General features: G+C 36.9%; 8 protein-coding genes across 20 annotated transcripts in view; 3 read left to right on the top strand and 5 right to left on the bottom strand.

The window, feature by feature from the left end:
• Window positions 1-4873: 4873 nt before the first annotated feature.
• On the bottom strand, window positions 4874-7561 carry LOC132156483 (androgen-dependent TFPI-regulating protein). The gene is given in 8 exon segments (XM_059565464.1): window positions 4874-5019; window positions 5170-5236; window positions 5239-5323; window positions 5403-5518; window positions 5645-5783; window positions 6907-7001; window positions 7089-7250; window positions 7253-7561. Coding segments are annotated over 8 exon segments (885 nt in total). The 5' UTR covers window positions 7442-7561; the 3' UTR covers window positions 4874-4987.
• Window positions 7562-8943: 1382 nt separating this feature from the next.
• On the bottom strand, window positions 8944-20390 carry LOC132156780 (mucin-5AC-like). Of its 4 annotated transcripts, none has more exons than XM_059565807.1 (7): window positions 19990-20390; window positions 18378-18829; window positions 17308-17472; window positions 17011-17135; window positions 12035-16892; window positions 9404-11920; window positions 8944-9250 (listed from the first exon to the last, which is right to left on the bottom strand). In XM_059565807.1, the coding sequence occupies exons 2-7, from the start codon at window positions 18819-18821 to the stop codon at window positions 9242-9244; spliced, it is 8118 nt and encodes a 2705-aa protein (XP_059421790.1). In that variant the 5' UTR covers window positions 18822-18829; window positions 19990-20390; the 3' UTR covers window positions 8944-9241. The 4 variants fall into 4 exon arrangements, with proteins under 4 accessions (XP_059421790.1, XP_059421791.1, XP_059421792.1 ...); XM_059565808.1 differs by having other exon boundaries at window positions 9404-12012; window positions 12238-16892; XM_059565809.1 differs by having other exon boundaries at window positions 9404-11784; window positions 12238-16892; window positions 19990-20388.
• A 7765-nt stretch (window positions 20391-28155) lies between these two features.
• On the top strand, window positions 28156-34640 carry mlh1 (mutL homolog 1, colon cancer, nonpolyposis type 2 (E. coli)). Of its 2 annotated transcripts, none has more exons than XM_059565805.1 (20): window positions 28156-28258; window positions 28357-28483; window positions 29013-29103; window positions 29189-29287; window positions 29361-29434; window positions 29589-29665; window positions 30748-30835; window positions 30926-30968; window positions 31179-31267; window positions 31371-31483; window positions 31613-31706; window positions 31896-32049; window positions 32128-32426; window positions 32670-32794; window positions 33059-33167; window positions 33284-33347; window positions 33451-33615; window positions 33796-33888; window positions 33992-34102; window positions 34257-34640. In XM_059565805.1, the coding sequence occupies exons 2-20, from the start codon at window positions 28377-28379 to the stop codon at window positions 34407-34409; spliced, it is 2148 nt and encodes a 715-aa protein (XP_059421788.1). In that variant the 5' UTR covers window positions 28156-28258; window positions 28357-28376; the 3' UTR covers window positions 34410-34640. The 2 variants fall into 2 exon arrangements, with proteins under 2 accessions (XP_059421788.1, XP_059421789.1); XM_059565806.1 differs by having other exon boundaries at window positions 28175-28235.
• A 988-nt stretch (window positions 34641-35628) lies between these two features.
• Window positions 35629-68228, bottom strand: lrrfip2 (leucine rich repeat (in FLII) interacting protein 2). Of its 8 annotated transcripts, XM_059565794.1 has the most exons (28): window positions 67893-68227; window positions 66802-66907; window positions 55206-55292; window positions 54151-54210; window positions 52640-52693; window positions 52496-52543; window positions 52129-52209; window positions 51495-51539; window positions 50557-50619; window positions 50311-50397; window positions 50034-50081; window positions 49871-49918; window positions 49721-49777; window positions 47658-47723; window positions 47388-47501; window positions 46845-46889; window positions 44734-44868; window positions 44336-44407; window positions 40854-41024; window positions 40521-40613; window positions 40144-40236; window positions 38459-38560; window positions 38043-38175; window positions 37909-37958; window positions 37710-37830; window positions 37552-37631; window positions 36821-36925; window positions 35629-36621 (listed from the first exon to the last, which is right to left on the bottom strand). In XM_059565794.1, the coding sequence occupies exons 2-28, from the start codon at window positions 66889-66891 to the stop codon at window positions 36511-36513; spliced, it is 2259 nt and encodes a 752-aa protein (XP_059421777.1). In that variant the 5' UTR covers window positions 66892-66907; window positions 67893-68227; the 3' UTR covers window positions 35629-36510. The 8 variants fall into 8 exon arrangements, with proteins under 8 accessions (XP_059421777.1, XP_059421779.1, XP_059421778.1 ...); XM_059565796.1 differs by lacking the exon at window positions 44336-44407 and having other exon boundaries at window positions 67893-68228; XM_059565795.1 differs by lacking the exon at window positions 51495-51539.
• A 2910-nt stretch (window positions 68229-71138) lies between these two features.
• On the top strand, window positions 71139-72424 carry mrpl14 (mitochondrial ribosomal protein L14). Its single transcript, XM_059565803.1, has 3 exons — window positions 71139-71246; window positions 71442-71506; window positions 71901-72424. Exons 2-3 carry the CDS (start codon window positions 71448-71450, stop codon window positions 72265-72267), a joined length of 426 nt encoding a protein of 141 aa, XP_059421786.1. The 5' UTR covers window positions 71139-71246; window positions 71442-71447; the 3' UTR covers window positions 72268-72424.
• Window positions 72425-73020: 596 nt separating this feature from the next.
• Window positions 73021-82827, bottom strand: LOC132156776 (calpain-1 catalytic subunit-like). The gene is made up of 22 exons (XM_059565802.1): window positions 82720-82827; window positions 81013-81265; window positions 79870-79939; window positions 79049-79167; window positions 78728-78861; window positions 78412-78580; window positions 78150-78233; window positions 77981-78066; window positions 77828-77902; window positions 76938-77098; window positions 76393-76562; window positions 76274-76285; window positions 75898-76109; window positions 75494-75533; window positions 75343-75408; window positions 75176-75233; window positions 75023-75087; window positions 74574-74642; window positions 74376-74454; window positions 73795-73908; window positions 73635-73693; window positions 73021-73549 (listed from the first exon to the last, which is right to left on the bottom strand). The coding sequence occupies exons 2-22, from the start codon at window positions 81256-81258 to the stop codon at window positions 73523-73525; spliced, it is 2115 nt and encodes a 704-aa protein (XP_059421785.1). The 5' UTR covers window positions 81259-81265; window positions 82720-82827; the 3' UTR covers window positions 73021-73522.
• A 643-nt stretch (window positions 82828-83470) lies between these two features.
• Window positions 83471-96040, bottom strand: capn2a (calpain 2, (m/II) large subunit a). Its single transcript, XM_059565793.1, has 21 exons — window positions 95567-96040; window positions 95310-95379; window positions 93911-94029; window positions 89400-89533; window positions 88786-88954; window positions 88614-88697; window positions 88345-88430; window positions 88135-88203; window positions 87890-88050; window positions 86973-87142; window positions 86855-86866; window positions 86377-86588; window positions 86041-86077; window positions 85883-85948; window positions 85723-85780; window positions 85572-85636; window positions 85399-85467; window positions 85246-85324; window positions 85043-85159; window positions 84708-84766; window positions 83471-84612 (listed from the first exon to the last, which is right to left on the bottom strand). Exons 1-21 carry the CDS (start codon window positions 95804-95806, stop codon window positions 84589-84591), a joined length of 2100 nt encoding a protein of 699 aa, XP_059421776.1. The 5' UTR covers window positions 95807-96040; the 3' UTR covers window positions 83471-84588.
• A 7090-nt stretch (window positions 96041-103130) lies between these two features.
• LOC132156771 (cadherin-23-like) overlaps window positions 103131-138069 on the top strand; it is a 235750-nt gene continuing 200811 nt past the window's right edge. For both annotated transcript variants that reach the window (XM_059565791.1, XM_059565790.1), the window contains exons 1-3: window positions 103131-103227; window positions 119231-119322; window positions 124117-124191. In XM_059565791.1, the coding sequence (XP_059421774.1) occupies window positions 119238-119322; window positions 124117-124191 (160 nt within the window). In that variant the 5' untranslated portion in view covers window positions 103131-103227; window positions 119231-119237. The remainder of the gene's footprint in view (window positions 103228-119230; window positions 119323-124116; window positions 124192-138069) is intronic.

Below are 138069 nucleotides of genomic sequence, written 5' to 3'. Positions count from 1 at the left end.
ATGTATATGATTTTTTTGTATGTATGTGTATTTTTTATTTATTTATTTTTATTTAAGAAATTAGACCTTTGTTAATGAATTTTTATTTGAAGAATTATATTGTTTAAAATAGGCTATAATTAAAACATTTCTTGGCTTCAATTATACCGTGGAAATGCCAATTCGTTTAATAATAAATCTAAATGTCTTAATACTAAATTTAAGCAATAACGTCTCTATTTGATACTCGCTCCTTATAATTAAACCAAAATACAGACAATAACTCATTGGATATTCCCTAACGTTACATTTGATGTAATTAAAGTATAGAGAACGTATTGCGGTTGAACCGTCTTGAACCTGGCTGAGTTTCTTCAATAGTTTTTTTTTTTTTTTGTAAATGGTCTTTTTTGTAACTTTAAGCGTTTCCCAAAATCATCGTTAGCTAACTAGGCTGACCTCGATTGGTAACGACGGAATTTTACTGTAGTTGATTTCGGGAAACGCACCCCACGGTTGATGTGGTTTCTCTCTGTGTTGCCTCCCTCTGCTGGTGACCCAGAGTAGCTTCAATATTCAGATTTGCTACAGAATATATTCAACAACTAGAAGCATTGAGAACTATGAAGGCTAATGAAGAAAAATATAATATCCCATAGCAAACCACATTCTGTCCACATCACATTTTTAAATGGCACCCATGGGTGCGTCAGATTGACAGTGTGCTATTGATGGAGATTTGTACTTTTAGATTATTAATGTTGATGCATGTGAAAAATAAATGGGCATTCTTCATCAGTGCACTATTTGTTATTGTATTACATCCCTCTTATAAACCATTTGCTTTTTAACTCTTCCTTCACTTCCTTAATGTTGCAGGTTATAAATTTTTTCACCAAAGGCTCCACATCAGTTTCTAAAAATGACTTTAACATGCTCTAAATGGTTTTAGACCAAATGCTCTGTTGTCATGACAGCATTTCTGTGTGTGTGTGTGAGTTAGTTAATTTATCACACTTTCATTTTCTTATGTTCACTGAACTTATTTATATACAGTGTTAGGAAGTAGGCTAGTTACATGTAACTAAATTACGCAGTTTAATTAAAAAAAAAAAGGTAACACTTCCTTATTACGTTACATGTACCTCTTATTATAAAAATAAATAATTACTTGCAAGTAACCCTAAACCAAACCCTAACCCTTACCCTAACCATAAGTCCATAGTTAATTAACATTACTCAGTACTTATAATTTTTGTCACACACACCCACATATGATTTAATTAATAACTTTCATAAACTGCAGTGACTGCTCTAAAACATGAAAAAAAAAATGTTTCAGGAGTTTAGTACACACAGGACACATACTTATTTGATAACTGTTTTATTTCCTATTTGGGTTTATGTATATGCTTTCTTTTTTGCTTTTACATTTAGCTGTTTTTCTTTTACATTTAGCTTGTGGCATTTTTCTCCTCCTAATAGGACCAGTGGCATTGGACGCATATTTATCTAATGGTCTGGATCCATTTGTTTACGAACCATTTATTATAACTAATAGCTGGTCACTTGTTTTGATTTTATTTCAAAAACAGTATTGTAGCTATTTCCTGTTATGGTTTTAAATCTGTATTTAATCTCAGAATGATTGTAAAGTAAGTCTGATTTTGTGGTGGGTGTGTTTTAAAATTAAATTATTATAATCTAAGTGATGAAGGATTTAGAAAGTCTGACAGTAATCAGTGTTGAGCACTACTATAAGGTTAACCCTGCCTAGTTTACATGTTTAAAAATGATTAACAGTTGAAAACATTAGACATTTAGAACAGTAATTAAAAAGTTATTACATTTGATCAGTTACATTAATGTAATAAAGTAACTGAAATAGTTATACTTCTTATTACATTTTTAGAAGTGTAACTCGTTATCTGTAGCCTATTACATTTCCAAATAACCTTAGAAACACTGTGTTACTCTTTTACTTTTCTTCTGATTAAAAAAGCAGTTTTTCTATAAAACAACACTTTAATAATAAAACAAAAATGTGAAGCATTAAAAAATAGAATTTACAATAAGGTGTTTGCTCTACAGTATTTTTAGGTGATTCTAAAAAGAAAAAGTTGTTGGTCAAGTTCTTTCAAACAACAACTGCTTTATGGTGATCTGAAGAACCTACAGAATTGTGTAACCGAATGAAACATCTTGTTCTTTGTTGATTGGTTTGAGATGCTTGAAGTATAATGTTGTGCGTCACCTCTCAGTCTTTTTGATCACATGAATGTAAGACTGCAGAAATGATACTTCACATGTGTCATTACCTCTGATCAAACCCTCTTTACTAATGAAAAGAAAAACACTGGGGTCTAATTGTTGCTTTCAAAACAACGTCAGTAGTCCAGAATTGTGTCACAGTACTGTGCGTCAGGGGGATTTTCCAGTTGTCGGTGTGTGTGGAAAGCTGATGATTGTCTGCCATTGTCACCTGGGGTTGGACATACGTGTTAAACCTGCACATCTGGTTCTGTTCACATGATGGCCTTTCAGCTTCTTATAAATCACAGCACTGAACAGAGACAAACACACACGAGAGGAATACACAAAGAAACAGTCATGTTGTACATTGTGGGGGTAAGTTTACCAGGTTTTTACATTATCACCATGTTTTAATGCTTGTGTTTGCTGTGTGATATATAGAATCTACAGTTCAATTAAATATACATGCAGTATTTTAGGGCACACCAGATCTATCAACCACAAAGGCTGGTTTAGAACTCTAATGAAAACAAAAATTATATATATTTTTTATGTTTTATATATATACATATATGTATGTATGTTATTACATTTGAAATTCTATTAACAAACAAAAAAACCAGTTCTTTTAATTTGTAACAATATTTCACAATATACTGTTTTTACTGTATTTTTGATTCAATAAATGCAGCCTTGGGGAGCATTAAATATTCAAGTCTAGAGTGTGTCATTTGTACTGTTTCTCTTTTATTTATGCAGTTTTCTTCCATTTGTATCTTTTTGCAAACATGTTTTTTTTCTGAATTCTTCAGGAAAATTCAAATGTTTCTTTCTACAGATTGCTTTGGGGCTTATTGTCATCATCCAGTGCATGTCACATGGTCTGAGTCAGGTGAGAGGAAAAGTATAAAGATGTTTTCAAAACTGGTTAATCTGGATGTAATGGTCAGCAGCAAATTATACACGATTATCTTGCTATTACATCTATTGTTGGGACAATAGACTAGTCAGAAGAGAAAAATATATGACAAAAGCAGATGGAGAGGGAGTTGACACTTACATAATGCTGATGTTATGTGTTAGTTTGGTTTTTTTACTGTCTGCAGTTCAAGAAGAGTCTTGGAACTGCATTAAAGCAATAAATCCAGCAATATATATATATATATATATATATTTTTTTTTTTTTAAGTTTTAATGCTGTTGTTTTGCTCAAAAGCGGTTTGAATGTTGTCTTACGTTTATTGACTGTATTGTCTCCAAAACAGATACATGCCAAAGTTGGGAATGCCTTCCAAGAAAAAAATATACTTTACATAAACAAGGTAGTTGGCTATACTGTATATGTGAAAATATATCTTGTTCTCTTACTGCTGACTGAAGGATCACATTGATATCTGATTGTTTTCCTGCAGTGGAGAATGAATGATCAGGAAGTTCACCTCATCGTTAAACTCCTCTCTGTTGGGCTGGTGGATGCAGATCCAAACACTCTGCACCATATAAAAGAATACAGAGACCTGAGAGGAAGTTCAACCTGAGAGGGGAAGAGTCATCCAAATGATTATGAGATTCGCTCCCTGATCATTAACCCTGGTAAAGGTTACTTCATCGGTTACTGGTTCAAGGAAACATGTGACATGGCAAAGACTGTTGTCCTCCCAAACCAAAAGACTGTGAAGCACTTCCTATGAAACGATATCCAAAACATCTGGATCATCTGTTCTGATAGACTCCGGTGAAATGGACAAAGAAGAAATTATATGATGCTGGCACCAGTTCCCATGAAGAATAACAATGTTTCTAACATTTGGATAAGCATGCATTAAAAATATTCCCACATGCACAATGTACAGGAATTATTTGAAATTTCTAACCCAAAATACAAAGTTTCCAAAGACAGATCTGAAATTAACTGAAGCAATTCTGTTTTTAAGATATGAAGCTATAATGTACAAACAGTTTAACAAAGTAATGTTGAGCTATTTACAAATGTATAAAACTGCTACCTTAGTGAGAAATGTATTAAAATGTGTTTGAAATGTATATTCATGCATTTATTTCATGCTAAGTATACAACAAATGCATTTACATATTTATATGCTCATTAAAATACCCTGCAGTAGTACTACTGGTATACTGATCTGCTATATTTAAAGTGTGCTAAATTGGAACAACTAGCTTAATTTTGTACTTAATGCACTTTAATTGGGTGCAAGGAGCACTGAATTCCAACTAAAGATATAGTGAAGTATATTGAAACTATTGCAAGTATACTTTAGGCACATTTAAATATCATGCAATTAAAGTCTAATATTATTAAAATGTCATACAATCCTCATCAATAGTGGCATTAAAACCAATTTTAGGCTTAATATTAAGAAATGTGCATTGTGCACAAGTACTCCAAATAAAGTTTAATTATAATTTTTATATCAGTAAGTCTTGAGTATGTCAGTATATAGGTCAATAGATTTGAACTATATTTAGTATTAAATAAATATATTATTAATATAATATTATATTATAATATATATTACTTTTTACAATAAATGTTAGAGGACAGGACACTCGCTTCATCATCAGTGCCAGAAATGTCTAATGTCTAAAGTTCCCAGAAACTATGATAATGCAAGTGTATTTCAAATGAGTGGCATCAGACATCTGCACTGACGCCACTCAAATCACTTGGAAATGGTTCATATCAGATAATCATGAGGCCAGTTCACCAGAACACCTTTAAAGGAATCATGTGTCATCATGTTCTTGTAAATTTTGGATGTTTTTTCCCTGTGAGAGTACAAGGGAAATGAATTAGTTTACTGTTATTGGTTAAGTATTTATATATTGTTGCTGCTACAACATTTCTCACAAATATTCCAATAGATGAAAATATATAATGAAATGAAACTCAGAAACATGATTCTGCTCTGTTCTTACCCCAAACTTCATGGTTCAAAGTTTGTCCCAGTAAGTACAGCAGCGCCATCACAAGCATGTTAAAAAAAGAAGAAGATTGGTCAATCCTGAGCTGCTGAACATCCCCAGTATAGGGTAAACCCAGATTCCCACCGTTAGATACACCCAAACCACCCTAAAAGAGAGGGAGAAAAATGTATTAGTGTTGTTGGCAAATAGTTTCATAACTCGTCACCCACATAATCATAACTCACCATCCTAAGTAAGCAGCAGTAACAAATCCTAAAGCAGCCAAACCATTCTTTATTTTAGGATAGATATGTGGCTCCACCAGGATCTTACCAAACACGATTGGGAGAACAAGACTGTCCTATGAGTCAAGCATACAAAATCACTGTATCAGTCAGTCTATGGATCAAAAGGTCAATTTAATTGTGAAGGAAGATTATTTAATTAACTTTTTTTTTAAATGTATCATACATTATAGAGAACAAACCATAGCATGATTCATCCATGGAGGGAAGAGGCGGTCCATTGAAGCTGGATAGACCAGTTGTCAATCATAGGTAAAAATCAGCCAAAACAGCAGAACTACAAACTTAAAACAATTAAAATAAAAGATAACAATAATAATAAGATGCACACAATTGTAACTACTTATTAAAGCTTGAAGAACTTATATGAATACAGTCGTATGCATTTCTTCTACTTTATATGCATTAAAAAAGCGTTATTACCATTAACCACCAGTAGATGGTGCACATTCATTGGTTCCATTTCTATGCCTTTCTGTTAAATCTAAATGCCTAACCCCCGGTTTCACAGACCAGGCTTAAGCTAGTCCAAGACTAAAATGCATGTTTGAGCTTTCTCAACTGAAAATATCTTGCTCTGACACATCTTAAAATATGTCAGTGCCATTGTTCTGTGTCAAGATGCATCCCTGTAATATTTTCTTACAAGGTTTTTTTGTAAAAGTTGCTTAAATATCTTAATTTAACTAAGGCCTAGTCCTGGCTTAAGCTAGGACCCGTTTGTGAAACCAGGCCTAAATGTCTATCTAGAAACAGCATTTAATGGGTTCTGATGGACTCTATTCGACAACAGTAAGTGAAGATATAGATCCACTTATCTTTGATTCTTGAAATATCCCATTTATTTTTATTGCTGTAGTTATTAACAAAAAGAGTACCAAACAATCACCACTGGAGTACCATGGCAGCACTATGGTGTTCTTTTCAAGACATTTACGTGCTGCCACAGTACTTCGTATTTAATTTAATTTGTGCATACAAATTAGATTTGACAATGTATGGTTTGTATGGTCTATTCTATTTTAAATCGGACAACACAATAGGAATAATGATCCTGAGCAACACTTGTTCAGACCTCTGAACTGTACTGTACACTCAGGGGAAAAAGATACAAAATCGGTACACTTTTTAAAGGTCAGGTAGTACTTTTTACTCGTTAGATATCAGGCTAATATGTACCTTTAAGTTATTAATATTTACGTTTTGGGGTAAATATAAAAGTGTACTTTTTTAAAAAGGCACTGCCCCATGAAGCATGGAGCTTTAGATACTAATCTAATCTCTAGATCACTAGCACAATGCACTTTTCACACGTAAAGCATATTAAATACACAAAACATTACTGTTTATTAGCCTACATCAGTTTAGGCACCTGTTTTCTATTAAAGCCGGTAAAAAAAAACAGACTAACAAGTAATATCCAAACTCACCATTCCCACTGGAGTCCTTGCAGAGGCACAGAAGTGACATTTTGGAGCCTTTCCCCACAGGCTTAAGGTCATTCACAGATGCCAGTCCAAAAAACACTAGCTGTAAGACCTGAGAAATGAAACATTTACAAGCAACCTCCAGTAGTCTGTCTATCAAAACAATTTTAAAAGTGTCCTCACAAGGGTGAAACCTTACCAGGTTTAAAAATTTGAGGTATTTCTAGGGTCCGGCATAAACAAACATCCCAGGTGGTATATCTGAATTTCGTTTTGCATAAACAGACTGAATGACAAAGATATACCAGCCGAAAGCAACTATGTGGTACAATTTCTTCAGCGTGCCAGTCATGTCTGCAGTCTTACAGTCTGTTGCAGAAATACAAATTTCATCACCATGAACTGAGTTCTACATTCAGCTGCAGGAGGCTTTAAGAAATACCAGGGAACTAATTCAGATTTATGAGAATAAAGCTTAGATTGAGAGATTAGCCTAAATTGACATGGTGTTATATAAGTGCAAATACTCACAAAGGGCCATGTGTCATACATATTAAGTATTTTTTCTTCACTGGAAGCTCAATTATTACACATTCTTAAATATCAAAGGCTAAAACAAAAACACTGTAATTTGGTTTAATTTAAGCATAACTACATGGACATTTTTAGAGCATGTCTCAAAACTGCCTGAGTAATTAAAGATCAGTGATGTCACATAAACACGCTTACATTTTTTCTAAAGGTGATACTCACTACAAAGTATTTTCCATGTTGTAACATGGTTTATAGCCCCCATATACTGTCATCCTCTATCATTTTTCACCTGTTCCGAACCCCTATAATGTACCAAAGGGGAATGATTACAGATTGAAAACACACACACACACACACACACACACACAAAAACAGAAATTATGTCAACTATTCTTTCATCAGAAGATTAATAAACAAAACATTTTCTGTGTGATGAATTCTTTCCCACTAATCATTTTGTTTCACAACTGTTCTGACAAAAGCACATAATACGTTTGACTGAGATATTAATATTGGAAGAACATGCTCTAGTTTTATTTTAGTTTATATCAGTGTAGTATTACTCATTTTTTTTCAAACCGGAATTCAAACTTACAACTTTTGGAACAGGTGGAAACATGTAACAGACATTACTAGTTCACATGTATCTTATGAGAACCTCCATCATAAACAGATGCAAGTTTTAATACTCTGACAAATGTTGACAAACAGATTTCACAATTTAAATAAATCAATATTTCATTCCAAATTCCTAATATTGGACACTTTTGTATCGATTTGGTATATTGAGAAACTCCTTTTAGTAAAAGATGCTGCATGTTATCCTCATTAATATGTGGACTCAAAAACATGCTTTAAGAGTTTCCATTGTGCATCAACATAGACCAACTGAATTTATTTTACAGCGGCATATCTTTGGTTTACACAATCAACGGACGGACTAGTAAATACTTTAATTAATCATCTAGTGGAATGTCCTTTTCTATTCTCTCGCCAGAACAAATATCGAGAAAAATTGCCCTTTTCCCTCCTCAAAGCATCATGTGATCATTTTGCTTCAGCTCCACTTTGTTCCATGTTTTCAGTTTCCTGCTGCTCACTGCTTCAAGTTCACTACATAAAAAAAATGTTTACCCAGTTACTGATCCACTGAAGTTCTTTCAGTGTTGGTTTTTAATATAAATGAAAAACATCTGGGTACAAAATACCTTTATAAAAAAATGTATGGAGAAAAGTTTTATGCTGTATTGAAACACGAACAATAGTCTGACTCTGTCAACATGTTGGAGCAGTATTAGAACAATGTTGGAGACGTTCAGAAAACCTGCTCCTTGCTCCTGGCAACATCATGCAACTCCTTCCCCACTCCACATCACTCACATGCTCTGTCACTGGCAGCTCCATTTTTAATGAACTCCTTGTTTTTGTTAGGTGACAAACAACTCTCTATTTACAGTATTTGTAACAGATCATAATTTCTAGATATATATAACTCTCAATAACTACAACAGATTTAGAAATGTGTATCACAGCTATATTATTTATATACACACTAAGAAATGCCTGCCCTATCAGAAGCTAATTCCAGATGGTAAAGTTCCTGTCATGCAGATCATCTGCATAGCTTGTTAAGCCCTGCAGGGATTTCCACTCTCAATATAGGCAGTACTCTTTGGTATAATCAGAAGTTATAAAACACTTCAATCCAAGTTTGTGCAGGTTCACAGTTATGAGGTACAGGCAGACTTTTAGATATGAAATATCTATCAAAATCCCTCTTATGGTTCATCAGTCGAGCCCCTCTTCCAATGGGTTAATTCATGAGGCCTGTGAAAACAATGAGTAATGTAAGGAAATGTAAATTTACATTTAAACACTGAACTTCAGTCTTTTGCATATTGTGCTTTTGGACGTTGAAACAATGCAACAAACAACATTTTCATACATTTTGAAATTATATGTAAAAACCCCACAACATACTTCAAAACGGCTGTAGACCTTCCTTTCTTTACGCATTTGCGCCATCTTTTGTAGTAACATCTCCCGCTCTTCTGTTGTAGACTTGGAGGACCAGGGCCTTCCTGAACAACTTGATAAAAATTTATCTGCAGTGCTAACCACAGCCTTTTTGTCTTCATTGGGTGCAGTTAGAGTCTGCTTGGACATGGAAGATCTGCTTTGGTTCTTTGCTGAAATTTGCTCTAGAAGAACTTTAGTGTCATCTCTAAGGTTGCTGCAAGAGATAACATTTGCAGTAGATGTCTGATGGGCAGACACAATCGATTTTGCATTCTCTGCAACAAAAGACTGGTTTTCTAAATTACTGTGAACAGTCAAATCTGATTTTTCTGACACCTCTGCAATTTTTGTCACAGTGCTCTCTACCTCTGGTGCTCTTTGTTTAATTTTATCAACCCCGGGAGAGTCTATTGCTGAAGTATCATGAGTTTGCGGTCTAATGGTGTCAGATTTTTGGCGCTCATCTGTTTTCTCAGGCTTTGATGATAAGCTAGATTGTAACTGTGTTATTCCCTGAGCTGAGTTGATCTCATCAGAGGACAGGCAAGGTTCTGGTGAACCTTGAGTCTGAGTTGAGCTCAGCTCCATTGAATCAAGAATAGTAAAAGCACCATTGTCTGTGTCTTTTACTGTATGAATTATACATGCTTGTGTTTGGTTTAGTTCCTCTTGACTATCACAAAGTGTAATGGTATCAGATTGGGAATGTTCAGCTGGGGAACTTAAGTCTGTGATGACTGCATTTTGAGATAGGCTATTGTCTTTTTGAGTAATGTTAGCCTCTAGAAAAGGTATTAGTTTGCTAAAGGCTTCAGATAAGTTATCTTTTTTCACATTTACACAGTCCAATTTTGTTGCAGTTATGTCTTGAAGGGATTCATTTTCTGTTTTAATAAGATGTTTGGAAGTGTCTGTCTCCATTTTGGTGGGATTTGGGGAAAATTCACTTTCTGTTATAGTGAGCTGCTGGGACAAGTCAGTCTCTGTTGGAATGAACAGCTGGAAAGAGTCTGTGGCTGTTACAGTGTGTGTCTGGGAATAGTCTGTCTCTTTTGCAGCAGGCTGGGAGGAGTCTGTCTCTGTTGCAAAAGACTGCTGGAAGTAGTCTGTGGTTGTTGCAGCAGGCTGCTGGGAAGAGTCTGTGTCTGAAGAGTCTTTGTTTGTTATAGTGGAATGCTGAGAAGAGTCTCTGACTGCTGCAGTGGACTTCTGGGAAGTGTCTGTGACTGCTGCAGTGGCCTCAGGGGCAGAATCTGTTTCTGCTGCAGTGGATGTCTGGGAGGAGTCTGTGTCTGCTGCAGTAGGCTCTGGAGAAGAGTCTACCTCTATTGCAATGGGCTGCTGGAAAGTCTCGGTGTCTTTTGCAGTTGACTCTTGGGATGAGTCTACCTCTGTTGCAACGGGCTGCTGGGAAGAGTCTGTGCCTGCTGAAGTGGACTTCTGGGAGGAGTATGTGTCTGCTGCAGTGGGCTGCTGGGAAGAGTCTGTGTCTGAAGAGTCTGTGTCTTTTACAGTAGAATGCTGAGAAGAGTCTGTGACTGTTGCTGTGGGCTCAGGGGAAGAATCTATTTCTGGTGCAGTGGACGTCTGGGAAGTGTCTGTGACTGTTGAAGTGGCCTCAGGGGCAGAATCTGTTTCTGCTGCAGTGGATGTCTGGGAGGAGTCTGTGTCTGCTGCAGTAGGCTCTCGGGAAGAGTCTACCTCTGTTGCAATGGGCTGCTGGAAAGAGTTTGTGTCTTTTGCAGTGGACTCTTGGGAAGAGTCTACCTCTGTAGCAACGGGCTGCTGGGAAGAGTCTGTGCCTGCTGAAGTGGACTTCTGGGAGGAGTATGTGTCTGCTGCAGTGGGCTGCTGGAAAGAGTCTGTGTCTGAAGAGTCTGTGACTGTTGCAGTGGTTAGCTGAGATGAGTCTGTGCCTGAAGAGTCTGTGACTGTTATAGTGGCCTGCTGGAAAGAGTCTGTGCCTGAAGAGTCTGTGACTGGTCCAGTGGGCTGCTGGGAAGAGTTTGTGTCTGAAGAGTCTGTGACTGTTGCAGTGGGTAGCTGAGATGAGTCTGTGCCTGAAGAGTCTGTGACTGTTATAGTGGCCTGCTGGAAAGAGTCTGTGTCTGAAGAGTCTGTGACTGTTGCAGTGGGTAGCTGAGATGAGTCTGTGCCTGAAGAGTCTGTGACTGTTATAGTGGCCTGCTGGAAAGAGTTTTTGCCTGAATAGTCTGTGACTGGTCCAGTGGGCTGCTGGGAAGAGTCTGTGTCTGAAGAGTCTGTGACTGTTGCAGTGGGTAGCTGAGATGAGTCTGTGTCTGAAGAGTCTGTGACTGTTATAGTGGCCTGCTGGAAAGAGTCTGTGTCTGAAGAGTCTGTTACTGGTCCGGTGGGCTGCTGGGAGGAGTCTTTGTCTGCTGCAGCCTGCTTCCTGGAAGAGTCTATTTCTGTTGGAGCGGGCTGCTGGGAAGAGTCTGTGCCTGCAGAATTGGAATTCTGAGAAGAGTCTATCTCTGCTGCAGTGGGCTGCTGGGAAGAGTCTGTGCCTAAAGAGTCTGTGTCTGCTGCAGTTGTCTCTCTGGAAGAGTCTGTGTCTGAAGAGTTTGTGACTGTTGAGGTGGGCTGCTGGAAAGAGTCTGTGTCTGAAGAGTCTGTGACTGTTGCAGTGGGCTGGTGGGAAGAATCTGTGTCTGAAGAGTCTGTGACTGTTGCAGTGGGCTGCTGGTAACAGTCTGTGTCTGAAGAGTTTGTGCCTGTTGAAGTGGACTTCTGGGAGGAGTCTTTGTCTGCTGCAGCCAGCTTTCTGGAAGAACATATCTCTGTTGCAGCGGGCTGCTGGGAAGAGTCTGTGACTGTTGCAGTGGGCTGCTGGGAACAGTCTTTGTCTGAAGAGTCTGTGACTGTTACAGTGGACTGCTGAGAAGATTCGGTGTCTGAAGAGTATGTGACTGTTAAAGAGGGCTGCTGAGAAGAGTATGTGTCTGAAGAGTCTGTAACTGTTGCAGTAGGCTGCTGGGAACAGTCTGTGTCTGAAGAGCCTGTGACTGTTACAATGGGCTGCTGAGAAGAGTCTGTGTCTGAAGAGTCTGTGACTGTTGCAGTGGGCTGCTGGGAACAGTCTGTGTCTGAAGAGTCTGAGACTGTTACAAAAGGCTGCTGAGAAGAGTCTGTGTCTGAAGAGTCCGTACCTATTGAAGTGGACTTCTGGGAGCAGTTTTTGTCTGCTGCAGACGGCTTCCTGGAAGAGCCTATCTCTGTTACAGTGGGCTGCTGGGAAGAGTCTGTGTCTGAAAAGTCTGTGACTGTTGCAGTGGGCTGCTGGGAACAGTCTGTGTCTGAAAAGTCTGTGACTGTTACAATGGGCTGCTGGGAAGGGTCTGTGTCTGAAGAGTCTGTGATTATTGCAATGGGCTGCTGGGAACAGTCTGTGTCTGAAGAGTCTGTGACTGTTGCAGTGGGCTGCTGGGAACAGTCTGTGTCTGAAGAGTTTGTGACTGTTACAAAAGGCTGCTGAGAAGAGTCTGTGTCTGAAGAGTCTGTGGCTATTGAAGTGGACTTCTGGGAGCAGTTTTTGTCTGCTGCAGATGGCTTCCTGGAAGAGCCTATCTCTGTTACAGTGGGCTGCTGGAAAGAGTCTGTGACTTTTGCAGAGGGTTCCGGGGAGGAGTCTGTGACTGTTGCAGTGTGCTGCTGGGAAGAGTCTGAGATTGTTATAGTTGACTGCTGGGTAGAAGCTGTGGTTGTGGCAATGGGCTTTTGAGAAGAGCCTGCTCCCAATAAAGGTAACTGTTTGAAAGGTTCTGTGGAAAGGTCACTTTTTGTTGAAGTGTGGCACTGGGGAGTGTCTGCCTCTGATGCACTAAACTCTTTGATAGTGTCTACCATTGATGCAGTGGACTGCTGAGAACTGTCTGTCTCCATTCCAATAGGCTTTTGAGAAGAGTCGGTCTCCTTTGCAATGGGTTGCTGAGAAGAATCTGTGGCTGTTACAGTGGGGTGCTGAAAAGAGTCTGTGGCTGTCACAGTGGGCTGCTGGGACGAGTCTATCTCCATTGCACTGGAATGTTTTGAAGAGGTTGCAGCAGAATCATTTAGCTGCATGAAGTGTTGTGTACCTGAAGCAGTAGGTTTAAGGGAATGTTTACTTTTTTTTGCCACACGGTTTTGCATAGAGTCTTCCACAGATGCAGCAGACAGCTGAGAAGAGTCCTTCTCTGCCGCAGTGTGGTGTTCTGAAGTGTCTGCCCCTACTGCTGGGGGATGTTTGTAAAAGTCTGAGGATACTGCAGAGTACTGTTGGGATGATTTATTTCTTGCTGTAGTAGGGTCTGACTGCATTGCAGTGTGTTTTTCAGAGTCTTCGCTTTCTGCTCCACTGGATTGTTTGCAATAGTTCGTCTTAGTCTTAATGGGGGGGTGAGAACAGTCTTCTCCTGTCTCAGTAGGCTGTTGAGAAGAGGCTGCTTTAATTGTAGTGAAGTTGTACGACGTTTCAATTTCTGCTGCAGTAGGCTGTTGGAAAGAATCAGTTTGTTTTGTTATAGGGAAGTTTTGTGAAGTTCTACATTCTGCAGAAGTGGGGTGCAGGGAAAATTCTTTCCTCACTTCAGTCGGCTGTTGAAAACAGTCTGTTTTAGATGCAGGAGTGTGTTGAGAATGGTCGGCCTCTGTTGAAGAAACATTTTGTAAGGATTCACATTCTGTGGTAGTGGGTGGTATGGAAGAGTCTGCTTCCATTAAAGTATGCTGTTGAGAAGAGTTTTCCTCTGTTGCAGAGTGGTGTTGGGAATGCACATTTTCTGCTGTAGATGGTTCAGCCCCTACTGTGGTGAAGTGTCTAGAAAAATCTGCCCCTGTTTCCCTAAGGTGTTGAGAAGAGTCTGCCTTTATTGCAGTGGGGTGTTCAGTGGAACTAATTCCAGTTGTAGAAAATGCTGGGGAGGGAACTGTGTCTTTGTGGTCATTTTTTGAAGCTACACCAGTATCTACAATTGCAAGGTTTGCTACTGAATTAGAATCAAGAGGCAAAGTATCAAAACATGTGCTAGAAATTTTGGGTAGGCTCTGTGCAAGAATTTGCGAGTCCTTTGCAGATAGACTTCCCTCATTTGGAGTGGTGCTTAGTGGTGACACACACTTTGTCTGTGGTAACTTTACAGGCAGACAACTCTCAGTCAGAAAGGCATGGGAGGGATCTGTTTCTTTAGGAATATGATATTGGTTGAGACCAGATTCTTTTGAGGTAGTATCTAATGCAACAAACTCTACTTGATTTTCTAAGACACAGAGAGGCTTTTGTGAAACAATGTTTAAAATGGGGGGTGTCTGGTTAGTTACTGTTCTTGCCCCTTCAACAGATTTAAGAGCTTGATCAATGTCTCCCTTGAAATTTTTTAAAGTTGAGCCAGACTCTTCTGCAAGTTTTTTCTTAAATCTAATTTTTTCAGCATCAGTTGCTCTATGTAGGATGTCTTTACTTGATTCTTCACATCTGGTGTCTTTATAAGTTTCTTTGATCTCTGTTACTGTGGCAGGGGTATTTTTTGACTTGAGTGGAGTTTCTGGGGTTTTGAAGACAGGCCCTTTTTTATCTGCATCGGTAGCTAAAGGTTTCTCTGGTAGATTAAACTTTTGGGTGGCTTTTATCGGATTGCTCTGAGAAGCCTTTGCTGCTGCAAGTTTGCGTTTGGCTGCTAACTCTTTGAAATACCTCAGTCTATAGTCAGGGTCATTCATATCTATGAAAGAAGATGGCTTTTGCAATAAATTAGATGGACATCCATCCCTTTGGCTATTTTTTTCAGGAACTGTTTGAGGCAGATTACCCTTTAATGAATTCTTTTGAATATTTTGGCAGGTTTCAACCTTATCTACATCAGAATTTTCACCCATTTTGTTCAGAGGTTGTGCAGACTCTGAGGTAGAGTTATCAAATGTGGCTGACTTTACAAAATTGCTCCACTGAAATGGTTGAAATGGAGAACCAGTCCTCCGTTTATCTAAGATTTGTGTCACACGAGCTGAAAGTTTTGAAGCTTCATCCCCATCTTTTTCTCCAGCAGTATCTTTCATCTCTTCTGGCGTATGCAGCTCCAGATTTGAACTGAATATCAGTGAGTGTCTTAGTCTGGAACTCCTCTGGACAGGTCGGTTGGGTTTCCTTTTGAGGAACTCTTCATTTATCCGGTTAGTCTCTTTAGGTTCTCTCTTCTGCATCTCCTCTGCTTTGTCACCCTCAGTGGTGCAAGAAGACTCTGAAGTTGATGCTGGTGTTGTTTTGATATTTATCTGTGATAAATCGGATGGAGGATTAACTAAACTGTCAGGCACAATAGAATCATTTTGAATTTGAACAAACGTGGGATTTTCCCTAGGTGAAGGTATCCTATTAAACTCTCTATTTCCTGGTCTAATTTCAGCACGTATGGGGCCACAAATAGCTTCCTGCGGAAAACATGGAATGTCATCACATGCAGTGGATCCTTCAAGTTCAGCTAAATCCAGCTCTCCTGCATCATCATTTGCACTGAGGTATGAGCTGATCCTCCAGTCCCGCAGGCCTTGCCTTTGACTCGCATCCTGTGGTTTGCGGTTTACATTGAGGAAACGTTTATGTTCTGGCGGGTTTGGTTGTGTTGGGGAGGTCTGGCATGTATAAGATTGTCCCGTGCTATGTCTCTTGAGATTGGTCTGCATATGTGGTAATACATTTCTTGGACCATGTCCTTCCTCCATAGCAGGTTGAGACAGCAGGTATCTTTGAATATGGTCATAAGCTCCAGGTGTTTCAGCATCATCTCCCTCATGAGGGTAGACAGGCCCTGAAAACTGATCGATGTGTTGGCCTTGGCCTCTAAACCTTTCATACATGTCATAACCAGATTGTAATCCAGCTCCCTGGTAAATATGTGGTTCCCTTGCAAAGTGGCCGCCCTGTGGCATTGCTCCCTCCATGTACTGGTTACCTCTTATTGTTGGATGGTTTTGAGGAGGCATGTATTCATAGTCAGATATATTTCCGTAGCTATGTCTTTTGAAGCCAAGCGTTTTATTTGGTCCTCTTATTTGCCTTTCATGTTCTATAAATTGATGGTCCCCTCTATATTGATGGGCAGCAGACAGGGTCATGTGCCTCGGAACAGGGGGATTCGCTTCTGTTGCACTGTGGATTGATTCACTTCTAAAGGGTAACATTTTGTAACCCAATTTTAAATTATCTTCTGTTGTACGTCCAGCCCATTCCATGCCCATAGTTGGATATTGTCTGTTAAACATGTGGGTCTTTTCTGTGTTGTAGTCACTTTCAGGTTCACCACTATAGTGTGGCATATTTGCCAAAACATTTTCAACAACCAGTGGCTCTGAATGGGCAAAGAGAATCCGAAACTCTTCATCAAAGGTGGTTACAAGCTGTCCCAGAAATAGATGAGCAAGACAGCGATGTATCTTCTCAAAAGACCACATGAAGCTGCAACACAAAGTGAGAAAATAAACACACTCAACACATATTAAATGACCACACCAAAAAAACATATACAGTATTTTTATGGTTTGCAATTAACTGTCAAAAGAAAAAATTTACTTACCTATAGTTACCACTTAAAACAGCTCTGCAGTCTACCAAAATAAAGCGATCCATCATCTGACCTTTAAAGGTCTTTCCTGTTCTGCAGTAATAGGTACTACCAGACACAGTTCTTACCCGCATGAACTGCAAGTAAAAAGTACATAAATTAATTTGTACTAATTTAAAACAACCAAATATTAAGTGTCTTTTAAAGTGTACCATCTAATCGTAAAAACAGTAAAGTCTTAATAATGCTCATATATATTGTTCATACACCTATGAAAATGTGAGATAAACACCTATGAAAAGTACCTACTTTTAATTCATCCAGATTGACCCTACAGTTGTTCACCATCGCAACAAAATGGTGAGCATTCAGTTCATCAAGAAGAACATAAACAGCCACACCACGTGTCGCTGCACCAAGGATATCAGCAAAGATGTCAACATCTGTAAACATATCCATCACCACAGCAATAACCTAGAACAAGAAATACAAAATCTATTAATCAAAGAAAAACATTATGCATTGCATGACATGATATCAGAACAAGTTTAATATTTTGTTTTCTTTCAAGTTTTTTTTGGGTGGGGGGGGGGGGTTGCTTGTGAAGTGTCAACATTGCAGGATTCCCATATATACGATAAATGATAAAGAGGTCAATATCAGATGAAGAGAGGTGGAGGACAGGAAAGACTGTCTACTTTTATGTTTACTTAGACTTCGGTTTACCAGATTGTCAACAATGATGGCCCAGTCTGTTTTACATTAGTCAAAAGTTCATGAAAGAGAAACTACCATCTGAAACTCAAACTGCCTCAACTGTCAATTCAGTCTAACAAAAGACCATGTTGGAGAGAAAAAAAAGCCTTCAAAATATGCATGATACTTTTACAATACAGAGGCATACTGTGAATGGCATTACTCTAGGCAAAAGTGCATGTTATTGTATACCATGCCATCATTGATCACACCAACTACTATTATATTACATATCTGGCATAAATTCAGCATTTTTCATTTAGCAACTTTAGGCAAACTCAGTCAAGAAACTCAAATTAGTTGCAGTTGAATTAACTGGAAGTTATGTCTAAATTGAAAGAAGTTAATTCAGTTGTGTTTGCCAATTAAACCAAAGTTCTCATTATATACTACAACCCTAATGAGTGCATAATAGCTATCATTATGTCATGTTTAGAATGAAAGGCCAGCTGTGAAACTAGTGTGACCAGTTTGCTTTACAAAGCTTTTACTGCTCACTTGTGAACACAGAACCAAGGCGATTAAATTCAGTGAGCAATAAGGGAAGACAGTCTGTATTTACTGACTTTTGTCATGCACTAATAATATCTTATTCCTGCACTTGAACAGCATGCAAAACTCACTTGTTGTGCATTCTTGATCATTCTGCGGACTTGCTCCTTGATACTGGGCATCTCAGGAACCGACGGGTTCACCAATGTAGTGACCTCAGTGGGTCCAACAAATCTGTATTGCTGTGGCCAGCCTAAGTCAAGGCTTGGAGCATCATGGTCTGAATGTACCGGCCAGTAAGTGTCAGAAGAGCCATCTACATCTTCAGCCATGTATCTCCTCTCTGGTTGGGCGCCGTGATGTGGAGCCTGCACTATGTGTTTGATATACTCAATCTCTGAACGGGATAAGAAATCAACCACATCTGCTTCCTGAAGAAACCCATAGTAGCCCTCCAAGTCAGCTTCAACCAGGGCATCAATCGCCAATCGGTATTCCTCACGGTAATGAGGGGGCAGGTAGTTGGGGTCCAGGGGATTGTCCCCTGCAGAGGAGCACTGGGAACGATGAGCCATATCTACACCTGCACCAATGCAGACAGCTTTAAGAGAATAATTAACACCAGAAAAATTGTAATGCACATTAATTCCATGTGAGGGCAACCACTCTGTTTTCTTCAACAGTTACATTAAACATGAATCAAACATGTGGCTGGGTTATTGTAAATGCACACATTTTATATAACCAAACAAAAATATGCTAGATACATATACAATTTGTTTTAATAATAATAAAAAGACTGCTCACATTAATGAAAACATGTAAGAAGCATTTGTTTCTCAGATTTTTTAAACATAAACCAATGTCTGTTTCAATGATGACACTGAGTAATTAAATGCTATTTATTTAGGCTATTTATAGTCACCCAGTGACATCCAAATCAATAAGAATGAATGTTACTAAATTAATCTATAAATGTAGCAAAAACCCAGAAATCAAATGTTAAATGTATATCCTAAAACTACAAATAAATGTAGTCATAACATCATACTATGATTTAAATTCATTAATTGACACCTTTTTAATTATATATTCAGAAATAATTGTTAAAATGGTCACAAACTTTTTTTTTTTATGTAGGCCTATTTATGATCAGTTATGGCGATTTATGGTCATTATGCATTTAAGGTAGAAATTCTAGTCATAATTGTATCCCCTTGTGTCTGAAGGGTTTAAATACGACATGGATACTATAAAACGGAAGAAAGAAATATCCATTTCAAGTCTAAATGAGACATTTAGGTAATTTTAGTTAACAGGTCAAGCAAAAATATCTCTGGACTTTCAAATTCTATTATTATACCAGACTAATATTACTTCAGCAGTAGAAAAATAAGTAATACTAAATTAATTTCAATGGCTCGAATGAAGATCTCACATCTATTTCTTCAACAACCCCTGGGTGTGTCGCAACAACACACACACAGAGAGAGACCACCATTTATGGGCTGAACGCGTCCATTTTTTCGCGTGTATTTATTTTAATACAAATCATCGGATGATAACTTAATCACAAACATGTTTTCTTTCTCGTCGGAAACGACGCGAGATTTTGTAGACGCGAATCGTGAAGCCCTCCGAGTTTAGAAAACATAGGCTACTTCTGCAGCGCTATAGAAAAAGTAAAATTATGTACTCCAATGACGTGGTTAGTTTCCTCACATAGATTTAAAGTCGACTTACCAATCTAAAGTGCAGTTTCTCTTAATTTCCTGTGTAAAACCCCTTCATCGATGCAAGACCGTCATGACGAGCGACAGACGCTGTAACTTTCACTCCAGTGGAAGGAAGAAGAGGAAAACACATCAGCCAAGACACACACAGACGCACACACACAGGCGAAACCTGTTTGTGTTCACGAGCAAGACAAAAAGAATGATACAGTCCTACTCAAAACAAGCAAAATCTTTTCAAAAGACAATTCACTTGCGTGTGTTTCTGAGAAGTTAAGGACAGACAGATTTCATTCATGACTAGATTCATTCCATAACATTTATTTCCATATGAGTATTAGGGTATATGCAAAGTTAATCACTCTTAATCCTAGTCTATCTTTAACACAATCCCCTGATAACAAAGACTTTATCTGGAGCTGGAATACACACAAATGTAAGAATATGTGTTGGCCGAACACACAGTCAGTCAGAGGTCGCAGGAAAAGTTCCACCCACAATAACACAGATCTTCAGACATTACATAAATACAAAACATATTATTAAAATCATCAGTAATTAATTGATTTAATGCTTTAATTTCAATCCCTCTCAACTAATTAAATAGCAAACAATGCAATAGCTATACATTTTTATTTTACTGAAGAATTAATGCACAAATAATACTAATTAACAAGAACGTATTTGGACAAAACTATAAAACTGTAATGACATTCTATATGTCAAATATATGATTGATTTTACTTTGATTTTAACATTTTTATCATAGTGTGTGCAATCGAAGTGCAGATAAAATAATGGGGTCATATGAGCCTGAACTTTGGCTGGAACAGAATACTTTCTGTAAATATAGTCTATGTGAACAAAGCTGAAATATGCAATGGGTAGTAACATTATAGTGCTATACACAGATAATAATATATCACTATGCATGTTATATATAAGAACACACATAATATGAACATGTCTAAATCACTGACCAGTATGCATGTTCCTTGAAATGCAATATAAAATCCCCCTTATGTAATACACAAAGAAGTGATTTTAGTTCACAGCAACTTGTGGGCGGGTACATGATGACAAAATTTTCAGTTTAAAGGAGGTGATCTGAGGAAGACATGACTCAATTGGACTGACCACATTTTTGAAACATACTACAGTTGTGCAGTTTATCAAAACATAGTACAAATGTTTCGGGAAACTGCATTTAAAATTCATTTGGCTCAAAAATCTGACTGGACAATATGCATTATGTTTTTGCTGGAAGCACAATTCTCTAAAATAACATACAATATAAACAGTGCTATTGTTAACATCTTGTTTTCAGGGTTTCAGAATGAAGGTGTGAGCTTTATGTATTCGCCAGTGTCACCATTGGCAACGGAGATGAAATCACATCATTTCTACGCCAGAAGTTCTTCTGTGTGGTTTATCTGGAAGCGATTCATCTTCGTGTGATTAGTTCCCGAAGAGGAACCACTTCACTTCTAACTTCATAGCCAATGCTTTGCCACAAAATCCTTGAACATTTGTCAAACCTCATTGTCATATTCACCTCTATTTTAAGTGTGCATTGTACAATTGTGTGGCAATTTATTTTGATTAAGGTTGAAAAATGCGACATAGTTTTATTGCACTGATGTGCTAATAAATATAGTCGACAGCGCCTTAAAAAAATAAAAATAAAAATAATAAAACGGTTCCTTTAAATCTTAATCAGGCAATTTTGATTTATAGTCTTTACACAAATGCCTCAAATTCACATTTATCAGACAGTAACCGCTATTGATCCAACGTTTGTAAAGCTTGCCTTCTATAATGTTATTGCATATGTATTTGTTTCCCTTCCAAGTGAAACTTGGCTAGAGAGGGCTACAGCATGATGTCATTTCTCAAGTGCATGCCTGAACAATCCTGCATTGTTTCAACAGACACCGCCTAAAGCACATATTGCAAGCACTGTTAAGGGTGAAGATGTAAGTGAACTCGTACCTGAAAACATTCCAAATGCAAAACAAAAGTCACATGTTTTTACAGATATCACTTCGCAGCTAATCTGCATGTGTTTATACCTGTTATGCTCATCACAGATCTTTAATGCCTTATGAAATATCTTGACAAGCACAGTGCTGATATATAAAAAGGACATATCAAAGGCGTAGCCCCTTTTATTATCTAATAATCAATAGCTTTTAGTTTAGTCACAGTCAATGCTACTTGCTGATGCAGGTTAAGGGAGGTTCGAATTTCTAAAGAGCATTTGATTGAACAAAACTTTGCTACATTATACATGCTAAGGGGAGATGCTGTAATTTGTGGAAAAAAAGGTAACTGTGACCTTTTAATTTCACAATTCAGATTTCTTTTCTTGCAATTCAGACTTGCAAATTGAGAGATACAAACTTGTTATTCTAAGAAAAAGAGTCCAAATTGTGAGATGTAAACTAGCACCTTCGAGAAGAAAAGTATGAATTGTGAGATGTAAAGTTACAATTACATTTTTGGTTATTTATTTCATAGCAGAAAAGAAAAACTGAATTGATAGATGTAAACTCAGAATTATAAGAAAAGATAAAAGTAGAATTTTGAGTTTATTTCATAATCCTGACTTTTCTCTCAGAATTGTGAGAAAAAAAGTAAGAAATGTGCAATAAAAAGTTGCAATTACCTTTATTTTTTTTTAACCCATGGCAGACACAGACTACATCATCTGCATAAAACACACACACACACACACACACACACACACACTTACTAGTGTTCAAATTATTTAAAGAGCACTTAAAAACATAAAATGTTATTTTGCAAATACAGCATTATATATAAAAAATATTTTTCTTTTAAAAATTAAAAAAATATATTTTATATATAAAAATGTGTTTGAGATATAGATTTTCTGTACTAATCTTATTAGAGGTGTTTGACCAGCTAACAATCTGCACTGTGTCTTCATGTAGTTCCCCATCACTAACTGCATCTACAAAACATGCTGCAAGCCTTTGCACACAAATAATATGAAAATTATGTTTTAAGCAGCAGCCAGATTCATGCAAATGACAGCCCTCCATCTTTTTTTCAGAACCCTGCTGAATATTATTTGCATGCACTGAAAAGAGAGGAAGGACTGTATTAGCGGAACTAATACTAAATGATTACCCAAAGGTAATGCAATTAAACTCCTTGGTGTTTCTTCAACTATGGGCACATCTAGTCCAATGAACAATATTCAAATATTAACTTTATTTAAATACTTTTTGAAAGTCCTTTATATACCTACTCTGGCTTTTCACTTAAAAACTAATAATAAATTAGCTAAGCTAGCATTGGAAATTACCACCACCCTCCTGAGGTATAGGAATTTATTATGGGACAAAAATACATTTTCACATATGGCTTATAATTTGATTTGATACATGCTAATGGATAATGGTGAAATGAATAACAGATCAAATTAGATATCTAACAAACTCACAAAATAACAAAAGAAGAATGATCATTACTGTTTAGAAGGGGAGGGTTGTAACTACTTTGCAAAGTATTACTGGGCTCACAAATATTGCACATGATAGGCCAGTGCATATTTGCCATGATTGTCGGCGTGACTAACTCATGTGATTTTGTTTGTTGTTTTTATGTCCTATATTTTGAATTTTAAAATAAAGCATAACAGTGGCGTAAGGTAGTAACAATGGTAATCTTTACTTTACACGCATTTACAGAGTATTTCTTAACTACTATAATTTGGTGTGGAAATATGATATCAAAAGTTTAAAACATAAAAACAGAAGAAACAAGGTCTAGAGAAAATTTATTCTCTCTAACACTCTTAAGTTTTTCCTCTCCACTGGTGCTGCAGGGTTCAGTGCTAGATCCGCTTCTTTTCTCAATTACACTTCTGCACAGTTTCTTAACCTGGGAGTCTGATGACATGATAACCAAATGACATTGAAGTAAGAGATTAAACTTTAAAATGACTATATATATATATGTATATGTATATATACACACACACACTATAAACAACATAAAAAGGAAACTATTCCAGCACACGCATTTCAGCAGGTTCAGACCAGCTGTGTTGCAAGTATGACCAGTTTTGCGCTAAGGAAAGTTAACTTCTTGGGAAAAGATCATGATAATTTCCCCCTTTTCTCTTTTTAACTTCTCTTTTTATGTTTAAGGTACATACATGTTCAAGCATGAAGTGTGTGTGAAGGGCTGAGACATTTGTCATCTTTTATTACAATGCTAGTGACAAAATTACCAGAAAGTGTCCCATTTTACCTATTTATACTGTACATACTGTACACACACCTCACTAGAAGTTTCCTCCACACTAAAAATATCAGGTCAGACCTGCAAAAGGGTGAAAGCAGAGAGAAACACAGATTGACGGATAAGACAGGCTTCAACTTTACAGAACACACCTCATAAAATAATGTGATTTGGCAATTCCCTTCTCAGGTCATAGGCCTTCATCAACCTCCATACTGTGTGTAAACAAATCCAGGTTTCTTGTAGCACCGGTTATAGAAATATGCATGTATGATTAGTCTAAACAAGTGTTGGCTATACGACTGAATGAGTTTGACCAAATGGAGTTTGACCAATTATTGATTTGTGGACTTTTGGATTCCTGCTTTTCCGCAACTCAGTTAGGGAACCAATCCAGAAACCCACAAACTCCACTTTGATAAATTGTTCCAAGTTAAAAAAAAATAAAAAATAAAATAAAAAAAAGCAAGATGTATGTTGCCCCTAGCTGTAATTCAGTGCAGAACAGAGACAAATAAAGAATATTGTTCACAGGTTAAGCTTTAGAGAAACCATAAGAGAGAGACCTAACAGAGAATGTTGCACTCATAGTTTCTTGTTCAGCATTGGTCAGACCAGTTCATTTAATAGGCTTGTAAAAAGGTTTAGTGAGAATTCAGTGCAGCAAACATGGGACAGTGTAAATTAAAGAGAAAGATTTACAGCTCAACCCAGAGGGGAAGGGAGCTGGTTTCAGGTATTACTAACATTTGCATTCAAAATACGAAAGAACAAAGAAAAAAAATCCTCACATACCTACATGTGAGTGAGCGCGAAAAGACATTTTTGTCTATCCGCAAAAAGACTGTGTAGAGATCAACCACAGGACTTCAGAGCTAAATGAAGTGTGGATGAGTTGGAAGCACTTGATGTGACTCCTGAACTGATCTCTGTAGTAGACATGAGGATAATGAAAAGTCATTGTAAGAAATTCATTTACAGACGCTTTGGATAAAAGACTTACAAAGTAGAAGCAATCAGACCAACGAGAGAGGAACAATATACAAGTGCTGTGACAAGTCTCAGTTAGTCTAGCACAGTGCACATAGCAAGGTGTTTTTTATATTAATAAATTAATCAGAATAGAATAGAATAGGATAGGTAAGTGCTATTAATTGGTCATGTGATGGTAAAAAAAAGATGTCTCTTTTGATCTTTTTTGAAAATGGCTAAAGACTCAGCTGCTCGGATTGAGAAAGGCAGGTTATTCTACCAGCTGGAGGGCGTGTAGGTTTGAACTAGCGAGTTTAGGTATATTGGTGCAGCGCCAGTGATTGTCTTGTTGGCAAACATCAATACCTTCAATTTGATGCAAGTGGCTATTGGCAGCCAGTGCAATCTGATGAAGAGAAGTGTAACATGAGCTTTCTTCGGCTTATTAAAGACCACTCTTGCTGCTGCATTCTGGATCAGTTGCAGAGGTTTGATAGTACATGCAAGAAGGCTCGCCAAGAGAGCATTACAATAGTTCAGAACAAGAGAGAACAAGAGCTTGGACAAGGGTCTAATCTTCCTAATGTTGTATAAGGCAAACCAGCAGGACCGGGCCATTGTAGCAATATGGTTTGTGAAGCTTAACTGATCATCCATCATAACTCCTGGCTGTCCTGGAAGGAGTTATGACAAACCAAGGTATATAGAGAGATTGTGATGAAGTGTACGTTGTCTGAGACCACGAGCAGGTCTGTCTTAGCAAGGTTGAGTTCAAGGTGATGATCCTTCATCCATCCAAAAATGTCTGTCAGACAAGCTGCAATGCAACCAGTTACCTTTGGATCATCTGGTTGGAATGAGAGGTAGAGTTGAGTGTCATCAGCATTGCTGTGATAAGAAAAGCCTTGAAAAGCCTTCTGAATGACAGATCCTATTGATCACATGTAGATGGAGAAAAGAAGTGGTCCAACCACTGAGCCTTGAGGAACCCCAGTAGCAAGAAGTTGTGACTTAGAAACCTCACCTCTCCAAGGCACCCTGAAGGACCTAGCAGAGAGGTAAAACTTGAACCACTGAAATGTGGTTCCTGAGATGTCCATCTTCATGAGGGTGGACAGGAGGATCTGGTGGTTAACTGTGTCAAATGCAGCAGACAGATCCAGCAAGATGAGTACTGAGTATTTGGAAGCTGTTTTTGCCAGTCTCAGGGCTTCAGTAACCAAGAGCAGTGCAGTTGAGTGGCCGCGTTTGAAGCCAGTTGCTGTTCATGAGGTTATTCTGTGCAAAAACACACAGAGAATTGGTAAAACAGTAGTAAATAGTTTACCCAAAATATCATCGCCTTTATGTTGTTCTTTTTTTTTCTGTGGATCACAAAAGGTATAATTCATACCCTAAATTTTGGTCTGCTGGTCACATAAAACTATTTCATATATATGATAGTTTTATAGTGCTTTTTCATATGTTGGAGCTAATTTACACAGCATATTATTAAAAATATATCGGTGTTCACAAAAGAAAGTAAGCCATGTAGTTACATGAGGATATGTAAAAGATTACAGAATTCTCATTTATGCATGATTTGTTGGCATATTTTTCCATTACATTCCAAGACCATTAAATAAAGCTAATCTTAACGTATGAGTTTTTCATGAAACATAAATAAGAAACAAGACACATTCATGAAAAAAAGGATACAAGACAGGTTGCATGCTTGCATTGTGGTCTATGACTCATTGAATAAATGTCTGTCAGCTGTGTGAACCAGATAACTCAGTACAGAATTATTTCACTTTCGTAAAATAATTTTTATTGAACTGGATCATCTTGGTAGCCTAGACCTCTAGAGCTTCTTTCCTTTAACCAGGAAGCATAGCACAATCACTCTTATATTCTGCCCCCTGCTGACTGTTTTGTGATTCTGTAGTTGAAGTAGTTCAAAACTATTCCCTTAAACACCGTAATACATCATGGCAGTCTGAAGAGCTGTTTCTTTCACTATAAATATGCATTTTTAGATGGCTACGACAAAGCGTTCAGTTTTTGAACAATAAGCAAATAAACTATAACATACATAGCCTATTATCTATAAACAGTTTTGGGGACATTATATAGCAAGTGAATTACATTGTGCACATCAACAGACCCCTTATAAAATGACAGTTTACACAGTGGTGTGAAGATAACCTTATTCAAAAGCATGTACTGTCTAAAATAGTTGACACAGAGCAGTATTTCACTAGCTGTTTGCTAATTTCCTTACCAAACCAGCAATCTGCAAACAACACATGCATAATTTATGCCGAAGGCTACCATAAATTAGCTCTACTTTTAAATAAACAGGTTTCATTAATCATTACAATAAAGTGTCAGTATTTCAGATGAAGTCATATAAACAAAAACCTGTTCATTTCACACACACACACACACACACACACACACACACACACACACACACACACACACACATATATATATATATAATTTTCCCAGTTTATTTGGTCATGACGGGCATCATACATTAGGCTAGACCTCTGAATAATAGCCCAACACCCCCCCCCCCCCACACACTTATTTTAATACAGAAAATTAAGTCCTCATTTTAATTATAGGTTCTCTACATGCAAATTATGTTATTTGTTTAAAAATATACGAATAATATAACTAATTAACCATTTATTTATATGAAGTATTGCCATTTTTTTAAGTTACTAAGAAAATATTTTACAGTCTATGACTGATTAAAACTTGCCACGCAAGAACAACAAAACTACATCTTTATTATGCACATATTCACCCGACTCATGCACATTTGTACCTGAATTGGTAAAAAACATATCTTTAGTATTATCATTTCAATTACCTGGTAATCTTTACATTGCTTTACCGCGAGCACCGCTTTTGATCGGACGACTACTATGTCACTCCAGGCATGACGTCGGCGGATGCAGTTCTTTCACCAGCCAATCACAGCACACGGGAGGCGGGCGCTCGCCATTCGCGCCTGAAGTTTAACGTGTGTCGCGTGAGACGTAAACAAACATTCGCGTGTATTTGAAAGTGCTTCTATCTGACGGAGTGCCAGTAAATGTGATTTGAAATGTGAAATGTGTGTTTACTTATCATTTAGTGAATGAGTGAGCGTTGATCATGGCGGGAGTCATCCGCAGACTCGATGAGACTGTAGTGAACCGCATCGCTGCAGGAGAGATCATCCAGCGGCCTGCCAATGCTATCAAAGAGATGATGGAGAACTGGTGAGAGGCTTTCATTGAGCATTATAATAACTTATACCTGATAACTGGTGTCGCAGAGGTTCATCAACTTTAAACAAATAAGTACTGACTAAAAACTAATATAGTCACAAATACATGAGGACGTGCATTGATTATTTATGACTGGTGTTACTTTATTTTTTAAAGCAGCAACGTTATATGTAGTATTAATAGACAGCAAATAACAAAATTACTACACTTAAATGAAAAGCAACTGAAAATATAAACATAAACGCTTATTCATTATTATTCTGTTATAATATTGTTGTTAATATTAAAACAATAGTATATAAGTAGTATTAAAATAATATTAACGGCACAATGCTGTGATATGTTTGAAGATGTCTGTATTAAACTTAAATGCTGGCACCAGCTGTTCATTGTTATAGCAAATTTGTACATGTATGTATATAAGGAACACAAATGGCACCTGTTATGGGAAAAGACTTTAATATGTTAACAGCCGCATTTGATAAAATATAAGACACTTATATTTGTTTTAAATCCTCAGTTTGGATGCAAAGGCCACAAGTATCCAGATAACCGTGAAAGAGGGTGGACTGAAGCTCATCCTCATTCAGGACAACGGCACTGGCATCAGGGTAAATCACTTAATTTTTACACTGCACACACTTGCTAAATGACAAATTTCTTATTCGGAGCTTGTTGCATTTCTATTTTTTGCAGAAAGATGATATGGAAATAGTCTGTGAGCGTTTTACAACCAGCAAGCTTCAGTCTTTTGAGGACTTGTCATCAATCGCAACATATGGCTTCAGAGGGGAGGTATGGATCACTTCAGCTGATCGCAGTGCGTTTCCTGATTAACCTCGACTCTAAACCTCTTCTTCATTTATAGGCTCTCGCCAGTGTAAGTCATGTAGCCCATGTTACAATCACCACTAAAACAGCCGATGCAAAATGTGCCTACAGGTAATGTTTTTATTTGATATTCTATAACATATTTGAGATGTTGTTATACAGTTATATAATTGTGTATATATTTTAGCATACATGCAGAATGCTAATATACCACAGCTCAATAAGTATATTATTTTATTTATTATGCCTTTGGTTTTGTTTACAGGGCCAGTTACTGTGATGGGAAGCTGAAAGCTCCACCTAAACCCTGCGCTGGAAACCAAGGGACATTGATTTCTGTAGGTTTACCTGACATTAAGTCGTTTTGAAATTTGCCACAACTGCATTTTTTAAAAAGATTTATTTATGGCATTTTTGCCTCTACTTAGGCTAAGTTTACACGACAACGATGTAGTCAAAAATGGAAAAGTTTTTCCCTTGCGTTTTTAAAAAAGTTCCACGTATACACGACAATGTTTTCAACATGTTTCACATTTACAAATATCTGCGAAAACGGACAAAAACGCTGTATTATGTATGCCAGGCCAGTAGTTGGTGCTGTCACCTTGTTAGTAAATAGTACCTGTAGGGAAGTGATGATTATATGTTGAATATGATGTGTCTTCACTGTTGGTTGTAATATTGGTGAAGTAAATCCACACTTTGCTGAAGAAGCGTTAGAAAAGTCTTGAGCAGCAACAACAGTACCATATACTCCGTCATTGATGTGTACCGTATTTTCCGGACTATAAGTCACATTTTTTTCATAGTTTGGCCGGTCCTGCGACTTATAGTCAGGTGCGACTTATTTATAAAAATTAATTTGACATGAACCAAGATAAATGAACCAAGAGAAAAACATTACCGTCTACAGCCGCCAGAGGGCGCTCTATGCTGCTCTGTGCTCCTGTAGTCTACACTGAGCAGCATAGAGCGCCCTCTCGCGGCTGTAGACGGTAATGTTTTATCTTGGTGCTTGGTTCTAAATAAATGCGACTTATAGTCCAGTGCGACTAATATATGTTTTTTTCCTCATCATGACGTATTTTTGGACTGATGCGACTTATACTCGGGTGCGACTTATAGTCCGAAAAATACAGTATGTTTGTTCGCACTTGCCTTTAAAATCAGCATGTACTGCACATGTCTACATAACTAACATGTACTAAGCATGCGCAAGACATCACAGTTTTCAAAGATTCCCGTATTGGGTGTTTAAACAGAAAAATAACTGGTGTTTTCAAAAACTTGCACTTTGAAACCCCTTTTCAAAAATATGCGTTTTCAGTCCCCAAAACATAGTTGTTGTGTAAAAGGAAAGGTCCATGATTTAAACTCGTCACCGACACAACTCCATGAACTGTCGATTTTTTTATTCCAGGTAGAAGATCTGTTCTATAATGTGTCTACTCGACGGAAAGCCCTAAAGAGCCCCAGTGAGGAATATTCTAGAATCATTGAGGTTGTGAGCAGGTGTGTTCATGAGATCCAGAAGGTTTTTGTTCTGCTTTAAGATCCCGAATGATTGTTCCTGTCAACCTGTATGTATTTCTTGTCATACAGATACGCCATTCACAACTCTGGGAAAGGTTTTTCTGTCAAGAAGGTGAAATGCTCGTTTCATAGCAGTGTTGTTATTGTTGTTTCACTAAAATGAAAAACATATTTGCTCATTTAAATAAACTGAAATAAAATGAAAACAAAATATATTTTGAAAAAAAAAAGAAGCTTAAATAGTATATTAATGAGACTAACATAATATTGTTAAAGAGTAAATTGAATTTAAATATGTATAATAAACCCCCCTGTGTTTTAGCAAGGTGAGATGGTTGCAGATGTGAAGACCCTTCAGAACGCCTCTGTGCTGGACAACATTCGTGCTGTGTTCGGTGTAGCTGTTAGCAGGTACTTTTATTTGATCATTTTTTTTTATCTAATTTTAGCAAAAGGATACATTGATTTGAGGTTCAGTGATGGAGGACAGCAAATATTTCTATGTGTGTTTCAGGGAGCTGATTGAAGTTGAGTGTGAAGATCAGAAACTCGCTTTTAAAATGAAGGGCTACATTTCCAATGCAAACTACTCCGTCAAGAAATGCATCCTTATCCTTTTTATCAACCGTATGTGTTATGAGTTTGTTTCTATCTTAGTTTTGGAAAAATTCTAGCTGTCTTTATAATGAATAATCACTATTCTGATCCGTATCATTTGAATACAAGGCTTTTTATAATTTTTCCTTTGTCGTCTAGATCGCTTGGTGGAGTCTAGTGCCCTGAAAAAGGCAATTGAGACTGTCTACACTGCTTATCTTCCCAAAAACACTCATCCTTTTCTTTATCTTAGGTAAGTCACTTTCTAGTATGGAATTATACACTATCGTTTGAGGTAATAATATTATTAGCAGCATTGGTGAGCATAAGAGACTTCTTTCAAAAACATACAGACCTCAAATTTGAAGTCTGCTTTCTTCATTCATGTAAAACAAATCTAGAAATGTTTTACTAATACTTTACAATTGCTTTCGCTCTGAAGTTTAGAGATTGCCCCTCAGAACATTGATGTGAACGTTCACCCCACCAAGCACGAGGTGCACTTCCTGCATGAGGACAGCATCATCGAGAGCGTTCAGAAACACATCGAGAGTAAACTGCTCGGCTCGAACTCTTCACGCACATACTTCACACAGGTGATCCTTCAATTCCAGCAGGAAATATTGCACATCTTCTAATCTGACCAACACTTGACTGATGTGCATGATCCACAGACTTTGCTTCCAGGACTTTCGGTGTCCACCAGTGCGTCAAAAGCCTCAGCAGATTCCCAGGAGCGAGTATACGCCCATCAGATGGTCCGCACTGACAGCAAAGTCCAAAAGCTGGATGCATTTCTCCAGCCATCAACCTCATCGTCTGCTGCTCAGAGCAGGTCAGATAAAGCCTCCAGCTCCTCCACTGCTGCTCAGGGTTCAGCCGAACCAGACGACTCAGAGCTGCTGACTGCTCCGGATGACATTGAGGATCCACAGACAGACAGTCAACCTCCTCCTGATGAAGCACCACCAAGGTGAAACGCTGAAAACAGGCTGTTGATGAGTTTTGTGGGACTTCAGTTATATAAGAGGAGCCTGGGGCAAGTTGTTGCACTTGTTACTTATTCCTTAGGCTTCCAGTCTTGATGTAGACATAGATATAGAACTAAAAGAATAATGTTTAACACACAGCAGAGCATATGGAGTAAGTTTACACAATGCAAACACCACTGACCTCTCTAAGCAGAAGTTCAACCTGTTGTTTGATTGGTCTTCAGGAAAAGACCTCATGTTGAGGAGGTGAAGGAGGATTTGACGGCCACCTCTGTGCCCAGGAGACGCGTCATTAAACTGACCAGCATAAAGGAGCTCCGGGAAGATATTGAGCAGCATACTCACAAAGGTTCAACAATATCCAGATGGAAATTCTAACCTTATTTAGCCTGTTTTTAGTCTTTAGTGTTACAGTTGTGCTGCTTAATATTTTTTGTAAAAAATGCTTTCATGAATAGAATGTTCAAAAGAACAGAATTCCTTTGGAATAGCAGTTGTTTGTAACATAAATGTCTTTACTGTCCCTTTGGATTAGTATAATGCATCATTACTGAATTAATTTCTTAATGGTAGTGTATATAATGGAATGAATTTAGTGTTTTGTCCTCCACAGGTTTGCACGATCTGCTCCAGAATCACTCATTCGTAGGTTCAGTCAATCCTCAGTGGACTCTAGTACAGCACCAGACCAAACTCTACCTGCTCAATACAACCAAACTCAGGTTAGAACCACAATAATCACTCCATTCGTGACCGTACTTTCTATTCCAGCATTTTCTACTGATTTCTATGATATATGAGTGTCAACAAACCTACTTTTCTTTCCGGTTTTCTACAGCCAGGAGCTGTTTTATCAAATTTTGATCTACGATTTTGGTAACTTCGGGGTTCTTCGATTGTCGGTGTGTCTATGTCATTAATTTTATAAGTTTTTTTTATAAACTATAACTATATTTTACATCAGATACATTTAACAGATTAAAAACTAAAGTAGCGTTTCTTCAGAATCCAGCTCCGCTCTATGATTTGGCCATGTTGGCTCTGGATTCAGAGGAGAGTGGATGGACGGAGGAGGATGGTCCAAAAGAAGGACTGGCTCAGTATATCGTGGATTTTCTGAAGCAGAAAGCAGTAATGCTGGAAGAGTACTTTTCTCTTGAAATAGATGAAGTGAGTGACACATACTAAACTTACATCAGTAGAACTGATTTACAATAAGCTCAAAATGCTGTTTTTATTTGTTTACTCAGGTTGTTCCTAGAAACAATTGCTAAAAACAACTGTATAACCATAGTTTAAAAAAAAAATCCCTTGGAGTATTGCTTTTACAAAACAAGCATTTCTTTACAGGAAGGGAACCTGACTGGTCTGCCAATGCTGCTTGATGATTACACGCCTGTTATGGAGGGACTTCCCACGTTCATTCTGCGTTTAGCCACAGAGGTCAGCATTTCACTGAATTGTAGTTCATTGGGTTTTTTTATATACTGGGAATTAGTTAAAATGTAGACTCCAGATGCAACTAAATAACTGAAGGATTATGCAGGTGAACTGGGACCAAGAGAAGGAGTGTTTTCATGACTTCAGTATAGAATGCAGTCACTTCTATTCCATAAGGAAACAATACACACTGGAGCCGGATGCAGAAGAGCCACAGGTAGTTCAAATATATACTGCACAAACTGAAGAACAAAATAAAAATATACTTATTTGAACATGATGCATTCAGTTTTGTGGTTTATGTAGATGATCTTTAATAAGTAGGAATGTCCATCGAAACCCAAGAGTTCTAATGTGTGAATTATTCGTAGGGTGCAGAGATGAGCTGGCAGTGGAAGGTAGAGCATGTGATTTTTAAAGCACTCCGCACTCTCTTCAGTCCTCCAAAACACTTCAGTGAAGACGGCAGCGTTCTGCAGATAGCCAGCCTGCCTGAACTCTACAAAGTGTTTGAAAGATGCTAAGTTTTAGTACTGTTAATGTTGTACTATCAAAAATGGCTGCTTGGAAAATGGGTGTTTTCTTGGTTAGCTGACCAACTGAAAATGAATTACAGTGATAAACAGCCGGTCACATTATTTCTGATGTCCAGCTAACGTTAAACCAAGAATGTTTTGTATAGATATTTGTACTGCAAGTCAATAAAAAAAAAAGACTGTTTTGAAATAATAAACATAAGTTTTCATTACTGTCTACTGATGTAACTGTTTAATAACATAATGCACTTACACACATCCATCTGGTATATGCTTAAGCATATGCTTTTATCTAAAGCTAACTAGTTGAATCCAAAAGTGTGATTTAGATGCTAAATAAAACACATCAAGTACAGCATGCCAAAATAATGTTTGAAGTGTTTTTTGTACCAACAGCACCAAAAAGAAGAAAAAAAAAAGGAATAGTTCTTCAGCGATTGAGAATAAGAAGATTTGATGAAAACATCACAATTATCCACAAGTAATCCATACAACTTTAGTCCATTAAACGATGTTGGAAATGCAGTGTGAAGCCTGTGTGAATAAGTGATGTAAAGCTACATTTTTCCAAATCTGTTCAAATGAAGAAACAAACTCATCAAGAATGGCCCGAGGAAATTTCCAGCAAATTTTTATTTTTAGGTGAGCTATTCCTTTCATTTTAAACATGCAAAATCATAGGTAAATGTAGCCTAACACTATTTATCCTTGCATAATCTTCTTTTATTTCAATTAATTGTAGTATGCACTAAAGGCTGATTTTACATATATGTGGCCATTGGTTTAGCCAGTGCTGTTTATGTTGGGATGTATCACATAGATCACAGTTCTGGGTAACACTTTATTTGATAGTTCACTATAGACATTCTACTAACAGTAAGTAATTTTGCAACTACATGTCAACTAGCAGTCATTAGTGTATTAGTAGACCGTCTGCTTCAAACACTTTATTTTGATGGGTCCACAACATACTGAGAAACTTTGCAAGTATTTGTCGTCTTATTCTACTAACCCTAAACCTAACAGTCTACTCTGAGAGTTAGTTGACATGTAGTTGCAAGTCAATAAGAATTAGTTGACATTTAGTGGCAAAGTTACATCTAGTTAGCAGATTATCTAAAGTGGACTATCAAAATAAAGTAACCAAATTCTGTGGTGTAGAAATTAAACTTTACCTAAAAAAGGTCCACAAATATTTACTCAGAGGTCAGTTTGTAAATTGTGTAGTTTATTTACAGTATATTTTGCAGCGTCTTTAGTCACAATCACTGTGTGCATGAAGTGTCAGACGATCAGTTTCTAGTGTGATTAAAAAGTCGCACCAAACCTGAATACAACAGCATTGTGAAAGGCATCAAGTGGCATTTGGGACTTGAATCTGACATCTCAAAATGTCACAGTAGAAACATCAGTCTCTAACTGGGAGTTAAAATCATTACATTTAGTGTAAAATTGATGTAGTCCATTGTGACAAAGCACTTCAAAAACAAAAAATCCTACCAAAATTCAATGTGCCCTGCAAACAATCACAATTCATGAATCACCCGGCCATTCATACTGCATTCATGTACACATTTATTTTCAAGAAATATTTTAAATACTTGAAAAACAAAACAAAAACACTTAATTGAAACCATAGCAGACATGATTGATTCTCTATACTGTTCAACTCATGGCCGTACCCTTTATTAAACACATTAAGGTTTTTTGTACCGGTAGAAATATATGCGTTTCCTGTATAGTGTTACAATGCATATAACCCTCATCCTCCCTGTGAAGGCACATTGCTGTGTAAGCATTTACAAGGACATTGAGGGCCCTGCAGTCATGTCGATTTAAAGTTTAAAAAGCATTTTTACACTCGTGCAACTTACAAAAGAGGAAGGGGGGAAAGCACCTAGTCCGAGCTACCGTGACGTACCAAGCTTTTAAAAACAACAAAACCAACAGAAGTACAATATTCTCAGGTTCAGAGGCTTCTTCCCTCACAGCGTTGCCCTAGTAGGGTGTAAATTTCTATTTTACCATGAGAGGCAAGGAAACAAGGTAAAGGGCCTGCAGACTTGTTTTGGTGTTGGAGAGTCTCTCTTCACTGCTGGGACAGGAGAGCGTTTCTGTTTGCTTTCATCTTCTCCAGCCGCTTTATGAGATGGTTGTTGGTTATTTCCATTTCTTCGATCTTGTCCAGGGCTGTACGCAGCTATGAAAGAAAAACAAAAGAGTCTGATCTTTTCCATGCTTGGATCATGTACAATTTTCTAAAATTACCAGATATTTTCAGTTTCCATGACTTTTCCTTGGCCCAGAAATTAGAGATTAAAAATATCAGGTTATGTTTATCGGGATAATGAATGTGAGAGATTTTTGAATAGCAGATTTTCTCAGTGTTGGGTTCATACCTCCCTCTGAAGTTTTCTTTTCTCTGCTTTCAGTTCATCTTCTATCTTTTCTGCATTATCTGATGCAGCTTTATATCTGGACACCTGTCCTTCAAGTCTGTTAACCTGCCAGACAAACAAGCATGCGCACACACGCGCGCGCATGCACACACACACGCACACACCCACGCACACACACACACACAAAAAGGTTATGCCAATATTCAGTTATTTTTAGCATTAACCATTAAATGTAATTAAATCTGTCCCAGTAATAAAAAAATAGAAATTGCACAAAAAATAATGTACAAAACACACAAACATGCAATAAACTGATCAAAAGTGATAATATTGTTTTATAATATGCATAAAATTACATTTCAAAATAAACATTTTAAAAATCATTTTATTCATCAACCTATCGTTAAAACAATGCATCACATTTTCCATTCGAACAGAAAAATAAAAATACTTTTTCAATTGTTTTACTGTATTTTTGATCAAATAAATGCAGCCTCAGTGATCAAAGACTTTTTTCTTTTTAAACTAAAAAAGTGGAAAAACATGGACATGAAAAAAAGTCCTTTTTTTTAAACTGTCACAAAACTAAATGATCCTATTTGTCCCTTGTTTTTCTAATACTTCTGTTACATTTCATACTTGTTACATTTCATACTACTATTGTATACTATTGTTGTATAGGTTATTCATACTATTATATTAACTTTCTTTTGTTCTAATTATAAACTCACATTTTGTTCCATCGTTGCCATTTCCTGTTCAGCCTTCGAGAGCTTGAATTTGTATTCACTTATCTGTCTGTTGGCGTCCCCTACAGAAAACAGACAGTATTTAAAGCATGCTACATGTAAAGGATGAGGGTTTGCACAGCATGCGCCACGGGTCGTACTCTGCATCTCGATGAAATGTAGGTCAGTGCCGTTCTCCATTCGCTCTCCTTCTGTGTAAACACTGTCCATCTTTGAGTGCTTTTGTCTTCCTTCCTCCAGCTGCATCTTCAGTTTTCTGATCTAAAAGAGCATGGATGTGTTACTTCAATTCAATAATGCCAAAAAATACATTTGAATTCACTTCATGTACAATCATACCTGGGACAAAAGTTCAGCTTTTTCATCTGCGAGCTTTCGTAGTCTTACATCTGGGGTATGAACACCGAGAACAAGCATTATGCCATTGTTTAATACTAATATATATAAGCTTGACAGTGTATGTGGAGACTCACCCAAAGGTCCGTCTCCCGCTGACTCCAGCACCTGCGCTGCCTCTTGTGTGACCACAGTGATCCCTGAGGTAGGGGACTCGTGGCTGACGTCTCCATTGGGTGTATCCTCTGGTATGATGACCAGCCCGTGTTTCTGTCAGAGCAGGAAGGCCACAATATTACCTTCTTTAGGACAAAACTGCATGTCTCCTCTATAGAGAAGGCCACCCCATAATGTACTGTGACAGGCTCAATGATGAAAAACAAAAAAGATCCAAGATTGCAAATAACAAAAGAATGTTTTCATGGCCAGTGAAATGCAGAGAAAACAAATGTAGGCAGCAAGCCAAAACTTTCCGTTGAAAGGATGTGTTTATTGTTGATATACAGTGCTGATGTCAAGCTTTCATCCTGTGCAGGAGCACTTAAAGACATACCTCTCCCATTCGGCTTTTCCCCTTGAGGTCAGCCAGCTCATCCCTGAGCTCATCTCTCTCATTCCTAATGCAATCAAAGTACTCTTTCTGTCTCTCTAAGGCCTGGCCACACGAAGGGCAGGAAAAGAGAGAGGAGTGAAGAGAAAAGTAGACAAGTAGACAAAAGTAGAGAAGGCGGAAAACGCAATGAACAGACTTCAGCCTTCAGTTAGGGCTGGGCAATATAGATTACATTTTACCGTTTTTTTTTTTTTTCAGCTATTCATGTATGATACACACTAGTGGTCGACTGATATTGGTTATTACTAATAATATAAAAGTAATCATTATAATATTTTTTCTATACATTAATTCCATTGTTTAACCGTTCTATCTGATTACGCCGTCAAAATAAAAGTCCCACGTCAAACACATCGGCCGAGCAGAAAAACGTAGCGGCCGATGCCGGTATTTGAAAAATGTCAAATATCGACCGATATATCGGCCTTGGTGATGTATCGGTCGATCACTAATATACACTTCTGTATGCACTGAATTGAAATTTCTTGAAGGCATGTTATCAACAGTTTTCAATAAGAATGAAACTACTGATATTGACGATATATAATAAACAGCAATATTTACCAACATACTGTATATAGTCCTTAATATATATTGCCCAGCCCTAGCTTTAGTCACAGATGGCAGGATGAAAATGGACCATGCTGACAGATGAGAAGTGCAGGAAGTGAAGGAATGCTGTTATGAGTATAGTGCTTTTCTTTCAATCATCTTGATCAATTTGTGGATTTTCATGCAGCAGTGAGTATATCAAAAGTAAAACCAATGAATCTTCTGGACGCAATCTATTTTCATGATACCAACAGAGGGCAGCACTTTTTTCATACATTGCCCATATAAATCCATTCAAACAAAAATGGATGCAAATATATTCCCCTTGTTTTTATGAACAAGCTCTAAATGTCAAAATGTTTACATGCACATTATATTAGCCACACACCAATCCTTTGAGACTATACACATATACAGTACAGACCAAAGGTTTGGACACACCTTCTCATTCAAAGAGTTTTCTTTATTTTCATGACTATGAAAATTGTAGAGTCACACTGAAGGCATCAAGGGCTATTTGACCAAGAAGGAGAGTGATGGGGTGCTGCGCCAGATGACCTGGCCTCCACAGTCACCGGACCTGAACCCAATCCAGATGGTTTAGGGGTGAGCTGAACCGCAGAGTGAAGGCAAAAGGGCCAACAAGTGCTAAGCATCTCTCGGGGAACACCTTCAAGACTGTTGGAAGACCATTTCAGGTGACTACCTCTTGAAGCTCATCAAGAGAATGCCAAGAGTGTGCAAAGCAGTAATCAAAGCAAAAGGTGGCTACTTTGAAGAACCTAGAATATGACATATTTTCAGTTGTTTCACACTTTTTTGTTATGTATTTAATTCCATATATAATTCCACATGTGTTAATTCATAGTTTTGATGCCTTCAGTGTGAATCTACAATTTTTATAGTCATAAAAATAAAGAAAACTCTTTGAATGAGAAGGTGTGTCCAAACTTTTGGTCTGTACTGTATATTTGTTCATATGTATAAGGCTGCCTGGCAAAAATAATGTTAATAGATGTAATAAATCCATCTTTCTGCCATAAATCCAAGCAGCATCTCCTAAACCATCCTACCGCAATCTTTTTGTCCTTCCAGTTAACAGTTTCCTGCAGGTCAAATGCCTCTCTTGTGAGGTTATCTAGTTTTTGCTGAATTTTCTGGTTCTCCTGGGGATGCATTTAATAAAGCAGAAAAGGACAGATTCAAAATAGACACAACAAAGAAGTGATGAGACAGAACATATGAAGGAAGAAAACAGGAGGATCTCAACGGAGGAAAGTGAATGAAAAATTCTGAATCTTCCAATTTCACAAAGAACATAAAGCACACTTTCACTTCAAGACTTCAAATAATCTATAACCTGATTATTCTGCAAAAGCTTTTAAAACATTGTTTCTAATGGCTTCTAATGAATTTGTGGTCGATAAACCATTTCTGTTCTGGGCTCTACCTCGATAAGTTCATCTCGCTGACGAATGCCCTCCTTCATTTCCTCTAGTTTGTGCTGTAGGACTGAACATGTGTGCTTCTGCCGCTCTGACTCCTGTCAATCAAAAGAAAAACACATTCACATCATAATCGGCCAAAGCTTGTGTACAGGGTTCCAACATTTAATAAGTGTATCAGAAATAAACATGGCATTTACAATCAACTGGGTCTGTGCATTTTGTGGCAATAAGACAGCTGGACCATAAAATGTGTTTTTTTTTTTTTTAAATCTGATGAATCACTGTCAAATCAAAGCAGTTTTATTTTCTAGAAAATGCTAGTTTATTACAAGTACCTTTGATTTCTCCTCTGTTTCCCTGCGCAGCTCTGACATTTGCTCTTCCATCTCCTCAATGACGTCTTTGAGTGTGTCCACTTGGTAGATGAGGTTTGCCTTTTCATTGTCCAGCTGGGCATTGGACACCATGGCTTTCTTGTACTTCTCCTCCACTTCTGACAGAGAATCCTGAGCAAAAGGAGGAAAAACTTTCACACGAAAGTACTGGAGTAGCTTTACATGCTACAAAACGTAATAAGCAAATAAAGCACACACTGAAACAACTAAATAATATAAAGTTGGACAGAAATTTCAACATGAATTCAAAATGGTCCCATTTTCTTACTAAATACATGTTCCTGGTCTTACTGTCCACATTTCTTTGTAATTTGTCCTAAAAAGATAATAACCTGCTCCGCCTCTGAAATAACTTTCCTTTTTCGACTCTTTCCCTCCAATCACTTATCCCAACCAGGAAAACTACTGTTCAAAGGTTTAGGGTTATTTCATGCTATTATGCTTACCAAGGCTGCATTAGTCATTCAAAATGCAGAAAAAAAAACAGTAATATTGTGAAATATTATTATAACTTTCTATATGAATCTGTCATCTTAGATTCAATTTTATTGTCATTATGCAGAGTACAAGTACAGAGCTAATGAAATGCAGTTAGCATCTAACCAGAAGTGAAAGAATATAGTTCTTTATATACATAAAAGTGCAGAGTAAGTGAAGCTATGATATACAGAATGTACAGTGGAGTTGCTATATACAGTATTGAGCAGAGTATATACAGAATATAAATAGGAATGCAATGTAGGATTATATACACATTATGAACAGCAGCAACGTGAGAACAGTGGTAATAAATACAGTTGGATGTGTGTCCTAAAATATTGTTAAACAATGTATTATATGCAAAATAACAGTAGTGCAATGATATTTTTATAGAAATAGTTTATTCCTGTTATGGGTTTTCAGCAGACATTAATCCAGTTTTCAGTCTCGCATGATCCTTCAGTAACATTCCTGATCCCAAACTTTTGAACAGTAGTATATATGTAATGCCACCTTTTTAATCAAATCAATTCTCAATAGATAAAATCAAGTCGCTAAATAGGTTGTTTGTAGCATTTCATGTTGACTTTAACAGTGAATAATATATGACATCAGATATAAGGAACTACCATATCTATGTCACATTAACCCTTGTCTGTTCCTTCACAGTCTCTCAGTGATATCAGTCTCCACCTTCCAAATGTGAACTGGACAAACAGTGAAATCCTTTGCACAGCTGATTAATATATGTGCATCCTCGTCCATCTTCTTTATTAACAGCAGTTAGAAGTGAGCAGAGGTGTAATGTAACGAAGTAAAAATACTTAGTTACAGTACTTATAGGGTTAGTTCAGCCAAAAATGATTTAGATTTAGTCCGAGAGCTTTCTGACCCTCCACTGAAAACGTATGTACGGTATACTGTCCATGTCCAGAAAGGTAATAAAAACACCATTAAAGAAGCGTGTTCACAACACTGCAGTGACGCTGCTGACGTACGACACTCCTGACGTGTTATCTTTGTTATTGGCCGCACCAGAAAACACAGCAGCAGCGTCATACGTCATGAGCGCCGTCAACGTGCTCACAACAGACCCGCAAGGCAAGACAATGCTGAATAAAGTCGTCATTTTTGGACCAAAATATATTTCCGATGCTTCAACAAATACTAACTGACCCTCTGATGTCACATGGACTACTTTGTTGATGTTTTTCTTACCTTTCTGGACATGGACAGTATACCGTTCACACAGCTTCAATGGAGGGACTGAGAGCTCTCGGACTAAATCTAAAATATTTTAAACTGTGTTCCGAAGATGAAGGGACGTCTTATGGGTTTGGAACAACATGAAGGTGAGTCATTAATGACATAATTTTCATTTTTGGCTGAACTAACCCTTTAAGTATTTTTTGGGAGTATCTGTACTTTACTTGAGTTTTTATATCTCAGGCAACTTTTACTTTTACTCCACTACATTTCCTAATTAAAATGTTTACTTTTACTCTGATACATTTCCCCTTAGTATATTCGTTACTAACTACAAAATAGTCATAAGAACACAAACTACATGAAAGCAGGTTTGACGAATCAGTGGTCTAGCGTTTGCTTGTTAGACTCATAAAAACACCTTTGCTCATGTGCAAACAAGTGCGAGATTTCCCACTCAAGTCGAGTCAGGGGTATGCAATACAGTATTGTCTGTGATAATATGGTAAGTGTTGTTGTAATGATGTGCCACCAAATATCACCAACCACACAGAGTGCACACGCATTGATTTATTAGTCTATTAAAACTCAAAATTCCAGGCATTCTAGATTGTAGACGGCAATAATCCTTCTTTTTTTATATTTATATCAATTCATGTAGGCCTAGTTAACTTAATCTATACCAAAGAGTACCGTTTTTCTGCAGATGCATGAACACATTAAATAATTTTTTGTTTTGTGTCTCTGAGCAATGGATGGTGCTAACTTATTGAATGAATCAGCTTTTTGAATGAATCGGTTGCATAAATGATTCAGTGATTCACTCATTAACACAGTCAAATGCTTTGTTTCTGAATGAATCAACCATTTGAATGAATCGGTTGACTCTAAATGACTCATTCACTTGCTGTCACCTACTGGCGGTTTTAATTTCACAAATCGACCATTTTTTTCATGACCAAATTAATTTCAAATATCAGTTTTGTATTGAAAACAAAACATGAGGCCTATTTGTATCTGTATCTGCAGTTTAAATGCATCCATGTCCCCTCTGAGAGTCATAAACTGTTTAAATACATGCTATTTCAGATGCAGATTCCAAAAATGTTCATAGGTTGGAATGAAAGACACTAAGTACCAGAAGAAGTGCTTCTTATTCTTACCCAAAAATATAAAATGGAAGAAATAGTTGAAACTGAACATAATCTTGCTACTCAAGCTGTGTATGAACATGTGTGTGTGTTTATATATATATATTATATATATATATATATATATATATATATATATATATACACATATACGCTTCTTTTCCATTTTGCATTTACTTTTACTTTCAATACTTAAGTACATTTAAGATTTAAAAAATACTTTGTGTACTTAAGTACAATAAATATCACATACTTTAAGACTTTTTCTCAAGTAATACTCTAAACGGTGACTTCAACTTCTACCAAAGTCATTTTCTGGTAAGATATCTGTACTTTTACTTGAGTATGACTTCCAGGTACTTTATACACCACTGGAAATGAGGCAGAAGACTTCAATGTGACTTCAGCTCTTTAGAGCAATTACGTCTTCAGGCAACATGACTGTGGGCTAAATGTGATTGTAAAGAGCTAATGTAGTAAGTGAAAGACTCATGCAAGGCTCATGCTTTCAGACTAGGAGTGCTTAGAGCCTGGTGTGTTAGTGGAGAATGAAGGAAGGCATGCGTTGAGCTCAGGACCCTCTACCTTTAACTCTTTAAGACCCTGCATGTATCGGCCCTCTACATCCTGAATCTGGTCCTTTAGATCATAGATGTCCTGTTGAGATCATGGGAAAGGTTTGGCATTCACTGAAGGTCAGAGCGGTGACCTCTGATTGTACATTCATACAAACACAAAAAGGAGAGAGCTTCCCAAAGTCATTCAAACATAAAGAGGAAGGAAACGAAAGCATTAACTGACACAAATAAAACTGTGAAATGAACACAAGTGGATTCTCTGAGATTGGATGCATTCAGTAGAAAAGTATGATGCTCTGTGATCAGCCAAAATATGTTCAAAGGCAGGTAGATTCATCTTATTTCAAGAAATACCTCAGCAGTCTGTATTACTGTTTGTGCAATGCAAATAAACAACATAATTACCCTTAACTCGCTGATAGAAGCCTCTGCATCCATAACGATGCTTCCAGCATCTCCGCTGCCCCTTCTAGAACTGCTGCCTCCTAGAAATGCCAGGGCAACTGCAGAGAGCGCCGGGGTGGTACATCGAGAGGATGGCTGGAGGAAACGAGAGCACAGAACACCCTTCAACAATCAATCAAATCATTATTCGACAACTTTAACACCTGTTGGTTAAATTTATTTGCATAAATTCAGTAGGAAGCTTGCATTAGGGCTGTGCAACAAATCATCTACGATAATATCGTAATCACTGTTTCAATAATATGCGATTTTACATTATCGAGTATATTGCAAAAAACACTCAGATACTGCACACATGATGAAGGTTAGACTACTGCGCTAGCATTTAGCATTCACTATCACTGCATGATTTAGTCTATTATAATACATTTAGAATTTCCCCAGAATTCAAAATAAGGGGGCAAATACGCCCCAGTATGACTTTTATATCATCTGATTAAGTAACGAACACACAAAAAGTTTTATCTCCAAATATCAATATGATTGCAAATCTGACATTGATTTTATAAAACAGTCCAATACACAAGTTAATATGAATTGACTTACATTTTAGACACAAGTTCCTGTTTTTGTTCTATTTCTTCAACACAAATAGTTTCTAACAAAGAACTCTGAGCAACACAAGACAGTGTTTTGTTACTGAGTCAATCAGCTGTTTGAACGAATCAGTTGACTAAATGACTCCCTCATGCCATGATTTGCCGCCACCTACTTGTGATTTTAAGTTTATATTGAAAACATACTGCCCCTTTTACCCAAAATCATTTTAAATATCAGCATTCAACTTTTTTATTTTTTTTTAGTTTATGCATTTGTAATTTGCAGGTCAACAGCATTCATATCCTGCAATTATACAGTCTGTGTAAATGTATCTAAGTCAGGGGAGTGGCTACGTGGTGGCCAGGAGTGGCACCTACCCCCCCTGAAAATTGGCTGGCCACCCAAGGTGCCCCCCCCCCACCATATTCCTTGTGATAGGCTTGTTTTTAGTAAATTTCTAACTGCATCTGGCAGTGGCGGATCGTGGCATGTGCAGCTGCCTAGGGCCGCTTTCTTCTCCTCTTCATACTTAATTTTAGGCAGTTTCTACAGCGTGATATATAACAAATATCGAGAGCACATAATGTTACGTGTCCATGTAATGCACGAGGACAAATCCCTCCACTCGCAAGTGGATTTCCTTCACTCACAAAACTGGACGTGTGCTTTTAAATATCCTTTGTTTTTTTATGAATTGCCTCTGCTCTCACTCAGTTATTGTATGTATATGCTCAAACGTTGTCTTTGCATCACTGAAGACCAGAAGAGCTTTTTTTCTAATACAGGTAAGGAGTAGGCTTATTAATGGAAACAAGCTGATTATAGTCAGCCTTCTCTAGTTATTTTATTAATAGTCTACTTATTTTAGTTAAGTGCTTAAATTGTAAATATGCATTTATTCTGTTATTTTATTTAGTGCATTTGTATTTTGTTGTCTTTGTATATAGCTTTGCAATAAAAGCTTATCAACCAGGTTCTAGAAATAATCACTGAGGGTGCTTCTGAAATAAGTGAGGGTGCTCTAGTCTAAATGCATATTATTTTCACATATTTTGTCCCATCTATTGCTATGGTTATCACTATGTCAATCACTGCTACTTCGAAAGTGAATCCTGCATAAATATGCAGATGTCATTACAGAAACTTTGCAATGTGTGTGGCTGAAATACAAAGTTCTACATAATAAATAGATTACAGACTAGAAAGCTTGCAAAGAGTGCTCATAACCACTAAAACGCTGTCACTCTTTGTTTAGCGAGTGTATACACGGTGTATTATAACATACATCGTGCCAAACTTTTAGTGGTGTATTTAAAAGTGATAACAAAAATAACAATTCACTTAAACCTGCTCTAGATATCCAAAAATTTGACTTAAGCACTGAATAGAAAAAAAATGGCCAAATACAGACTAACTTTCCCCTAATAATAAGAGAAACATAAACTTGGGTCTTAATTATGTGTCAAACATCTCAACACAGGGAAGTGGAATATGATCTTTCTTCCTCTTACCCGGCTATAGGGGTCTGTAAACTGCTTCTCACATTTCTCATCAAGCTGAAAAAGAAGAAAACACCATTAGTCTCATTGGTTACATTTAGAAAAATATACTTGTCGCAATTTGAATGGCTTGGGTTTTGCCTTCATCCTAAAGTAAGACAAAGAAAACGGTTAGTAGGATGCTACTTCTTGTATCCTGTTTTAGGCACACATCATGCCACGTAACTCATTCAATTTAACCAGAAACCATCACAGTCAGTGCTCCAGCCAGACTTCACCAAAACTCCCAGTTGTAAAACCAAACATTGACCAACCAAAAGAGACACGCACAACAGTTAGATGCATTTATTCAGGAATGTTACATATACCTTCCAAAAAGCAGTCATTAAATAGTAGAGTTAAGTAGAGTCATTTTTAATGCAATTGTTACACAGTATCAAATCATGCAGAGTAAACCAACTTGAATAACTGAACTACTATAACTTTAAGTAAACATCCAGTGCTCTTTAGTCAACTTGTCACATGGGTTAATACTTCATGCATGTCTTGACTTACACTGTCCAGGTCTGGGATGCTCAGATCATCAAGATCAGAGACAATACTGCCTCTGCGATTAGAGCGACTAAAATAATCAGCAGCTGTCTCAGAGATATCAGAGAAATCAGACAACTACAAACAGACAGACGAGAACATGGGAAAGTGAAAGAAAATAAGAAGTTGAAGTGGAAAAGTTTTTATGATATATTACTGTTTTAATAACAACAGAATATGCGGTTGCATTGTCTGAACACTGGATATGTGGTCACAGTTTCTATTCTGGCTCACCACACTATCCCTTCTCCCACGTCGACCTCGGGATACAGTGCTGCCAGAATCGTCATCAGAGGATGACTGAAAGGTTTAAAAGAGGATGATTCAAAAGAATAAATCCAAATTGCACAGGGAAGAAAACCAAAAACCATCTGTCCTAACTGTTAAGTAGAACATGCAACCATTTCAAAGTCACTCTTTTAATAGCACTCCATTTGTATTAGTGGCAAGTCATCAAACAATGTCATTGCTACTTAAGATGTTTAGACAAATGCTCCGCATGCAAAATAAAGACATTGGCAGAATGTCTGTCCCACCTTAAGAGACCAACCTAATAACAACAATGCATCCATTTTTTTATGTACTTTTAGTTTATGCACTGAATGTAATGACAAATTATAAGTTTCAACATATCTGGACATGCTATACTGACAATGTTGGCTTTATTTTTTGGCTCAGATGTTGAAGACCTATGATAAGCCAAGTAGCACAAGTCCACACCAAAAAAAGCAAAAAAAAAAAAACAAGAGAGAAAAAGCCACCTCCATGTCTCTGATATTATGGTACTCTTTACACACAATCATTCAAAAGTCTGGGGTCTGTAAGATTGTTTTAATTATTATTAATACTTTTATTTAGGGATGCACGATCATGATTTTTCATGGAAGATTCCGATACCGATTTTTTTACAAGCAAACTGGCCGATTTCGATACCGATTTCCGATTTTTTAAAAATCTTTAAGCAACAAACAAGAAAGAAGTAAAGTGTGCATAAACAAGATGTTTATTTGGTATTTAATAGGCCAAACTTGCTTTTGGCTATTGAAAACGATAACCGTAACCATCTGAAATTAACGGCAGTATCTGCACAGTAAGTAGCCTACATTCAATTCAAACACAGATGGTACAGACATCAGCATTTAGCTTTTGTTTTTGAATTGGGTTGAAACTAGAACTGGCCTTAAATTAAAAGATTAACGGTAACCATGGGAAATTAAAGGCAATGTCTGCATAGTTCTACAATCCAAACAACACAATCAAAACACATTCAATAAGATGTTTCTTAATCAGCATTCAGTATTTTAGTTTTTAAATTTGGTTTTAAATTTAAAACAAGGTCTTTACCAGTGAGACTAAATCAAAGTATGCTATATAAATATTATTCCAAAATGTTAAAATCAAATAATGTTGGTGCGAATAAAACGAAGATGCAAAGGGTTTCATTCATCCAATTAAAAAAGAAAAATTAAGGTAATGATTCCACTTTTTTTTTCTCAGGCATATGCTTAATTTGATAATATTTTAGTTTTAATTTAGTTTTATTTTGCATGGTGATGTTTTGTTTTAACTTCATTAATTTCTGTTCTGTTTTCTTTGTATATATTTTATTAGTATTTAAATTGTATTGTATGAGGATGTTTTTGTCTCTTATGTTGTACAGCACTTTGTTGTTTTATGTTGTTTTAAAGGGCTATATAAATAAACTTGACCTTCCTGTTGGCAGCTGTGCTAAATCATTTTGATACAGATTTAATGGTAACACATTTATGATTGATTCATGTATTTAGCTCTCTCCTTATGTCTCCTTTCCTTATTTTTTTAGGTCTTCCCCTTGCCTTCCACCTCTTCCCCTCCTCTTTCCTTTCTTTTCGAGGTAATTGCCTGATCAGGAATAAATAACACAAACATATTCAAATATAAAACAGTTACTTTAAGTTGTAATAATAGTTTACATTTACTGTATTTTTGATTAATTAATTGCAGCCTTGACCAGCATAAATGCCTCAAAAGCATTAAAAACATCTTACCATCCTTTTTTTTTTCTTTTACAGTAAGTTCAGTCACTTTTGCACACCTCCCCTTAACATGCCAAAAATGTAAGGTATCATTAATGTTTGTAAAACAATCAATGCAGAGTTACAAACTTTGAGTTCAATATGTGGAGTTAGACTAATGGAAACAACTAATTTAAAAAGGTGAATTATCAGAGTGTATAATATAGATAAGCACACACTGGCATTTCAGAATGAACACATGCTTGAGCAGCTGCTGCAGCTCTGGACACATGCGATGCTCACCACAGGGCTACTGCGGGTGGAACTGGCACCAGAGGAATACCAGCTACATTCAGAGGGCTGCGGGGGGAATAACACTGACCACTGAGTCAATGCTGCTCCGGGGGTATGATAAGATTATTGTTTTAGTATGTATGCTATGGCATCACTTACAGGTCTGGAACTATATGAACCATACAGACCGTCATCACATATGGAGGCCTGAGAACACAGATCTCACATTTTTTAAATGAACAGATGACAAAGAGGCTTATAAAACAGAGTGGGGATTAATCCCATCCAATCACATGGCAGATGTGCTGAAAATCTGACTGACCACACTATAGCTGCGCGTCAGACCTGCAGAACTGCTGCTGGACGGAGCCTGTGAAGGTCAAACAACAAGCAACAGCTGTCAGATATCTGCACAGAGTCAAACTGACGATTCCAGACTAGCTTTTCAAACTGAAGGAACCACAAATACTGAAATAAAAACCTTCATACATAATAAAACAGAATTAGCAAGGAAGAACTTTCCAGGAGGACTTAAGAGACTTTTCCTCAAAGATTTGCTGTGTGAGAATACTAAACATGTAGAAAGGAAGAAGACAAACCCGTGGTGTATAGGTAGAGACAGTAGAGGGAGAAGGTTTTGAGTTCTTTAAGCTGGTGTAGTTTCTTTGGTCATGATACAATCCAGTCTAAGAGAATGGTGTTAAGCAATGGGAAATGAAAACATATCGGATATGAATCATAGTCACAAATCTGAAATAACATGCTCTAAACCAGGAAGAACATGTTCATGATGATGCATCAAGAATGAAGCAGCTTTTGAGTTCAGGATATTGATCAGTACTGACCAGAAGGTCCTTTTTGGAGCTACTGCCAACAGGTTTTTTGTGAAGATCATTATATACAGAGCTCTGGAAGAGAAGATCACAAATGTGAAAAGCTTTCTCTTACTAATGGTAATAACTAAGCACTTTTGGAACCAGAAAGGCTCCATAATTCAAAGGGGTAAATCTAATTGAAATTTTTGGGATAAAAGTTGTGATTTAAAATGTAATTATTTGTTGGGCTGTTTAATTATTATTATTATTATTATTATTACTAAAGGTAAAATATAAAAATAAGAAATGTTAATTTTCCCTATAAAAAATATTTTTTTTGTATTAGATTTTACAAATTTAAAACTGCAATACTTATATTTGTGGCTGTTACATTTTCTTTATTTCAAACACTAAACCAAAGAGATTGCATTTTATTTTGATGGAAAGCCGCAGAGGATTCCATGCAGCTTCTCTTTTGTTGACCAGAGCCTGTTTATGGGCACTTCTCATTAACAATTTTTGTTAAAAGTTTTGGGAATTTTCCGCTCCCAAATGCACGTTATAAGTGTACCAAACTGTGTGAGTCGGTCTAAAGCATAATTTCCTGTATCCTGAGTTGCTCTGAGACACTGAAAACACTGGAATATGAGCAGCCTGTGTGTAAAGGAACACAGTGCACTGCTTTACTCTGAAACATGCAGCTCATATATTGAATGAAATCAAAGCCACTGCGATTTTGATTATCGCACTAAGCCACATCACAAGTTTTATTTTGCTTAATTGTGTAGCCAAAGAATCTCTTCACAGATATATAAAGCTATGCTTTCATAGTACAGTGCTGGTAAGAATAAAGGGCCCATGCATGTCTGCACTTATAAAATGTCAAACTGAAACAATATAATATACTTAAAATGCAGAATTTCTGACACTCAAAGGAGAATAAACTGTAAACTGTCACAGATACATACAGTGGAGTGGGAGTTCTTCAAAGAGGAACTACTGGAGATGCCAGACTGCAGAGAAAACAGCACAACCATCACAATCTATGCTGGATATACTGTATAACATGAAGTAATCCATGCTGCAGACATGCCATGTGTGCTAATAAGGAAGCGCTACGTCAGATCATATCAAAGACCCTTTTGTGTTAGTGCGCTCAGTCACTGAGTCAGTCACTGAGTCAGTGCGGTTATGCTTCATTTATAGAAAACCACTCAACGGTGCTAGTCATGAATAGCACAAAGCCTGCCTGTAATGTTCATGCACATCAACCTTGAAGTAACCTACATTGAAAATCAAATGTGGCTCTCAGAATATTATTCCTTAGCTGCACTGTCATCACCAAAAAAAATAAATTTTTTTACATTTTCCATGACCATGCGAATCCTGTATTTCTTTAGAAATCACCTTTAGAAATAGATCATTTCAATATTATACAAGCTAAAGGACGTGTTACACAGACAAACAATGTTAGTATAATACAGCAGTCTAATTTAGAGAGCCATGACAGTCACACAAGAGAAAACAATGTTGCCAAAATACACTTACTACAACGTCAAATGGAAAACACACACACACACACACACACACACAGTGATGCACTACCAAGTCTCTTTTCCGGGAAGAACTAACCCGACTGGAGCGATGAGAACTGCTCAAATCTCGTAAAGATGCTGAACTTGACTTTAAAAGCAGAAGTCCAATAGGAAAACATTCATTAGCATATTCCAATAGCATAAAAAATGCACTTTACATGCTATTGGAAATCTACCTTTCTAAACAAGCTTTTAAATCTTTCCAGTTCGTGATTACTGGATCAATAAAAATATGCTGATTTGATTGCTGGAATTTGCATAAATAATGTTAAAGTTTCTCAAAAAAAGACTTTTCACTTTAGCTTGCGGCAAGTTTTACTCTACACAACTGAATAAAGTCTGAATGCACTTTCATGAAGTTCAGTATGACACACCCTGTAACTTCCAACACTTCGGACTGATGCTGTATCATCATTTAATCCCTGTTAATGAGAAATTAGGAGAAAAAAAGAAATAAGATAATAAAAAAAAAAAGAGGAAAAAGGACAAGACAGACAGAAACATCAGGAGATACAGACCCTTTGACTGTGGCTACTGGAATGATGACCATGACGGGCCTTTTCTGTATCAGCCTGAGATGAACAGAATAAGGAAGATAGAATTTAAACAAAAGAAGGTGCATGTTTTAGGCTGTGTTAGTGTTAGTCTTCACCAACAGTCCTAAACAAACTCTTAACATACTTCAAATTTCAAGGCAAGCATACAAGCTTAGCAGCAGAAACATGACAACAGGGCCTGGGCAATATAGATAAAAAAAATACACTTTTGACAATATTCTACATGTATTTTATAGTGCTGTCAAATGATTAATTGCATCCAAAATAAAAGTTTTTGTTTACATAATCTATGTATGTGTATGTATGTGTACTGTATATTTATTATGTATATATAAATGTATATATAAATACACACACGTATATATTTCAGAAAAATATGCTTTTTATATAGTTAATATATTTATTTATAATATAAATTGTTTGTAACGTAACTATTTTCTAAATATATACTGTATGTGTGTGTATTTATATGTACATAATAGACAGAGAACACACTCTAATCAGAGGTAAATTCCATCAGGTGCGTGATTTCACTTAGAGCAGCTGTTACTACACAGAGCCATTTTTAACTGACTAGCTGCGCAAATAAATGCTGATAATGAATGTGGAATTGCGCAGCTAGACATTTAACAACGGCTCCGTGTAGTAACAGCTGCTTTATGTGAAATCACACACCTGATGGAATTTACAGCCGATTAGAGAACTGGCTTTACTGACGAGATGCGCATAACGATCGGCCGATCTTGATTGGTGCACCCCTAAAATATATTATGCAAACAAAAACTTTTATTTTGAATGTGATTAATTGCAATTAATCGTTTGACAGAACTAGTATCTTAATATTTACATATTTGCTGTTATTGATGCAAGTAGTTAAACAGTACATACCTAGAAAATAAATCAGTGCATGCTTTGCAAAATGTTTTTCTATTATTTAATTAATGTAATATAAAAATACACTAGAATTATTATTAATTAACAAATTTTGCTATAAAAAAATATTTAATAAAATTAAAAAATGCGTGTGATATTCACAATATAATTTAGTATTGGTACCATATCACTACAAAGAAATCAGAAACATATCAACCAGCCCATAAAGAAAAGGCCACATAGAGGTACTCATTTTAGACTGACAAAATTAAAATGCTGAGATCAATTTTATGGGGTTACCACTGTGATATATAAAAACACACAAACACTAAAGCAAATAGATCATGTGCAAACACTCTCCCGAAAAAGTGAATCCAATGCTGTCCTAACAAAATACTATTTTTAAAGACAACAACAGTACCACAAGGGTTCCTTTATAAACCCAAAAGAGCAAAAGAATTATTAAAAACATGCTTGAAAGCCACATACAAACAACTGAGTGTATGAGAATACAGTTAGCACACTCCCATCTGAAAGCTCTTTATTAGTAAAAAGGCAAAAGTACATGCATGTTCAAACTGGCCTAATCCTTCCCATACCATCCATTGGTGGATTTGCCCCCATTTCCTGCTAGAGGAGGAGTGCTGATGGTAAGACAGCTGTGAGAGAAAGACAGCCACAAGACAAACACAAAGATTTCTATTGCAATTCAATGTGACAGTGGATTGTTTGGTACTTTTTTGGTGAATGTATTACAGACAAAAATGAAAACAAACATACTGATGAACAATCCCATTAACACGCAATTACTCATACTGAAAGTATGTACTTCAGTATGCAAACATATTTTTCAAACCAGTGTAAAACAACATCTGAAAATGCACAAGTACCAACAGATAGATACAGCTGACATCGATAACGGAATCATTCACATGTGGCTTCAACCATTGAAAACATACTGTATTGTCAAAGGCCTGTTTCCACTTACAAGCTTAGTTAGTCAGCTAGCTAAATCTTGGTTGTGAACCTGGAACTACTTGTAAAAGCAGTCATACTTTGTCTTCTCAACAAAAATGCTTAAAACAGACAAGCACATTATGCAAAAGGCCACTCTTAAACAATCCTTCTGCTTTACTGCAACAAAAGAGGAATGGTCTGTAGAAGATCGGGCATATTCTGAATGAAATCCAGAGATGTTCCAAAACCTAGTTAGCTTCCTTGCCATTTAAGCCACATAACTGAAATCGAACCGCATACATGATGGATTTGGAACTAAATATGCAGGAATCCATGCGTCATACTTATAGCGCTCATCATATGGGAGACTCAATAGTGTTTTGCATTATCATTTTGCTAAGCATTGTGGGATTTTCTTTCTCCATTAAGGATATATGCAACCTTGCATCAATTATGCTGCTAAGTTTTTGGAACAGACGTCATGTTGAAAGTTTGCCTATAATGCCTTACAATGCTGCCTATCCAGGTAGTTCACTAGGTTTTGGAACAGAGGATCAATGTAGAACAGACCTGACTGAAACAAGAATAATAAATATGTGGTTCTGGATTTGGGCAAAGGCAGAGGAAAGAGGTATGAAGACCTTGAGAAACTGCACATTGGTGCAACTTCTCATCCCATCTGCTCTATATGACTCACCTCTTTCTGTTGCCGCTCCAATTCTCTCATCCGGATTTCCCGAGCCTCAGCACGAGCTGCTCTCTTTGCAGCAAGTATGGTCTCTGCCTGCACAAGAGAGGAAAGAGAAATTTATCTTAATAGCTGTTGCATCAAACAATCAGAGCAAAAAGCACTCTGTCTAGATCCTTAAAGTGTAACTAAACCCCTGCTCAGAGCCTGACTCCACCCACTGACAAGTAGCTTTGCAACAGAGCGATCATTTGAAGTAGAGGACTTTTCTCCCCCACTTTCACCTGAAGTGGAGGGTGTCGAGGTGTCTGTTCATATCAATTCGAGCCGCTGGCTCAAAATGCGGTCTTAACTCCCTCACCGCGTCGCTTTTCAGCGCGAGCTGTGTGGAGAAGCCCATTTCCACCTCCATTGCGTTGGAGAAGCAATCTCGTGTAAAATGCAGTTTGCACACTCGAGCTCTAGGCGGGAACTTGCGGTCTTCCAGGCCAAGTGCATGCAACCACTGGCGCTTAATTTTAAAGTCTGCTGGTAAACTATGCAGTCCAGCAGTGCTGTCGCAACTAGCAACACACCTCCGTACCATCCTGACCACTGTACTAAATACAGATAAATCTGAGCTAACTTGAAGATCTAAATAACTATATAATTGCTATGCTAAATAGATGCTATAATAGTCTATCCTGGTCGTTACCAATACTTGCAATTCCAGCTCCTGACTCACTACAGTGATATTGATGGTTTTATACTGCCAAGGGCATGGTAGCTCGTACCAAGGGGCGTCGTGAGCTGGAAACTGCTTACGTCACCTGCCACCGCAACATCCAATAAGAAAAATCACACGTTTTTACACCATATATTGTAGAATTAAAACACTTTATACTCAAATGTCAAAAAAGTTACTCGAATCAATGAACAGCACTAATAAAGCCCCATTCTTATAGATCATTAACTAAAAAAAGTTGGTTTAGAGTTTAGTTACTCTTTAATGGTATCTTGGACCTGCAATTTTTTTAAAAGTAGTCATTATTCTGCATATGTCCTGTATGAATCGCTCAGATAACTCACCGCCTTACAAAACCAACTTTTTACTCATTCACTAAAACACTGCAGGTTATTTTGGTAAACTCAAAATGAGCCAAGAATCATCAATAAATATACGCATAAAATTGATCAAAAGTTACAGTAAAGACATAATGTTAAAACAATTTCAAAAAATGCTATTCTTTTCAATAAAATTGCCAACCCTAAGTATTGTATATATTTAAAATACAGAACTGGAATGAAATAGAAGTGTATTGTCACTGCTTTCTCCACTGTTATTGGCATTTTACGCTGATGGTTCAAAAGTAGTGATGCACCGAAATGAAAATTCTGCGCCGAAACCGAAAATTTAGGATGCACTTGACCGAAAACCGAAACTGAAGCCGAAAATGGCTTCTTTTAAAAATGTATATATATATATTGCTTGGATTTAATGGATCTGAACTAACAGTTCAGATAACTTAACAGTTACATAACAAAACATAAAATATTTTTTACAATAAATATAAATAATAATTATTCTTCAAGTTTTATTTTCCATCAAATAAAATAGTTTTTTAAAAATTGTGCAAAAAAATCAACAATTTTGGAGATTTTTGCAGAACAAATGTTACATATTGCAACTTTGGTGTCCTCTCGTATAGGGCTGTCACTTTTGTGAAAAAAAAATCCTGTTCGATTTTTGAGACATAGGCAAAGTGTTCATTGAATCGTTAGTAAATTGCCTATATTTGGCGTTGATCCGTTTTTCAACGCCAAATATAGGCAAATCCACCGACAACTAAACGGGCATTAGGGCGAACGTAAAGACGGCGCTTGAGACGCGCACAAGTCAGCAATGTGGACTGCCATAACATCAATGAAAAACATTACTGAAGGCTACATTGATATTATGCACTAATAGGCTCTGTGTGTGTGTGTGTGTGTGTGTTTTCGGCTGTTTTTTTTTTTATTTCGGCCCGAAACCGATAATGCCATTTCGGCCGAAAATTTTCGGCAGCCGAAATTTCGGTGCACCCCTATTCAAAAGTCAGCAATCATAACATGAATAGACGTCAGAGCTGTGGATAGCGTACATGCTGATGATATATATAAGAGCAGCTGGCGCACGGGACCCATATTCAAACCTGAGTCATGTCTCAATTCCATTGGTCCTCTTTCACCCTCAACTTTCCTGTCTCGCTACAGTCCTATAAATAAATGCCCAAAAACAACCATAAGAAAAAAAAAAAGTGGGGAACAGTCATATTTTCCATGCAACCATGGTTGGGAAAGCAACATCTTCATAATACATGGGTGGACATGATATAAGAAGTGAGAAACCATGGCTGGGAGGGCATCCCCCTTAAACTTCACTGGACTGTTTAAGAAAACATTTAACGGCTTGAAAGAAGGCATTCAAGAGGCCTGACACAAAACAATGAAAAGAGTGTCCTGGGAAACCACACCTGTCTCTGTGACAAAACTGGGCTTTGCAATACAGCAGCCCACACTTTTCAGATTTTTTTTTAATCTTTGGGTGTGCATTTTCTGACATCAGGTTGGCTGACATGTTTTTAGAGGGCGGGTTTGGTAAGAGAGGGGTTGTGGCTGAAGCAATGGGGGTGGTCTAATTCACGTCTCTAACTAGATGAAAAACAATAAATGCGATTCAGCAGCAGTGTCTAATTTAAGATTAACGGACACACCAGACTCACACTCCAGGTGAACTAATGCAGGACAATTTCTGACTATCCCATTCCTCATGTGACATGCATGCAATATGACCTGCTTGCATTTCCTAATACCCTACATAATAATTAATTACGTTACACTTCAATACAAATATGCCTTGACAGATGGGACAGTGACTTTGCAAAGTATGCAGCCTGACAGCAAACATTTAAACAAGGCTTACAGGAAATCTTTACACATGGTGAGGTTAGAGCGGGTGGGCTCTGTGTGTGTGTGATTCTTATGTTCAGCACCTGTTGAGCTGTCTGACAGTTTGACTCGCTCACCAGAGCAGCTCAGCTGAGACCACTGTCTCCAGCTCTATCTATAGACCAGCAGAGCCTCCGTCATGAGACTGCAACAGGAAATCTGAGCGGGGGGAGACACACTTACTTCACAACCTCCAACATAGCATTTATTAGAGAGACAGTCTTTCTGTATTTTGCAGAACTGGTGCTCCATAGGCGAACAGACCAATGAGATGACACAGCATGACTACATAATAAGCTTATCATAGTCCATATGGAAATGTTTGCAACTGTATTACTGCAGGTGACAATAAAATGCAAAGTGTCTATATCTGCACTGGTTCATTATCATCATTTAACACCTACTTTAACCATACAAGCTTTTATAAGACTCTACAGTTCAAACTAATGTTTTTACTAGAGATGTTCCGATACCCTTTTTCTCTTCCCGATACCGATTCCGATACCTGGGCTCAGGGTATCGGCCGATACAGAGTACTGATCCGATACCTGGGTGTTTATCTGTATATACAGCTGTATATACTTCTAGCCCTGTGTAAATTGCTAGAATTATTTTAAGGTGCCATGTGCAAAAATTGAGGTAAAAATATCCAAAAAATGACCTACACGCATCAAAAGAATGAGAAGAAATAAGGGCGATGATGTCATTAAAAAAATGTCAAGTTATAGTGCTGCAGAGATATCAACCTTAATTAGCATTAGCATTACTAGCCCCGGCCTGACAGGTGTCGTAATACCAGTTTCGGCCATGGGAGGCGGTATGCGGGCAACATAACCACCAGCCAACCTGCAATACACGAATAACTCGCACGGCTTGTGGGCATACTTGAACCTGATTTCAATCGTGTGGAAAGTACAGCCCACTACTTCATTTCAGTTCAGGGAAGAGAGCGGAAGGATGACTGAAGCCCTTGGCAAGAGACCACCACCCGCTACAGGGAAACAACCGCGCTCGGAATCACAAATCAAATCCGATAAGAAAAGGAGCCGAACCAGAGTAAACATCGGCACTGCTTTCAATCGCTGGAGACAACTGTTGGACCTGAAAGAAATGAGGTTCGACACCGAACTTGCAACTTCCAATTTCTTTTGGATTGGCAAGTTAGATGCTGTTAGTATTTCGCTAGAAGTTTGTTTTATATGTTTGTGTATTTTTTTTCAGGAAGTTATAACATAGAAGTGTATCGAAGGCTGTTCGATAAACGTGCTAATGTTAGCGATGGTTAACCATAGCTGCGTTTGATAATTAGCTAGCCATAACTTAGCCATTTTTTTATATCATAACTAACCTGCTCTGTCTAGTCTGTTGGTCTCCGTGTCCTCTTTGCTTCTTGGTTTTTCTGTACGTGAGAAAATTGATGTGTGGCGTGAAAGCGTGTGAAAAGAGTCAATTGCGTGTGTCTCACGGAGAATGCTTGAGAGTTGGCAGCTCTGGTTACGTTGGTTGGCGCTAGCTTGGTCAACATCAGCTGTCTGATGTTGACCAATGATGTTGACAGAATGCTGTCTGTCAAATTAATTTAATTTAAATAATGTGTATATACAACTCAAAATGTAATATGAACAAAACGAATAGGAGAATATTCACTGGTAAAGGTGAAGGGGAGTAGCTTGAAAATGTAATGTTTCAAAATCACTTGACATCACCCAACGTTCCTCTGGAGGCAAAACGTCCTCTTAGGGTTCGGCTATGGCTGTAGGGTTGTTGTGAAGGTAGGGGCGGAGCATAGAGACTATGCCGTTTCTCGTTTGTTACTCTAGAGTAGACCAATTCACTTTATTGAGGCATACTGCCCCCATCTGGTATGGAATGTGGAGTATGACTTTTTGCCAGACATGACAGATGGCACCTTTAATGGTGTGCTTCAGACTGAACCCTTAATTAAACATGAACAAATACATGGTGAACTACTGTATTTATTACAGTATTTTTATTATCTGACATGAGTTTGACAGTAATATTTATTTTCTTAAGCGAAAAAGAACTTCAAATGCAGCCAAAAATCTAACACCGCAAACTAAAAAAGGTATTTTAGTTTTACAATATAACTGTATAAAAAAATGCAACAAATAAGTCTAGGAATATAAAAAATGATATATTAATCAGATAATCTCTTTACAACAACAAAAATAAAAAACAAGCAACTGTCTAGGCAAAATTATTATTATTAATAGAGACGTATTATTTTTACTACATAGAGACATAGCTAAATCTACTGTAGGCTACAACAGTAGCTTAATATATTGTCAATTTACTCACGTTAAACCGAACATTTATTTTGATGGGTTGCCATGAAGATCTTTGAGTGTCTGTGTTTATGATATGACAGTTTTCTCAAATGAAACGGTAAATTCTCATGAAGTGACGGTTTATGCGTCCGTGTCCTCATATAGTGACACACGACAGAGACTACAAAACAGCGAGCTCCCGCACATCTGCACCCTTCACCCACAGAGATGTAGAATTTGCAGGAGTAATATTTAAATAGTATTTTGCAGTTTAATATTCACAGACACTAGTATATATTCGGCTACATTCTGGAGCCCTGCGCTTAGACCAGGGGTAGGCAAGTTTGGTCCTAGAGAGCCGCAGTCCTGAGTTCAGCTTCAACCATAATCAAACACACCTAAACAAGCTCATCAACGTCTTCAGGATTACTAAGGCTACAGGTAGATAAAGGTTTTTTTCAGGGTTGGAGCTGAACTCTGCAGGACTGCGGCTCTCTAGGACCGAACTTGCCTACCCCTGACTTAGACTTACACGGAAGCGACTGAACGCAGCTGCGGGTACCGAATATACTCGGGAGTCTGTAACTTACTACTGGTACTACAGAGACGCTGGTATCATCACATTTTTTAATTTTCAGCTCCGACTTGGTAGTGAAGTGCCAGTACTTGTGGCATCGCCGTTTTACTGTCTGATTGGTCCAGTCTGAAATACTGCTAAACAGCGGACATACTGCTAACTTGGGCTGTCAACGAATATTCTTAATTCGAATATGTATTCGAATAGTTAAAAAAAAATGAATTTCGAAGGTGAAAATTAATATTCGAATATAAAAAAAAATGTGGAAAAAAACGCCGGCGGTACTAGAGGCGTGGTTGTCTGCGAGTGGGCGCACTAGCACGCCTGAGGGTTCAGGGACAGGTCACAGGAGTCGCACTGTCTGGCACAGCATCACTGCTGAAAGTTGACGTGTCTTCATGGAAGATGCCAGCAAGTGCAGAGCCCAACTCGACCGCAGCAGAGAAAGTGAGGTTAAATTGTTGACCCGCGAGATAAAGTTGTATGCAAGCTACTTAAGATACAGTTAGCATACCATTCGACCACTAGCAACATGAGGTCACATCTCAAAAATGTGCACCCAAATGAGCATGGCATAATGTGTGGAACTCCAGCTAAACAGTCACGTCTTGACACTTAAAGCTGCAGTCCGTAACTTTTGACGCTCTAGCGGTTAATAAACAGAACTGCTTGCGTCTAGGGGAAGAACATTGTAGCCGGAGCTACTTCTCTCTGTTTATGTCTATGAAAAATCACAAAGGTACCGGGTTACTCCGCCGCGGTACCCCCGAAGCAATCTAAAATAGTCCGAATATAAACACTTATTATAGATGTACCCTAGTGATTCAGGACAGGCTAAAAACACGGTTTGGAAAATGGATTCATGGTGTACTCGCTTATTATATAGAATTTGTAAATCTTGAACACTCTGATTGGTTGTTTCTTACCGGGAGCGGATGAATTTCTGCAAATGGCAATAGCACCACTAGGAGGAGCCAGAGGAGCTTGATTTTTTCACAGATTATCTGTCTCATATTCTACTGTCAGGACATAATGACAGGTTTCACAAATACATTTTTACAAAAGTTACCTACTTCAGCTTTAACGTTACTTTGCATCGCCCGCCACAAGCTCTTTGTCTGCAACACGATAAATAAATAAATAATTTCGTTCATTTGTAAGGACATGAGACTGATCAGTTTCGCGGATGGGACAGGCTTCAGGGAGTTCTGTCAAGCAATGGATCCGAGGTTTGATTATTTATCGTTTCATGTCAAGGAAAAGTTCCATGTTTACCACAGCACAGCTCGCTCGGAGCATTCAATGTCAGTTCTATATGCTGTAAAACTTCAATTAATATTAATAATATTTGTTTCAATCACTGAATGAAGCCTGCTATATTTGGGGCAACAGTAGCGACCTTAAATTGCTTGCACAAAAATTGGCAGTCTTGGCCATTAGTTGATTTCCTTGTATAGATAGTCTATTTAAGTTTAAACATATATGACAACATATTACCTACACAAAAACAAGTAGTTAAGTCTCTTTGTATTATTTTGTCCTGTTATTGACGTAATGCGCGTCATTGACAACATGCGCAACCAGATGTTCGAATAGTTCGAATATTCATGTATTTTTTAGAGGGAATGTTTGAACGTCTATTTTGAGCAATTTTTACAGCCCTACTGCTAACGCGTTTTCATTTCTTCTTCGCTGCTCAAAACAGGGGTTGCTTGTGGCAACACAGCACAACTTCCTGTGTTTGCAATGCATTCTGAGCAACGAAGAAGAATCGTGCAGCGGTTAGGCAAAACTAGCAGTCATAACTAGGTCTTGTTTAAAAAAAATGTTATCGGATCGGTATATGGGTTCATGTACTCGCCAATGCCAGAATTGGGTAACCCGCAGGTCGGGTTGGGGCGGGTAAAGAAATTGGCACTTTATTGCGGGGCGGGTTTGATTTTAAAAATCAATTTATGGTGCGTGGAATTTAGTGGTGGAAATTTTGACCATTTCTTCATATTATACACAAATACGCCACAGCAGGTGTATGTTTCTAGGACGATATGGCTAGGAACTATGCTCTCATTCTGGCGTAATAAATCAAGGAACTTTGCTGAAACTACACAAACTAACTGGGGACTATTTTCAGACGCTGTGTAATATCTGTGCCTGCTGCACGCATGGTACGGCTGCAATAAATATAAATATATAAAAATAGTGGAGTGTTCCTTGAATTACCACAAATGCACTAGTACAAATTAAACAATTAATAAATAGATTAACAAAAATATTTCCTGTACAAGTATTTTTGCATTGCATAAGGTGTGCACTTTGAATATTACATCTGGCAAAGAAGTAATACAGTACGTTGACCTATTTCAACCTCACATTCAACAGAGAGCACTGCAATCCATGTAATAGCTAAAGAAATTTCACACCTTGTCCTAGATACCCCAAGATGAGGGGACTATCTCATTCTGTTTCTTTGAGGCTAATGGACCATGCAAAACACTGCCCTCTGAAAGTGACAAGACTGGGCAGTAACATAAGTGACCTCAACAAGGGGTTGCATGGCTCAAATTCAGCCCCAGTAACCCTGACCATGCACAGACAAATCAAACGGCATGCTTTCGGTTAACAGAGATTTCTTTTAACCATTAGGGAGTTTCCTCCACAGCAGGCACAAAATGGGTGGATCCAAAGGCAGGTTCAACGAAACAAGCAAAGTTTGATGTGTGCTGTAGGTAGACTGTGACTCATAATCTTTGGACTGCATGGGTGGGGCGATTCCTGCATTTCTAGATACAGTAGATCTAGCTTGCGTCAAAATGCAATGAACCAGTAAGAAATTCAGCTTCTCTAAACTCCATAAAAGTTTGACTGAGAAGTACATGACCTCCAGCAGTGCACAGGACAAGATGCCAAACTTCTCTCAGTGCGCAAATAAATCATCTTTAAATATTTAGATATTTAACAAACATCCTCAATCTGGCTGCAGTTTCACTTCTGCAGTTCAACTCACACCCTGTAGCTTTAGATTTCTCAGTTTCCTCTTTTAAATCATCCTTATATGGTCCATATTCATTTGCTTTTTCACTGACAATATCAGAAGGAAACGACTGTGTTTCATTTCCTTCATGTTACAGACTGAACAAACAGAAATTGTATATCAGAAACATACCCTTGTTTTTCCTTCCCTTACTAAACTGTAGCAGAAAAGTCCTGGTATTTATATCAAATCTCTGTTTTAAAGTCAATACAAAATAAAAATTGCAATCATCTTTCCTTATTTTAAACAGCTTCGAGAGAGAGAGAGAGAGAGAGAGAAAAAATAAAATAAAAAAAATAATAATATATTAAATATAATAATATAAAAAAAGGAAAAGCAAACAATAGAAATGGAAAGAAAAGAAAAAAAGCTGACTAACTGATAAGTGAGGTTGCCTAGTTTATCTAGTTTTTTTTGTTTTTGTTTTGACATATTAAGTGCCAGTACTATAATTAACATGCTGACAAAGCTGTGGTTTAGCTAAAGCTGTATCATAGCAACAAGAAATGCATATGTTATGGTTATGTAATGAACATGGCATACATACAACAAAAAAGAATGCAGACACCAAATTCTCTCACTTATGATTTTATATCTGGCTTAGCGACAAAGTCATCCCATTTGGTCACATGGGGGCTCTGCAATTATAAATTTGGGTCATATGATTTAATTTCAACTTGAAGAGTCCCTAAGCACAGCACTGATAGCAGTCAGAGTTTTCTGCTTGCAAGAGTGATGGGCTCACACATGTGTGCTGCTGAAAAATCTAAGACAAGTCCAAACTGGCTGCTCCCTGCTCAAGCTGTGAGTCAAACTTCATCAGCTGCTGCTCGGACTGGCAGAACCTGAACATCAACATATTGACATCACAACAGAGCTATGAGGGACTGACCAACAATATAATGCAGATCTAAACTATTCAGACTTAGATGCAGAGATTAGATCCCAGACATTCACCTTTAACCCCATAAAGCCTACTGTTCCATATACATTGATACATGAATATCTAAGGCCTCCAAATAACCAACATTGTCAAAATGTAGCATCATCTACACACACACCTTCTGGTGTCTGACTGGTGTCATACTTTTAGCAACTAAAATCATTTTAGAATAATTCTAAAATTGTCCACCTACATGTCATTTTGCTCTGAAATCTTAAATGATTTTTAAAAGGTAAATGTAAAGATAACTTATTTTGTTAGCAACATTACAAGATAAACACTTTCTGGATTGAAGCAACTTAATTATATATACATTATTTTTTAATAAAAAGCATGTTGAATGCAAGTATCAAATATAACACATCAGCCTTTTGCATTTTTAGTACATGAAGTTTTGCACCCACAATGAGCACAGAGCTACAGAGCTTTGATAATAAAACAAAGCATTTTAACATCTTAAGACATATTATTGGAATATAGATTTATGACAACTGACATGTATATGCATTTTATGCAAGCAGCCTGTTAATGTTAGAAAATTCTCACTGATTGACATTACAAATATTTCAACTTGGTCATATAAGTAACAACTGAATCAGATTGCATTTTTTTTTCCTTCTTGAGTATGAGCTACACATCATCATTATATCAAACAATACGGGCCATAAAAGTCTGATGTATTAAATAAGAAATAACATCAAACGCATATTCTTCAAACAGTATCTAAACAAATTGTCCCATTTCAAATGTTGTATTTTTCTAAATATTATTTCAAACGTCAGGCTTAGCAGGGTTAATATTTTCATCTTGGACATTCCCTTCAGTTAAGATTTGAATTGTTTTAAGGATTTGAATCAAATTCCCCATTTGAGATACATAACAACACGCCCTTTCTCCAAAACACCACCTTTCAAAGACATGCCAGCAACTTTAACGTCAGCAAATCCAAACAGGAACAATGATTGACAGATGGAGAGTGTTTCTGATTACAAGGTGCTGGCTGCTTCCCTGAGTCTTCTTTGCTGTTTATAGAGCCTAAGGCTATCACAGAGACAGGTACACAAATTCCTGTAATATCTGTCAACTATTTAGGACATTTTGTGTGTGGTATTTCAAAAAAAGCAAATCACTTACAGCACCTTAAGTACTCTCCAATGGCTTTGATAGAATGCATACAATGATGGGAAAACACTGCTACACAAATATACTGAATCCACTAAGAGCGGTTACAGAATCAACATCTGACTCACATACTGAACTGAAAGTCATCAGCTTTCAGTGATCTCCAGAGTTTTGTTTACATAAGGCTTGTGAAGCTTAATTAAAAAAAAATAAAAAATAAAACATTAAATAAAAAGTCTATGCAAAAACATGCAAAAGTTTGCTACTTTGCATTGCAGATTAATTGGGCTGGGTCATGTTGCTTTGTAATGTCCCATATTCATAACTTCACCAAAGGCAGCAAAAGCCACTGCTTCTTGTGTCATGTAACCAAAAATGCATGTGGAACTGCAAATGAGATTTGTAAGCTACAGGTGAAGGGCAAACAATGACTGAATTTCAGTCTTTTTTCCAAGAAAGATTGACTTCTTTGTCTTTTGAATTGTTTAACAGTCCAAAATCACTGTACGATTGTGTTGTTTATATGCATTAAATGCATAATTAAGATGTGTTTTGTTTGTAACAACAACATCAGGGTGAGTTTCTAGGTGAATGCTTCCTTTATTGTGGTTACAGGAAACCACCAGCCACAAGATGACATGAGTGAGAAACAGGGGTTTCAGGCGAACAGCTCTTACCTCTCTGGTGATGCTGCTCAGTGCCTCATCCTCAGCTGAGAAGCGGTCTTTAATTGGGGCCCGTTTTCGTCCTGATCCTGGCGTCCCCATGTCAGCAGCAACTTCACTGTGCATGCAGAAAACACTGAATGAGATGTTTATGGTCTCTTCTCACAAAGGTGGTCTATTTGTGTAAAATATAACCTTAATGACCCGTTTGTTGAAACATAAAGCAATCTAACAGAACGCAGCAGAGGAAATTGCATTGACACCTTTTTTTCCTATGCAGGTCTATTTGACTTAACTCTGCATCCTAGTGTTATTTCATAAAACATTTCAAATGTAGGTTAGATTGACCTGGCCTCTCACACTATCTCACACACTCACAAATAGAGGCTTTAGTCATGTGTGTCTGGACTCAGAGCTGATTAACACCAGACATACAACCGAACCTCATCATATAACGTGACAAAGCAGAGAAATATCACAGGCACGGAGGACTAATTAGTTTGATTCTTTAAATAAAGCCACCTCATCTGTTCTAACATGCTCTTTAGTCAGAAAAATAATTTACACAACGACATTTAACAAGCAAATTATTTCAATAAACAAATGAGTAGTTTTACAAAGGATTGTGCGTACGATATTATGCTTGTCTTATTATATATAACCCCTTGTTGAATGTGCCAGGATCTCAAAATTACATTTCAATGTAAATAAACCTACAAGTTAAATGAAAATCTATATTTATATTTCTGCTTAAGGGCTAAATATAAACCAGCACTCATTCAGCTGGGTGACAGACTAACGTTAACTTAAAGCACTTATTTGCCTGAAAACAAATATATAACCAGCGCGCTTCAGTTTTAAACAGATTAAGTATGAACCACATAAAGCTAAATGTATGTAATTATTATTAATTATAAATGTGCTAACGTTAAGTAAAATTCAATATTTATGACTCTAGTTAGCGGTTAGCTTGCTAGCTTGTCCTCAAAGACATAAAGTGAGTAAATGTCACTCAAGTCTCGTGCCGTTAATTTACACATTAGAATGTAGTGACCTGCCTGGGCTTTCATGACAGTCGGTTCCCGTAAATGCCGGTTTCTTACCGTTTCTGTTCGTCACTGTTTCGCTCGAGACTCGGGTCACTTCTGACTTGGACGCGGGCGCGTTCCCGCGGACTAGAGAGAGCGAGCGCGTGTCACGTGCGCGCCTCCGTTTGTGCGAGAGCGCGCGTGCCTGCGTGACAGCCACAAACTGACACTGTCCGTCACCTCAAGCTCTCCTGAAAACGGCTCACATTAATTCATAAGACGCTTAAAAGCAGCATACCACCGCTAGCACCAGTTTAATTTATTTTACAAAAGACCGTGAATGGCGGGAAATGCCGCCAGACGCTGTTAACGGTCATTCCTGAAAGTCTGAGGTGTTTTTTCCAGATTCGCGCTAAAGGTCCCGGATGTTGGAAAAGAGGCGTGGCCTTGGAACACGCCTAAACCAGAGCCGTTACCAGCTAACCCTAACCAACTAACTATTAGACCTCCTAAACACAAAGCTATTCAGGTTGTAGATGTTTTTGTGTAATATTGTATGTCCCCCTAGCAAATTACTTGTTATTCAATAATAATAATAAGTCCCTACCCTGTTCTTATACAGTATATGGTCCCCATCCAATATTTTACCAGTTTACCTCAATACCAACGATAATTTCTAATTTATTTTTTACAGAGGTGGGTAGAGTACCCAAAAACTGTACTCAAGTAAAAGTACTTCTAGAAATATTTACTCAAGTAAAAGTAAAAGTACTAGTCTTGAATAGTTACTTGAGTAAGAGTAAAAGAGTATCGGATAAAAAAATCTACTCAAGTAGTTAGTTACTAGTTACTTTGGGTCATATATACTGAGCCTATTTTTATTTAGATATATAGATAAAATGTATGTAATGTATGTGTGCGTGTATAAATGTATACATTTCATCAGCCTTTACTCCAATTTATGTAATTTATTATAAAACCCTGTCTGTTTACTTAAGTAACAGATATAGGCGTCATGCCATAACATATTTTTAATACGACTGACTTTATATTAAATGTGAATTTAACATTGAAAGTTAATGTGATATAAATATTGCTACTAATCTTTCATTGTTCAGAAAGAGAGCAAATAACAATTACATTATTAAAGATCATTTTCACTGACAGTCTAGAGTTTAATCACTCTCAAAAACTCCAATTAAAATCACTGAAACTGTTAACACTGTGAAATCAATATCTTAATTAAAGATTCGTACACACATGATCTGCACTTTGTTGTTTCTGACGAGAGAATTCGCCAGAAAGAGGTATTCAGTCAGTGAGTGAGTGAAGGAAGCACCGGGATTTTAGCGATGACTCATCGGAACACCTCTGATTGGCCAATGCTTTAATAAGCTCAAAAAAATCATGTGCGATTAGTTATAATGCACACTGCTGTAAAAACACATCTATCTCTGGCTCAGTGCCAGCAAGCAATCACAGATCTGAATTTAGCAGCTGGACTTGCTGAACGTACTTGCACAGGTGTGATTGTATTAAAATTAATACAATCTTTATCGGCTATTTTTTGTCTTTTGGAAGCTGCATTCAACTTGACTCCCCTCTGTTATAAGCCACACACGTACAACAAACTAACGTCACAGTGGTATCGCGTACTGTAATCGAATGTAGCCCAAGTTATTACCTGTTAAACAGTAGACAGCACACGCGGTGTTCATCTAATAGGGATCTCCATCGCTAGCAAATAATAGCCTTTGCAGATTTGCTTTCAATTCAGTGCAGTTCCATAGCCACCTTTTCAACGCTGCTGATGTTCTTAAACGTTACAACTCTTGAGTGAACCACTTCAGACGCTCAGCGCGTGCGGCAGGGAACTGAACGAATCATTCAAACTGATTCATGAACCAATTCACTCGTTTGCCGATTGGTTTGATCAAGCCTTTGAACAGAATTGACTCAAAAGAATGAATCATTCGCGAATGGGCATCGCTCATTACCCAGAGAAAAGTAGACGGCGCATTTGGAATAAACTGAAGCATTTATAACATTTATTGCATTAAGATAAAGTAACGAGAGGAGCGTCGCCCACAGTAACGAAGTAAAAGTACAGATATTTCCCCCAAAATTTACTCAAGTAAGAGTATAAAGTACCCATCTTTAAATATACTCCGAAAAGTATTAGTTACCCCAAAAAATTACTCAAGTAAATGTAACGAAGTAAATGTAACTCGTTACTACCCACCTCTGATTTTTTATACCATCACAGACTTCAAAGTTCTGTTACATTTGTAGTCCAATAATGACCTCTAGCTGTTGAATTCAAAATATTCAAAATATTCTCAGAAGTTAAAACAGACATTAAGATGTGAATGAATGAATGAATGAATGACTAATATTATAGACCTACAATGCGTATGCGATTTATTAAAATGGTAAACAACCATTCTACTTTCACTTTAAGTTATTTTCAGCTTTTGCAAAAGTCAGTAAGATATATCAGCTTTTTGATATCACCTAGGCCATTGGTTCCCAACCTGGGGCCAGAGTTCACAGGGGGGGGCGCAGGAGCGGATATGCTTTGAGGTGAATAAAGATGCATAAAATGTTCTACTAATAATTTTATCTAAAAATATTTTTTCAAAGTTTTTAAAAAATCATATGCTAACAATGCCAATTTCAATCACAATTTCGTTATTTCAAATGTAGGCGCGTTGCGCGTGGCAAGCGCGCTCATAATGCAAGAGACGCCGACGCGACCACAACAGTGCCCAACATCAAATGGCAAACACAATGCAAGCGGAAGCGGAAGCGGGGCGGGGGGTCACGGATTGTTAAAAATGTACATAGTGGGGGCCCCAAGGAAAAAGGTTGGGAACCACTGACCTAGGCCATACATTTTTGCATTGTGTTATTAACCTTTTAAAAACAAATGATTTGTTATTGCAAGTTACAATATTTATGGTATCATTGCAAGTTTGCTCAATTGATATCAAGGCCCACAGCTGTTATATACACTGATCAAATGGATGGGGCCAAAAGCCTTCAGAAAACAAACAAACAAATAAATAACACAAAATAAAGAAAGAAACATGAGTTGAAAAAACAAATACATTTTTAATTAAATTTACTCCTTAATTAATTTTTGGATGTAAATAATAATTATGCAATGTGGAAATAAATGAATAAAATCAAGTAAAACAAATAAATTCAGAAAATAGGCCGGGGGTACTACAAAATTAATTAATCACTTTAAAAATTAATTGTATTTAGTAAGTCTCTTGCTAATGCGGTGTATATCTTCCAGCACTGTAGGTGGCGCGAATGAGCTCAGTTCACTCCCTTTGAATCAATACAAGAAAAAGAGCCAACGTCGCTTTGTTATTACGCAGATGTTGCATGACATTGGTGTGGCGTGAATGATCTGAGCAGGTATTTAATAACGCTATTTGTTTACTCTATATAATATCACTTTACAAGAACATTTTGACCGATGTTAAGAGGTCACCTACTTATTTTGCTTGCTTTCACCTATAACATGAGATTTGTCCGTAATATATTCGCTATTAACATAGACAAAGTTTCTAAAATCTATGTTATTTTAACTTGTTGCTTTTTTAATGTCAGGTCAGGATGGCCCTGTCGTTGTCCGGAGTGATTTTGCCCAAATTGATGCAGCAGAGGGCTTTCAGGTGAACAGTTTCTTCCTTGTTGAGGTTTTCCTTTAGTTTTGAGGTTCACATGGGGGAAATATGAGGGAATTGGAGTATGCCTTTTTAGGGCTAAATTCTACAAAAATGGTCAAATATAATCACGAATGACTGCAGAAATATATTGGTCAGCAAGTGTGGGCACCCTGGCTTTGATATCTAGTGTGATTCCTAAACTAATAGTTATAAACTAGTAACCACAAATGATCATTTAAATGTTTTGCTATGAATATATGATTAGTGGCCCAGTTTCTAAGAATTACTATGATATATATATATTTTTAAAAATATCATAGTTGACTTTTCATGTAGCACTGACAGTTCAATGATCTTGCATGTTCTTAACAAAACCCATCATATTATCATCTCTCTGTAGCGTCTCAGCAGCTGTGGCCGCTATTCAGAAGTTAACACGTGTGAGGGTGGTCGACAACAGCGCTCTTGGAAATACCCATCACCACCGTCCACCAAAAGTCATTCATGTATACACCAAGAATGGAATCGGTAAAGTGGGAGACCGAGTCTTACTGGCCATCAAAGGACAGAAGAAAAAAGCTCTCATAGTGGGTCACAAGATGCCTGGAGCTCGAATGACACCACGCTTCGACTCTAATAACGTGGTTTTGATCGAAGAGAACGGAAACCCCACAGGAACAAGAATTAAAGCTCCCATACCGACACATCTGCGCAAAATGGAGGGGGAATACTCTAAACTGTTAGCCATTGCTCAGAGATTTGTTTAAATTGGTGTTTTTGTATTCTGGTAGGTCAAATCCTAAAATATGTCTCCTATGTTTAACTACTTATCTTTGTAAATGTATATAAATCCTTGATGCCATTCAGGAAATTAGCTTTCATGATTACTTGTGGAATAATTTGTAATAAAATATGTGGATGAAACTTTGTAATACTATAATTACTTAAGATTTTGTAGAGAATGGTACATCAACTGGATTAAAGTGTGCCATTTTCCACCGTGGGACAAAAAATAAGTAAATGCAACTTTTTTTTTTCTCTCTCTCACAATTCAGATTTGTTTTAGTTTATGAAACCAAATTTGGACTTTAAATTGTTTCTCAGGACTTGCAATTATGAAAAAGTAAGAACTGTGGGAGAGATAAGAATTCTAAGGTAAAGTTCTAATTACTTTTACATTTTTTTGATTCTGAAGAAAAAACTGAATGGCAAGAAAAAGTCAGAAAATAAGTTTGTATCTTGCAGTTCAGATTTTTCCCCCTCGGACTTGTGCATATATATATTGCGAATCTGATTTTTTTTCCCAACAGAACTGTGGATTTATATCTTGCAATTCTTATAATTTTTTTTTATCAGAATTTTGTGCAAAAAAAGTCTGAATTGTGTGATAATTCAAAATTACTAACATAAACAGGTTTAAAAAATCAATTTCACACAAATCATCATTAAACACTCCAATATGACTTGTAAGAACATTTCAGGGTTTAGGATTTGTTTTCAGAACATATGAAACAAAACAGTTGTTATGCAAGTTTAGCATAACCGCAGAGTTTATTCTGAAGCTCTGTTTATAGGAAATCAATGACTATCTACACAATTACGCATTGTGCATCTAAAGCTTTTTTAATAGGATGCATAAGTTCACCTTATAGGAGAACATGCAGTGCTGTGCTTTATTTTTTCCCCCATGGCACGATTTATAGACAGCCTTTTGAAATAAAGATCGGTCTTCTGTTCGGGCAATACACAAAACAAACCCTCACTTGATATTTATCCCATGCACATGATGTTTCTCAGTCATTACAGCAGCGGTGAGTGGAGGTCTTCTTTCTTGTGTTTCACACCAGAAGGGTCTTCTTTGTAGTGTAACTGCAATATGTAATACTGAGAGAAAAATAAATCCTTAGAAACCTAGTAGCACTGTATTCTAATGAGGTTATAGTGGTATGGTTGCACGAGGAGTTCAGCATTGAGGCACTTTCCAGCAGGTTCTTGAGTTGGACACTCATGAAATAGACTACCTCAACCACACATGGTCATGAAGAGCCACTACACAGCAAAAGACAATGAGAGATTAGTGTTTTGCAGATGGTTTGTTTTAACATTTGACTTCAATGAAATCAAGCCAGAGCACCTCAGATAGGTTCATCTCAGCCGTTCCTGTTCCATCCATGTCCAACTGCTGAAAGGTCCCTACAAGGAAGTTCAAGACCATGAAAACCAAGCTGGGATAAAGCATTTTGGGTATATTTAATAAAATATATTACGTCATACAAAAAAAAAAAAAGACCTACTGAACATAGTTTCCAGTTTGATCAAGCAGCAGACGAAGTTATCAAAATCGATGACCTCGTTCTCAGCGTATCTGGCTACAAGAATCTGGTTGAGTCTGTTATTGAGCTTAAAGCCTGTATGGAAAGTGTACAGGATGAGACTAACTTATATATATATATACATATATATAAAAATATATACATATATACATCATTAAAAAATTTGGGGTTGAAATAATTTTGTAATGTAATGTATAATATGCGTTATGCTCACTATTAGGATACAGTAAAAACAGTAATATTGTGATACTGAATACTTTTAAGTGTAATTTGTTCCTGTGATGGCAAAGCTGAATCTTTTTAAGGATTTTTTGATGAATAGAACAGTATTTATTTGAAATATATATCTTTTGTGATATTATAAATGCCTTTACTATCACATTTTGACCAATTCAATGCATCTTTGTAAATAAAAAATAATTTACAAAAAAAATAAGAAATTATATTAAAATCCTGAATCGTGGCAAACATTTATGAACAGTAAATGATCTCAATTCATTCAAGTTTCTGCACCATTTTAATGAAATGAATGTCTCTTTTACCTGCTGATTCTACAGCCATACGCATCTCATAAGAACTCATAGTTCCTGATTGATCAATATCAAACTCTCTGAAGATCCCCTAGGTGAAAAGGAAAAAAAGCATGAAATATTTATTTTGAACACTATACTAAAGAAGCTTTGAACATTTATAATGTTTGAAATTAGTAAAAAAAAAAAAGGCTGACCCAAGACACTCACCAGCAACTTTCTTACTTTGTTCCAGAGGATCTGGAACTCTACTAAACCCAACCGCGCACTACCATCTTTCTGATGAACGGAGTCAAGAGTAAAAACAGATACAGGTTGTCTGATCACAACAAATCAGATGTTACTTATCACAGAAAAGAGTTTAGCAAGGCAATATACCCGAATAAATGCTTCTTATTAACATATCCTGCACAAATATTCGCTGTCATCTGCATTTAAAGCCAATAAACATAGCCTCTGAGTTTTCAGGTTTCTTCTTTTAAACATCTATAATTTCTGAAATTCAGACTTCTTCTGTACTTGCATTAATGTAAAGAGGGCTGTTGCTTGTTTTTACCAACTCAAGAACGAGTCAAAATGATTTTCCATAGTGATCGAGAGAATGACAGAGATGCTGTAAATAGACCTTAACTTGTATTTAACCCCAGAGTGAAGGATACATCCAAGAGGTTTACCATAGCTCTGCAGGACTCCATGCTGAAGCCATCTGTCTTTAGATCCTTGTCTAAGAGCGAAACAGTTCATTCAAATCTGATAAACAGGTCCATTTTGACTGTGTTGACTGCAAGTGTCAGCAAAATAGCATTACTCACGTTTGGAAACTACTCTGTTGAGAATAGTTCTGAGTTCACGGACAGATATCTCCATATCCTAAAACAAGAGGGAAAAAAAGTTCAAAAGTTAATATTTAAATGCAATGTTCTAACATCAGCAGACCTAAAATAGAAAAAAAGGGTTTTACATGTATGTATTTATTCACCTCTCCAGCCAGCTGGGCAAACAAGGACTTGAAAGAGTCATCAATATCATCCTCTGTAATTTCTGCCTACAAAAAACCCCAAAGGAGCCACGTTTATTAGAAAGTCGAAAGTATATGGCATTTGTTTTCTAATTTGGATCCAAAATCTTACCTCATCCTCCAGGTCAGCTGATATCTCGTCATCCAACTCCCTTTGATGAAAAAAGGGAAAGTTGTGACAGAATAAAATGTACTAATCCTAATTTCGTTCCAAATCGAATTTTCTTTTTTCAATGCAACACAATAGGAAAGAAAACAACTGCATCATCTAAGTAGTGCATATGGAATTATATAGTTACATATAGTACATTTAGTACATTATACTAAAATTGTATTAAAACATAAAAAAATGATGATCATTTTATGTTTTTATATATATATATGTGTGTGTATTTACATATGTACATTTATATATATAAATGTATGTACTGTAAAAATGAGACAGAAATAACACGAGGGGAGTAAACAATGACTATAAATTATTGGGTTCTATTTCAAAAATGAACACACACTCACTCCGTCTCTGACTGCTTTTCAGTGAAGACTCGTAGGACGAAATCAGCCTCTTGGCTGGGTTCGAAGGTGGAGGGGACGATGATGTATTCACCGGGAGGCAGGCGGAGACGAGTGCTCACCTCCCGCAGGTTGATGAAGGTCTCAGAGCGGGCAGACGATGAGTGGTTTAGGAAGAAGTCCTTTTTGAGGTGAACGTTCTGACAGCCGGCATACTGCAGACAGATGGAAATGGTCCACAAAATTATCCCACTGTGAATAATCTAGAGGATAATTCAACCTTCTGTTTTAAAAATAAATGATCTGTTTATGGAAGTATACATGCCTTTAAAGATGTAGGCAAACCTATAAAACAAAGAAATTGTTGACATGTTCATACCTCTTCAGGAATCTGCAAGGAGGAGAAAATGAGGAAAAAGAAAGGAAACAATTACGCATTTTTTCCTTTCTAGAACAAAGTCATCTATCAACTCAATTTGAACCTATTTTGCTCTTCACCTCGTAGATAGCAAAGCCGATGGTGTGCATGTCCTGTCCGTGGTGGCGGTACCGTCTGCGGTCTTTCTGCATTAAAGCCACCAGGAAACTGCAGGCCACTTCTTCATCCTCTGGGTCATCATCTTCCTCCAGCAATGTGATCTTATATTGTGGATTGATCCAGAATGTGTCTGCCAAACAGAACAGGAACACACACCAGTCAAAAGTTCAAATCCCAGATGAAGCTGGCAGCTGAGCTTGATTTATTCATGATTAATTGTTTCATCTTGCTTGTGATATGATGCTTTATGCACTACTGTTCAAAAGTGTGTGCTAAGATAAGTAATATTTTTTACTTAACAAGAAATTTATATTTTATTCAGCAATAGTGCATTAAATTGATTAAAAGGGACAGTAAAGATTTTTTCTAATGCTACAAAAGATTTCTTGCTCAAATAAATACTGTTCATTTGAACTTTGAATTTGTCAAACAATCCTAGGAAAAAATGTGCCACTAATCAACACATCAGGGTCAATCGCTGGATGTGAACCGGGGTGTTACTCACTGGGGCTGTTTCGGCAGCCTCCTGCGGTACTGCCTCTCCGCCAGGCACCGTGAAACTTGATGGTGTTCCAGTGGCTCAGGTCATCATCACTCAGAGCATCAGGGGTCAGATTACAAATCTCCAGCCTGGAGAACTGCCGCAAAAACTCACTGAACGACATCCTGGTGACAAAGGGAAGTGTTTATCCATGCTGTGAGCGTACACAATGCATTTTTGGTCTCCTGATGTGTCAGATTTATAGGAATAGCTCACTCAAAAATACAAGTTTTCAAAAAATGTACTCACCTGCATGACATCAAGTATATATAGATGAGTTTGTTTCCTCAAACCACACTTGCTCACCAATGGATCCTCTGCTGTGAATGGGTGCCGTCAGAATTAGAGGCCAAACAGCTGATACACATATCACAATAATTCACACGACTCCAATCCATCAGTTAACATCTAGTAAGTGAAAAGTTGCATATTTGTAAGAAACAAATCCATCACTAAGGCATTTCAACTTTAAATCAATGCTTATGGCCAATATATAAGTCCAGAATCTATAATAATGCTTCCTGAATAAGTTGATCCCCTACTGTCCACTCCTCTCAAAAGAATCCAACCACATATTTGTTTAGAACTGTTCTGGACCGTTTTTGCTTGTAAACAGTGCTTGATCTGTGCATATTTCTCTCCTGATTCAGAAAAGACAATTTTTTTAATCAGCTGTTTGGACTCTAAGTCTGATGGCACCCATTCACTGCAGAGGATCCACTGGTGAGCAAATCTGTTCTGATGAAGAAACAGACATATCTACATCTTGGATGGCCTGAGGGTGAGTACATTTTCAGCAAAGTTTACATTTTGGGTGAACTATTCCTTACATTTGTATTGCTGATAAAGCTCACCAGAACTCTCCATCTTCCATTTGTAAGTGCAAGTCGTCCTTCTCAGATGGATCAATTTCATCCCATTCGGGGGAGCTGGAGAGGAAACATACACAGTCTTCTTACTCAGTGACTTGGGCTGAACTAAATAAGAATATCTGTGTTATTTCTTACTTGTCGCTCCAGGCCCCCGTCCATTCGACCTGACCCCATGGGTTACGGATGCGGATTAGCCTTTCTGTATTACCCCTAAATTCCACCTGTCAAAGAGAGATTGCACACATGAAGGCAGACAAAATTAAACTCAAATGTGTTTACGAGGAACATATACTGAGAGCATCACCTGTTTGAGAGCCGTCACTGAGTAAGCATGACCCTTAACCAGCTTCTTGAACGTCACAGACTCCATGTCAAAGGCACTGGTGATCTGACACACAATCAGAAATAAAATATTAACCTAAACCTAAATTGAGATAAATAAATGTTTCTAAAGAGATATCAAATTACCTATATTATTAGTGTTTTGTAAATCCATGCAATCACAACTGACATTAAATGTGATTAAATTTTGTGGTAAATGAAGTATAGTAAATTCAAGTTCTCACATCAATAGAGCAGCCCAGCAGGGAGCCTCTCTCCAGGGCTTTGCTGATGGTTCGGTACAGGTCTCTCGGAGCCTTCCGGAGCTCGTACATCTCTGAAACCCCTCCGGTGAAATCCTCAAAACCCTCAGTAGTGGATCCTCCAGAGAGAGCCTCATAGGAGCCATTTAGCCTGGCACAACAAAAAAACAAACAAAAAAAAACACAAGTATGGAGAATCTTTATTAAACAAGAAAGAGACTCTCCACTTTTGAAAATGATTCTTGTTTAGTAAGAACACATTTTGCTGGCCTTCACCAAAATGTCTATCAGGACATACTTAGCATAGGCTTTTTCAACCAAGGCACTCCAGAACTCATTTCCCTCTGCTGAATGGACAAACATGAGCTCTCCGTCTCTCACCGGGAGCCGATCATCAATCACGATGTCGACCCACTCACCAAACTGCCAGAACTGCACAACAGAAAAAAAAAATATATAAAATTAATACACAATGATTTCTTTTAAATGAATTCATATTTCAGCCCAATACATGTTTGTGCCAGTATAAGCATTTAAGCATAAACATTCAGATTAAAAACCCTATTTACTGTATAACTTACAACAAGAACCTCTAGAGCATGCATCTGTGTTTCAGAACCTGAAAGTGGAAGATTCCAGCATAGTCTTCCTGAAAGCTCTGGCCTTGAGGGACGACTCTGTGGAGGAGTCTTTCATTAAGAGTCAGCGAGGCTATAGCAGCGAGGAGCCAGCAGTCACCTGACCATGAAAAAAAAAACAGATGAGGTAAGGAGAAATAAAACCACTTATTTAAATAGCTGGAACACCAAAATCCCTGAATACAATTCTTTAATCAATATTGTCTTTAAATAAAACACAGGAGTTGAACTACCACTATACAACCAGCAGGGGGACACAGAGAAAGGGGAGGGGTTTATTTTCTCTGTGAGGCCTGTGTGAACCCAATCCGGATTACATCCCACTCAGATCTTCACATCAGAGCAGAGGAATTTTCCACAGCCTCAAAACCTTAAGGGGCCAGCGGCAGGCTGAACATACACTACCATTGTTGGCTCTAATAAACGAGAGTTTTCAATTGGTCACTATATAATTCATGTGTGCAGATATTTGTCTTGTACTGTATTTGATAGTTTTAAACTAGCTTATGTAAAAGGATTACAAACATGTACTGCACTATGGTGGATTTATATATAATAACTAGAAAAATCTGACATGCACATTGATTGAGAAAAGTTGGCACCATCACAAACATGCACTGACTCAAGGTCAGCGGGAAGTGGATGAGTCACATGCAGACACGCCTCAGGTCAGTTATATGAGCTGTTCTTTCTGTGGTGAGTCATGCTTTGAGTTTCACAGCTTTTGAATCATTTGGAGGGGATTCCAAATGCTTCGAAACTATGCATACTCTGATGACTTTTGAACAACCAGAAAACTTACCCAGAGCTCCTTGACAGATGTCTGTCCGTGAGGCTCCACCCACAATGAACTGAGGATCATCACAGAGCTCCTGCAGAAAGAGAGCGATCAGAAGGGCTGAGACTGGAATCAGGCAACCCAGAGAGATTTGTTTTATTAAAACAAGACTTTATAAGATCAGTTCACAGCCAAAAATTAAAAAACATCTTCGTTTTGTAACAAACAAAAATTCTGTTTTTTTTTATTTTATTTTTATTAAATAAATAAAATGTTTGAAACAAAGTAAAAATGTTGAAGAATCTTTTGAAATGTGGGATGACCATAAACTGTCAATGTATGGAAGAGTGTGATTTTAGCATAATTAGGATTCTGTTGAATAATAATAAAAAAAAAAAATATAGCATGTTTTCATTGTAATTTTACTTAATGTTTTCAGAATTTTGTGTATTCTTCCATTTTTTTAAGTTTTATATATATATATACATATACATACATACTATACATATACATGTATGTCCATATAGTTTTTTTCAGTTTTCATTTTATTTATTTAAGTACATCAAGGTAAAAAAAAAAATGCTTTGGCAACTAGTCGAAATATGAGAAATATAAGTTTAAGCTATTTTATTTCAAGTAACACTATATTTATGATTTGATAGTTTTAGATTTAGCTAACCATGATAACCCTGGTGTTGAAAATAAGATATTTTCATGTATTATCTAAAAAAATAACAGGCTTTGGAATGAATGACATGAATGTAATTACTGCCGCCACTCCTATGTTGCCAGAGAACAAACTCATATGCTGTAAAGAATGAACAATTAATCTGAATGAAGCCACCTTACATGAATCATGTGTGCTTTGACTAAGTGTGTCTAGAGAAATGTTATAATCATTGTGTATGTGAATTTATAATAGTGACAACAGCTGCAATAGAGAGAAGGGAGGGGTCAGTGTGGCTATAAACCGCAAGGATTGGGTGGGTCATGTGACACTGAAGACTGAAGCAATGGCTGCCTGCTGAAAAAAAATCAGCTTTGCCATCACAGAAATAAATGACAATAAATTAAATTAATTACGGTACTTTTTGATCAAGCAAATGCAGCCTTGTTGAGTATACGAGACTACAAGATAGCATAAAAACTAATTCTTTTTCCCCTCACCGTAGGGCGCATCCACTCCACACCACGGGTTTTGGAGGAATAAGGGGCAAGTTCTTTGAAGCCGAGAGAGGGTGGTTCAGCGGGGAAGCAGGGGTCTTCAAACAGGTAGCCTCCTTCCAAACACTCCTGTTTGAGTGCCTCAAAGTCCTGGTTCTGGAAGTGTAAAGCCTGCTCAAAAGAGCCCACACCTTCTGCCTGTAGCCTGTTAGCACTGATCTGTGCCGAGATTCCTCCATATGTGAACATGCTGGAACTGTGAGATGCAAGGCAGTTCTAAACAGCAAAACTGATAGCAAAGGGATTCATACTCAAACACTTTAATCATGTTTGTGCCTTTGTGTAGACACAGACTACCTTGCATTGTATTTTTTTCTACAATGAAAAAGACAAAAGAACCTAAAAACTTCGTGATTGATACTTATATGCAAATTATGCACACTAGCTTTCAAAAGATCATACACTCTCAAAAAAAATAAAAAATACAGAGCTGTCACTGGGGCTAAAAAATCTTTGTACCCTATTTACCCCTAAATAGTACACATTGCTATCTTAAAGGTACATATTAGCACTTTAAAAGTGCATATTAGTACCTATTGATATTAGTACCTATTGAAAGAGTAATGTCCTTTGTAATTTTTCACTAAGGTTTATGGGATATCATCACCAGTTTCCAAAAAAAAAAAAAAAAAAAAGATTTATGTGAGGTAGTACTTTGTGGTTGTTAAACATTAGTGGAACATGTTAAGGATGCAGTGCAAAAATGGGCAAAAAATAAATAAAAATAATAATAATAATACGTTTTACAAAATATTTTTGCACTAATTTTAGTGTCCAAATGCAATTTGGTTCCACTGAAGGCTGAGGGCATCAGTTAGAATTACTTTAAAGTAAATTATGCATACTATATCAATAAGTTAAAAAATGTAAACAGAGCAGAAGCAGAAGGTCTGGTGTTAAATGCTGTCTTTGATAACTGTGATGAATGATGTTCTGTGGCTCTGCTCAGTTAAATATTCAGATTTGTAGACTCATAATCTGCTCTAAAAGCATCTCACTCAATTTTTAGATCCAGATATTGGCAGTGCATGGCAAATAATTTTATATATTAGACTATCACAGCACTTGCATCATATTTCTATTATCGCTCTGTATCAATGACTGGATTGTGCTGCTGGCATCAAAACTCAATAACAGACTGAGGGCCTCCTATTCATTTCAACACAAATCACACTCAGTGTGAACCTGCATTGTATATAGATACATGTACAAAAACTATTAACACATAGAGAAGTCCACCACAGGGCCGTTTTAAAACCTTAATCTTTATATTTAACATTTTATATACACTTGTAGTGGCGACTTATTAAGCATATGGTTGTTCTGTACATTATTTAATTTCTAAATTGTATGGGATGCCAAGCATTTTGTCGTATCATTGTCTTAGTAACGTTAACTCATTGTTTCAACCTTCGTAAATCACTGCGGTTCATTTATTTATCAATATCAACTTAGCTGTAATTTCTAGCGATGCTAACCTAAAACGTTTTCAAGATTCAATACGTGCATAACATGCATATCTGACGCTAAATAAAGTGTTCAATGCGACAGACTACAGCAGGCCGACGGAGATCAAGTACACGAACACGGACAAAACAGAACTAAATAAATCTCGACATGATTCAGAAATATAAGAACCGTTAAACTTGCCTTGCAGCTGCGGTCCTGTCAGTCTCTTCCGTGAGATATATACAGTAATATTTTCCCGAAAGATACGCAATACACTATTAGAGCTTCAGTGTGTGTGTGTGTGTGTGTGTGTGTGTGTGTGTGTCTAAAGGAGGCGGGGCGATAAACACAGACAAGTGCACTTGCCACGTCAAGTAGCCTACTGTACTTTACAAATAACGGGTCCAAATTATGCTGGATTTGAAGGAGAAGGTATATAAATATGTAAATACTCGATTTACATAATACATTACAGCATTTAGTACCTACTTTTTTTCATACAGTAGTTTCAACACGATTTCAAATATGTTAATACATAATAATTAAAAAAATATATATATTTTTTAAATTGGTCAGAATGGGCTAAATAGACGCGAAAAAAGTCGCGTTAAAATAATATTTCTGTACAGTGACAAATAATCATTATTGATCGTTTTAGCGTAGATTTAGCTACGCTTCACGATTATGTTTTTAAAATTAATTTATATATGATGGTACAGGCTGATGATGCAAGAGTCGCCAAAAAACAATTTGGGCTCCAAGAGGCTAATATTAATATAGATAGACAGTTAAAATTACTGACAGAAATTCTCCTTAAAGGTCGACATCCTTGAAACCCAATGAATAACGTGAACACTGGAAATAATGTTACAGATAATAAAGGATTTAATTTGTTTCTATACAGCAACAAGGCTGTATATTTTAGGCATTTATAATTTTCAAATGTTGAATTTACACAAAGAATACCATTGCTTGCAAGACAGCAAAGAAAAGTAAACTTGGTTTTAGGCTTGAATTTTAAATTTCATTAAAAAAAGCATAAAAAAACAACAACAAATCGACAACTGACAAAAAAGTTTAAATGGATTCTGTGCACTGGAGCAAAAAGAGAGTTTTGTGGCTTAACTCCACTGATTAGCAATAACAAATCATACTTCTCTGCTGTTATAATGTGGTGACAATTCCTACGATATATCCCATTCAAACTTCAATAGAAAAAACAACAACATGGAAGCAGAAAATCTTACTTTGTTAAGCGATCTCATCAGGACTGTAATTTTACTGTTGGTTTCACAATTTGTTTTTTATATATAAAAAATGTGAGTGGTGCTTGCTCACAAAACCAAGATGCTAGATTAATTGCCAGAGCATTGCTATGTAGTTGCTTACTGGCCAAAAGTGTTCACTTTCAAGTTTGATTTGATAATCTGGTCCCTATCCACCTTATTTTTCAGTGCGGAAGTACGCCTATGGGCAAGACTTCCGGTTCATTAGCCGCTATAGGGAAATAACGAGAAGAATAACAATGTGCAGTAAACAGTAAAACTGTTTGCATTATAAACCAGTGTGCAAATAATAAACATAATACATTACATTATATGGTAAGACACACCAGCAAAACAAGCTGTTTTGTACAGCTAAAAATAGCTGGATGCGGATGAGACTGGAAGCTAGACCCATAGAATTTACAAATGGTTGTGCCACTCTTACAGGATTAAAAAGGTGGATGTGTAACTTTGTGTAACTCTTTAACTCTATATGACCAGGTGAAAAACATAAGTCCGATCATTTAAAGTAATTGCACAATTGTCATCAACGAGCCACACAATTTGGAGCAGCAAAAAAATCTAAACAATGATGCCTTGCAAGCACTGCAGTAAGAGGAAAGTGCATTACAAATAAAACAACAGGCAACTATGCTTGTATCTTTGAAGCAAAGTACAATGAACACATTTACAAATTCTAGGATGTCCACCATACTAATGAAGCATTTATGACCAATTTATGATGGTCTTCTGTGTAAGTTAACTAGCACAATAAAAATACTATTCATTATAATCCTCTGGGCCTTTAAATCATAGCAAACGTCAGCCACTGAAAGAAAGAAAAAGAACCATTTAAAACACTTAGACACAAAATGGTTAAACATTAAGGCACACATTTCTATTAGACTGCAAGACATTCAATACCTGGAAGAAGTCCAACTCAATGAACCCACTGTTGTCTATGTCAATCCTTCTGAACACTTCTACAAATGTTAAAAAAATAAGAATTTGCTTTTAATTGAAATGAAATATATAAAGAAAAATGAATACATACACCAGAAATAAATTAAATCACATTATATAATACTATATATAAGAAAACATGCTGCACACACAAACATTGAAAGACATTTTTTAATTCTACTTAAATTATTCATTGAAAGTAAAAAAAAGTCATAGCCATACAATTATAAAAAAATTTCATTAACATCACTGAATCCTACATTTTCAACCAATCAGAAAAAATGAACTGTTCTTACTGAACATCATCTCCAGGCGCATCACACAGGACACAAAGTTATCAAAGTCGATCTTCATGTCTGTATCTCCATAGCGTGCAGCCAGACTCTGATGAATGCAGTCATTCAGAGAGAACCCTGTGCCACCATTACAAAAAAATCAAGTTCACTTGCTGCTCCTTCATTAAACAAAAAGTTTGAATGAAGGTCAAAGGTCAGCGTACCGGTTTCCTTTAAAGCCATTCGCATCTCTGGTGTACTCATACAGCCGGACCCATCCATGTCATTCTTCTTATAAATGACCTAAAAACACAAGGATTTCATCCCGAGACAAGGTTTGCAAGTAGCATTTTAGACTTTCTATGCCACAAACTTACCAGATACTTTTGAATTTTCTTCCAAAGAGTGGCAAACTCAGCTAACCCTAGTTTACCATTGCCACTTTCCTGCAACAGAGTTAAGTCAAACTGCTTATGACGTATGAAATGAAACAGAAATGTATCTTTGGACATCTTAAACAACTGCCTGTTGGACTGTCTGTAAAGGATACATCCATGAGGTTCACCATGACCCTACATGTTTCCAAACTGAAACCATCTGTCTTAATATCCGTTCCTGTACGGAGAAGACAAATTGTTTACCAAGCATCTTTATGAATATGATCTTTTAAATAAATATTCATGTATAAAGAAAAGACTTGCTTTTTGAGACTATTTTGTTGAAAATTGTTCTCAGTTCAGTGGCAGAGATCTCCATGTCCTTGAGCCAAGAGCAAACATTATTAATGTTTTATGTTTAATGAGGTCAAACATGTTTTTCAAGGTAATTCATTAACATTATGCAAGGGCTAAAATAACTCACATCTCCTGCAAGTTTAGTAAACAGTCCCCTAAAGCCAGCATCAACCTCATCTTCAGACACAGTCTCCTGAGGAGTCAGAAAAGAGGTTTCTTGATGATATTCACATTAATAAAGTCAAAGGTAGCATTTCAAGAGAGACACAGGAAAATGGGACTTACATCTTCTATGTTTGCCTCTATTGGGTCATCACATTGTCTAGAAGAAATAAGAGACACAGACTCTATCACATACAGACAAAAATCTCACAGCACCCATTTTCTTTAAATAATATAAACATTATATACAGGAAATAATTTGGATAAATAAGGAAATAAACAGATTGGGGATAATTTCTTTCTGACCACAGAATTATTAAAAAGAAAAACTTAATTTCTTGACAGGTTTCTTAGGACAGCTTGTAATAAAGAGGGCTTTGGTTGATCATATGCTGAAGACACTACAAGTAACTTAAACATGGTCTTATAAAGGGCTTATTGAAAGTTTTCAGTCCTTACTGCATCTCAGACTGTTTCTCGGAGAACACACGCACACAGAAGTCTCCATTCTTGTGCGGTTCGAATGTGGAAGGGACGATGAGATATTCTCCTGGAGGAAGTTTGAAGCGGGTGCTGACTTCTCTAAGGTTGATAAAGGTCTCAGATCGAGCTTTCTGAGCGTGGCTCAGGAAATAATTCTTATCCAGATGAACGTCCTTTTGCCCATGGAACTGCAATGAGGTGATCAAGAACCAGAGGAAGAATAAGCTAGATTTTTACATTCGAGTGGTGTTTGCCGGAGCAAAAGTCAGCGCTACTAGGGTTTTACAGGTGGTCGCCAGGCAGTGGCTAGGTGGTTTTGAACAGTTTCTATGTTGATTTTATTGACTAGTATTTTTAGCTAAATATATTTAAAATGCTTCATTATTACAATTTATGTTAATTCTCCACATCTCAATTTTCAGAAATCATTTTCAAGTCATTCCATTGTGCTCACCTGAGGAGGAACCTAGAATGAACAAAAAGAATATTTGTATAAGCAACACCCTTCACAGGTTATGTCAATACATTTCCAACAAAAGAGACATGAAACATTTATATCTCATCAACCCCACCTCATAGATGGCATAGCCGATGGTGTGCATGTCCTCTCCAGACTTCCTCAGCTTACGCCGGTTCTTCTGAATCAAGCCAATCAGCACACTGCAGCCCACTTCATCATCATCAGGATCATCATCTTCCTCCTCCAGTTTGATCTTAAACTGAGGATTCATCCAGAAGGTGTCTATGGAAGACAAATGACATGTTACAGTGTCCTAGGTCGCATATTTCACACGGACCCCCCATATGCTACTGTAAAAAAGTTTTTTTTTTTTTATGTTTTTTGAAATTAAACATTAAATGTTTGTCTGAAAAATACAATACAATCAAAATTACACTAAAAACATGAATATTTATTTATTAAATATAGTAAAAAAAAAAAATTAAAATAACCTTTTTCTATTTGAATATATATTAAAATTTAATTTATTTTATGTGGTGCAAAACTAAAGTTTACATTGCTACTGAAACTGAATTGAAACTAGAATTGAAATTTAATTGAAACTGGCTTTTTGTTTGTTTCATTCCATATATATATATATATATATATATATATGTATATATATATATATAAATTAATATATATTATTATATTATATCATCATTATTATTATTATCAATTATATTATATTATTATATTTATTTTATATTTATTATATTTTATATTATATTATTATATTTATTATTATATATTTTATTATATAATTAAAAAAAAACTTGCTAAGTGTACTGCATTAGGCTAACTGAGACTAGTCATAGCACTTGCATATCGTTGCTCTTTTGTTGATTTTGACCTTATTTGTAAGTCGCTTTGGATAAAAGTGTCTGCTAAATGAGTGAATGTAAATGTAATGTAAATGTATCGATAGATAGTCCCTCTCTAAACTCATGTCAAACTTGAGCAGATGCACAGAAGTATAAACATGCTTACATGGATGGTTCCTGCATCCACCAGCCGTAGAGCCTCGTCTCCAGGTGCCATCGAATTTACATGTACTCCAATGTTTGACGGAGTCAGATGTCAGTGTGTCTGGGGTCAGAGTGCAGATCTCTAGGCGGGAATATTGCTTCAGAAATTCGGAGAATGACATCCTACACAAGTGCAAACAGGTAGTGAATAACTTTGCCAAGAAGAGCTTCAGTGATGCAGTAATATGGTTTTTCACGGAATTTTACCAGAACTCTCCATCTTCTGACTTCACATTCTCACGTTCAGATGAATCGACAGCATTCCATTCAGAAGAGCTAAAATACACAGATATAATTAAGCAATAAAGTCAGGCTATATTATAGTGTAGAACACTACAACAGCTTCATTACAAGCTTATGAAACTGCAAAATGTACATCTTAATAAATGAATATTGTTTTACATTTTTGGGTCTTACTTGTCACTCCAGGCCCCCGTCCATTCCACCTGACCCCAAGGATTACGAACTCTAACCAGCTTCTCCTTTCGGCCTCGATAATTAACCTGACAAGAGTATGGATAGATTATAGATACAAATGTTAACACATAAAATGCTACTTTCAGTGTAAGTCTCCTTCAACCAAGGCAAATGCACAGAAAAACATTTTAATTTAGTCTAATCCAAGGCATTATCTGAACAGTAATGCCAAAGGAGCCTAGAAAATGTAAGACATTTAGATGACTAACCTCAATTGCTCCAGTTAGAGAGTAGGCATGCCCTTTCACAAGCTTTTGATTAGTGATGGCCTCTGAGTCTGCTGCACTGGTGATCTATATAAAATGAGCATTGTTTTACTGCATATTCTCTGAAGGGATTTTCATTTTTTGGGTGTCTGTATGTGTGCTAAAGAGCTCATACATCTATGGAGCATCCCAACAGAGCTCCAGATTCAAGGGCCTTCCTGATGATTTGGAACATGTTGGATGGGGCGCTTTTCAACTCGTATATTTCTGCAATCCCACCGGTGAAATCCTCAAAACCTTCTGTGGTAGAACCTCCAGACAGAGCTTCATAACATCCATTCACTCTGAACGAGAGAACAGTGTCACTCAGAGGGAAAGTGTGCAAAAAGAGATACACAGACTACCAAGTATTGTATCTTAAACAAGTATTTTATCAATGAAGTTACCAAAAATGCCCCAAAATGGTGTTTGGGCAACATTTGTGTGCGGATTGTGCATGACTTATTAGTGATTACACTGCAAAGACATAACACACACACACACAAAAAAAAAATTATTTTTGTTAATTTTTTTTGTTTTGACTGTATTTTTGATCAAATAAATGCATTAGACTCTTCACTCAAAAACATTTAATAATTTCAATTGAATTAATTTTTATAATTTCAATTGAATTAATTTTTATAATTTTAATAGACTACTTTTAAAATGTAGCTAGACAGCAATTGTGGTTGTTAAGATGCAAGACAAACACATCCCAAGCTCAACAAAAGGGGATGTTATATGACTCACTTAGCATAGGCCTTCTCCAGCAGGGCGCTCCAGAACTCTGAGCCTGTGGCAGAATGAACAAACAGCAGTTCTCCATCTCGAGTGGGCAATCGATCATCCACCACCACATCCACCCATTCCCCATACTGCCACAACTGCAACCATCAAAACAAATGTACTTAAATTAGGGAGGACTCAGCAGATGAGACTTAGAATACAGCCACATAACACACGATTGTGCAGCATCTTCACCGATCATCTGGAAATGATTTAAAGGGGTTGTAGCAGAAATGACTCGAACCAGACAAATTAAAGAGTCGATCAGGGCTGTGGCTTAAACACGAGCCGAATTCCTCAGTAAGGCAACAGGAAGTCATAAAACATTCTGTGCCACAAGTCCCAAGCAAGATAACCAACCAACCAATGCTTTCACAGAACAGCTTTCAACATTAAAAACAATATTTGACAATTTTAATTTGCAGAAGAGATTGTCAAATTTGTTGTTCGTAAGTGAGATGCAACGTCGGACATCACATGTAAACCCATGAGAGTTAAAAACTCCCCCCACCCAGCAGAACCAGACTGAAATTCCTAAGGGGGGGGGGGGGGGGGGGCCTTTGAACCTCTGGTCTCCACAGAAATCTTTGTCAAGAGAATGACAAAGAAATTGTCTTTTGCACATATATATGGACCAAAATGAACTCCAAAATGACTTCTAAATGAATATCAGTCCATCGCTTAAAGGGTCATGAAACCCTAAACCAATTTTTCTGAGATTTTAACAGAGGTAGGTGTGTTTAACACCATAGAAGACAATGTTATAATCTGTAAAATTTAATAATAGAATATAAATGGTTAAATTTGAGTTTGTATCGGCTATTTTCTTCTTCCGGGTTTGAAATCTTCATCAAGTCTACGTCACAGGATGTGACGTTTTTCTGTACGGATCATACAGTGATGACTCATCGTTCTCTCATAATTATTAATGAGGCTGAGCCTTCATATCCAATGAGAAGACATTTCACTGAATTAATCATGATACCACGTGGATCTTTTCAATGATAGACCTATCAAACAAACTGTGATATTGCATAGTCGATGAGAGAGGCGATCATGGGACGCAAGTGTTTGTATGCGTGGTGCAAAAGTTCAAGCGCATTGCATAGCTTTCCCCGCGATGCTGCCAGGGCTAGAGTCTGGCTCCGTGCGGCTGGTTGGCCATCCACAACGGACACATCTAATTTATATATATGCAGCAAACATTTTTCTCGAGAGAGCTTCGCCTCTCGAGAAGTCCTCCACCTCCACAGAACCCTGCGCGCTGCCGTCACTGTATATTTCTATGTCGCTGTCCATCTTTACTATTGTTGTTCAGGTGGCGCGTCGATTTAGGCACGGATTTTTTTTTTAACCGGAAATCTATTATTTGCAAATATATTAATTTATAGTGTGTATATAAAGTATATAGTTGTTTATAATGACATTATAATTAATATGTACATTTAATATGTTTTATTCAATAGAATTTGATGACAGGGCGTTCAGTTACTTTTGAAATGACAGAAATAGTGTCAGTGTATTGCCAGCTTTTTAAAAAAAAACTTTTTTTGCTTACGTTTTACGACACATTTGTAATGATATGCAATAACAGTTATCCCTGCCGTGCAATACCACATCCACACTCCCCTCCCCTTCTCACAGCCATCCACGCCCATTTCAGTTGCATTTTTCAAAAACAGTGTGAGCTAGACTTGCGCTGAAATAGGGGGGTTTCATGACCCTTTAACTCCATATTCATTTATATGTAACCCACACATTTGACTATCATGTTATAATCACTTATTGTGTATGTCTTTTAATAACTATGGGATAGCTTAAGGATAGATATTCATGTCTAGTATCTATGTAATCCAATCTGCTTGCTTGAAATAGTCCTGACCATCAGTTATTTGTCAAATGTATCATATTCTGGTTATAGGAATCATGATTTACGATACCCCCGAGCCAAGACAATATCTGATTGGTCAAGACAACATTTGAGGTGTGGCCAACAGGCCAGTTTAAATACTCAGGACACCATAAAATTCTGCTTTTAGTTGTTAGCTTTGCTTCTGCTACTAGTCATGCCTGCTGTCAGCTTTTAGTTGTTAGCTTTGCTTCTGCTACTAGTCATGCCTGCTTTTAGTTTTAGCTCTGCTTTTGCTATCAGTCATGCCTGCTTTTAGCTTTGCTTCTTAGCTTTAGCTTTTAGCCATGCTGTTTGTCATCATTGTTCTTTGAGCGCGGTTCCAGCGTGCTTCAGCCTGCACGCCTGCTGCTACTTAGCCACGATGAGAAGGAACACCACCTAGTCTCGCCAAACTTTACTTCTTTTCTTTTCCGTTTGAGAGTTTCGTGTTCTGAGTTAAGTTTTGTAACGTCGAGTTCAACTTCATCCAGCCACACACAACTCTCTGCATCTTCAGCCAACGCCCAACCACGGGCTTCCCAAAACGTCACTTCAACGACTACTGAACTTCCAGCCAATCAGCGACAACAAAGGGACACCTTTACTCGGGCAATGTACCTTCAGACATTTGTACTGGTGTATCTAATATAATTTTAACCTCATTGAGGAACTCAGTGCGAGGGTTAATTAAGTGATTGATGGTTGTTCATGTCTATGCAATTGAAAGTATTGCTGTAAACTTGGGATTCCACATTTCCATTCTCTTAAACTCATCTTTCCCTAACTTTCGATCTTCCTGCAACTTGTGTGAATGTGTGCGTGCGTGCGTTTATGTGTTAGATTAGTTTATATGTCTTAGATTTATCTAATAAAGACTTATTCATATTGAAAAGAGAAGTATCTTGTGTTTTGTGCTTACAAGTTAATGTCTTAAACTGCCGATCTTGTTACTGTGCTAATTGATAGTGTTTTCAATATACTTTGGATATTAATATCCAGCGCAGATTTGATGTTAAACGGCACATTCAGTGAATCACAGGGCGTCTCAGTGATCAGCCGTGAAACAGTGATTCTGTTCAAATTCCCTTTAAAATCTTAAATGATTCCCTTTGAGCTAAATTTTTTAATTTTTTAAACGTTTCCCTTACAGGGTAATATGATACAATATCAATTTTTCCTTTCTCTTTGGAGTGTCTACAAGCTCTTGGTGCACAAAGAAGAAATGTAAAGTTGCAAAGACTAAAGACTCAATTCCAAAGATATATTCTTTATAAAAGTTAAGACTCGTCCACGCCCCCCTAAAACATCTTGTTCTAACATGCCCTCACATGTCTACGTCACTATGTGGGAAAATTTGCATAATGCCACCCAAAGGTTCACGCAAAGAAAGAAGGTGTACATTTTATTCTCTATTTTTAGACGCCGTGTGTTTCACTGTGAAAGTGAAACTACTTTCTTTGGTCCTCCAAGAGAGCATGATATCTGCTTTGTCGTGCCTAGAGCTAATCCGTGCTGGTCACTGAGGAAATACATCAACTTCACGCTGTGGATCGCCGGATCGGCTTTCACCGTGGATGATGCGGAGTCTAGCCTGGGGTCATCACATGTGGTTGCCGCAACCCCTGCCGCTCCTTCGTCGGATCCGGCGGCCGTTCCTCGTTTTAGCCGCTGGCTGGCACTCACTCAAGCCGCGGGCCGTTCCTCACTCTTTGCAAGGACAGTCTGGTGCTTCTGACTCACGGTATGTAAGTAGGTTTACATTTGTAAAGGATTTGCTACTGATGATTCAAATGCGAATTTTGAGCAGTGTAGAATAGCGCTTGTTGTTTTTCGTTTCTACGATCCCAAGTGCAGACATGGTTTTTTGTTTACAGGTGCGATATGCAACGTAACGCATAAAAAGACAGTAGAAATCATTATAATCAGTAATTATGTCCAACAACAGTAGATACAATAACTGCCTCATTTGTAATGGGTTTTATTGTTTTTTTCCTGTCATGCCGGTGTTCTGACCAGGACACGCCATAAAAGTATATGTTGGGGGGCGTAACATTTCGCACTTGATAGCTGGCCAATCAGAATACACCTCATTTTTCTGACTGATGAGCTTTGTAAAAAAACGATGCAAAGAGAAAAAATAATAATGTAATAAGAATGAAAATAATGTGTTTTTTAGCAGCATCATATGACCCCCTTTAAATGCTTAAATATCAGAAGCATAGCAAAATGTAGGATTTAAAAGTACAGTAAGGCTGAGCTCATAGAGGAACTGAGCAGGGCCTGCACTTCCTCTGGGATTAATGCTGTCCGTCTATTGATCAGTTTGACTTCCTGTCCTGGCAAAAACATTCCACCATGACCCATAAAATCAAGCCATTGTGACTCTCTGTTAAAAAGTGATAACATTTATTTAACATTTATCTGTCGAACTTCCTAGAAACCAGCTAGAACAACTCCCAAGCAACCTCCTAGCAAGGCCTCATTCCTTAAAACATTATCTCTCTCCAAACACCCCGATTATTCAACATTTTTCTTTTCACAAGCTGTCCAAGTGCAACAGAACTTTCATATCTACTTTGTTTACCTGAAAGTGGAAAATTCCAGCATAGTCTTGCCCAAAGCCCTGGTTGGATGGAACGACACGAGCCAAAACGTCTTCATTGAGGGTTAGGGAAGCAATGGCTGCTAGGAGCCAGCAATCACCTGCAGAAAGGAAACACTTGTGGTTGTGGAAGTTTGATACATTTGAACAGATTTACTTTGATATTTTACCAAAGCAGAGATATGAATTTCGAGTTTGTGGTGAACTATCCCTTTAAGATAATTTCCGACATTCTTAGTTGCAAATACTGAGATTCAACCCTCTAGCGGTTTGTTTGTAGGCCTTCACTGTTTGTCCTGCCCCAAAAATCCTTTGCATTCCACGATCTTCACAAAGACAACTTTTCTTCCACAACATGTCAGCTGATCAGTCTCCAGAATGAGCTAAAAAACATTTCCTTTTCAGTTGGATGATTCATCTTTCATCTTTCATACAGCTATGACAATTTGTTCCTGATCATACTATGATGTGCAACAACACTGAAAGTGTTACTATAGTAACAGGCTGGCTTGATATATTGTGGTTTCCTCAACCAGTATCATAACTCTTCTAGCACTATTTCTGATTATGAAAGAATGAAGTTGAACTGAGAAACCATTTAATTTAATTTCATGCAATAATTTATACCTCTTTGGAGTGTTTAGCGAGGCTACAAATATTGCATGATTGAAACTAAATCTATGCACATGAAGAGACATCAAACTGACTAAAAGTAAAAAATATATTAAATAAAAAATAATAAAACCAAACTTCAATTAATAAATACAAAATAATGTTTTGTTAAAAAAATGAATACGGAAGCAAGTACACAAAAATAAGTAATAGAGTAAAATCTACAACAAAAAAAGTCAACAAAATGTTAACACAGAGTCAGATTTGAATATAATAAGCATACTTTTGAGCCAGAGGTTACAGGAATCATTCTCTGTGTTGTGCAATGGTGCATATCACACCCCACTTCATGAGGATTTCTCCATCAGGCTCAACAGATTCATTACATGTAAAACAAACACGCGAGCTGAAAACAGCAGTGGCTAGTATTTTTCCCAAAATATGCACAAAGACTTCTTTGATGTGTGAGGAACTAACTACTGGGTCTCCTTTAGTATTAAGAATTACACAGCATTATGAGAGCATGCAAACTTGCTTATTAAAGGGGAACATAATACTCAAAGACATTGGGTGTGCTTCATAAAATGTTTCAACTTGTTTAGAGGGGATTTCCCAATAAAGTTAAAAAGAATAAGAACGATTCCAAGAGAGCTTCATAAAATGCAAGACATATTTGGTCAATCTCACGTGCTTTTGTCATTTCGCATAATGGACATCTTGTGGACTCTTAAATCTGTTAGAACTGCACATAGAAAGGGCTTTTACTTACCCAAACCTCCTTGGCAAATATCTGTTCTTGTAGCCCCTCCAACAATAAACTCCGGAGTGGAGGTCAGTTCCTGCAGAAATGGTAAAAAGCACTTACATGGAGATTTGTTCTGTTCTTGCCTGTTTTCCATTAACATTTTCAAGGGATGAGTCATTACCAAGAAATTAATGTTTAATGGCACATAGATAGATAGAATTTAGTTACATGATACATTATTTTGGCAAATCTACATTTATGTTGCTTTCTTAGGAACTCACCCCAGGTCTTTTCCACACAACACCTCTGGTTTTTGGCGATCGTGGCCCGAGTTCGTTGAAGCCCAGAGACTCGGGAGCGGCTGGGAAGGTTGCATCGCAGAATAGCTGGCCACGGCTCAGACACTCACTTCTCAGACTCTCAAAGTTCTGGTTCAGGTACTTCACCGCATTTGCGTTCGTCCCGAAGCCAGAAGCCGCCTCGGCTCTCTTCTTGGCGAGTGTGGATGCCACGCCGGACATTTTCGAACTTTTTTTGCCCTGTGCTACTTTGCAGCTGTAAAGTGTGGCAGTGAAAAAATTCTTCGCTTACGCCTTAACCCACTCCTCCTTCTAGGACAGGCGTGGTCCTAAGCCTGTAATTTCTGGGCCGTTCACAAACACGCACAGAACGCGCGTTCTATGTTCTTTTAGCGTTTAAAAAAGTTGGATGCAGCTGCAGCACAGCGGAAAAGAAGCAGAACGCAGAGAGTCTTTTTTTCAAAGCTGCGCTTCACGTTCTTGCAACAGGAAGCGTTTCTAGTATTGCGTTTGCACTTTTTCGTTTATATCTCAGACCGCCTTGATGGGGAAAATAATTTCAATTTAGGTTTCCGCTTCCCTGGCTTGGTCAAGTTGGGTGGCTGTATATGGGTTTTGATCACTTTTTTTTTTAAATCTGGTCAGCATGGTTTAAGCTAGTTTTTTTCGTTGGGGATGGTTAATAGGGGCGTTTGTAGCATTTTATTACTGGCGCATACTTTGATATGTTTTCAAAAACATGTTATGGACATAAACAGTCCCTTAGTTCAGAATCGTTCACAAGCTGCAGTAAAATTGTTTTGTTTCCAGCAGTGGGTTGTAATATCCACCTCATCCAGTTATAAAGCATCCAGGACTGGGCGTGAGTGATTTGTCTGTACAAACGCAACTGGTGCCTTCGTGTGTGTGTCTCAGTTAAAGACTGTATGGCCTTCTGAGAACTTTAATACAGTATTAACATTATTACTGTTGCAGTGTCTTATTGGTGTGTCGAAAATACTAAAATACACTGTAGCTATTTCTTTTGTGAGCTTTAGCTTTAGGATAACGGTTAAATTCTAAAACAATTACAACTCAAATTAATATGTAATGTTTTCGTACTTATTTATTTATTTGGTGAGTCGCCACTTAAGCCAGAAAATGTAAAGTCAACCAGCCGTTTTCGCATTATCGTGCCTTCTATTGCATATTTTGCATAGGCTATATTCTGCACATTCATAGTTCTTCAAAACTTTCCGGTTCATCGCGAAGCTGCAGAGAGATCTATTTTCATGATGGACTGCTGCTGCCCTCTTGTGTTTTGAACACAACACATAAACGAGGAGTTGAAGGCGTCCTTTTTTTCTTTTCTTTTCTTTTCTTTTCTTTTCTTTTCTTTTGTGTAACAATTTCATAATATTACATATGTTATATTATTGTACTTAAAAAACAGTGAGAGGAAGTGCAGTCGTTCCTTCTACAATAGTTTAAAGTTGTATAATAGTGTTTGTGTGTGTATTAATGTAGTCAAATTATTAATCGTATCCAAAATTCAAGTTTTTGTTTATATAATATATGAGTGTGTACTGTGTATATTTATTATGTATATATTAATACAAACAAATGCATGAATATATTTAAGAAAAATGTTGATGTTTATAAACATATGTATATATAATATAAAATATGATAATATTCATATATATATATATACACACACACATGTAAATATATAGAATATCATGCCTCCCAAGAGAAATACATCATGTGAGGATGAATCTGGTGCTACCATGTCCATGGTCACACAATTGTTGGAGCAGCAAAAAGAATTCTACAAGGAAATGCTAAACCTGCAGCAAGAGAAGTTCAAAGGTTTCATTCAAGTGATGATAGATGGAACTAATAAGAGGCTGGATGGCGTTATAAAAGATGTCCAGGAGCTGAAGACAAGTTTGGAGTTCACACAAATCAAAATGGAGGAGGAGATGTCAGGGCATAAGGAAATTGTAACCAAAATAAAATCCTTTGAAAGCGATATTATGAAGTCAAAACAGGACATTGATGAATTGCTTACAAAGTTGGATTACATTGATAATCAACATAAAAAGAAAATTATCATCATTAATGGGATACCTGATGTTGGAGGAGAAAAATGGAATGAATTGGAGCTTAAAGTTCAACAAATGTTCTCTAGTAATTTAGAGCTCGATTGTACTAAGATTGAGATGGAGCGGGTACAGAGGATTGGTCAGTACCAAGAAGGGGGAAGGCCAAGAAAAATCATGGTGAATTTGCTGCGGCTAAAAGACAAACAGCATATCCTCTCTTCTGTTAAAAAGCTGAAGGGGACAAACATCTACATAAATGAGGATTTCTCTGGGGCAGTGCAACAGAAAAGAACTCTGGCCAAAGCTGAAGGCTGCGAGGGAAAGGGGTGAAAGAGCATGGCTGAGGTATGACAAGTTAGTCGTTGGGCCAAAAGATGGACATACAGAAAATGTATAACTTAAAGGGCATTTTAGAACTTGAAGCATGCTATTTTAAATTATCTGTACATTTTGACATCCTTAGCAATGAATATAGGCAGAAAGAAAATACAATCATCCTTGCTAAAGTTTTCTAAAAAGGGTCTAGTCCTGGCCCACTTAAACATATGTAGCCTCAGAAACAAAGTTGAAGAAATAACTACACTTTGTCAATCGGAGAATATTCATATCTTAGCATTGACAGAAACCCATTTGGATGACAGTTTTGATAACTCTGTTGTTGCAGTTGTTGGTTATAACCTGTACAGAAGAAACCGGGATAAACACGGTGGAGGTGTAGCATTATACATTAAAGATAGTATTGTAGTCATGCAAAGAAATGGTATAATGTGTGTTGATGTTGAAATATTATGGATACAGATACACATCCCTCACTCTAAGCATTTTTTAGTTGGATGCTGTTATCGTCCCCCAAGCACTCATGTAAGTTACTTAGACAAAATATGTGAAATTGTAGATAGAGTGTCTGATGAAAGTAAAGACACTTTTCTTTTAGGGGATTTTAACATAGATTGGTTCTCTAAAGTTTGTCCCTTACGCAAAAAACTGTCCTTAATGGCCAGTCTCTGTAATTTCACCCAGCTTGTTATTCAGCCCACTAGAATCGCTGTAGTTATTGATGGCAAGAATACATCTACATGCATTGATCTGATATTCACTAATATACCAGAGCTTTGTTCACAAACAGTTTCCAAAGCTGTAGGGTGTAGTGACCACAATCTGATCGCTTTATCAAGAAAACTAAATTGCCTAAATCTGGAGTCAGAATTGTTCTCCACAGGTCCTTTAAAAGGTTCAACCCAGATTTATTTATATTAGACATCAATAATATGCAATGGTCAGATGTTCTTGAAGAACACTGCTTTAAATATGTTTATAGAATAAATTAATGAAATTGGTTAATATGCATGCTCCCCTTAGGAAAAGGTCAATAAGAAGTAACAGCGCTCCATGGCTGGACAATGAATTGAGATCATTGATGCTTCAAAGGGATAAAGCCAAAGCAGTTGCTCAAAAAACAGGGAAGCCTGAAGATAGGAAGACATACTGCACATTAAGAAACAAAGTCACAAAACCAAATCATAGTAAAAAGAATGGTTATTTTAAACAGAAAATTTATAACTCTGTGAATGATGGGAAAAAACTGTGGAAAATACTGAATGTATTAATGTGTAAGAAGCCAAAGTCATCCCAAAAATTTGTTGAATGTGAGGGGCAGTTTATCACGAAGCCACATGATATTGCAAATTATTTTAACAATTTCTTTTACAAGAAAAGTGGATAATTTAAGATCTGACATGAACAAAACTAACAGTGATGCATGCCAGAAATTGGTTGATAACATAATGCAGGGCAAAAACTGCCATTTCCAATTCAATACTGTAACTCAGGATGCCGTAGAGAAGCTGCTACAGGGTCTATCTATTGATACATCTGCAGGTATAGATAATTTGGAAGGAAGAATACTTAAAGTAGCTGCGACTCAGCTTTCAAAACCTATAAGTCATATTTTCAATAGTTCCGTTTTGAGTGGTACTTTTCCTGAGCTTTGGAAACAGTCAAAAAGTATACCCCTTCTTAAAGATCATCTTTAATCAAATAATGGATTATTTCAGTACAAATGAATTGATGACAAAGTTCCACTTCCAACATGCATATAGACAAGGCTTTTCCACAAACACTGCCCTAGCACAAATGACAGAGGAGTGGCTAACATGTCTGGATGAAGGGAAACTAGTAGGAGCTGTGTTTTTGGATTTTACAGCAGCTTTTGATGTACAGTAATAGACCATAGTTTTCTCATAGCCAAACTCAAAGCATATGGTTTTTCACACTCAGCACTAACTTGGGTGCATAGTTATCTTTCCAACAGGACGCAACAGGTTTATTTCAATGGTAGTCTTTCCAACTGCTTAACAACATCATGCGGCATAGCACAAGGAAGCTGCCTAGGTCCACTTTTATTCTCAATATTTATAAATGATTTTCCACATGTTTTTAGAAAGGCTAGTGTTGTTATGTATGCTGATGATGCTACTTTGTTCACTGCAGCATCAACATTACCTGAACTCAATGAGAATCTCCAGCATGAGTTAAACACAGTAGTGGACTGGGTGAAAAAGAATAAATTGGTACTGAATATTTCCAAAAATAAATGTATGATATTTTACAATAGACAAATGTTACCAAGTATCACCCCACTTAATCTGCATATAGAGAGCAATGTGGTCGAGCCGGTTATTAGATTCAAACTGCTGGGTGTTAGACTAGATAATTTATTATCTTGGTCAGACCAGATTGACCACATTGTCAGTAAAGATGGGCAGGGGTATCGCTATGTCCAGAAAATGCTCTGTATATTGTTCAACTGCTACATTGAAAAATGTTGTCCAAAGTCTTGTTCTGTCTCACTTATATTACTGTCCAGTAGTTTGGAGCAGTGCGGCCCAAAAACATCTAAGAAAACTTCAAATTGCACAGAATAGAGCAGCCAGAGTAGTTCTGCGCTGTTCTTTTCGCGCTAGTGTGCGTGAGATGCATCTTAAATTTTCTTGGTTAACAGCAGAGGAAAAAGTAAAATATAATCTTTTGTTGCTCATGCACAAGGTCATGGCTAATGAAGCATATAACTTTATAAAAGAAAAAATATTGTTTAGTGGATATGGTCATGAGCATGTGACACGCTCAGTCAGCAACAAGATAATGATTACTCCTAGTCCAAGATGTAATTTTATGAAGAAAACTATTGTATACAGAGGGGCTATAGAGTGGAACTCACTTCCATCCAGCGTCAGGGAACTCAAAAGTAAATTTTCTTTTAAGAAAACAATAAAACAGAGATTACAGGTGTGAAAGTATTACCTATTTTTATTTTTACATGTTTTTTTTTTAATTGTTTGAATTGCATGTTGAATAGATGTTGCTTTTTGGATAACTGCATAATTTGTACTTCTTTCAAATGTGTGTCATGGTAGCTAATATATGTATAGTTTTTATAGATTTTATTGATGTATTGATTAATTTAATTTTGTATGTTTGTATTGTGATTTCAGTGGAACCCAGGAAGACTAGCGACCACCATAGCGGGAGCTAATGGGGATCCAAATAAAACAATAAAACAATAAATGTTTTATTTGTATTTATATAAACTTAAAAATAAACAGTACAGATACATATGTAAACAAAAACTTTTATTTTGGATGCAATTAATCCTTTGAGAGCACTAACATATATGGATTTAAAATAACATAATATAATGTATATTTAATTTGAGAATAAATCTTAGGTCTGCCTGAGAAAAATATTGAACTCATGTAAAATATTTTTTTTAAGGCTGTCTTTTGTTTCTGCAGTTGAAATAAAGGCATATAAAGTTATAGTATCACATACTTGATTCAAGTCTTTTTCTGTTTCCCATATTTTCCCCACTAATTTCGAAGCTTGTCCAGCTGAGGGAAGTAAGTGTCAAGAAAACACACTCAAACTCTGAGCATACAGTTATTAGTCGTTACCGGAGAGATGTGTCTGCAGCAGTCTGATTTCAGCTCGGTGCGGTAAAAGATATTGATAACTCTTCTTTTCATGGATCACTCTTCTCAGATATCAATCTGTAGCCTTCGGAGTTAAATTACAACGCTTTAACCAACAATGTCTACAGGACGTACGCTATATTAAATGCACCCTGTGTGTGTGAATAAACATAAACATGGAGATTTGTAGACTCTCAAACTTACCGCGTCGCGATCGTTCACGTGACAACGATAGAGTCCCTTTCAGTCTTTGGTGCCATTTTTAGTTGAAGAAACACAAACAAGGCGAAAGTAAGTAACTAACAGTTTAAATATCGGTCTGTTTCCGCACACAGTTAGGCATACATTTGATTGTATTTTTTCGTAGTTTGGCAGCATAAATAATATTTTTTTTCTGGGTTAAATTCCCAGAAGCCTAGCCCAAGTTTAAATTACAACACAAGGAAAAAAGGATCGAAGTCCACATGATGGCAGCAAAGAAACAGAAAACACCCGAGAGTTCCAGCTGCACTCAGAAAGAGTTTCTCATAATATAGGCCTAATATATATATACTGTTATATATATATATTAGGCCTATATTATGAGAAGCTGAGTGCACATGAAACGATCATTAATCTTTTAGCACATAGGCCTACTAGATATATATATATATATATATATATATATATATATATATATATATATATATATATATATATATATATATATATATATATATATATATATATATATATATATAATACTGCAGAAGGGTGCCCGCTTGCGTTACAATCATGGTGCGAATTATTTCAGTCAGAGTGGATTTGGATTTTCATGGATTTTCACCATTTCAGTCACCTTTAAAACTAGAATACTAAATTAATCAGTGGTTATAATGTCAATATATTAACATGAATGATAGGAAATAAGATGTAGCCTACACAGACTTGGCAAAAATCAAACGAATAATGGCGATTAATCGCATGCAAATTAAAAGTTTTGTTTACATAATATATGAGTGTGTACTGTACTGTGTATATTTATTATGTATATATACAAAACAATTGCATGTATATATTTAAGAAAATAAGTTGTTTATATATTAAATATATATACACACAATATGAAATATAAATATATATATATGTAAATACATGTAAGTATTTTCAGAATATATGATGAACGCATGTGTGTTTGTTTTTATTACAAAGCACCATCGGAATATTTTATATTAATGCAAATTAATCTAAAAAGAAAAAAAAATTCGTATGTGCTAAAAGATGAATGATCGTTTCATGTGCATACTGTTTAAATGAAGTGAGATGCAAAATAAAATTTCTAGCAAGCTTCATTTGCAGATAATAAATGACACCCGACAATGCTGCTCAGTCATGCAGCATTCAACTTGTTTTAAACTTGAAACCGCAACACGATGATGATGTTGATGATGATGAGAGAGAGAGAGAGAGAGAGAGAGAGAGAGAGAGAGAGGCTGAGCGCGGAGCACCAGTACTCTCTCAGCATCTGATCAGCGGTCGCTCGGTAGGTCGCTGTCGGTCGGTTGTAAAGAACGCTCGTGCCGGACTCATCAGGAGGAGGCAGCAGCAGGTAAGATCTCTAACTTACTACGATAAACTGGTGGCAAGTCTACACAACCTCTACTTTTATTGATAACGTTACTTCAGTATAACCTAGACATGTGAGAAAATTACACAGTGATGCAACTAATCTAAATACATGCTTTTAGTTGCCAGTTCCGTTTCTGTGTCTTGTGTCTCAAATGTTTCAATGTTTTATTAGCTTTTGATGGTTAATGTATTTTCTTAACCTTTTAATGTTTTTAGTTTTGCTTGAGTGTCGCGCGTATCGGGTAGCGCTGTGCGCGCCTGCTGCGCGTGTCTTTTATTTATTCATGTGTCATGCGAGATCATGAGCGTGAACTAGCGGGTTGCCATGAAGCGCGTGAGGGGTTTCACCCCCGGAAACTTATTGAAGAACCAAATAAAACAGCGTGTCAGCTGATAACCACATTTAATGCGTTATTATGACTGATGGCGACACTGATGTTAGAGGAATGGCTGGCATGTCATTAGTGACATTAAGAGTTTATAATGTGATGGCAGGAGGTAATTGGTGATGCATGCATGCTAGTGCACTTCCAGCTGGAAAGCAGATCTGATCACCTGTGCATGCATTAGTGCGAGGGATCCACTCCAGTTTGCTTATTTGTTTGTCCTTCATAATTTAAAGTGGGTATAGTTGTCATATTTTACCTTAATTGACACACAGAGTTATAAGTTACTTGGAGCTAAAGCTAAGATTGATTGAAAACTCTGCCTCTGTACATTTAAGCTTGTTCATTTTTTGGTCCATTTGGCCCCAAGTTCTGGTGAACTCACTGAACTTATTGATTACAAAGAAAGTTCTCCAGTTTTTGGACTTGTCTCTCAACTGTTGATCAGGTTGGGAACATTGAAACAACTTTAAAATTGAAGGCTTGAGCTCTGTTCCAAAACTTGGGAGCTGAATTTTTACAGCATAGCGCAAGATGCAAGGGCTCTTCCAAAAAATGGATAAGATTTCTTTTTATGGGCTTTTTAGGGCAGCATTACATGCATCCTGTGCTGAGAAGGCAATCCCACAATGTACCAGTGAAGCTTACTTTATAGGGTGGCATAATATATGATATTTATTATATTAAAAAATACAATTATACGCCCCCCCCCCCCCCCCAAAAAAAATGTATATATGTATATAAGAATTTACACACAAACTGTATACATGCAAAAAAATCTAATCTTAAATAACTTTTGTTATATCTTTTAAGAAATTGGCTACAAAATTGACTTTTTTGTATGTAATATTTTTATGGTTATGAAAATATTGTCATTAGCTTTGCAGTTTGCTATCTCCAAACTCAATTCTGAAATCAAATGAAATAAATTTTTAGCATGTGTAAAGTGCTATTTGTATGGCTGGTTGCATCAGATCAGTCTCTCATGAGTTCATGTTCAATTCCAGTTCAGATGCATGCAAGGCAGATGTAGACAGCCAGCAAGACAGCTCACTAAGTTTTGGAACACAGCCATTGTGATTTTTATATTTTATGGTTATAAAAGCATTTGAAAATGATTTGGGTTGAAGAAGTGTTATGAAGGTATTATGGCTGCTCTGAATACATGATGAGTGTGTGAGGACTGAATGTCAGTTTATACATCAGAGTGACATCATCAGGACTTTGGTTACATTAGCTTTGTTGAAATAACAAAAAATGATGAATGCTCGGCGGAGGTGTGTTTGTGTGCATGCACAAGTGTTTCTGTTTGATATAGAATCTGCTGGCTCCTCTGCCTCACTTTCTCACTCGGCATGTCTGTCACTCCTTTCAAATCCACTCTGAAAACGAGCACAGGAAAAGAGAGAGAGAGAGAGAGAGAGAGAGAGAGAGAGAGAGAGAGGAATGATCATTTGAAATGAAGGCTGAGGATGGGACAGGTATTTTGAGTGGCAGGCTGAAATGAATGGCTGTATCAGAGAAGGAGAGAGGAATGAATTGCAGATACAGTGACACTAAAGCTGCAGGAGAGAGGACGGACAGATGATAAAAATAAAAGATGAATCTGAGGTATAAAATGGGAGAATTCTGATCTGTAAGCAGCAATGAATCCCACTCTGCTTGTTTTAGTTTTTGGCTCCCATTCGCTCTCCCACTCTCTTTCTCACCCATTCTATCTGAGTGTCCCGTCTGTGCGAGGTCATTAAATCAGGAGGGTCAGTCAGGCAGAACGCAGAGAGGTCAGAGGGACAGAATTAAAGAGATGAGGGGTGCAGAAGGAGAGGAGAGTGGATTTTGGACAGGACCCTCCCATCGATCCAAATGCATATAGTCTGTATTCAGAATGGGATAGTTGTGAAATGCTTTCTGCACAGTGGGGATAGACTAATATTTGGGCTGATAAATGTGCAAAGTCATATAGCAGTAATACACTATAGTCTTAGACTGCTTCCTTCTTGATATTTTTGACCTCACTGATCTCCGTATTCTGTTTTTGGAGCTGAACGCCTCTCACCATTACGAGTGATTGAGATTTTAATTGAGCACAGATGTGAATGTGACATGATGCTCTTAAGAACAAGCTGTTTATTCGGTCAAAGAGGGTAAACAAATGGCCGCATGTGTGCTTTATGACGGTAACAGACTTCAGAGCGGGTTAGAGCTGAAAGCTAAAAGGTTTAGTTCAGCTAGCAATAAAAAAACCTGTCATTATTAATTGCACTTGCAAGTTTCAACACAAAACAAGGGAAATTTATGAATGATATTTTGGGCACATTTTCAATACAACTGTGAATAAGGACAGGAGCTGTAAAGCTCCAAAATGCAAGTTGTGTGTTCAAAAGAAAAAACCCATCTGAATGATTCATTCAAATCATAATAATCTAGTTCTTGTGTTTATTTCACTTTAAGTTTGATTCAGTGTTCATTGATCCATCAGCTCATTGGACAGAAGACCAGTGAACAACAACTTGTGGTCTGTTTGTTCACAAGGACTAGTTTAAGGATATTTCTAGGTTTCTTTTGTGTTTTTGGAACCATCCAGTCCTCATTCACTAGTCATTCTTTAATATTTTCCCCATTGTGTTTCATGAATAAAAGAATGTTATGAGTATATGATGACAACAATTTCATTTTTGGATGAATGAAACCTGATGGGTCTAAAGACTATATATATAAATGTATTCAGCAGACGCAATTTCATGCAAATGTCTGACACTCTGTGAATGCAGTTTGAACTGTGAAATGATAAACATTTAACATCTCATACTGCTCCTGCTTAACGTGAGTCCCAGAAGTGCTTTAGAGTTTGTGTAGTTCATTACAGCAAAATGAAATGAGCGTCACTCCTTCACTTTGACAGAATTGTTGAATGCAAACTAGATTTTAAATTGCAACCTCAAGGCCATAAAGCGATTTGAGTTAATTCGATCAGTTGTGCGTGCTTAATGGATATCATATGATGTCTCAGTAAGTTTGGTAGTTTCAAAGCATTTTAATTGTTTCCTATAGCAATGCATTCAAATATTTGAGGGTTGGTAAGATTTTTTAAGAATGTATCTGAAAAAGTCTTGTGTGCTCACCAAGGCAGGATTTATTAAAAACAGATGTTTTTTTAACAGAAGATACATATGAATAAATCAGGGCTGGGTTATGGACCAGGCCAGTGCCCTTCCATAAAGCATCATAGTCTGTCAGGGGGCCTCCAAAGCCTCAGGTCATTCAGCTCAGCAATTGAGATGACCATCCACACCAAAACATGCATTACCTAATTAATCTTCAGTATTCTATAATGGTAATTAATCTTTCTTGTGAGAGGTTAAATTTCCCATTTTGGCTACAGATGTCACATCCGTAACTCTGGAATTCCCTGCTTATTTTGTTTTACTGTGTAAATAAGCTGGTATGAATCTGTAAAGTTTGTAAAGTGAGAGAGATAGGAGCATATGGAGAACACTTGCAAACGCCCTCTCCTGTTCATCCATAACTCAAAGCTGTAGGATTTGCAGTGTTCAATTACAGCCCCACTCATAAATAATCTGACGGAGGCCGGTCATAATACCCCATTCAGTGTTAGCTTTACAGCGTGACAAATCCTTGTTGTTGGTATTTATGTACAGAATGCAGCCTTGGGAACGTTTGTCTGTGTGTGTGTGTTAAATAACAGCAAAATCCATTTTTAAGCCATTTAATCATATATGTCACTGTTTATATTTCTCTAATGAAGAAAAAGCAAAATATAAGGAGACAACTAAATAAAATATATATGTTTTGCATAATAAGATGAAACATTTTATGGACCATTAAGATGATTTTCATGACTTTATTTTCGTAACATTTCCCTGTAAGCATGTTTTATATTCCATTTTGTGTTCTCATTATTCTCATTGGTGATTATCATTAAATTATTGTTACTGTAGTAATGTTTATTTATTTTTCTAATTTTTAAATCAAAGGCAATACAACATTATGTTTAATTACTTTATAGTTAGTTTATGTATACATTTTTCTTGTCCAATAACAAATATGCAACACTGTTTTTAATTATTGATTTATTTCTGCTGTTTGACCATCCCAGTCTCATTGGAAATATGTGACACTGCCTACAGTAATAATTATTTGTGTGAATAAGAACTGCCTCTTGTGTACCTCTTGGAAACTGCAGTGTAGGCTACTGTATATGTAAGTTTTTTTTTTCTTGCAGAAATTAATTCAGATTTCCAATGAGCCTGGTTTGTTTTGGATACAATAAGAAGTATAAGAATCAAACCTGTAAACCTGTTTGAAAACAGTCATTTTGCTTTGCAATTTATTTGAATTTGAAATCAGAAACTATATACTTCACTTACATATTTAGATTTTAATGAAAAGAGCATGGGTTTCTGAAAGTAAAGATGAGTTTTATTTAGGGCTGTACGATTAATCGCATGTGATTGTCATGCGTGTCTCGTCAGTAAAGCCGGTCCTGTGATTAGCAGTAAATGTCCATCACCTGCTTTAAAATGGAGTGGCACTTAATATACAGAGTCGTAGTTCGCTGACAAGCTACACAATATCACGTTCATAACTGCATGCGATTCATCTTCGATTATGACGCGGTATTGCGTAGCTTGTCAGCGAACTACGGCTCTGTGTAGTAAGTGCCGCTCCATTTGAAAGCAGGTGATGGATATTTAGTACTAATCACAGAACCAGCTTTACTGATGAGACATACATGACAATCACATGCGATTAATCGTGGAGCCCTAGTTTTATTCTACACCTTTGCATTGTTTTACCTGTGTACTGTCAGATAGCTGCAAGTTTCTCCGTCTGATGTGTTTATTGAAGAGGTGGACCTCTCCACAATACAACAGCTGCCCTCTCTTTCTCTATTTCTCTGACTCTCTCTTTCTTTCTAAGAATTCTGACTGTTTGTTTTGCAGTGCAATAATAGAGGAAACCTATAACAAACTCTCTGGAGAGAGGAATGAGGCAGAAAGGAGAAGATAGAGGCGAGATAGAGAGAGCGAGAGAAAGAATATCAGTCCTTCTCCAGCTCTTCTCTCCTCTGACAGGTTATTGATTTAAGTATTTTGTCGGCGCAGTGAGCTTGTCTCGTCTGCTTCTAAGTTTTGCTTGCACATAAAGTCAAAGTCGGCACATAGCAGTGAAACATGTTGAACATATTAGCTTGCACAAAGCATTTAATACTCAAAATGTTGACCCCACAAGATTCCGTTTTCTCTCTCTTCTGTGAGTGTTTGATCTGCTGCGGAAGACTTTCTTGTATCATTCTTTAACCCATGAAACCATTATGTACAAAGTTCTAGCATGAAACACTAGATGGCACAGTCTAATAGATCTAACTCAATATGAGATAATGACATCATCACATGGCACAGCTGATTGGTTCTCTACTGTATAGGTAGCCAATGAGCTTGCTGCTCAACATTCAAATATTTGGCAGTGTTTGCTGTAGCAGTAGCAGCTCACTTCAGAAACCCTCCACCTTCCCCAGCTCCACCTTTATAGATCTGCTACAGGGTGACCATGTATGTTATTGGGGTTATTCATGTTATATGTGCAGCAGCAATATTTCTTACATGCTCACAGCAGCATGTCGTGGATGTATTGGCAGAAACAAATCTCGGTACTTGCTCTGCAGCAGCAGTGTAGCAACTCTATTCTGCTAAGGCCCAATACATTAACATTGTCATGTATAATTACATGCAAATCAACTGAGAGTTGCCATTACAGAAAAACAGTTATAATGAGACTTTGTTTATTGCAGCTAGTGCTGCAATGTCGCATCGACGTCATCGATTACGTCGACTACAATGCACGAGCACCTCAGACGAAAACATCCTGGCGCTCTCCGGTATTATGGTTTAACTGGTTACCCTGTGATCTGTGGACCAACTTCCTGGTTCAGGTCTCTGCTGCAGATGTCATGGAACGACCGCAGCAGATTGTAAACTGCAACCGCAGCAACTGTAAATTTGTGGCTACTGTGGTTTAATTATAAGCGCTATCGTGAACTCATATTTACCATAGTAAAATAATTTTCTTTGCCTCTTTATTTTTGTATACTGTAAAAACTTCAACCATATTGGTTGAAAATGAATAAAGGTTGAAATATTATATTAGAAGTTGTACTTATATTTTTTTTGTAAAGTTATCCAAAGGATTCATTAGCTAATCAAAAAAAGAAAATTTGATTAATTATTTATTGTAATAAAAATAATCGTTAGAGTAGTCGACTAATCGAAAAAAAAAAAAAAAAAAATCATTAGATTAGTCGACAGAAAAAATAATCGTTAGTTGCAGCTCTTATTGCAGCATTTGTAAGGCTGCATGTATTTGGCCATAAATACAGTAAAACCAATAACACTGTGAAATATTATAACAATTTAAAATAAATTTCCATTTGACTACATTGTAAAATGTAATTTATTCCTGTGATGCAAATCTGAATTTTCAACATCATTACTCCAGTCTTCAGTGTCACATGATCCTTTAGACATAATTCTAATATACTGATTTGCTGCTCTAGAAACATTTCTTATTATTATCAATTTTGAAAACAGTTGTGTTGCTTAGTGTTTTTGTGGACTTTATTTAGGATCTTTAATGAGTAGAAAGTGCAAAAGAACAGCTTTTATTTGAAATAGAAATCTTTTGTAACAAGAATCGCTAAAAATATTAACTTCTTAATAAAAGAATGGTAGTGTGTAATGTTCGATTGTACATTCTGCTATTCTTAGCAGATGTGGTAAAAAACTTTTGTACTTTGAATGCAAGCTCTCTGAAAAAAATCTGCTTAATGGTGTTGTTTGGCACAAAATTAAAATGGCAGTGTCCCTTAGTTTGTAAAAAGAGCAGAAAATGTTTTACAAAAGGCTGGTGGGCAATCACATTTGAAAGATGTAAAATCAACATGAAAAAAAATGGTCTTGGTAATTTTAATCAAAATCTGAAAAAATGACATCCAAGCCCTTACCTCCAACCACTTTTCAAGTCAAGTCAAGTAACACACTAGAAGTTCCTTTTCTCGTTAAATATCTCAGAATGTCTGTGAAAGTTACTGAAATAGATTTGACATAAACAAACAAACAAAAGGAATGTTGATGAGTCAAACTTGTTAAAAAACGTTGAACTTCAAATTTAAAGTGGCTGTGAAGTTCTTGTCAGATTTCCCTGGTATTTTTCGAAGGTGGATTGCTGTGAAGTGATGGCATTCACACTTAGCGTATCAGCGTTGGATTTCAGCCTGCTAGCTCCACTCTCTCGCTCTACAGGAGACTAATTCATTTAGTTCTGCAGTTAGAGAAAGAAATGAAGAAAAAATCAAAACATGTAAGAACAACAACAACAAAAAAAGGAGAGTGCGTAGATGGTGGAGGAGAGACCTCACACGGTTGTGGCTAGAGGAGAAGACGCGCTTGAGCGATAGTGACAGGATGAACTGCAGCACGCCGTCTCACTGGGGCCCCGTACTGTCGCAGTAATTACTGTCTCTACAGGTCGCCAAACACACACAGACACACACAGACACAAACACATTATTCACCCTCATAAATGTGAAAAATGCTAACACACACACGCAGCCATACTCAGCATCAAGATCACAGTGTCTCAGACTTTGTTTCAAGGCTGCAGCTGAGAAAGGTGTGTTTCTCCTGCTGCTTCTATTGCAAGCTGGCAGTTTGCCTGTTTAATCGAACACCTTCATGTAGCACACATGCATTCACACACTTACTGACTGCGTGTATATATAATGAGATTAAGTTGGAGCTCATGTACACTGAATACTGTGATTATGTTAATGTGATTATGCTCATAATTACAGAAATCATAATCACAGTCAAATATGTGGAGTTTAAATCGCATGTATACACTTTAATGGCATTTCTTCCAGGTGTGTGTGTGCTGCAGATGAAGGAGGTGTAGCGCTCATGATCAGGTTTAAAAGCATGCTGGAACTAAAGTGTTTTTGACTGCAACACGATGTCCATAAACTTTTGTTTCCTAAAGACGACGGAAGGGTTGCTTGCTTCTACAAAATTAAGTAGATAGGCTACAAATGAACCGAAAAACAGGTGTGCCTTGAAGGCTGTCTATTTTAGAGCATAAAAACAACTCCTAATGAATACTGTGAGTGAAACAATCCATGTTAACAGGATTCAAGAGGTTTGCCTTATAAAGTTTGTCATATAATTTCCATTGATGTACAATTTTCAATCTCATTTGCATGTTACTTGATATCATTATGATTATTCACTAAGAAATGTGATTGTTTTAATAACATTTGGTACCATAACATGCAATAGAAAATGTTTAGTTACAAACGCAACAGGTCTTTTTGCTGTTACAGTGTTTGTTTGCCTGTTTAAAGTGTAAAATGCTTGCTGGTTTCCACAGCCTCTTTTATTTTTGTCATAAATATTATATGCAATGCCATTTGAAAGTTTGGGGTCGGGAAGATGTTGAAGGAAGTCTCTTCTCTTTTATTTAACCAAAATACAGTAATATTTTTAAATATTATTACAATTTAAAAGGACTTTTTTTGTATTTTTAAGGTATTTTCAAATGTTATTTTTTTTCTGTGATGCAAAGCTAAATTTTCAGCATCAGTACACCAGTCTTAAGTGTCAAATGATCCTTCAGAAATTCAGAAGTTATTTAAGCAAAAGAGTTTGTAAAGCCATATTTTCAAATGAGTCTCATGTCATCCGTCTGCACGCTAGCACATGCAAACTGAAAGTTAAAGAAGTGTGAGCCTATACATCACCATATTGTATGGTTAAACCCGCAGTACTCCACATAATTTTACTGCTATTGTTAATTATGAGCACAATCACATTAACATAATAACAGCATTTTGCATGACCTCTAACTTAATCACAGTTCTGGCTTAATGGCATTACAAAAGTGCATTTTAACATAGCCAATATGTTTAAAAAGAGACTGATTTTCACCTGAGTGGACAGCATATTGTTTCTAAAATGTAAGTTACTCTATATTAACTTCTTGTTTATAGAACTGTTGTATAAAAGCAATATCACATTTGCAGTCAAACTGTACTGAATTACCTACAGCGCTCTGCCTGCGGCTGCAGCGGCTGAATTCAACCCTCTGCTACTGATTATTAGAAGCGAAAGAGAAGAAATATCCCATTATATCGTGGGAAAAGGATGCACAAAATAATTAGCCTGTGCAGACAGCAGGATAATAAGATGATGAGAGGTTGGTCACTTAGGTGGAACCAGCGACTCTGAAAAGCTCACAATGATCTTAGTGATGGGGCAGAGGAGAACAAATTGAAGTGGTGTACTCTGTGAGGTTAAATCCTGTCACACATAATCACACATAATCACACTCCATTGTAAAGAACAGATACGCAGGATATGATTGATCTCACCCACTCTTCCAGCTTTAAAAGAACATTTACCACAAATAGCCAGCAACCATTTCCATCAGAATTTGTACCCAGTGTTTACAGTGTTAATTGATGTAGTGTTTGTATTACAGTCAGCAGATGGCTTTGTTGGGTTATCAAGGTTTTTATTGTACTTTTAACTGTGAATGATGAGCGATTAAACTCCTAATTATGTGCCAATAATCCAAAGGTTGTTGTGGAAAGTCAAATATCCTGCATAGATACAGGTCGTAATAATTCATGCACTCACTTTTTAAATTGTTATGGGTGTTGCGCGGCACGACGGGAATTTCTAATGAATGTAACTCTCAAGTCGGCATTGTTTGTGTTATAGTGCAATGCTAAAGCAAGTTAATAAATATGTTAGTGGTTGCTTTTGGAGTTCTGGCATTTTTAAAAGGTAAAATGTAAGCTTGTGTTGTTGTTAAAGCACTTACATTGATATTTCAGAAAAATCCTGTTTATTATTCAAGCTATGAATTTGTCTGAAAATCATCCTTTTTGAGGTTCATTTAGGAATAAAAACACAGGAATTCACAGGAATAAATTGAAAACAAATTAAAAAAACTTTTTAGTATATATATATATATATATATATACTAAAATGAGATATATATATAGATATATATACTAAAATGAGAAAACAGTCATTTTAAATTGAAATCATATTTTGCATTATTAATGCTTTTTTTTTATTAAATTGAGACTTCTTTTAAAAACCAAAAAAATTTCACTACCCCAAACTTTTGAGCAGTGTTGTATGTAACGCTTAAGCCTTTTAAAACCATGCAAAGTCAAGTATTGAGATTTCCACTGTAAGCGATATTCTAAAATGCACAGGCGAATTTACTTAACAGCTACACCATACATAAATGTATTATAATAAATGCCTCTAATTGATGCTCATTATAGAATGTGCCTTCTTCCAAAACACTTGGTTCTATTGTAAAGTAGGCATTAAAAAAGGATGTTTGAGTGTATTTTTTTGCAATCATGCCAGCAGTAATTATAGCCGGATTGATTGTGTGTGTGGCTTGAGACAGGTAACAACGAAATACTGACACTGTGGGGAAAAAAGTCAATTGACCCGTGCAAATTATGTTCAGATTGCACAAACAGCCCCAGATTTGTGGCAGTGTTTGCCCCATTATCTGATTTGCATAATTCATTTGGAACTGGCCACTAAAACAACTGCAAGCACATGCAAATAAATGACACTATCAGAAGGAACAATTAATTCTTAGTGAACCTCCCCTGGCATGCATAACTCCAGTGGCATGCAACCCATTTTGAGTCCATAGAGATCAGCGTCAAAGGCACACCGATGACACTTACATGACATTACAGGGCTGATGCGGCAAACTCCCATAATTCCATCAGCACATTTGGGCTCATTTGCTCTGTTTGTTTACTGAAGTGTAAGTTGTGTTTCATGTCACAGTACCTGCAGCACAATGTGCACAGCATCACAACTACTTGGCAGAGTGACAACTAGATTGCCGAATCATATAGTTGTCTCTGCATATTAAGCTTAGATAGGAGAAAGTGTTTTAACATCAAAGAAATCACACAAGCTGCGCTCCTTTAGTGCTTACAAGGGTGTGTAGTGGGTAAATGAAGACAAGCAGTGGGTGTTGTATATAATATATAAAATAAGTATCAAAGTGTCTGACTCTTCTCTGTGTTAGAGCAGTTTAGTTTAAGATGAGGGAGTTGCTCCGTCAAGAGTGCCACAGTCTGTGAACTATAGACCCCAGGGCCCAGTGGGTTTCTCATTAGTAAAATTAAGTTTGAATACTAATACAAACATTTTTGCTGAGCTGGATTATACGCGCCATCCCTGTGGGCAAGTAACCTTTTTATTGATTGGTAGTTCTTTTCAATTTTTGCTTGATACTTTAAAAACAGGGCTCTCAAACTGTAATCAACCAATTTACTGCTTGAAAGCATCTTGAAAATGAATTGCATTCCTTTTTTCAATTTCCTTCGCCAGACATGAGTGGTTTTACACCAAAAAAGAAGAGAATCAGTGTACTATTTTTGGCCTAGAGGTTGTTGGTTTTGGAAGGTTTCTCTAATCTTTTTGTCTTATATTGGAACAGTGTGATTAGGGTCATCTTAGTGTCTGCTCGAATACATCACTTTTTTTTCATGAAGGTCAGGGTTTGTGGGATAGATTGTATGTTTGTAAGAGATTAGAGAGAGTTTTTTGGTCTCCTTGGTCTCCTTGTGTGACAAATGATTAATTTTGTTGAAAATATCTGTTTTAATTCAATTCAATTCAATTCAAGTTTATTTGTAGAGCGTTTTTTACATTACAAATCGTTACAAAGCAACTTTACAGAAAATTACGTTTCTACAATATTTAGTTATAGCTTATAAGTGGTGACTGTCAGTTTGTGCGTGTATGATAGGATTTTTCAGAAAAAATTAATACAAGACGTAGTCAGCCAGACGATGAACACTATTAACAGCAATTATTATATGATGCAGTCACACTTGTAGCAATATTTGTTAGTTCTGTTGTTGATTAAGGGTTAGCATCATCTGAGGTCCTCTGAGGGGTCAGCATCATCTCTTCTCAGGTGTTTTAGCTAATTATTTGATTGAACTACCAGTCTTTACACAAAATTGCATAAAAATGCAAAGTATTTGTAAGATGATAACATGATGGCTTTAAAAAATTATAAAAATTACAAAGAGAAATATAGTAATTTAGTATGTTTTTATTTTAAGCGTTCAGATCAGCTATAGTATTTCGTTACAAACATATCTTCGTCTCCGTGCTCCCATATGCATCCTCCTCGCCTGTTTTTATTGAATATTACAGTATGTTTAAGATGTATTGCATTCATTAAACATTCATCAGTTACTTTAAATTGTTGCAAAACCGAATGTCTATTCAGAAAATAGCATAAGCATAGCATTATATGTTGATTGTGTGGATTTCCCTGCAGCAGAAGCAAGTGCCCATTGGGCCCATGTGACAGCACTTTTCCAGTGGCAGAACGTTCAGCTACATGACGGACCGAGAGAAGGTTTGTGCTGCTATAGACGCCAGGGAACTCTTTTATTATATAACTCAGGAAACTGCAAGACACCAAATGAAAACAAATGTGACTATTTTCCTTCCCTCGCTCTCTCTTTCTCTTCCTCTATTTTTGTGTCTCTTCTGTTTCTCTCGAAATGCAATTCACTGCCAAGGTTGTTGCTCAAATTCCACACCAGGGATTGCAATGCTAACCAAAACATTATAATATGCAGCTTGCTCATTTCATTTAGTTGCAATGTTCATGTATTTTTGTTGAGCGTGTGCCCTGCTACCGAGTCTACAGGGACAAACAGCAGACGTGGGCTTTTCCAGTTTGACTGTAATTTGCTTAGCTGAGAACAAAAACTTTTTATTATCATTTTTATTTTGGACTCAAACCATTCATGTAAAGACTGAGCTTTAACAAACACTTCTTTGGAAGATAGATAGAAAGACAGACAGACAGTGTTGATTTAGAATTGCAATTCAGATTTAAATCTAAGAAATTTGTTAATTTGTCCGACAGACAAATCAGACAAGAGAGTAGAGTAATGTGGGTGGACTTAGGCCCTGTTTACACTATTGTGCCGTTTTAAAAGTGTAAACGATCCACCTCTACACTGGCATTTTCACTGCATTTCAGAAACGATGACACAGAGTGAATGTGGGCAGCTTTTGGTCCGTTTACACTGAAACACAATCCCAATAGGGTCGAAAACGCCAGAGTAGTGTAAACGACAGGCATAACCATAGCAAAAGTTATACTTTCTAAAACGAAAATGACCTGGTGTAAACGGAGCCTTAACCTTGAAAAATGGTGTGTATTAACATCTTTCTGCGATTAATATAGAATACCTTTTGATGTTCATTCATGTTTATTTTGTGCTTTAGTAAGTATGAAATGACGATCGGTTCACTTGTCGCTTGAGTAGAGGTGCTACAGCGATCTTTTAAAGAGCCACAAAATAGTATTTATTGTTTGAATGACAAATGACAACATTTTGAAGCTGAGATTTTGTTTCACACCAAAAGGAACCACCTCTGTCTTGTCTGTTGGCGTGTTTTCAGTTTCCTCTTTGCTTCACAATTTTTCACTGCGTGAGAACATGGTGTGTGTCGTGAGAGCAGCATAACTTGTTGGACGTAGCAACAATAACTAAGCGGGTGGGTCTTTACAAAAGGTCAATTAAAATAATTGAAAATCAAATAAAGTTTATTTTAACTAAAAGCAATGTTTGCAAAGATAAATTTGGCTTATGTAGCCTACATATATTTTATTTTAAGAAATATAAAATTAGATTATTGTAGTAACTAAAAATGTGCAAATCACTCCATCAGGAGAACCAGTGCTGTGTTTTTCCTCATTATAGAATGTAATCCTAAGATGCTGGGGTAAACTTCCATTTGATCGTTTTCTAGAATGGAAAGAGAATTAGATTGTATCTTATCTCCATCCCAGCGGACACCTTTAACGCCGCAGCTTTAAGAGTAAATACCAGCAAAACAAACAAGCTCAGCCAATCCCAGCTTGGTAATTAGCCTAATTAAACTGAGGTTGTATGCGGCGTGATTATACATCATTAATTTCGACCTTACAGTTGCTGTAATTAAGTCGCTCATCACAGCAGCTCCCTTGTAAATGTAATTTTCACTTTTCTCACTCAGACACTTGTTTATTTCATTTATTTATTTTTACTTGGAGGAGGAAGGGAGGGCAAGCGAGATGCTAGCGAGCTGATCAGCAGCACACGTCTCTCCATTAACTCGAGTGCGTGTGAGTACTTCACTCTATGGGGATTCCTTGTTAAATAAACCCTCCTTCTCACTTGAGCAAGTGTAAAACTATTCTTCATTTTAATGCATAAATTATATGCCTATTAATCATTAATACTGTCAATATAACACCCCTCTCCTCAAGCAATATCATCTATTGGGTGACTTCACGTAAGTCTGAAAGTGCTTTTAGCTTGCAAAATATTTGTGATAAAGTCTTCTTCTCCGAGGAAATGCAGCATATGGTGTTTCGATGTGTGGATTTGAATGTAGGGATGCACAGTTTGGCCCAAAAAATCATGTTGGGATTATGCTGACAGATTGCAAATGCAGAACAAATACTTAAACATGTCATAAAGCTTCTGCTTGTATATCAAGGCTAAAAGAACAAAAGGCATAAAATCATTTTGAAGCAGCTCTCATGTTCAACTGGGTGTGAAACACTACAAGCTGGCAAATGATGCCTTTTGTCTTCAAATTAAGTTATTTTTCTCACGCTCTACTGCTGGCAAAAGAGTTAGTCTTAAGGGTGTTCACCCGGGTACGAAATTAAATTTTATATATATATTATATATTTTATATATATTATAAGCTTTTATATATATATATATATATATATATATATATGTATATAATTTCATTCTATATGTGTAAGTGTACTGTATATACATGTATGTATGATGTATACAATTTAATCTAAGTTCATTGATGCAAAGAACATTCTTCACATGCGTTTACTGTTGCTGAAATGTGGAGTTCATATTTGCATAATGAAAACTGGTCTGAGATCAAGAACATGAGATAACAGTCTAACCCTCTAAATCTGATGGAAACTGAACAACCACTGGATTTTCATTTCATCATCACAGAAAGCATTTCGATTTTTATTTGGACACGTAGTATTTGACTTGCGCTTAAAGCCATTTCTGGAGCCACCGATGTAAAACCTTTGAGATTGTTCTCACTGAGATTCATGCAGTTTGTTACAGTTTATCAGGAACTCCACAATGATTGTATTTGCATATCACATGTTGACATCAGGAGCATTGAACTTGTGATGAGGCTCACCTGGAGACATCACAACTCACAACATGAACCATACATTATTTATTTATAGAGATGGATATCACATCGCAGATGTGGATTAGCAGCTGTGCTAATGTCATAGAATTTTTGATGAGTTTCACTCACAAAGGCTTGACCAGATGATGCCAGTACACAAATGTGCAGTGTGTAATATCTGCAATGCTGGAAGCACCAAACAGTTGTGGTCGTGTTTCACGATGCCACTCTTAACACAGTGGTTGATTGTGTGTGTGTTTGTGTGTCGCAGGTTGGAGATGTCGTGGTGTGAAGGTTCTGGAGGCAAGATGACTGTAGTCAAGTTGCTTCTCACCTTATTGCTGCTACAAACACTTTCTGAAGGTAATGACCACACACACACATACTGGTTTCCTTTTTTTGTGGGGATGTTCCATAGACGTAATGTTTTTTATACTGTTCAAACTATATTTTCTATCCCCTTACCCTAACCCTAAACCAAGCAACACCTAAACTTATTCCTCAAAGAAAACTTTCTGCTATTTTATATTTTCAAAACACTTCATTCTATATGATTTAAAAGTTTGTTTCCTCATTGGTACCAAAAATGTCCCCACGAGGTCAACATATACAGTTATTAATATACCTGTGGTGGCATTTGGTCCTCATAATGTAGGGAAAATAGGTACACACACACATACACACAGTTTCTCACTTTGTTTCTCCATGTGGTGCTAAATTTTTGTGTTATTATACCAAAGCAAACTTTACATTTGAGGATGAGTATGTATAAATCAACTTCTCTAATAAATCGTCGCGCTTGATTTGACAATCAAATGGACAAGTTTGTGAAGTGACAGAACCTATAGATTAATGTAATGATTAATGAAACAGCTAACCAATGCTATATTAGAATTTTTAATTTTTTAAAAGATTTTGTACATTTTGAGTCTTGCTGTTAATTGGTTGGCATTTAAGTTCTGACATGAAATTATGAGCTCTACTATATACTCTCCAAAATTAATTATTTTTAATTACTTTTCACACAATATTTATATCTAAACAGTTCTTTTAAATTACAATAACATTTACAAATATTTTTCAATATTAAAGGACAAAAAAGTGGCTTTAGATGGCAATGCATCGTTTTATTAAAGTCAGCTTATCATTGCAATTCAGTTCACAGAGGAAGTGTACTAGCATTCTGTCTCTTTTTGAATTATTTGTCTACATGCACATCTTTAGCTGGGTTTTTTTCAGCATCTCTTAACATAAGCACTGGATTTTTAAGACACAGTGGCAAGAAAACCGTATGTCTTGAACGCTGGGTTCTGTTCCATACCTTTGCGCTCCGACTAGCTTTCTTTGAATGCTGGAAGACATCCATGTCCTGGCCAAATTGCTAATTTAGCATTAATCTTTCATTAAGAATTAGAGTGAAATTGACCATCATTAAAAGTGAATGATATTGTTTTTCGATGTCAAATCAGTTTGAGACATCTAGAAGAACAGGACATGTTTTATATGAACGGCTTGCCTCATGAATATTGATGATCTAACAACATCTGCATGAACTACTTAATATTCATGAGCCCAGTGACATCACCCCTCCCCCCACTAACTTAGTGCTCACTTAGTGTATCTCTCAGACTTTGAGATTAAAAGTCTGATTGTGCTGACAGCGGTCTCTCTTCTGTGTCACTCTCTTATTTTCTCTCATTTTTCAGCGTGCTCTCATTACCTTCCTGTTGTCCTTCTATCAGTGTGCGAGTCCTGTCTTTTCTCAGACATCTCACTCCATCACTGCTCTCCAGCGCCTGTCTGTCATTCCTCACTGTTCGCGTGTGTGTGTGTCGGACACCTGTGATCTGTGGTGGCACGTTTAACAAAACAGTGTCTCTGCCACTTAACATCAGACCACAGGAGTTTATAATTCGCTGCCCTCTCTTTCCTCTTCCTGTCTGTGTCCTTTTCTTTTGCCGAACCTCTCTCAATCATTTACACACTCCATCTTTCTTCATGAATCAGCCTCGCTCGCTCTGTCTCTCATAGGTCCTGTGGGAGCTGTTCTCTCATGGTTATTAGCTCTCTTGGATTGGTTCAGGGTTTTGAGGGTTAAATGAAATGGAGGTAAATTAGGGAGGGAGTTTGAGCCCTGAACCCCACAACAACTCGAGACTGAATGTTAAACACTTCTCGTCTCAAAAGAGAGAGAGAATTTAAAGGAGTAGTTCACAAAAAGAATAAAACGGTCATTATCCAAACTTTTTCTTAGTGACCATGACTGTCAAACTTCCACAAGGACAAAAACACATCATGAAAGTATCATGAAAAGTAACTTCTGCACTATATTTCTAGCCTTTTGATGGCATGTGATAGTTTTGTGTGATGAACAGGCAAAAATTTATGTCATCATTTGTATCATTTGAGCTCTTCAAACACACTCTCACAAAGGCATGTTTTTGCTAACTGGTTGCTAATTCGTATATGCTTACTCAAAAATGGTCAAAGCTATTTACCTATCCTTTCGTTCATGATGTAATGAACCTGTATATTCATGTTTAACGGATTATCAAAAAAGAAGAAAATGTAGGGCAGGATTTTATTATATCCATTGGTTGTTGATTCGATGGAGGCAGAGAAAAGTGACTGGAAGTCAAAATGTGTTATTTTGATTTCAGAATTGTGATTTGTTTTGCACTTCTTGGCCACCATAGATTTATGACATTTGGATAAAGACCAATCAAGTGCCAAAAAAGACCACAAAAATACCATAAAAGTAGTCCATAGGACTTGTATGCCATATTTAAAGTCTTTTGAATATTTTGATAGATTTGAAGCTTTTTGTGAAAAACAGACCAACAGAAATTCAAGTGGTTATTCACTGAAAATCTTTCTTTTTGCCCTAAAACAATACAAGAGTTGTATTTTGTCCTATTGGTACTTTTTGGACTGTGAACAGTACATAGGTTCTGCTAAATATTTCCTATATATATATATATATATATATATATATAACAAACTAACTGGAAGAAGAAAGTGACTAAGATTTTCATTTTGATTTTTTCCTTTTTTTTGTGAACTTTTAAGGTAAATAGTGGAAGAGGTGGAAAAGAGGTGAGCTGTCTTCATAAAAAATGATGGTGTCTGTGAAGAGATCTGATATGATGGAGGTTCTGTCTGACCTGTTCACTCAAAAGACTCTCAGTCAATGTCACAATGGAAAAAACATCAGCTATCCTGGGTCTGCAGCGGTGTAAGCAGCCTAACAGCAGCCGCAGGCATCTGGAGAGCTTTTATTACGACACAGTCAAAGAGCAGGCCTTTGAGAACTGTTACAAACCCCAAAGTTTAAGCTTAACTGTATTGTAACAAATGAGTTGATAAAATGGTTAAAGTTTATTTTGACCATATTTTTTAATCATTATGTGAAGTACAACAAAACTTGGCTTAGCGGTGAAAGCATTATTGATTCACATGTGCTTTTGTGCGTTTTTACCTCCTTATACTGCCTGCAAAAACAGCATCTTTTATTGTTTTGCACACAGCTTTATGCGCTGAAATAAATTAGACGTCAGTTATAGGTTGCTGACTCTGGATGTGTGGAACATGCCTTAGTCTTAAGTGTGAAAATTCAATTAAATCATATTAATTTCAGTATTCATTACAATTTAATTTCAATGCATGGGGCTCAAAGGAAATTTTATTATGCAACAATAATGATATGATTATTAATTTTATAATGACAGTGTAAAGATCTGGAGCTGAAGCCGGGACAGATGTGGCAGGCTTCGCTTTTGGCAGAAAGGAACTCTCATTAAATCTGTGATCCAGTTTGTCACACACCTAAAACTCGTTTTAATCTCTGCTGCCATTCTGTAATGGTTCAGTAATTAACACGGGCTGACGTGTTACTCTAGATTGATTCTAGTTATTGCGTATTGGCGGATACACAGTCGATAGCTTTCGTTTCTTGCTCTGCATCTCCCTCCCTCTCTCTCTCTCTCTCTCCCTCTCTCTCTCTCTCTGGTTTGTTCTTGCCGCGTTCAAAGCATAGTCAAAAAGTGATTCACCCTATCAGACACCAGCACTTCAAACACACACACATGCACAAGCCCTTTTCTGGAGTGTGTGTTGTCTCTGTGGCCCACTACCCATGCACACGATCAAAGCTCTCCTGATCTTCCTGACAAATCTGCTTGTCTCTTGCTACCCCTGGAAAGAGAACACACACACGCGTATATACACTGGGGAAACATGTCTCGCACACAACAAGCACAGATGGGGAAGTTTACACATGTCAGAGCAAAGTGTGTAGTAGTGAAATATTGAGTGCTAGTGTTGGGGAATTCAAGTAAGAAATGTTACGCTGTAAAAACTGTTGTACATTTAAAAGTATATTGTATATTTAAAAGGGCATTTATATATTTAAAATATGCTTACATATTTTTTTTATAAACACACACACACACACACACACACACACACACTAATGTATATATTTTCAGCATCATTACTACAGTCTTCAGTGTCACATGATCCTTCAAAAATCATTCTAATGCTGATTTTTTTCCTCAAGAAACATTTATTTATGAATGCTGAATACAGTTTTTTGCTGCTTAATATTTTTGTGTAAACTGATTCTTTGTTGAATAGAAAGTTCAAAGGAACAGCATTTAATTATTAGAAAAAATAAACCTTTTGTAAGATTATAAATATCCTTACTTTTACTTTTGATCAAGTTAATGCATTGTTTCTGAATAAAGCAATGCATTAACTTGATCAAAAGTGACAGTAAGGCTATTTATTGCTTAAAAATTGCTTGTTACTGGGAAAAATCTGAGCTATTGCAAAATTTAGTCTAGTTAATAACATTGCGTTTTTTTAGTACTGCAAAGAACCAGCCAACTCAAGAACCTTGTACACAATTGGATCTTTCACTGAAGAAACAGCAGAACAAGGAACCTTTGCGGAACATTTTATTTTAATATTCTGTATACACATACTGTATACACCAAGCTCTCACACAACCCTCATCCTGACTGGAAACGGCACAACATTGAGAGTGTTCATTTGATGTGTTCATCAATGCCATTTTCTGTTTGCAGTCTCATGTAACAGCTGTAACGGTGTGTTTTCTCTTATTAAGACCCATGTCTCGGTCTCTCTCCCCTCCAGCCTCTAATCAGCCGCCTCGTTTCCAGAATTACTTCTTCCAGTCGTTCCTGCTCATCTATGAGAACACACCAGTGGGTGAGTGACTCACAAACACACACACACACACACACACACACACACACACACACACACACACACACACACACACTCTGCTCTATCTGTACACACACTGATGGATATTTCTACACATTCTCACAAATGAACTTATTTTTCAGTTTTTGTGATTTTAGTACATAAATGCTGAATGGACCATGTTTGGTTTGAATTTTAGATTATTCAGTTGGTTTTATGTGTAAACTAAGCAAAAGACACATATTAGAAAACTGGGCATTATGATGGCAAAGAGTATGCTGTATGAATAGTTATGTTTGCTACAAGTATCTGCAGAAATGGTTTATACATGATATCATGTGGTAATGGCATTTTTTAAGATAATGAACTAAATATTTGAGAGGTACATTTTTTTCTTCTTTTTTTGTGGAACGGTTAAGGTTGCATGCTAAAACCCTCATTTAAAATTGTCATATTCTGTAAAGCACTGGAACTACAGCCATGCATATTTTGACATGTTTATGGCAAGCATTTTCATTTTTTCATTACATTATTTCCTCCTAGCTGTCTAATGTATACTTCCAATTTCTCCTCTTTCTACACTTCTTCTTCCCTTATTCATTGTTTTCCTGTCTTTAGGTTGAAGAGCATGCATGTTTATTTAACCTTTTGATCTCTTGTTAGCATAAGCTGCTTCTGTGCTCTTATCTGACCCTCAGTCTGCAATTTGCCTCACTGTTCCTTATTTGCGTCTGTTTTTTAACCTCTTGCTTGTTATGGACTGCATGATAAACGCTTATTTAGAACAGAACTATATTTGGAATAAAGCACTTGTGCTGTGTTTTAGGCCTAAAAAGTGCTTTGTCTTCATAAAAATCTCATAAGGAGTAACAAGAGCAAAAACACTTAAAGGTGCCCTAGAATTTGGAATTGAATTTATCTTGGCATAGTTAAATAACAAGAGTTCAGTACATGGACATGACATACAGTGAGTCTCAAACACCATTGTTTTCTCCTTCTTATTTAAATCTTGACTTTGAAAAACACCCCTGAAAAATAGGCGAATCTCCATATAACACCGACTGTGACGTAACAGTCGGGCTCATTAATATGTACGCCTTCAAAATTTGCATATCACAGCCCATGTTCAAGGCCAGGCTGAACTGCGCAGCCGAATCTTCGGGGCAGCAATACACCTTTGAAGTGTCTAAGCTGCCGCAAATCACACAAGAAGAAGAAAAAGAAGCCGAATCATCGGAAGTTTCTGCAGGATCATAGAGAAAATGGCAGATCATGGATATAAATGTTATGTTCCAGGTTGTGTAGGGGATGTGAGGACGTTTCATACCCTTTCACACAGAAAAGAAATGTCAACAGGCCTGGTTGATGTTTATCTATAATTGGATACCGCAACAGTTTAATTCGAAGTTGTTAGTTTGCTCTGCCCATTTCACTACGGACTGTTTTTCTAACCTGGGACAATATCAAGCAGGCTTGAACAAAGGGTGTCTCAGGACCATAGCATGTTGTTTCATCCAGGTGTGTAACCTCAATATGTTATTTGCCAAGTAAACAGTAAAAAGCATGTTATGTTAATCCTACAATATTCATGTGTTTTATAAATAACACACACTGATTTCCCCCAAGGTTCAGCAGCACTGAATAGGCTTCATAGGGTCCTGATAAACAAGAGAGTCCTTTCAGATGTAGAGAAACTGAGCCCACATTACCAGACATCAACTGTGGAGTCATTTCACAAAGTCATCTTGCACTTTGCACCTAAAAATGTTGTCTTCCCCTTCATTGGAATGCTATGCAGGTATGTCTTCTCCCTCACAACTTGAACATAGGTCAGAACCCAACACATAAACAGTTATGTTTGAAAGGAGGCATACTATTGTTTTCTGTCTAGGCAAACTGGTTTTCACAAACAAAATGCAGTGTAGTGCCTTTCCTGTGCCTCTAGACCCGTCTTCTCAGCTTGACAGACCTTCCAAGGAAGAAGCCTTTGCTCAGCATGTGTCACGTTTCATTCAAGGAGGGGTCTGAGTCCAACATATTGCCCAGCAGCATCAGGAAACTCCCACTGCCTGCAGAGAGAGAAGGAGAGAGAAAAACATATTGTGTGTTTTAGTATTTATTTTGTTCACAGGTCATGTATGTATGCTGCTGAGACACAATAAAAGTGTCACATCAATAAGTATCTGTCATTATCACATGTTTCTTTTCTAACATACATCAAACGGTATGGCTGTGCAATGCATTAAACTCATGATGTAATATGGATGTAACGGAGCCCAATTATTTACACAAAATGTAACAAGTGTGTGAAACTGGCTTTATCTTTCTATCCCTCTGACTCTTAACACGCCCATGGTCAGCTCTATATACATTCATTGCATTTTGCAAAGAATACAGTATATATTGAGTCAAACAGGTTCAAAGCCAGTATGGTCTGTCATGCATACTATTGTATTAGACACTTTTCTCATTCTTATTGAGACCTGCAAAGGAAAAAAATCATAATGGCACTGTTATTTACAGCAATCTTTCATACTTTGGAAGTAGCAGAAAGCACACACATAGGTTGAATACATTTCTATCCAGTGTACTTGTGAAATACCTGTGGTATTTCCCTGCGACATATATTTTTTCTCTCGATGGCCATGAGTGCACAATTTCCACAAGTACACCTGTGGAAAAAAAGATAGACCTTGATGTAAGTTTTGTTATTAATAAGCAGGGCCGCTGCTGGCCAAATGGGTGCCCTAAGCAGGATTGTATTGTTGTGCCCCCCTTCCTCAAATATGATGATGAAAAAACACCTACTATAGGGGTGAAAAAATAACTTTAATCAAATAAAAAACTAAATGAATAAATTGTATTTTTTCAAATTACAATTGTAGCTCTCGACATTTACCTATGGCTATAACTTTATTATGACTTTAATTTATTTTATTGTCTCAAGCATTCAGAAATCATGCAAAAGGAAACTAAGCAGTTTTACTATGATAAAACCATGGTTTATTTTTGTAAGGGTTGTGATATGCATGTTTTTTGTTGAAGAAATTATAAAGGCTGTGTCATCTATAGCAAAAAGGTGGCCAAAAATGAAAGATTAAGTGAATATGAATTAAATGTTTGGTCAGTAGACTAAACAAGGATTTGATTGTCCTGTAAGTGTAACCGTAGCAATTACATGGCATCTGGCTCCCTTTGCAGGTATTTGTAATAACGTACATAAATTGTTTATTTTGTATTTGCCTACATTATGTATTTTAACAGTTTTATTATTAACCAATCATTATTGCCTCATTGTTTTTTTTATATAATGCATTTTAAGTCATTTTAAAGGCTATTGATGGCTTAGCTCTTTTTATAGCAACAACAACATCAAAAAAATATTACAGTATATTAATACTTTGTAAATTATTATTTGAAGTAACAAAACCTTGGTTAATTTGCAGTTACCATGGCAACAAGAACGATGATTTGTGGTGTTATTGTTAAAACCATGGGTAATTTTCGTAAAAAAAAAAAAAAAAAAACGTTCACAGGAATGTGCCTGAAAGTGATAAATGGGTCTATTTTTTACCTAAATGATATATAATTTATTTTAATACATATTAAAAATGTATAAGGTGTAGCTGACGCCTAAATGAACGCATTACAATTGTTTTATGACTGCAAGTCTTTCTCCTCAAATGCTATTGAGTTTCAAATTTGCGTTTGAGCCCATGTGAAAAAGTAGCATAATTTACATATGATTTACAGTTTATTTTAATAAATATCCAACATTCAATTCAATTGTGCTTTATAGCTGTCACCTAGATGAACAATTACAGTTGTTTTTATGAATGTAAAAAAAAAAAGTGTATACCAATATCGCATGTAACTTTAGAGACGGTCCCTAAATTTAAGACTGGAACATCTAACGTCAAGCCAACTTTTTTTTTTATTATTATTGTTTTACTTTCTTTAGTTTTCGTTTCTCTGTGCCGGATTGCTGATGTCCTTTACCCGGACATAGATGTTCATCCATCAATTATGAACATTCAGCCGAAAACATGAGGTGCAAGTGGTCGCGAGCGCGAATGGGAGAATGGCGGAAGGTTTTTTTTTTTTGAGCAACTGGGATGGTGCCCCCTCTGGGAGTTGGTGCCCTACGCAGACTGCGTACTCTGCGTATAGGGAGCGACGGCACTGTTAATAAGTCCTACTCACAATAAAGCAGCGGAGTAAACATGATATTGACTATATTGAGTGGCTTCTATACTGTACATTTGTTGGCTAAATAAATCGACTTTAATAGGCTAACTTACTGTAAATACTTTCCAAACATTCACGCGCTACACAGTTCGCTGTTTTTTTGTTCTTGATTCAACGTTAAAAACCTATCATTGTAAAATTATACGTTGACATTATAATAATTTACATGTTTTTAACAGGCTAAAATAAAATTGTGACTGCTGACTTTATGAGTTAACGTGTAAAGTTAATGCTATCTGCTAGTTAACGTTCAGGTTGAAGTTCTAGAATTGACGTGACAGTTAAGTTCTTACTGAAAATAAAAAATAAACTTACCACTTTTCCTGGTTGTTCCTCAAAAATCAAAAAACATGACTGCAGCAAAATTAGGAATACTCCTTTTCTGGTGTGTTGTATAGTTGGTTTAGATTTAACTCTGTGTGTTTGGTTTTAAGCGGTGTTTTACTCTAACAGTCTCTGTCTTTACGTTTCTGTCTGTGCCTGAATGTATTTCAGCATTTTTTAGAGACCCTGATGATTGACAGGGCAATTTGAGAGTGTCAGGGTTTTCATCACCTTGCTGCGTGTTGTCGTGAGTTGGTTTTAAAATAGATCTATCGGGCCCCTTCGCTGATAGGAGGCTCTCTGAACCGCAAATACACTTATACCTCACTTATCCATAAAATCACAGAATTCTGCCATCCAGCCCATTTTACCTGAACCATCTGCAAACAAGCAGTTTGTGTTTAAATGTGTGTTTTAGATGGGCTCACAACTGCGCCTCTAATACATTATAACTCATTACAGGACGTTACTTCACTTTATACCCTATTGAGTTTTAAGGAAAAAACATACATTTCACACTCTTAGTTTATTTAATTTGCCTACAAACAATGTCCAAAAGTGTATAAACACACTACTGTTCACGTCTTGGGGCAGCACTTTTTTTTGAGGGGGGTAAAAGTTAATAATAAAGAGTTATTCTAATTTGTAGTAAAATTTCACAGTTGTACTGTTTTTACAATCATTTTGATCAAATAAATTCAGCCTAGGTGAGAAAATAGACTTCTTATATATATATATATATATATATATATATATATATATATATATATATATATATATACACAGACCAAAAGTTTGGACACACCTTCTCATTCAAAGAGTTTCCTTTTTTTTCATGACTATGAAAATTGTAGATTCACACTGAAGGCATCAAAACTATGAATTAACACATGTGGAATTATTTATGGAATTATATACATAAGAAAAAAAGTGTGAAACAACTGAAAATATGTCATATTCTAGGTTCTTCAAAGTAGCCACCTTTTGCTTTGATTACTGCTTTGCACACTCTTGGCATTCTCTTGAAGAGCTTCAAGAGGTAGTCACCTGAAATGGTCTTCCAACAGTCTTGAAGGAGTTCCCCGAGACATGCTTAGCACTTGTTGGCCCTTTTGCCTTCTGTCTGCGGTCCAGCTCACCCCTAAACCATCTGGATTGGGTTCAGGTCCGGTGACTGTGGAGGCCAGGTCATCTGGCGCAGCACCCCATCACTCTCCTTCTTGGTCAAATAGCCCTTGATGCCTTCAGTGTGACTCTACAATTTTCAGTCATGAAAATAAAGAAAACTCTTTGAATGAGAAGGTGTGTCCAAACTTTTGGTCTGTGCTGTATATATATATATATATATATATATATATATATATATATATATATATATATAATTTTTTTTTGGGTAACGTGCATAGCTTACATTAAATTTAATAGAGTTACATAACATAATAGCATTCAATGATGAAAATGGTAGTAGTGGAAATTAATTTTTGGATTAAAATAGATGACACCTTTTTCTTGATAAGACTAATTTCATAGCTAGCTTTTATATATCCTAATTACACACATTTAATATTTTAAATACACAATTACACTCATTTTACAAAATGAAAGCTAGATTGGAAATGACCGGTAAATGAAAATTTAAGAAACACTCTACAGTACTTGCATGGCAGGAAGTTTTTGTTGACTGTTATTTTAAGAAATTTAAAGATGTTAGGCCAGATTTATTAAATGGTTAATTAGTGCCAGGTGGTCACTCAGGATCATTGTGTGGATGAGTTTCTTACAATGCGCAAATTAAAGAACACAGACGCAACTTCTCATTTAAATATCATCCAAAACAATATACCAAAAAAAAAAAACAGCGCTGATGCTAAACAGGTGTGGGTGGTCTTCTTACCACACAGGCGCAAAATAGTTAAAGGTGCAATGTGTAATATTTTCAAAGATCTATTGACAGAAATGCAATACAATATACAATATAATTCTTTAATTTACTTTTGTAAAGAAATCTATTTGCTTTCTGCTGTCTTTACTGAGAACATTTTTTCCTTGTGTCGATCTCTGTAGCTTCTCTAAAGGGAGGGGTGAGCGGGGAACTGAGCTGTTGGTTAGAAAAATGCAACCTCACCGCTAGATGCAGCTAAGATTTACATACTGCACCTTTAAGACATGCGTTTTTGGCCAGTAAATTATCGCGCAAATACTAGAAATTTTTAATTATTTGTAATAATTTAAAATGAAAAAAAAAATATATATATATATTTTAAAGAGTTTTGCGTCTAAAAGGGAAACTCCTACAAATGCATATTCACATGCATATGCAGGTCAAGCACAAATCTTACTTGGTCCACGCCTTTAAAGGCGCTAATTCTTGACAGTAGTGTCAGGATTTACCAAAGACACACAATTTTAACGCCAAAAAATGGTTTGTGCTGGCGCAAGCTGTTAGTAAATCTGGCCTTAAAAATGGAATGAGTATTAAAATTTACAATTTTAATTACTTAAAAAAAAATTACAGTAACATTTAAATTACAGCGATGATGTCATTGTCATATTATACTGAATTCCAATTTATCTGACCAATTATAACAAGAAATGAGAAATTTTTTCCAACAAACCATACAGGAGAGTAGATTACCATTGGTGGACTAACTTGGTGTGTATTGACATTTTTTTTGCAGTGTACTGACGTTTTTTTTTTTTTGCAGTTGAAACAAGATACCTTCTGATGTTCATTTATGTTTATTTTGTGCTATTTCTAGTAAAGAGGAAGAGATGATCAGTTCACATGCTGCTACAGCGATCTGTCATGACACATTAAAGAGCCACTCACACTCTCCATCAACACAGCGTTGAACAGCCAAGACGCTGATGCTGCATGTTGTTTGATGAGACATTTACATGAGGTTAACAATGAACTCACAACTAGTTGACTACTTTGTATGTGACCAGTAAAAAAATTGTAGTTGTTCAGACCCTTCTATGTTAATTTCTGTATATTAAGATTGATTAGGATGTGTCAAGCTGTTCCCAGACCAGTGTCGGTTCAGTCAGGGTTCATTTCCACCCACAGCACTGTCAGCGTGCCCTGTGTGTCCTCTCTGCCCTGCCTGACTCTGATTGGTGGCTGGAGCTGTCAGCCATGTCTGATTGGATGACTCTGATGGCTTATTCATGGAGAGGGCGGATGATTGGACAGTGCCAATTTGTCAGAGTTATAGTTTATTAGTAGCGCAGATGTCCTCGTACTGGAGGACTTCCAAAAGACACACACACACTGGCACACCCCAACACAAACACACACATACACTAATAAATGCATGCAAACCAACACATTCACACTCATGACTCGATGGAGACACAGACTTTTCACTGGAGTGTTTGTATATGCATAATCATGGTGAACAGTATCTGTGTTTATACAAGATCAAGTGCTTCATATTGCTTGATTAATCTTTATCATTGTGTTTGTTCAATGAGAATATGTTTGTGAGAATGTTCTTATCTGTAAGGGACAAATGTAACAGAGGACATTGTAACACTCTAAATATGAACTATATCAAAGGTTTGGGTTTGTAAAAGTTTTAAGCTCGTTTAAGGCATTTGATTAATCAAAAAATACAGTAATTTTTTTTACAGAAATATTGAGTGATGTGTTTGCAGTTTATTTTACCTTTTATTTTAGTATATTTTACCCCCTATTGTAATTCCTTTTAAAATGTAAATTATTCCTGTGATGGCAAGGCTGAATTTTCAGCATCCTTACTCCAGTCTTCAGTGTCACGTGATCCTTCAGAAATCATTCTAATATGCTGATTTGCTGCTCAAGATGCATTATTATTAATGTTGAAAACAGGAAAACATAGTCTTTTCTTATTTTTATTTGTTTATTTAATGAAATATGTTTAAATACTTGTGGTTTCCATTGATTCAAAGTTTTCACATTTTTTTCAACTTTGCTAATCTCTACATTCCCGCTTTGCCTAGGGCATATCCAAATGCATTTTATTTTATTTTAAAGCATATTGTTATTATGAATATGATTGTTATTATTATTATTATTTTAGGTATCATGCAATGGTCTTATGTTTAATATGACCACTTTGCAGAGATTTGACAGTGCACCAGTCCTTTAGGGAGTTGCAAACACTGCTTACCTCTGTTCGATTTCTGGAACACACCTTTTGTGTCCTATTATTATTTTATGACTTTCTGAATGTACATATTGGTACTGTTGCTGTTGGCACATGGTCTATGGTAAATGTAAAAGTAAATGTTACCGTTGGCTTCAGTATCCATACTGCTTGTATGTGATTAAAGCTGGTGTCTCACTGCAGTAGTTTATCAGCCAGCCAATTTACGACCCTCTCCTTTCTGCTATCTGGAAAATTCCGCTGAGACGCCTCTGTTTTGGCAAGTGGCTTAATTAGACTAATTAGTCAATTAGCTAACTGTAGCGCATGCATTCATCTGTTTAAATGACAGAATACTTCAGGCCTGTTTGGCTTTGGATAAAGGGCATACTGCAGATAATTATAATGTTAACTACTGTCTGCTTCTACCACTGAGAGGAGTTTGAAGACTTCATTAAGAGCACACAAATGCACCACTTAGGTGAACCAGAGTTTGAAGACATATAAGGGGGCTTTCACACTGGGCTGCGGTCCGAGCCCGAGTGTGATTGTTCCCTGCACTGCCCGCAACGTTGGTCTGCTTTCACACTCAATAGTTGTATCGAACCCAGGTGTGTTTGCAGCCACCTTACGTCATCGCAAACGCACGTGGAAAACGCATGGAGAACACTACGCGACTGAGCATAGTTGTAATTTTTTCTTTTATTTTGGTGCTATTATGCACAGTATAATAATTATTTTTTATTATTTTAATTATTTAATTTTAATTAATTTAATTTAGACTTTTAGGAGTGTGTGGAATCAACCTTGGCTCTCTCGTGTGTTGAGGAAACAATGATATCGACAATGATACTTTACTTCCTGAACAAGTGCGCACCCGAGTCCGTGTTGCTTGCACATTCACTTGAACCGCACCAAAGCTCGGGAGCAACCGAACTCAGACCACCTTCTCCAGGTAGTCTCTGGTTCGGTACCACAGTGCACAGCAGGGTCTGATTACAGCGTTCACATTAGCAATTCTTCATGCGAACCGTGCCCGTTCCGCACTAAACTGCCAGTGTGAAAGCCCCCTAAATGTGCATTACATGATCTAGGTTTCAAAACTTGGATACTTGGATGCCTTATTTTGCCAATCTAAGCGCATAGTCTGAACCGCATGGTGCAGGTGCAATTAGGGCATGTCCAAATCTACCTTTGCTAGTTTAATGACAGAAAAAATGGTCTACAAGCCAAGAGCATGGTCCAAAAGGGTTGTACTATTATCGTAATGAGCTATGGGTGTGTTTTGGATGTAACCTGCAGTAAACCAGAGGCTCATCTCCTATTCCCTTACCAGCCATTTGCGGTCGTGCCATGGCGGATTTGCTATTTACATGGTGGTATTTTCAAGAGCAAAGTCTAAACGCATCTCCAGAGAGGAAACGGATCTGCTCAAGTGCAAGGTTACAGCATGCACACTAATAATCTTTTATTGCATAATATGAATGTGACCCTTAAATAAAAAATAAAAAAATACTGGGCTATTGACTTTAGACCAAGTTTTAATTGGTCAATGGCACAATCGTTTTCAGTTGCCTCAAAATGGCAACACTCCAACAATACGCCTGAACACACCTCGCTTTCAGACCAGTACACCCATGGGTGAACATATGGGAGCAAGTGCATTCACTATTTAAACAACATGGCACTGGACGTGTAATTGAAACCACGTCGGGCTGAAACTAGCAAATTTCTTGCCAGGCATCGCATTGTGCTGGGTATATGATAGGGCCCTTAGTCTGGATATGTGTCTTGGTCTTTGGTTTCAGACAATCTGATTCATGATGGCAGTTACTTGACTTGACATTGTATCTTCACCATTGCAGAAAATGTGCAAAACATCCAATGTTAGTTAGCAAAAATAAAGTAGCTCAGAGCATTAAGTTGATTGAAATGGACAACCTTGTTCTTATATTTTGGTTTGGATCTGGACCTTTAGGGGTCTAGTTTGTTCTGTGTTATAGAGGGTCTTGTCTTGATTTCAGCTGTGGTGGTTACATCAGGCTGTTATAGAATCAGATAAATGTGATGTCCTGACCTGACCTTTACAGTTACTGGTGTTTATACATGCTTAAAAAGAAATGATTTCCAGTGATTCTTTGCAGCATAGTTTGGTTAGTTGTACAATGTGTGGGATCACTGAGTTGGATTTTGATGTTAATTTATAGATTTTTCTATTGGTTTCTGGGCTCTTTAAACCACACGTTGAAGGTTTTCTAAAGAACTAAAAAGGTTTTTTTTTTTTTTTTTTTTTAGTACAGAATAATTTTCAAGAATAATAATATAATATAATAAATAATATAATAAAACATATTTTGTTTCTGACTATGTGAGGCTATGTGTGAGAGGTATGTGCCAAGTATTACAATGAGTCCACAAAAGGAGTTGGATACTCAATCCTCACTGTTCAGATTTCTGTGACCTTTGATTGGTGGGATTAGGTTCCTTGTCTGTCCAGCTGAGTCATCGTGATCTGATAGGTTACTCTGTGACTATAGAAGCGCACTTATATTGTGTTAGACTGTTTTGGGTGTTTTTCTGTCCATAGATGTATGCTGGAATACTGGGCAAAGCTTGGTCATGTTTATTTATCGTGGATGAGTAATGTGGAACTGCATGTAAATGTTTTTTGTGCACACTCCCACATATTTACTAGACTGCTATAACAGCCTTTCAATTATACACTCATTTAAAAATCACACTCAAATATGAAAGAAAACAGATTTGGCTTGTTTTCAAATCATATGCATAAAACATTCAGATTCAAAAGAACGAGATTGAATTTTCAGATAAAAAAATAATAATAATAGAATGTTGTTTTCAGAGTCTCTGAACAGATGGCCTCTGTTGCTTCCCTTAACACACAAGTACAGACTTGAAACCTAGCACTTTTTGCAAGGATGCCTGAGATCCCATATGGAGAAATTTCTCAAATCAGTAAGTGTACATGAAATGTTTCTCCCATAATGTCACATTAAGATGATAAACACCTGCTGAATAGTGTGTGTGAATCCAGAGGAAGTTTAGGATGTATTTAACTTAAGATCTGCATGTGTCAAAACCCTTTAATCTGATAATCCACTTTATTTTGATCCACTTGTTCTGTCAGACTTAGTTTCAACATGGCAATTAAGCCTCACACTTTCGGTCTCTCTCGCTCCCACGTGCACATTCTCCCTTTGTGGAGATGAAAATAATCATATGCAATTGCATTAATGCATGTATGAGTGTGTCTGTGAGGGCCACATTTTGCATGTTAAAGTCTTCTCTGTAATGAGCTCCTTGGCTTTTCTAATTGAATAAAAAAAGGGGCATTATCAAAGTTTTTCTCAAGCATACTGATAATGTCTAACAGTTCGCTACCAATGTTTGGATTGACAAAGTTATGCCTTTATACTTCAGCCACTCATCTTGATTTTTTTATATTTTTATTCAGTAATCAGATGAATCTAAAGTGAATCTAAACACAGTTCGTAGTACAAAACCTTTGTATGTCAAATACATGTTATCCTTTTGAACTTAAAACAAATATCACAGTTTTCACAAGAATATTAAGCAGCAAAACAGAAAAAATACCTTTTGTATTTTTTGGCAATATAATTTAACATCCATTCATGCATACCCTACTGGTGTCATTTGTAGTTTTAAAGCTTGAGAAAAAAAATCACCTACCACTTTCCAAAGGTTTTGCCCTTTTGCACTTCTTGGAAGAATGTAATGAAAATATTTTGGGGTGGAATGACATGATGTTAAGTTGAAGATGACTTTTTACTTTTGGGTGAAATGTAATATAGAATTACCAGCTGCATTAGCTGTTTTTATCTGTATTTGAATTCAATTCATCCACTCAATTATTTAATCACTCAGAAGGTCTCTATAGAAATAAATGGAGGTTCTGGCTACAAATAATGGTTCTCAACGCTTCATGGAATATAGTTTTTCTCAAATAGTGAATTTTAAAAGAGAAAATTCATACCTGTTGGAAAGACAGTCACTCTAAAGCTTTGTTGAGTTGATTTGTATTGAAGAAAATTTCCTCAGGAAAAAGCTTTCCTTTGAGCAGTCCTGCTTTCTCAAATGTAAATGACTCTGTGATTGACAGCTAAATGAGTGGCCTTGTTAAACAGTTTATTTCTTAGAGCAATTATTTCAGTAGTTACGTCCTCAGGTTCTGTTTGGCAGTGAGTTCTCTTCTCATTTAGAAGCTAGTTTAAAACAGTGCCATGTGTTATGGAGACTCACATTAGAGGAAATTGTGATGATGATGAAGGAAGTGATTTATTTGGCTGCTGAATGATATGATAAAATGGGTCACACTAGGTCTGGACGATTAATCGAAAAGTAATCGAAACCGAAATTTAGAACCTCTAACCGACGTAATTTTCCCATGTCGGTTATTTTGGTTATTTCCTGTTAATACTTCCCCCTTAAAAGCGTGTGTAGCCACATTATTCTGCCAGTCAGTGGCATAAAAGCAAAACACGGACATGAACGCCGGTTCAACACATAGTGATGGCGTGCGAGTGGTGAGCCTTGCATCTTCACTAACCTTTTTAGTTGTATTTGTTTTATGGTTTGGACGTTCAAGCGATTAGATGATCGGATGTGAATTATTATATCGAGCTACCATGTTCGCGCAGCTGCATTGTGGCATGAACACTCATAGCTGTGAAGATCGCGCGCACAGAGGAACACAGTTGTCAGCGCTGTCCTGTGATTTATCACTAAAGTATCTTAGAATCTCAAAACTTATTATAGCATATTTTTCTACTTTTGAAGGAACAAGGCTATTTACAACCCCCACCTTCACTATAATATACTGTAGAGACGGTATGACTAATTCCCACACGCAATCACTCGTACTTGTACTGTTTACCTTTAATCTTTATTTATCTCTTACACCGAGCAATAATCTGTAAGAAATGTTACGAACATAGATAAAATAACTGCTGATAGTGAGCTATGATCGTTCTTTCAATAGGAAAAAATATCCCACCTTTAATAGTCGATCTCAACCGTCTGGCTGAGGCCAGTCTAAAAAGACGCTCAGGACAGTTGACAGAACGCTGCTGCGTGTCGTCACAAAAGCGTATCATTTTCACGTGTTATCAAGCCTTGCCACTTGCAAATGTAACCATTC

This window comes from Carassius carassius, chromosome 14 (genome assembly GCF_963082965.1).
Source record: "Carassius carassius chromosome 14, fCarCar2.1, whole genome shotgun sequence".
Classification (NCBI taxonomy): domain Eukaryota; kingdom Metazoa; phylum Chordata; class Actinopteri; order Cypriniformes; family Cyprinidae; genus Carassius; species Carassius carassius.
This window is presented reverse-complemented; position numbering and strand designations above follow the sequence as displayed.

Coding starts and splice junctions, on each gene's coding strand:
- LOC132156780 (XM_059565807.1), bottom strand. CDS start 18,821: ATGGCTCATCGTTCCCAGTGCTCCTCTGCAGGGGACAATCCCCTGGAC. Junction 16,893..17,010: donor GTTTTAAGTGGTAACTATAG/GTAAGTAAATTT, acceptor TTTGTGTTGCAG/CTTCATGTGGTCTTTTGAGA. Junction 11,921..12,034: donor TCCAGCAGCCCACCTCAACA/GTCACAAACTCT, acceptor GACTCTTCTCAG/AATTCCAATTCTGCAGGCAC.
- mlh1 (XM_059565805.1), top strand. CDS start 28,377: ATGGCGGGAGTCATCCGCAGACTCGATGAGACTGTAGTGAACCGCATC. Junction 32,427..32,669: donor CCTGATGAAGCACCACCAAG/GTGAAACGCTGA, acceptor ATTGGTCTTCAG/GAAAAGACCTCATGTTGAGG. Junction 33,889..33,991: donor TTCTGCGTTTAGCCACAGAG/GTCAGCATTTCA, acceptor AGGATTATGCAG/GTGAACTGGGACCAAGAGAA.
- lrrfip2 (XM_059565794.1), bottom strand. CDS start 66,891: ATGGGGACGCCAGGATCAGGACGAAAACGGGCCCCAATTAAAGACCGC. Junction 55,293..66,801: donor TGAGCAGCATCACCAGAGAG/GTAAGAGCTGTT, acceptor TCTCTTGTGCAG/GCAGAGACCATACTTGCTGC. Junction 47,502..47,657: donor GTGGGAGAAGGGATAGTGTG/GTGAGCCAGAAT, acceptor GTCTGTTTGTAG/TTGTCTGATTTCTCTGATAT.
- mrpl14 (XM_059565803.1), top strand. CDS start 71,448: ATGGCCCTGTCGTTGTCCGGAGTGATTTTGCCCAAATTGATGCAGCAG. Junction 71,507..71,900: donor ATGCAGCAGAGGGCTTTCAG/GTGAACAGTTTC, acceptor ATCTCTCTGTAG/CGTCTCAGCAGCTGTGGCCG.
- LOC132156776 (XM_059565802.1), bottom strand. CDS start 81,258: ATGTTCACATATGGAGGAATCTCGGCACAGATCAGTGCTAACAGGCTA. Junction 78,581..78,727: donor GTTGAAAAAGCCTATGCTAA/GTATGTCCTGAT, acceptor TTGTTGTGCCAG/GCTAAATGGCTCCTATGAGG. Junction 76,563..76,937: donor AGGCTGCCGAAACAGCCCCA/GTGAGTAACACC, acceptor TCTGTTTGGCAG/ACACATTCTGGATCAATCCA.
- capn2a (XM_059565793.1), bottom strand. CDS start 95,806: ATGTCCGGCGTGGCATCCACACTCGCCAAGAAGAGAGCCGAGGCGGCT. Junction 85,468..85,571: donor TCATGGTGAACCTCATGGAT/GTATCCTTTACA, acceptor ACTCTGTTGCAG/GAAAGTGGCAATGGTAAACT. Junction 85,325..85,398: donor AGAAAATTCAAAAGTATCTG/GTAAGTTTGTGG, acceptor TTGTGTTTTTAG/GTCATTTATAAGAAGAATGA.